We start from the raw sequence: 135,150 nt of genomic DNA, 5'->3' as shown, positions 1-135,150 counted from the left end.
GAGAGCTGGGCCCCCACTCCCCAGATTGGTCGGCATCTGACACTCAAAATCCCCACCAATCAGCTGGGAGCTAAGCTGCAGTACCCCGGCATCGTCATTACGCAGTGGATGGAAACTTCTGTTTTCAGCTCGTCCACTGTTGATTGTGGCATCGGTGACTGCCCCAAACTGCTGATCGGTAGGGGTGCTTAGTCTGCAAGAAATGGTTTAAATTACCTTCTTCGGCCATCCAGTTCTCTAGTATATAGTTAGCTTGAGTCCAGTCTGTTATGTAAGAGTAACAAATCTCTATGGTCGAGGTTCCTATGCGTTTTCTGTCTCATCTCTTGGCCCTTGAAGCTATAGAACTCCTTGATTACATATCTTGGCTTAAAAAAAAGTTTGACAAATTCTTGCGTCTTAGTATCTGTGTTAAAACCTCCGCTCTGTAGTACATCTCTGGGGCATCACAATTTACAACTTATGATCTTCTGTAATTCTTAATATTAATGATTGACTTCAAATGCTAAAATTGTTGGGAAAGTGGCCCATAAATGAAGTGCGAGACAATCTCTTTACGTTGAAATATTGAAGACTTTCATCCACCATTACGTTTGATAAATCTTACCATCTCAGGCATAAATTTTACACTAATTATTACCCTCCTGTTCCCTCCCCTGCCTGCTCCTTTTATTCATCGACCCCTTTCATTATATAATCTTCTGGATGAGCGGTTTGATCTCGCCTTGGGTATACTATGTCTGGTGCATTATGAATGTCTACCTCTTTTTTTCTCACTTTGAACTTATGTTGCTTTTATATATTTCCAATTACTGTTTAGTACTTATGAGCTGACAATTCCCAGCGATACATACTAATGTTTCAACAGAAAAGTGTTCTATATATTCAATACTAAAGAGGAGCTATCAACTCAAATGAAGCTATATTGGAGCCTTTAAAACCTCGAAAAATGATTTGTCTCTGCCTGTAACTTAACTTTTCATTCCATTTACCTAAGGTAGAGTTTCAGAAGCCATATTTTCGATCAGCCTTAGAGTTTCAGGAACCATATTTTCGATCAGTCTATGTTAAATATTTTAGTAGCATCGTTTCTAGTCTTGTTTAAACTTCCTACTATGCTATTATTCACCAAGTACATGTCCTCACAATAGAATGACGCTTGTGATCACTTTTCAGTAGTCCTCTTATTATCATATGTGATAATTACAGGACAGGATCATATTACTCACAATAAGTGACGGGGATAGCTCAGCTCAAGGGCGCAACTACCATAGCGGCAGACCATGCGACTGCTAAGGGGCCCAGGGCAAGAGAGGGCCCAGTTGGGATGATCCCCTCTTCTACTGGGGATGAAAACTTGGTCAGGACTCTACCCTCTAAAGGAACCACTTCTAGCAAATGAGGCAGTGGAAAAACTTACCCAAGGATCATTGAAAGGGGTTTAGGCAGAAACCCTTCTGTCCTGTGTGGGGCGCCTGGTTTGATCCTTGCTATGGGACCCTTACTTCCCTATGTACGCCACTGGCTCAGCTCTTCCTTTCTTCTTTCCTTTCCTGCACATTGGCCTCTCAACAAATCACAGAGCATGATCACAACACCCTCCCATAGAAGATAATGAGTCACTTTGATGAATCATCAAGATCCCTTTGCAATTGCCAACCAAAGATATCTTAGATCTGCTTGATGGGAGACAAGTCCAGAGATGCTGCAGGCCATGGTAGCACATTTAGGCCATGCAGGCTGCTCACTAGTGTTGAGCGAATCGAAGTATCTGAAGTGGAATTCGATCCGAGTTTCAGGAAAATTTGATTTGCCGCAAAGCTGAATTTCCTTACGCTTAGTGATAAGGAATAATTTTTCCCTGAAATGGCGGTAAAAACAAAAAAATACATACTTACCTTATCAATTTGCGCGCAAAATCTTGTGCTTGGTGACGTATGACATTACCACGGTGGCCAGCATGATGACATCATCACGTCACCACGTGAGATTTCACACGGCTTCTTCAATCAAGTGACCTCTACGGGATCAATTGCATAAGGTTAGTAATATTTTTTTTTTTTTTTTACCGGATTAACCCCTGAAAGTTAATCTCAGTGTAACGAGGCACCGAAGGCGCACTCGGTCTCCCATCAGCCGCAGACCTGCTGCTTAGCTTCGGGGGCGAGGATCTGTGTTCGGCCTCGTTCCCAGGGCGGCTTTGCTAGCTGGGAGGCTCCCTGCTCCTAGGTCTGCCTTGAGCGCCGAGCTGATCACTCGGTGCTCGACTTGTCTTCGGCCCTTCGTTACACTCAGATACCGCAATCAGCAATGAATGCGGCATCTGAGGGGTTCAATGAGCTTTGTCACGAAGCAAATTTCTTTGTGAAATTCAACGAAGCAGCCAAATCAAATTTTTCAGAACTTCGCTCATCTTTACTGCTCACAGTAACACAAGCAACTTGCAGCCCGGCGTTATCCTGTTGAAAAATAGCTCCTGGGACACTTAAAAGAAATGGCCGTTCCACTGGTTCCATGACCAAATCCATGTAACGCCAAGCTGTTAGTGTACCTGAAATGAAGACTAGAAGGGTCCAGCTACTGTACATTATGCCCCCCCCCCCCCCCCACACCATGATCCCAGGAAGAGGACCGGTGTGTTGTTCCCTTGGGAAGACCTCTACATGGCATCTATCTATCAGAGCACTAAAAAAAGGTCTCTCATTTCAAGGATTCTTCCCTCTCAGTTTGTGATAAGCGGTGATAACTGGCACGTCAACGAACAGAAGGCATCGTACAATCATCCCACATGACTTGATCTGATTTTTGAGGTTTGGTGTGGCTTAAAAAACTTTGCTTTTAATCTAGCTTGTATGCCCCTCCCACAGACTGGAGCTAGGTGTTTGAAAATGTCTTCATCTGCAGATCTTAGTGACACCTGCTACTTCCTCGATTTGCATAACCTTACACCTTGTTGCTCTTGGTAATGTAATTTCAATGTTGAGGAGTGCACATATTGTATTCTGGAAAATAGGCTAAAATTACCAGTGCCAGTAACAACAATTATAACAGTTTAATGGAGAAGTGAGTGATGAACCATACAAATAGGCAACACATTTAATGTGATACATTTTTGCCCCAAAAGGCGCAAGAGGGTAAATTTACAAATTGAGCCAGAATTCTGCCACACATGCCTTGCATCATATTTGTTAAAGAAGTACTCCAACAAAAATGTATATTCTCTGACCTGTTAGAAAGCTACATGGTATAAACTGAAGGTAATTTTCTTACTAGTGACTGTATTTGTGAGTTATAACCTACCTTCTGATCCTCTATCTCATGTGACCAGCACTCTGACTTTCCAAATAACACAGCATCTTATGTGTGGACAGGAAGATAGTTTCTCTATGTATTCCTATGGGAGCCTCAATTTCAGTCTCATAGGAATGAATAGAGAAGTAACTGACTTCCTGTCCTGTGTCCATTGGAGATCAGAGAGTTGGTCAAATGACACAGATAAGGATCAGAAGGGAGGTTATAACTCACAAATACAGTCACTGGTAAGAAGATTACATTCACTATAGTTTACATCATGTACCTTTCTAACAGGTCAGAGAATACATTTTTTGTGGCAGTGATTCTTTAAGTGTCTTGGGGACTTTTAACACCTTGTTCTTACTGGGCAGTAGGTGAGGCTTAAAGGGGTTATCCCATGACTAATATAAAAAATAAAAATCTGGCATCATATGGCACATGACAATCTCTTTCTAACAAAGCTAGAACCAGCCCTGTACCTCACATGGATCCAGAGATCTCCACATTCATTGCTCTGCTAGATTTCTATCAAGCTGACAGCTCAAGGGGAGTGTCTTTTCTGCTGCAGCTCAGGGGGCGTGTCCATGCTCTCCCTATCACAGCTCAGGGGGCGTGTCCATGCTCTCCCTATCACAGCTCAGGGGGCGTGCCCATGCTGTCACTATCAAAGCTCAGGAGCCAGTTGAGGGATGAAACTGAGCATGTGCGGCCTTCTCAGTGAGCAGGTCAAATAAATAAGGAAAAAAACAAACAGCAGGTGGCGCTATACAGATATATTTTACTGAATAACTCTGTGGCTATACTATATTTTTAATTACATGCAATTACAAAATAATTCAGATCCAGGTGCTAGTTTTAAAATTATAGAATATATTTTGTGGAACAAAACCATTTAAGCACCAAAATTCACACAAAGCAAGTCAACTAATAGGTTGTATAACCTTTACACTGTGTAGCCTATGTTTATAGGTAAAGGCCCCTTTACACTGGCAGATGAGGTTGATGATTTATCGGGAAGGAATTGCTTCTTCCTGAAAATGGCTTGCTTGTTAGTAGAAGAGACTGCTGCATTTACATGCTCAATCTCCTCCACAGTATGGGGAGGAGTGATCACTAATGCCACTGCTCGTCCCCATACAGAATCATAGTTTTTCGGCAGAAGAGGCTGTTTAGATGGCACAATCTGCCGCCAGCACACGATGATTTAGGTGACAGCACCAATGATCTATTACCCGATGAACAGGCATTTTGCACTGTAAAGGGGCCTTAAATCTGCTCCAATATGTCTGCAAGATGTGAATACAATATATGCTGCTTCATTGCATACAGTGTGCTGTCTTGTAACCTCATTTGGTCACCTGTAGGTTTGATGACTCCTAAAAACAGCGTGAAGTTCTAATTTTCTATAAATAAATTTAGGCTTGGTTCACACTAATGTTTTTATTTACAATGCATTTGATGGACATATTTTTTAAAGGACACGAGTTGGTGCTTAAAGGGATTGTCTCACATTAGCAAATGGCATTTATCATGTAGAGAAAGTGAATACAAGGCACTTACTAATGTATTGTGATTGTCCATATTGCCTCCTTTGCTGGCTGGATTCATTTTTCCATTGCATTTTTGTCACGCCCTGCCCTCTGAGAGGCCTGAGAACATCTGACAGACTTGCTGCACGTGAGTCTAACTGACAGATTGTTCTGTTTCTCTTTGTTGTGGTTTTGGGTAGGATCCCACCTCTCCACAGGTTCTGCTCATTAGTTATTTAGTGGTGCTATTTATACCCGCCTCTCCCTATAGCCTTTGCGGTTTATATTTGCTTCTGGAGTCCTCAGCTGGTGTTCAGTGGATCTCCTGCTCCCTGTCCGTCTTAAAGAGAACCTGTCAGCAGGATTTTGCGCATAGAGCTGGGGACATGGGCTGCTAGATGGCCGTTAGCACATCTGCAATACCCAGTCCCCACAGCTCTCTGCGCTTTTATTGTGTTAAAAAACAGTTTTGATCCATATGCAAATGACCTGATATGAGTCCTGTATCCGGAGATGAGTCAAGCGGAAAGGAGCCCAGCACCGCCCTGCGTCCTCCGAATCTCCTCCTTGCCGGCTGACGTCACAGACCTGGAGCGCCGAAATCTCGCGATGCACGAGCTAGCGCATGCGCAGTGTCGGCATCATGTTCATTCCCTGTACTGGCATCAGCACAGGGAACAAACTACGCATGCGCTAGCTCGCGCATCGCGAGATTTCGGCGCTCCAGCTCTGTGACGTCAGCCAGCAAGGAGGAGATTCGGAGGACGCAGGGCGGTGCTGGGCTCCTTTCCGCTTGATTCATCTCCGGATACAGGACTCATATCAGGTCATTTGCATATGGATCAAAACTGTTTTTTAACACAATAAAAGCACACAGAGCTATGGGGACTGGGTATTGCGGATGTGCTAGCGGCCATCTAGCAGCCCATGTCCCCAGCTCTATGCACAAAATCCTGGTGACAGGTTCCCTTTAAGCTAAGTCCTATTCCTTCCCTTTTGTTGTGTGTTCTGGCTAGGCCTCAGGAAGACTCTGGTTCCTGCACCAAGCACTAGGAACTGGTTGTCTTATCTCCAGCTGCCTAGCTGAGGGTTTGTTACAGTTTCAGCTAGGCTTAGGTTCCAGCGCATGAGCACTTCCACCTTTAGGATTTGCTCATGTTGTCAGCAGTCAGGGAAGTGACCTTTCCCTGTTCCCTAGCTTTGGGTCCTAGCCTGGTGTTTTGTTGCTTTTGTTGTATTTGGTTTGCTTCCCTTCACTCACCTACCGTGACTATTATACACTACTCGCTATTATACACTACTACACAACTCCAGGAGTTACAACCACCCTGCATTCCAGCAGCAGTGGTCATGCTTGCCCACTATAAGAAAAAGTGCCGGTCTTAGGTGGCCAGGACCGCTGGAGTGCGCATAAGCTGACACTTTTTCCTATAGTGTCCAAGCACAGGCACTGCTGCTGGATTGTTGAGTTTTTGACATTTTTTCTGCATTTTGACTTCTCCTTCCCTAATGGAAAAATAACATCATTTAGAAAAAAAAATCATAAAAACGCATGTGATATGGAAAAAATGCCAACAGTTTCTATAGCTTTTTTTAGTGGTAAAAATAAAAGCCAGTGCTAATTCATGTGTGTTGGAAGCTGTACTATCTGAACATTTTAGGCATTCACACATTATGAAAGGGTCACTGTGTTTTCAAAAAAGTTTTGATATGTCATAGCAACACTTCAAAAGTTTTGATCTGGGGGGAGGGGTTCGGGTGCTGAGACTCCCTCCAATCGCTAGAACCACATGCCAAGCTCTCATTCTCTCCTCGCTGCAGGAGATGGGCTCAATAGAAAGTCTCTACGCCCAACCCGATTGGGTCCTCTGCAGTGAGGAAATAGAGTGTAATATGCAAGCACTTCTCTCTCCTCGTTCTAGCAATCATGGGGTCTCAGCGTTCAGACCCCGCAGATCAAAACGGTGTTTACACATATCAAGAGTTTTTTTAAAACTATCACTGACATAATGATCATCTTTCCTTTTGCATGAGTGAATCTATATATATATAAATATACTGTGTATTGCAAATTCTTCTGAAAAATACATAACTGTCATCATCTTCTCTGTGAACACAGGAAATCTTTTGTTGGCGCGCCCTCAGCTTCACAGAGGTGCGAAGACATTGAGCCTATTTTTCAAGATGCCCTGCGAACTAGTTGTGGGTAAAACCGCATAGAAATATTACAATGCCATTTTCACTTTTAACAGAAAATCTGCTTTGTACAAAAAAGCGCTCTGTTGGCGGAGAGCGCAAAGAAGTGCATTTCATTTGCCTTTAGTACCGCCGAACTAGATCAAATGTCCAAATTAGGCTTTACTGCCTGCTGATGCAAAATTTAAAAAAAAATGATTTTGAGGCACAGGGAGGCTTTTGCACACAAATTCTGATGAGAAAAAAACGAAATCCCATATAATGGAGGTATTCTAATGGCATGGCTTGTAGGAAAGATTACGGTTCCTTGTAGAGGTGCTATATGGCAGCACATAGAGTACATACCAACCTGCACAGATCCATGTACAATTGTCCAGTTCAACTGCAGGAAAATATTACCTTTGGGGGTCACTCATAGCACCAATGACCTAATGTTTTTGTAACATGTCATCATTAGCGATGAGCAAAGTATTTAAAAATTCTATTCGGCTGCTTCACCAAATAAAAAATAAAAAACGCTGTGTGACGAATTACTTCATCACAAAGCACATTTCTTTGTAAGTAGTAGGTGCAATGACAGGGAGCGGTGATTGCACTGCTCCCCGTCAATGTACCCCTCGGATACTGCATTCATACATGATTGCGGCATCTGATAACAATAACAGAGTGCAACCTACACAAAAGACTATTAGCCTCCATTCACAATAAATACCAAAATCTTTATTAGATACACAATTAATACATATTAACAAATATGGAAACAATTAGCAACAAGTAAGAGACCCCCCCAAATGAGGATCCCGAGGGGGCCACAGAGCCGGCCAGCTACAACGAATGGAAAAACGTAACAATGAAACAATACCACTTGTAGTTGCCCCTTGTACACCTTAAATATCAAAGGGGAGAAAAACCTCCAACATTACATGCGGCATAAAAGAAGGGCAAAGTGGAATAACATAAAATAATGATACCATGTGTAGCACGCCGACGCTGCAGTCACCTCCTCCCAATGCCGTTTCGCCTCAAAGGCTTCTTCCGGGGATGTAGATCGAATATCACCTCCTCCTTTTATTGCCACATAATTCAACCAATTGGAAACACATGTACGGCTATTACCCAGGCGGATGGAGACAGGACTGCGCCGGATGGAGCATCAGCGCCGCGTCATGGGTGTACAAGGGGCAACTACAAGTGGTATTGTCTCATTGTTACGTTTTTCCATTCGTTGTAGACTTTACAAATATTGGGAGGATATTTGCAACACATGTTCAAGATCATTGATCCAATTGATTATTGATCTTAATATGAGAATGCTAAGTGGGTTGGAGAGTGAGATCAGGAGTGACACAGACCAGTTGGTAGCAATGATGTCGGCCAGTGAAAAGGAACAGTGGGGAAAGGAAATGAATGACCTTTACAGCATTTGGAAAAAACAGATCAAACCACAAAGACTAAAGAATTCCTTAGAGATGTTCAGGATTTTGAAAACAATTGTGTGTATAAATGGCGGTAGATGGAGAACGAAACAAAGTCAAGATCAAACTCAGTGTCATCCAGTCTCTCCACAGGGGGAGAATCAGCCAACTCCACTAGACCATAAGTGAGATATCCTTCCCAGAGGATCAAGAGGAAGGAGACACCGATAGATAACACAAATGTGACAGACGCACGAGCTGATGGGACCACTCTTAAGGTCATTAACCTTTCTGATAGGGAATTTACCAAATCACAAATGGAATTAAGTCATGGACTTAATTTTGCCCCCTTTAGCCGTTTTGATTGTTTTTCAGCTGTGAAAGATTTACATCTGTTTGCCAGAAAATTGTTTTTTTAAGAAAATATACAAGAAGGAAACATTTAGCGACATTTTTGAGACCCCCCAAGAAAGAGAAGCAGCCACTGTACTTATGGAACTACTAGAAGAGCAGGAAACTGGGGATACAATGAAGGGATGTAGGTTTCCAAAGTCACTCCTACCTAAATCTGTTTTCCAGCCCTTAGTATGTATCCTAATATCCAGGCTTTTGTACAGTTGGTGACATGGAAATTCCAAAAAATTGAAGCCATTAATAACAGAGAATCTAATTTGACACATACCCAGAGAGTGGCAATTCGGGAATTGAAAAATATGAAAGACGTCATTTTTAAATCTGCGTCTCACATATAATCCTGGGGAACAATTTAAAAGGGATTTGAGAATGGGATTATTACTCACAAGGAGGCCAAATGTTTGATTCCGGATCATCCAAGAGTGGCATGTTTGTACATGCTTCCGAAAATTCATAAGCATGTGACATGCCCGCTGGGACGCCCAATTGTTTTTATGGCATGGGCAATCTATGTGAGCCAGCTTGTAAGTTGATTGATTTCATATTAAAACCTTTAGTTGCGCAATTACCATATTTTTTAAACTACACAACTGACATATTGCGCCGTTTGAATGCTTTGCAACTGGAACCGGATATGTGGATAGCCATCTGTGATGTAGAATCATTATATTCGAGCATTCGACACAAGGATGGGATTGAGACGGTGAGATTCTTCCTGATGATGTCCGACGTCGAGGAACAAATGAGTTCATCTTGGAATTGTTAGAGTTTGTACTCACCCACAATTATTTTTTATTTAAGGATGTCTTCTACCTGCAGCTCCAGGGGACAACAATGGGGGTGGCCTGTGCGCCGTCCTTTGCTAATCTGTTCCTGGGGCTGTGGGAGAGGAAGATTTTCCTTACCGATTCGACTCCCTCGATTGGCGGGGTCCAGATGTGGGCCCGCTACATTGATGATATTTTCATTGTGTGGCAGGGCCCACAGGCTGGATTCGGTCAGTTGATGGAGTCATTGAACAATAATGATCCGAACATCAAATTGACGTATAGGATCGATAAATGGAATTTGGATTTCCTCGACGTCAGAATTTCAGTTGCTTAAAATGGGCGAATTTCCACAGATCTATTCAGAAAAGAGACATCCACCAATGTGTTGTTGCATGCCAATTCATGTCATCTCCGGAATTTGATTCATAATATACCATACAGCCAGTTCCTGTGACTTAGACGTATCTGCTCTACAGAAGAATGGTTTGAAAAACAGGCTCGGGATCTCTCCAAGAGGTTCCAGGAGAGGGGATATCCGGTGAAAAGTATGATACAAGGCTACAAGAGAGCAAAAGAAACCAGTAGAAATAACTTACTCCAAGTCTGCCAAAAACAAACAGGTGAACATGATGAGAAGGTGCGGTTTATATCCACATATAATCCTCAATGGAGAAATATGCTATCAGCATTGTTGAAATACTGGGAGGTGTTACGTCTGGATCCAACTTTGGGAGAAGTTCTCCCTGAAGTTCCATCAATTACATATAGGAGATCCAAATGCCTAAAGGACATCTTGGTAAGGAGCTACCACCCAGGTGAACACCCATCTATGATCTTTGGGTCTAAGGGCCCAAAATGGGGTTGTTCCCCATGTGGGAAGTGTGTAGCCTGCATAAATATAGACAAAGCCACTCAATTTTCAAATCAAAAAGTATACGATTACTCATAATATTACATGTAGTACGTTAGGGGTGATATATCTGGCATCATGTCCTTGCCAACATATTTACGTTGGCATGACCTCGATAGAACTTAGGAGACGTATTCGTGAACATGTTCTGGGGATAGAGGGGTCGAAATAATGTAACTAAATTAAAATCTATTCCCAGACACTTCAAAGAATTTCATAATTGTGACAGTTCTGGATTCCGAGTTAAGGGCATTGATCGCCTGTTCATCTCCTTAAGAGGGGGCAACTGGAGAAAACTGTTGGCTCAAAAAGAGGTAAGATGGATTTATGAACTTGACTGTGTGGCACCTGGAGAGTTGAATGAAGATATGTCATTTTCACCGTGCTTATAATTCCTTGTGGTACCATACCCTGTAGTATGTACTATTACTTTTGGCGCATTCTTTGTTCCTTTGGTCTGCTGCTGGTCCTTTTTGTTTTTAATTCCTTGCTTTTATTATAGTTACTATTTGGCTGTTGAGAAACCTGTAACCTGTTGGTGGAGTGAGATAACATAGAATGGATGGAGACATACCTACCAATTTATGGTGTATCAATCTAGATGATGTGCGGGATAGGAGCAATTTGTGTACGGTGTTCGAACACTGGATGAATTGATTCCGCATTGGATTACTTTTCATACACTCTCTCATTTTTTACTTTCAACGAAGGCTACTTTCATACTCGCATTTGGTGCGGATCCGTCATGTATCTGCACAAACGCATCCGTTCAGATAATATAACTGCCTGCATCCGTTCAGAATGGATCTGTTTGTATTATCTTTAACATAGCTAAAACGGATCCGTCTTGAACACCATTGAAAGTCAATGGGGGACGGATCCGCTTTCTATTGTGCCAGATTGTGTTAGAGAAAACATGTTAGAGGATCTGTTTGGCTCAGTTTCATCAGATGGACACCAAAATGCTGCAAGCAGCGTTTTGGTGTCCGCCTCCAGAGCGAATGGTGACTGATCGGAGGCAAACTGATGCATTCTGAGCAGATCCTTATCCATTCAGAATGCATTAAGGGCAAAACTGATCCATTTCGGACCGCTTGTGAGAGCCCTGAACGGATCTCACAAACGGAAACAAAAACACCAGTGTGAAAGTAGCCGAACTTACACATATCCTGTATAGTTGATCTTGATGGCATCATCATTTTTGCGTAATATATTACTTTGGATTTGTTTGTGTGTATTTTGGACTACACATTGTTTTTTATGCATGGCACTATGCACTTGGCACCTTATCACATTGGTAGCACTGCATGCTTGCACTTTATTGTTTTGAGTCATCAATTTATGTTTTATAACATTTAGCACTGTATTTATAGTGTCAATTAAGGTCATGCACACTGACATTGTGGTCGAGTGTGCATATATTGACGTTAAATATGACGTTAAATATGACGACCTAGGCGCGCCGTCATGGGATGGGACAAGGCCATCAATGCTATTAATTCTGGAGGCATCTGGGACCGGCAAAGGAGGTGGATTGGAGCTCAGACTAGTGGACGGGTTAGCAAAAAGCACTTGGGATATTGAATGCGTCAGCACTGAGAACATGGAGCCCATGGCAGTCATGATAGCATCGGATATTGACTGCTGAAGGGCTAGGGCCTGCGCCTCAGAAGAGACTGGTAGTATCCCCATAGATGCGGGCATGACCCCCTGCCTAGAAGGAGGGGGGTTGGTCTCATGAGCAGGTATTTCCTGCATAACTTGGGCCGGTGTAGAGGGCCTATGGGGGGGTGCAGAGGACATGATTGGTGTACCTGATAGGGGTTAGTCACCCCAAACTAAGCAAAAGACTGGGAGCTGAAGACAAAACGCAGTGCAAGGGCCGCTCGCTGAAAATACACTCAGCGGTGCAGCCGATGCATGAGAAGATTTCGCGAGATTTCGGACGCCCAGTATGAAGAGACGGCAGTGAGTTGAAAACTAAGATGGCGCACAAGATCCCGCAAAAGGTCGCGAGATCTCGGGCGCAGAGCCGAACGGAGAAGAAGAAGCGCCGGAGAGGAATGATGGCGCCGAAGCAGGAGGCGGTGAGTGAGAACAGCAACTTGCAGTAAGAATAAACCCCCTACAGGTGCGGTGGGAGGCACGGGCAGAGAGAAACGCTGGGAAAAAAACAATAAATACCCCCCCCAGTAAAGCAGGAGGCGGGGCAGAGCAAAAAATATATATTTAGATAATAAAATAGATAGGACACAGGAAAAACACAGCGCTATCCAAGCAATGTAGGAAAATGGTAGAGAAACACTCCCACAAAGATAAGGGAAAAAGCTTGACAATAAAAAACACGAAAGCCTGAAGTGGCAGCCGCAAAGAAAGAGGAAGATCTAATTGGGGGAGATCCCTTTATACTGGGACCAGGGCCGGCGCCACCAGTAAGGCGACTTAGGCAGTCGCCTAGGGCGCCATTTAGCAGGGGGCGCCCGTTGCGGTGTAAAAAAAAATAAATAAATAAGTTGGTTATATAAGTTCGGCCGGCCGGCGGCGCCCCTCATGCTGCGCCTCCTGAGCGCTTGCCGCTCTAAAGAATCTCCGGCCGCCGGCTCAGTGCTGCGCAGCCTGCCTGCGCCTGCTGTCATGCTTTGTCTGCTCTAATGTAGCGTGGCCGAGCTCTGTTCAGTCCGCGGTACAGGAGCTTTTGTTTTCTGTACCCGGCCGGACTGACAGGAAGTGCTCACTTAGTGTGCACTTCCTTTCAGTCCGGCCGGGTACAGGAAACAAATGCTCATGTACCGCGGACCGAACAGAGCTCGGCCACTCTACACTAGAGGTGACGGGGGGCTGGAATGAGAGTGACAAGGGGGGAAGCTGGAATGAGAGTGACAAGGGGGGGGGCTGGAATGAGAGTGACAAGGGGGGGGCTGGAATGAGAGTGACAAGGGGGGGGCTGGAATGAGAGTGACAAAGGGGGGGGGCTGGAATGAGAGTGACAAGAGGGGGGGCTGGAATGAGAGTGACAAGGGGGGGGCTGGAATGAGAGTGACAAGGGGGGGGCTGGAATGAGAGTGACAAGGGGGGGGCTGGAATGAGAGTGACAAGGGGGGGCTGGAATGAGAGTGACAAGGGAGGGGCTGGAATGAGAGTGACAAGGGGGGGCTGGAATGAGAGTGACAAAGGGGGGGGCTGGAATGAGAGTGACAAGAGGGGGGGCTGGAATGAGAGTGACAAAGGGGGGGGCTGGAATGAGAGTGACAAGAGGGGGGGCTGGAATGAGAGTGACAAGGGGGGGGCTGGAATGAGAGTGGGCTGGAATGAGAGTGACAAGGGGGGGGCTGGAATGAGAGTGACAAGGGGGGGCTGGAATGAGAGTGACAAGGGAGGGGCTGGAATGAGAGTGACAAGGGAGGGGGGGGCTGGAATGAGAGTGACGGGGGGGCTGGAATGAGAGTGACAAGGGGGGGGCTGGAATGAGAGTGACAAGGGGGGCTGGAATGAGAGTGGCAAGGAGGGGGGCTGGAATGAGAGTGACAAGGGGGGGGCTGGAATGAGAGTGACAAGGGGGGGGGCTGGAATGAGAGTGGGCTGGAATGAGAGTGACAAGGGAGGGGGGGGCTGGAATGAGAGTGACAAGGGAGGGGGGGCTGGAATGAGAGTGACAAGGGAGGGGGGGCTGGAATGAGAGTGACAAGGGGGGGGGCTGGAATGAAAGTGACAAGGGGGGGCTGGAATGAGAGTGACAAGGGGGGGGCTGGAATGAGAGTGACAAGGGGGGGGCTGGAATGAGAGTGGGCTGTAATGAGAGTGACAAGGGAGGGGGGGCTGGAATGAGAGTGACAAGGGAGGGGGGACTGGAATGAGAGTGACAAGGGAGGGGGGGCCGGAATGAGAGTGACAAGGGGGGGCTGGAATGAGAGTGACAAGGGGGGCTGGAATGAGAGTGACAAGGGGGGGGCTAGAATGAGAGTGACAAGGGGGGGCTGGAATGAGAGTGACAAGGGGGGGCTGGAATGAGAGTGACAAGGGGGGGCTGGAATGAGAGTGACAAGGGGGGGCTGTAATGAGAGTGACAAGGGAGGGGGGGCTGGAATGAGAGTGACAAGGGAGGGGGGGTAGAATGAGAGTGACAAGGGAGGGGGAGGTAGAATGAGAGTGACAAGGGAGGGGGGGGTAGAATGAGAGTGACAAGAGAGGGGGAGGTAGAATGAGAGTGACAAGGGAGGGAGGGGGAGGTAGAATGAGAGTGACAAGGGAGGGAGGGGGTGGAGAGAGTGACAAGGGAGGGAGGGGGGGGGGGAGGAGAGAAGAGAGTGACAAGGGAGGGGGGAGGGAGAGTGACAAGGGAGTCCCCAGAGCCAGACCAAGAGCCAGACTGCAGCCAGAGACCAGATCATCTTATTGTCCTGGTGGTAGGTAGACAATGCAATATGTTTATTATGTAATTGTTTAGGTATTAATACTACATTGGAAAATAATTTACCTCACATTTAGGGTCCATTCACACATCCATGTGTGACAAGGGGGGGGGCTGGAATGAGAGTGACAAGGGGGGGGCTGGAATGAGAGTGACAAGGGGGGGCTGGAATGAGAGTGGGCTGGAATGAGAGTGACAAGGGAGGGGGGGCTGGAATGAGAGTGACAAGGGAGGGGGGGCCGGAATGAGAGTGACAAGGGGGGGGGCTGGAATGAGAGTGACAAGGGGGGGGGCTGGAATGAGAGTGACAAGGGGGGGCTAGAATGAGAGTGACAAGGGGGGGGGCTGGAATGAGAGTGACAAGGGGGGGCTGGAATGAGAGTGACAAGGGAGGGCTGGAATGAGAGTGACAAGGGGGGGGCTGTAATGAGAGTGACAAGGGAGGGGGGGCTGGAATGAGAGTGACAAGGGAGGGGGGGTAGAATGAGAGTGACAAGGGAGGGGGAGGTAGAATGAGAGTGACAAGGGAGGGGGAGGTAGAATGAGAGTGACAAGGGAGGGGGAGGTAGAATGAGAGTGACAAGGGAGGGGGAGGTAGAATGAGAGTGACAAGAGAGGGGGAGGTAGAATGAGAGTGACAAGGGAGGGAGGGGGAGGTAGAATGAGAGTGACAAGGGAGGGAGGGGGTGGAGAGAGTGACAAGGGAGGGAGGGGGGGAGGAGAGAAGAGAGTGACAAGGGAGAGGGGGGGGAGAGTGACAAGGGAGTCCCCAGAGCCAGACCAAGAGCCAGACTGCAGCCAGAGACCAGATCATCTTATTGTCCTGGTGGTAAGTAGACAATGCAATATGTTTATTATGTAATTGTTTAGTTATTAATACTACATTGGAAAATAATTTACCTCACATTTAGGGTACATTCACACATCCATGTGTGTTTTGCGGATCCACAAAACACGGACAGCGGCAATGTGCGTTCCGCATTTTGCGGGCACTAAGAGAATATGCCTATTCTTGTCCGCTATTGCGGACAAGAATAGGACATGTTCTATTTTTTTCAGGATCGGAATTGCGGAATTACATAGAAATGTATGGGTCCTCAATTCCGTTCCGCAAAAAGAGACAGCTACAAGAAGCTGGATTAACCCTAAGGGAAACATAGCAGTTATTTTAATTTAAAAGCTGAGAAAGGGGTGGAACATATGTGATGTCATGATATGGGCAGATCATCTGATAAGGGGGGGGGGCGGCAATTTTTATCTTGCCTAGGGCGGCAAAAATCCTTGCACCGGCCCTGACTGGGACTATGGGGAGGGGCTATTACCTCATTGTTATGGTTATGTTCCTTTTTTCTTTGCTGCTGTGTGGTACAGTAAAGAAAGGGTTAAGCAATAGGAGCCTCCGTGTCTTGAGATAAAATGAAGGTCATGCACACTGACATTGTGGTCAAGTGTGCATATATTGACGTTAAATATATATATTAATCATGTATGTGTTCACTACTATTTTATTTCCCCCCTTTTTTAAATTAATTATTGGTGCGCAATTATTATTTATTGATCAGGATTAGCTTTTTTACACAGTCACTTACAATCATGTTAATCATCCTCGTAATATGTATTTTGCACAATCATGAGTCAAATTTGCATGTATTATGCCTCTGATCACAAGGCTATTACGCTTACGATGCGTTTTTTATCTGGTAATTAGTTTCTGTACCGCGGGAGTGTTTTGGGCCTGCCCGCCCCACGTTGGAGCGCACCATAGCTCGGCTTCGCTGGCTGTGCGCTCATGCGTGGAACGCGCGGCCATGTTTTTTCCTTTCAGTGTGAGTCATGTGATGTTTGTGCTGTTTGGTCACCTGGTGACGCGGGGCTGATGCTCCTTCCGGCACAGTCCTGTCTCCATCCGCCGACACGGAGTGTGATTATATAATGAGTAATAGCCGTACATGTGTTTCCAATTGGCTGAATTATGTGGCAATAAAAGGAGGAGGTGATATTCGATCTACATCCCCGGAAGAAGCCTTTGAGGCGAAACGGCGTTGGGAGGAGGTGACTGCAGAGTCGGTGTGCTACACATGGTATCATTATTTTATGTTATTCCACTTTGCCCTTCATTTAATATTACCGCATGTAATGTTGGAGGTTTTTCTCCCCTTTGATATTTAGGGTGTACAAGGGGCAACTACAAGTGGTATTGTTTCATTGTTAAGTTTTTCCATTCGTTGTAGCTGGCCGGCTCTGTGGCCCCCTCGGGATCCTCATTTGGGGGTTTTAATATGTATTAATTGTGTATCTAATAAAGATTTTGGTATTTATTCTGAATGGAGGCTATTAGTCTTTTGTGTAGGTTGTAGTTTAAACTAACAGTAGTCCCTCCAGTTATAATTATATAGGCACCCGAGTTTATTATTTGGTGTTACATAAATAACAGCGTGTAAAATGAAAAAAAATTATAATACTTACATGATCCATTAGCTTGTGACGGATCGGCCACCTGCATCTTGCTTCAAGGTCTGGAGCATAATCTCGCGCAGTCCGAGATGTCATCATGCCGGCCAGCGTGGTGACGTCATACGTCACCACGCACGGGATTTCGTCCGAGATCTTAATGCATGATTTTGGCGGCTGACCCGTCGCGAGCAAATGGATCAGGTAAGTATTTCTTTTTTGTTTTGTTTTTTACACTATTTTGAAGTTAAATCTATTCTCTACTGCGAAGCATGAGTAAATTCGGCTTTGTGGCAAATTTTTGCATAGAGAGAAAGAGAGAGAGAGAGAGAGGAGGGAGAGATCACAATGTGATCAACTGTTTTTTAGGCAACTGCAGAATTTTTAATTTGGGTCTTATCGATTTGGGTTCGAATTGGATCAGATAGTTGATTCAGTCAAATCAGACCCAAATCGAATTTGCATTTATCTCTAATTATTTTACAGCTATGAAAATTTTTTAGACCCGGTTTTGTAGGTAGTATGATCGTTTAGTTTGGTAGATTATTTTGGATTCAGGTCCTCTCATTTTTACAACAGAGGGGTGAACATTTTTTGGGGCACAATGCATTCATCATAGAGCTCTTGGAGTTTATCCTAACACACAATGTGTTTTTATTTGACGGGAAGATTTTCCACCAGCTCAGGGGAGTCGCAATGGGCAGTCCTTGTGCCCCTACTTTTGCGAATCTCTTCCTGGGCTGGTGGGAAAGAGAACTGGTTTTCTCAGAGGATATGGAGAAATTTACTGGTACTGTCCCCCTATGGATTAGATACATCCATGATGTGCTGATCCTATGGGGGGCCAGCACTAGTTCCAGGATTTTGTGGCTGTGTTGAACACCAATGAGTTGGGTTTATTTTTTACCTCAGAGATCAATGAGAGTCAGATCTCATTCTTGGATTTAACCATTGCACTTAATACTACTGGCGACATTGTGACCAGCATGTACAGAAAATCTACTGCTACAAACAGTTTATTAAGATGGGAAAGTGGTCATCCAAAAGCTCTCAAGAGAGGCATTCCTAAGGGGCAATATTTAAGAGCCCGTAGGAATTGCTCCCAGCTGACGGATTTCAGAAAGGCTGCGGGTGACCTTCGAGATAGATTTCGATCTCGAGGATATCCGTCTAATTTACTCAAACAGGCCTATCAACACTCACTGAGCCTCAATAGAAATTCGCTATTATCCCCCAAACAAAATCTTCAAGGGAGTGATGATGTGCGGATCATTGGAACATTTGATGGTGCGCATGACCAAGTACGTCACGTACTATCAGAATATTGGGACATTCTCAGATCCGATTCGGATATAGGTCACCTTATCCCTGAGAAACCAGCAATCACTTTCCGGCGTAGCCAGAACCTACGGGACATTTTGGTTCACAGTATGTACCAGAGCCCCAGGCAACATACCTGGTTACACAATCCTGTCTCAGGTACTTTTCCATGTGGAAATTGCAAGTTCTGTGGTTACATTAATAAAAACAAATCATTCACCGGCTATACATCTGACAGAACATTTTTCATTAGACCATTTGTGAACTGTAAATCCACTGGTGTGGTCTATTTAATGACATGTAGGTGTGGCCTAAAATATGTCGGTAAAACGATACGTGAGCTAAGACGGCGGATTGGGGAACATATATCTGACATTAACAACTCTCAAGATACTCCGATCGCCCGTCACGTGGATGAATGCCACAGTGGCCATGCTTCAGTCATCAAATTTTAGGGCATTGACATGGTGAAGAGAACACCGCGAGGAGGTGATTTGGACCGCATTCTCCTACAAAAGGAGGCACAATGGATCTTTAGATTGGGGACCACCAAACCTAATGGTTTAAATCAGGGATGCCCAACCTGTGGCCCTCCAGATGTTGTAAAACTACAACTCCCAGGATGCCTGGACAGCCTACAGCTATCAGTGTACAGCAGGGCATTGTGGGAGTTGTAGTTTTACAACAGCTGGAGGGCCGCAGGTTGAGCATCCCTGGTTTAAATGATGCAATTTCCTTTGTCCCATTTATATGATATATCCAGGTTCCATTGATGTACACTGTGGTCATTTCTTGCCTCCTGTGATTTTGACTATACTATGTCATGGTTGTCCCTGTTAGACCCTACCTATACATGTGAAGTGGTTTTCATGAGTTGTACTAGGTACAGAGGATACTGTATTTTGGCTAATCATTATTTAGATTGGCTTGATATGCTAGCTTACCTATAGATACATATTATCAGTATGGGTATGATCCACTACCTATGGGCAAGTGCACATACACACTCATCTTTGATCGACATGTATTTATAATGAGGTGTGTGTATCTTCATATGGTTATTTGCCTGTAATTTAGTTGCCACTTTCACATTATGTCACATGTGTTTATTCTGTTTATCTATTTCCTTAAAACGGTTGATTATTATTTGCTTTTTGATCGCCGATTTGCTCACTGAATACTGCTACCTGTTCATATACAAGGCCGCCGTTGATATTCCCTGTTATATTCTTACCATTCAGCGCTTGTGCGCTGACCCCCTGGACACATCCCTATTCCTCCGTTGTTGGTAGTGAACCAGCCCATTATGAATGATTTCTGTGGCGGATTGGCTACCGATAGGAGGTGTGTCCATGGGGGCGTGGTGTCTGCCCTTTAAATCACGGCGTTTGGCTGGTCGCTTTGCGGCCATTACAATGCCGAGACTATGTTTGTCAACAGCAGTGCACCGTGTTCCACACTAGGATTCGGTGTTACTCACTAAACAGCTTCATGTAGTTCGCCGATTCCCAGACTAGGTTATCGGGTTAGGCAGTGAAGGTGTTGTAGCTACGCAGGCTCCTGATGAAGTGCACTGATAAGGTGCACGGAAACGCGTAGAGCCGTAGTTCAGCTTATGCGGGTGGGCTGTCTGCTGCTTGTGCCCTTAACAGCAGAAGCCTTCACTTGTGTTATCGACGCACCTACATTGGGGATAGTGGTTGGAGCCACGGCACAGTACACTGCCGCTCCCTGCACTAACCTTTACTGCCCAGCGATATTACTGTCACTGGCCAGTGTTATATGTGTGCTGTGTGCGGTATGCCCTATTTGGATGTTGAGTAATTCAACATAGACACATTCCCAGTGATCATACCACTCCTGTAGTAGTCCACCAGCACATATTACTATTGAGAGGCAGTATTATTGTATCTCAGAATATCACATTTGATTCCCTGTGCGGTGGGTCTATACATTTTTTAACACATTAGTCCGTCTATCTGTCGGTTACACCTCAGTGGGCCTCCATAACACCTGAGTTGGGAGGATCCCTGCTAACACAATTATAGGTTGTACCATCTGGATAGACGATTTTGAATTCATGTCCTATGATTATTGTAGGTAATCCCTTTAAGCACTAATAAACTGGTTATTATTTTTGCTCCTTTTTAACGTCCCTTTACCAATATTTGTTTTGTTTGTTATTGAGGGACGTGCACCTCTTACACTTAGCTATAGTATATTTAGATTATTTTGGACCCAAATTGAATTTCCAGAAATTATATCCTCAAGATTTGAAATGCATCTTATTACAGGAAAAATACCACTGTCTCCACTCAGGCTCCTTTTCTCCTCCCTCAGCTTCCTAAACTGTTCACTCACTCTAAATCCTATGATAAAAATCCAGGAAATGTCTCTTCACAAACAGATCAGGTTACATGCTTCCCATAGAAGTCTGTGGAAAGGAGAGGGGGAGGAGGGGGCAGAAATAGGGGACTAGCTGCTGTTTCCCATACAAAGCACACAGAGATAAGAGGAGATCCTGCTCCTCTGTCTCTTTGTAGCACACACTAGAAGACATCACTGAGCTGTGTAGCTATGAATCAAGCTCCCAGGTGAGGTAGATCACTTACTAGAACCAGCAGCAATGTATAAGTGGCCTGAAAATAGTACACTAACTCTTCCATGGAAATGCATATCTTTTATGTTATCTAAATTCTGTTGCTTTTGGTTACTGTTGACCCTGTCCAGTGGCAATACCACCCACGTTGAATCATTGGACTGTTAGGTGACTGATTACTGAGAAATACACCAGTAGTTCATCTGTAATGTAATATTTATGTGATATGCTCAACTGTATGTGTCACACTTAAGTTGTGTGTTATAGACTGTGAACTGAGGATATAAAAGCACTGTGAAGTGTTAGTAATGAAGGTGATCTTATAGTTTTCCCTGTACTCAGCTCCATAAATGGTGGAGACTAGCTGCTATGATGTTTCCCATACACAGCACACAGAGAAGTGTAGCAGCATAGAGGACATTATAAATTATTACAGAGCAGTGTAGCTGTGAATTCAGCACTGGGGGTGAGATAAAACAGAAGCTACAGCTAAAGCTGCCTTTGTGTGTCTCTCTGCTTCTGTCTCCCTCTAGCAGTTTCCTCTTCTTCCCCCTTTTCCCCACTCCATAAACTTCTTTGGGCTGCAGCTTGAATCCGATCTCACAGTGAGCTGCTAACCTGTTCTCACTGAAGATGGATTTTAGCAGTGAACAGAGAGTAAGTGAGGGGAGCCTGATAAGTAGAGAAAGAGGCATTTTTTCTTTAATATTTATAGATGAATCTTATATTCGCTAATGCAATTAATTTATGAAAATTGTTAAAACATTGTAAAACGTTAATAAGCATGACAAAGTACATTTTCAATTTTTTTATTTAAAATATATATTTTAATTTCACTGAAACACTGATAGAATTGACTATAGTTACCACTTTACAAAACAATACATGTTCATAAAAATGATGCATGGAAAAAATACATTAAAAAGTTTATACATAACTAATAAGCCAATGTTTGACATTGTATTCTTTTTATACACAATGTGCTTGTGATCTTGATTTTGGTTATGCTGTGTACATCCTAGATAGCATGCCATTATATAGCATATACATACAATATACAGTACATCTCAACAAACACAAATATAACTATATAGATAGTATTGTTTATAGTCAAAGGAATGTATTAAAAAATCTTAACTGTTTATGTGATAATTTCTTTACCTTAAAAGTGATTAAAAGTAGTTTTTTTTTAATAGTAGTAACCACTTTTCTTTCACCTCAGATGAGGTTTATTGTTTTGGAGACAATAGGACTAACCATAATAATCACTGATGAACCAGTTGTCCATATAAGTGGATGCCCAAGTACTGTATACCAGGTAGAACCACATACAGACAATGGACCCTGATGAACATAGTAAGAACCAAGGATGAGTATCTAATTTTCATGGACAGCATTGCTCATAAGGGATATATATGTTTCATATTGGTCAAGGTACATTATGAGTTGAGGTCTATACAGTTTATAGAAAGAGTTTTTCTGGTGCAATTGCAAACTGGAATTCTGAGTTAATTTAGGGGTACCTCATCATATATTAGCCAAACTGAAGAGGATCTACAAAGAACATCTCTCACTCTAGAGGGCTCAGCATGTCATGCATAGCATGGACAGTACATTGTTTTTACTATGAACTGTGTAATGCTTTGTTTCTCTTGTGGTTGCGCTGCATGGAAATTAAACACTTGTTCAATTTCCAGATGATAGAATTGCCCAAAGTGGACAATGCCTTTGAGGTCCTAAGGTGGGTTTACACCACATGAGCTAAAGCCAATTGTCGGGAAGGAAGTGCTCCTTTCTGACAGTCGGCTGCTCGATCAGTGGGGGTGTGGCAGTGCATTTACATGCAGTCATCTCCTCCACCATATGAGGACAAGGGATCGCTTTTGCCATCGCTCAACCTCATACAGCTGCATTGTTTCTAGGCAGAAGATCGCTGTTTAAACAGCACAAGCTGCTGCCCAGAAGCAATAATTTAAGTGCCTGTACGAACGACAGGACCCCCCAATGAACGAGCATTTCTCTCATTCATCGGGTGATCGGCTGCACATTTCGATGGGCAGATTGTTGGATAATCTGCCCGAACATCGGGCCGGGTAAATCCAACTTAAGTCAGCTATTTAGAATTTTCAAAAGTATTGTCGGCAGCCTCAACCAATAACTAATAGGCATACCATGAGTTTCTGAGAAGCTAAATCAGAAGTGACAACCAATTAAGTTATTCTTCCTGTGATCACTGTTAGAAAAATTGGCGCCAGAATTGAATAGAAAAATGTCAATATATCTGTAAGTCAATAAATCAAAATGACCCTGATTTCTTCTCTAATTTCTGATTTGCTAATATACAGACAACTGAAAGTTTTGGTTGGAAATCCACCTTAAAATGAATCTATACTATTTAGCTTGTTTTTTAGGCTCACAGTTCGGTGCTTATATCTTTTTAGCAGTCAGGGCTTGATTTCTGATATAGAGTGCACTAAAACTCAGTAAAAATTTTGGTACAAACTAAAGTAAGCCAACCAATTGTCTGACATGTCTAGGAAGATGCACCAAATGTATCACACAGTGAGAGCCAGTGTTAATTTTTATACTACCTGGTCTAATTTTCAGATGTCTAAATATTAGCCATGATCAGTAAATCTAGTCTGTCTGCAGCCACCACTAGAGGGAGCTCAAGCGCTGACCGAATACTATCTTATTGATATAAAAGTATGCAGTAAGCTCATTGCTCCCTCTAGTGGTGACTGCACTTTTAAATCTTTGAAACTCTGTTCCAGACAAATATAGCTCCGACCAGTACAAAGAGTTATAAAGAAATTATTCAGCGCAGAATTCTACAAAGTATTGTGTGGCCAGGACATACACGCACATATCACAATGTACGGGTAGGTTTTCATACTTGATCCTTGACTTACATATCCATATTTTAATTCAGGAAAATGAATAGTTCAATAATTCAATGCAATGAATTTGTATTACATGAAATTATAAAGCGTAATTAATACGTTCTCTACTTTCGCCTGTCCACGGCTTGTTTGCCTGCTTTGCAGGAGATCATTTCATTTGTTTCATATTAACCCGGCATCTGAGGCATTAATTAAGCAGATTGTGATGGCAAATAACTAGCGCGCCTGACATGTTTCATTGCGCTGATATAACAATGATAATTCAATCCTTGACTATTAACGAGGGAGACACAGTAAACACAGCAAACAAACTAAATAGGAATAGTAATAAAAATGGCAAATTGGAATCAAAAGCATAAATATCCAACTGTTGCTCGTAAGTAGACTGAAGATTTCACAATATACACTGAATTTTAATCATAGCGTTTTGCGCAAGAAAAATAGAACTCACGTAAGGATCTGAAGAGTCACGATCTACAGCGCCTTCAAGACCACAGCACTACAAAAGTAATCCTTAGCAATAAACTCAGCACTGGTAGCCATTTCCATGCACTGGCATGGAAGTGCTGGTGGCACTACCAACCTGACTTCATAGGTTAGTCTTAAACCAAAGCACATGTGCATGCTTGTTAATAACCTTGGCGCACCTTTGCCCATCCATGCAACAGACATTGAAATCTATGCTTGCTTGTATGATTTCCCCCATTGCTTCTTCTTAGAAGTTTTCCTTATTTTGGTGCTGTACAGACAGGGCCAGATTATAATTTGTGGGGGATCCATCCTAACTGGGACCCAGTCCATACCTGATCTCCTGTTTCAGTCACATAGAGGATACATAATGATGCATTGCCATGGCCCCACTTATGGCTGGCTCCCTCCACAACTTTCTGGGCTCAATGAACAGCCGTCAGTGAGTGTGGGCAGTAGAGGCCACCGAGGTCCCTTGCCCTAAGTGCCGTCCCTATAATCTAGTTCTGTGTATAGCGGTATCAGAGGGCAGCCCATGGAGTGCCTGGCTGTAGGGACTCCGTGTGCGGCCATACAACCTCAAGCATGTATAAGAGTGTGTGTGGATACAGATACATATGGTATAAATACTTTGCACAAAAATAGTTATAGAAAGAAAAAATAATTGTAAAGTTATAAACAAGAGCGAGGCAAACCAAAAAATGCAAACCGTTCCCTATATAGTTCTTGGGTTGCCAAAAAAATATAAATATATATATATATATATATAGACAAAGCAGACCCCTTCATGTTAACATATACCAGCATCTGGGAATCTGGTTCTAGCAAAACCTTGATGTATCTTGACATATTAGTGATGTAAACCAGAGAACACCGGAAGAGTTGGCAAATCTTCCAGTAGCCATTTGATACCGCCTAGAAATTAGCCCTGTGTGTGGAGCCAGGACGCTGCATCAGACACCACCCCAGCATACAAATAGACATTGAGGATGTGGGGCAGCGGCCCATAAAATTGGCAATGCTTATCTTAAAGGGTCATGGTTTATAAAAAGGGGTGCATCTAACCTTGAGGACTCCTGTAAAAAGTTGGCATGCCTGTATACCATGTATGGTAATAGAGCATTACCAAGACAATGTCAAATCGGAACATGTGTCTTATTGTAAACTCTAAAGGCCTCCATGTACAGATATGGCATTAGGGGCAGATGTCAAAAAGTCCCCAGCATCCCTTTTATGGTGCTGAAATTTGGGACCCTTGTGACCAAAGGACCAAAATCTAAAATGTAAGCCTTTTCAACGCCATGATATTCCCTTCATTGCTGGATAGAGGAACAGAAAAAATATTTTCAGTGGGCACCAAAAAAAACAGGGAATGGCAAGTGCTACAATTTTTTCTGCTGTTAGGCAGTACTCACACGGCACCATCAAAACCACTGCATGGCACAGGAAAGAGTTCATCCTTCCCAGGTGGTAAAAAGTTATTTTACTGATGACACTGAAAAGGAAACTCAATGTTCCCTATTGTGTTGGGCCCTTAGAAAGGAAAAAAAAGTTGTATTTTGTATTTTTCTCTTGTGCTTTTCTCTTCTCTATAGGCTGTGTGTCTGGAATTGTGGCTCCGCTCAATGTAAAAGTTATTTCTACATCTGATCTAAAAGATCGTGTAAAGAAAAAAGTCAGCTGGATAGAAATTAATTATGCAAAATCTGATTCCCTCATACTCTCATCCATGTGCCGTCCCTTGTACATAAGTCGGTTTAAAGCACTTCAAAGTAGACACCTTGATTGCTTTTAGGAGAGTCTTCTGCTTCTGAAAACCTCCTAAACTATAGAAAATAGCTTAAAAAACACTGATTTAGAATCATTAATTATTATCTTTGCATTCACACGCATTCCCAGGCTGTAAGTCCACAAATGGGTCATGTACTGCTTGCTGATGAAGGAGTCTGAGGACTTCTCTACTATACCACCGAGCTAAGGAGTCCGGGGGATGCGTCAGCATGCAGCCCATGGACCATGTGTGGGCATACTGTGGGACAACTCTGAGTAGAAAGATAAAAATTATAAGTTTGGAATCCGCGCCTTTGTGATTATTGTAGGGGGGCGGGATTCAGAGGTGAAAAATATGGATCATATCTTGGTAGAAGAGACAATCTCTCTTAATGCATAAAGGGTTTTTTATGCTAATTATAGGGGAATCTGAGATGGAGGCCATGAATGAAGCCTCCAACATAGATGTTAACATGCCCTTAGATGGTTGTCCGATCATACTGAAAACAGTGGGTTTGGCCGCCATACATGAAACATGTATGGCCAGGTTAAGATTTAAGACAATCAATCACCTTAGTTTTTTCTTGGCTAGATAGAATTGACTAATATTCATTAGATGATCTCCATGTTCCTGAAAGTTGGGGGGCCCAGAAACAAGAAGTATACAGTATATGCTACCATGTGACTACCAGGGTTGTAACCAGAAAAAAAACTTTGCCCCATGGCAAACTTGTGAAAGGGTCCATCCCTCTTGCAAATGTTGGGACACCTCAGGGAGGGAGGGTGGTGGAAGCCACAGTTCCTGTGATCCAGCCCAAAATCTATACAATGTGTTGTTACAAATGGTTATTTTTATTAGGAACAAGGAAGTACTGATGTTCACATTGTAATGGTCCATTAATATTTCCAAAAACACTGTGGTAGGTATAATGTACGTCCACTTCCAAAGCAGGACGTATATATGACATATATGCGATATGCAAGAGGAATCAAGCTGTACTCAAGCTACCAGAGGCACAATGTGACACAATGAATACTACAAAAAATACTGAAGACAAATTCAACATCCCTTACTGTGAACAAATGGAAAGTAAAGCCGGCCATACCCAATGTTTGGTGAGCTGTCTCCTATTCTAAGGCTTCAAGCATATGCTATGTGCGTGAGTCTGTAGGGAGGCACATGGAGCCATAGGCACTCCATGTGCCACCATGTTCTGCTATGGTTATTCTTCCTATGTTTTTGTCTGCTGAATTTATACACATTCTGACGAAAAAATAAAAATATGCATGCCTCTGTGTGATATTGGGGTCGTGGAGGTACTGTGCAGCTCCATAGAAATGTTAGGGTGTTGTATTATGGCTCTTTCTATGAGAAATCAAATAATACTGTCTGAGGCACAATGGTCAAATGTCTTGGCCTGACCGATGCATTGGGCCAAACAATAAGCCATTTACATTCTAGATGCTTGGCTAGCCTTCCTTCAGACAGGCCCTAATATCAATGACTTTGTAAGTGTATCTTTGGCAAGCAGAGGCATATTCAAACATGTCACACGATGGGGGTCACTGTGTGTATGGTGTAAAATATGACACCGTGAAAATGAACAGCCTGAATAGACCCACTACGATAAGGCTCTTTGCATGAACATAAATATGGTGGTCTTTTCTAAATAGGAATAGTGGGTGTCCCATTTCCCTACTGTTAAGAACCCTCAAAAAATTCCCACCTGGGGAATCAAGAAGTATAAAATGTGTTGTGAGCACTAGTAATCAAAATGAACATACCATTATATCCATAAGAAAAAGCTTAAACTGAATCTATACTTCCTGACACTATGATGTCCAATAATCTGTTCCTTACAGCAGTTGAAACTCTTTCTTTCTGATACAGTGCTCCAAATTTCCTGCACACGTCCAGAGATTAAATCTGACTGTCAACGGCCACCACAAGGGGGAGCTTAGGAGCTTAATGCCTACTGTTCGTATAATTTGTGTGCAGGAAGCTCCCTCTAGTGGTGGCTGCAGGATGAGCTAATTGTATCATTTAATTCTACCTCTGTGCAAGGATTTGGAGCATTTTATAAGAAAGCATTGACCACTGTAAAGATATATTAAAGGAAATCTGTCACCAGGATAATCGCTATTTAACTAAAGCCATGGCCTAATAGCACTTAGTACCTTATTTCTAGATGTGCCTTTGTTTCAGCAATAGATGTTTTCTATCTTCTGAAAATCCAGTTTATTTGGTATGCAAATGAGACAGTAAGGTGCCTAGAGGGGCGTCACTCTTGCAGGAAGGAGCCCAGGCACGCCCTCATCCTGGGAGCAGGAAAAAGGGGGGCAGAGTTATGGTTTGAGGGGTGGGTGGACACATTGTGGCAGGAGGCATGCCTGGGCTCCTTCCAGCAAAAGTGATGCCCCTCTGGGCACCTTACTGGCTCATTTGCATACCAAATAAAGTGAATTTTCAGAGAATAAAAAACATCTAGAAATAAGGTACTAAGTGCTATTAGGCCATGGCTTTACTTCAATAGCGATTATCCTGGTGACAGATTTCCTTTAAGGAAAATAGTGCAGAATATTGGACCTATTTAAAGAATGCTCGAAGGTAGGTTTTCATTAAAAAAAACTGTAAATTACTAGCAAGTCACATCCTTCTGAAGACACATTAAAGAGGACCTCTCACCATTCCTAACATATATGTTTTAGTAAATATTTGTATATATATATATATATATATCTATGTGAAATAACCATTCTGAAACATTTATTTTGAGGGTTCCTATTACCAGTTTATGAATAAATGTACAACTGGGTGTTGCCTATTGGGAGCGTGTCCCTGCATACGCTGACACTGTCTAAACTGTGCTACCAGAGTTAGGCCTCATGCACACGACCGTTCCGTTTTTTGCGGTCCGCAATTTGCGGAACGGAACGGGCGGCCCATTGTAGACATGCCTATTCTTGTCCGCAAAACGGACAAGAATAGGACATGCTATTTTTTTTTTTTGGGCGGGGCCACGGAACGGTGCAACGGATGCGGACAGCATACGGAGTGCTGTCCGCATCTTTTGCAGCCCCATTGAAGTGAAAGGGTCCGCACCTGAGCCGCAAAAACTGCAGCTCGGATGCGGACCCGAACAACGGTCGTGTGCATGAGGCCTTAAGCCTCATTCACACATCAGTGTTTGGTCAGTGATTTCCATCAGTGATTGTGAGCCAAAACCAGGATTGGAGCCTCCACAGACATAGGGTACAAGGGAAAGATCTGCACCTGTTCTGTGCTTAGAGCCGCAGCTGGTTTTGGCTAAAAATCACTAATGGAAATCATTGACCGAACACTGACGTGTGAATGAGGCATTAGACTGTGAAGAGGCACACCCTCAACTGGTAACACCCAAGTATACCTTTATTCATACATTTTTAGCAGGAATAACAGAGGAATGGCACAATGCAGAGGTGTATGAAAAGGTACTCCAGAACTGAAATAGACATGTCAGACTCAGGAGCGGTGATGGGTCCTCTTTAAGAATTACGTATCACAACTACGGTATTCGATAGTCCAGTGCAGGACCAACAATATAGATTCATTTCTGATTGGCTGGTCATCGACAAATCCGCATTTTCTTATGTACCCATAAGCATAGTGCAATTATCAGAAAAGTAAAAGCATCAAATATTGAAAAGGTCCCTAACCTAATTATTATTTTTTTAAATGTGTGCTGTTTGCAAAAATTGGAGAAATCACGTTCAGTCTTTGGTTAGAAGCAACCTGTTTACAGACAGCCATCTATGGTCCCTAGAAGTTTCTTCTGCTAACACCCACCATTTCTCCATCTTCCCCTTCAGGCTGGAATCACACCTGCAGGTTTTGATGCGGTTTTTCAGGAGTGGATTGAAATGACATGGGAACTATAAGGCCCCTTTCACACGGGGCGAGTATTCCGCGCGGATGCGATGCGTGAGGTGAACGCATTGCACCCGCACTGAATCCCGACCCATTCATTTCTATGGGGCTGTTCACATGAGTGGTGATTTTCACGCATCACTTGTGCGTTGCGTGAAAATCGCAGCATGCTCTATTCTTGTGCGTTTTTTCACGTAACGCAGGCCTCATAGAAATGAATGGGTTTGCGTGAAAATCGCAAGCATCCACAAGCAAGTGTGGATGCGGTGCGATTTTCACGCACGGTTGCTATGAGACGATCGGGATGGAGACCCGATCATTATTATTTTCCCTTATAACATGGTTATAAGGGAAATAATAGCATTCTGAATACAGAATGCATAGTACAATAGCGCTGGAGGGGTTAAAAAAATAAAATAAAAATTTAACTCACCTTAATCCACTTGATCGCGCAGCCGGCATCGCTTCTGTCTTCTTTCTTTGCTGTGTGCAGGAACAGGACCTGTGGTGACGTCACTCCGGTCATCACATGATCCATCACATGATCTTTTACCATGGTGATGGATCATGTGATGGACCATGTGATGACCGGAGTGACGCCACCACAGGTCCTGTTCCTGCACACAGCAAAGAAAGAAGACAGAAGAGATGCCGGCTGCGCGATCAAGTGGATTAAGGTGAGTTAAATTATTATTATTATTTTTTTAACCCCTCCAGCGCTATTGTACTATGCATTCTGTATTCAGAATGCTATTATTTTCCCTTATAACCATGTTATAAGGGAAAATAATACAATCTACAGAACACCGATCCCAAGCCAGAAGTTCGGGTTTGGGTACCAAACATGCGCGATTTTTCTCACACGCGCGCAAAACGCATTACAATGTTTTGCACACGCGCACCTTTTCCCGCAAAGCCTGTCTGAAAGAGGCCTAAAGGAAGAGCTTAAACTTCATCCATCTGTGGCTTTGGCTACATTTACAAAAAAAAAAAAACTGCCACAAAAACTGTATATGTGATTCTAGCCTTAGGGAAAGACGCTTGTCTCAAGCTAGGAAGTGGTGAATGGTTGTATAAGGTTAGAAAGGAAAAAAAAGAGTCTTAAATATTTTTTTCTCCAGAAACAGCACCACTGTTGTCCATAGGATGTGTCTTGTATTGGATCGCATCCCCATTAAGGGCTCATGCACACAATGTCTGCATTTTTTTTGCGGGAATGGGTGTGGACCCATTCATTCAATGGGGCCGCAAAAGACGTGGACAGCACACCGTGTGCTTTCTGCATGCGTATGTCCGTTCTGCGGCCCCGCATGCAAATAGAACATGTTCTATCTATTCTTGTCCATTTTACCTACAAGGATAGGACAGTTCTACAGAGAGCAGGATGTTCTGTTCCGAAAAATGCAGAACACACATGGCCTGTGTCTGTTATTTGCAGGCCGTGAAACAGGCTACCTCCATGTGCATGAGCCCTTAAATTAATAAAACTGAGCTGCACCCAAGCACACCCCATGGTTCTTGAAAGTAAATCAAACTCTTTTTCTCTAATCTGAGACCTTCCCCTTTAAGAACTATGGTGGTGGCCTTTCTCATGGTTAGTTTAATAGCGGTCTGCAACCAGCGCTATTATGGAATGTCTGGATTTATCCTTCATATAAATGTATATATATTGTTTGATACCTCCATTTGCAATATAACACGAAAAAACCTAACATGAGCAAAAGCTGTTCCCTTAGACAAAATACAGTCAAAAACAAATATTGACTCAACATCATATCTTCTTAAATATCTCCGTGTCTCACTATCTACACACCGCGCACGTCTGACCTGGACATTTAAAATCTTCACAAAAAAATATATGTATATTTTACCTGTTTATAAGCTTATGCTGTGGCTATTTCTCATTGTATATGTACATATATCTCAGCAAGCATGCGCTGACTTCTTTATGGCCTTTAAGTCTGGCCCGGCACCAGGTGTAGATGAGCCATGGGCCGCCAAGTCATGGTGGGACCCTTGGCTACTCTTACCCTGGGCTGGACAATGGATAAAGCATGAGTTTGCCACAGACCTTGTGGGCATCTTCCCAGGTGCTAACGCAGGCCCTGCTTTTAATGGTTATGTTTCTCAGTTTTTAGACAACGGACCTCATCAAAAAGACCAGTAAGTCAGCTCCGAACCACTACAAACCAGTCCACGTGTCCTTGGTTCTCCAGTCTGGCACTTGTTACTTTTGAGGTAGAGCAAACACAACTACAAACGCACCCCCCCCCCCCCTCCATGACTCGTGATTGTCGGGGTCTCCACGTTACATCTTGAAATCTTCCTCCACGCACAACTGAGAGAGCGTCTTCTTGATCCTCAGCGCAGTTAGGCGAGCCTTGCCGTTGGCATACCAACACTCTCTCATGATCCTGCCCATGACTCGGAGAACCTAGAAGAAAGTCAGAATTCGGTCAACCTGGTTGTATTTCATGACGGAATTTGGAGGCATTATATTTGCATAGACGGATATGTTCACCGGTAGGAATTATTCTACATTATCATGTGGGGGATTGGAAAAAGTTTTAACTGGGAGTTATGTTGAGACACAATGCAGGGCTGTCAAAAAGGTGTCAGACACCCTCTTTGTACAATACTACAATAAAACAGTCTGGTGGAAACATGGTCGGTGGGTGTAGTACCTGTCACTACTAAAGGGGGCGCCGTCAGCCATGATGGCTTGTGTACTGTCAGTCCTACGCTTGGTGCCTGACTCTATGGAGATGCAGTTGAGAAAGATGTGGCTACTTTCCCTAGTTTATGCATTGCAGTGTTACGTGGATACTACATGGTGGCAGCTATCAGGCACTGTATGGTATAGTTATATGTATTATTAGGGTACTATATGGTGGGGGGGGGGCATGTTAATATAACTTAGGGTCTTTTCACAATAAAATAGTAGCTTCCACTAAATGTTTACATTGGAAAAGCTCCCAACGTATCCTCTAAACGGAGGATGTGACATATGATAGTGGCGTTCATCACCCATTAAAAAAGTTATTACCCTAACATTTACCAGCTGACAGGAGCCCAACAAGGGCCTAAAGGTCCATTTACTGTAACATATTCACAGTGTGAAAAGACCCATAATGCACAGTTAATCACTAAACTTAAAGAGAATGTGTCATCAGAAAATGAGCTATTGTTTAAATCACATTTTTATATATATATATTTTTTAAGAATTTTTGATATTATTTTTCATTTTCCACATAACTATCTATATTTATTTTAAAAACAAAACTGTAAAATCCTGCAGTTTCCCCACTGGCCATTAAGCCTAATAATAGTCGCCACTTCTCAGTCTGTACAGATCACTTTACTGCAGTTATCTGCTTATCTGTTGTTCTAATCCTGCCTGTAATGATATCATCTCTGTGTATAGATAAGACATGATCCACTATTCACAATAGATGATTGTCAAATCTTTTCTATTCTTTTCTTGTACAATAACCTCTGCACAGGTCACAGAGCATGCCTAGAAAACTCTCCCATAGAAGTCACTGAGGTCTCCTCCTGACCATTGTGTCTATGGCCCATGTGGCTGCTGTAAAGCAATTCTCTTAATGCTTCCTCAATGCTATTAAAAACAACTCATGCAAGATGGCCGCCCCCATAATCATGTTCAGAAAATAGAATAAAAAAATCGGCAATCAGAAAATAAAGACAGATTAAAAAAAAGGAGATGTGTCACTATCTGGTTTTAACTGGCAGATAAAAGTTTTGGTGACACATTTACTTTAAAGGGAACCTGTCATCTGGATTTTGTGTATAGAGCTAAGGACACGGGCTGCTAGATGGCCGCTAGCACATCCGCAATACCCAGTCCCCATAGCTCTGTGTGCTTTTATTGTCCCTTCATCCCCCCTCTCCTAAACTAACATTCTCTGTTCGTCTTGAGAGACCAAGGCAACTTTCCACTCACTGAATGATCAGCTTAAATGATGTCCATAGAAAACTATTATTGTTATTCACTTGTACTATTAATTTATGCAAAGCTTGTTGAAAGTATAGTGATCATTTAAGGTTTTGTACCATGAAAAAGTCAACATTTTTCAAAGCAGCACCTGAATGTGAATTGTTTTTTAATCATACATAATCAAAAATTTTGTATAAATTATTCAATAGAGCTGTTTGTTCTTTTCTTTTTTTTTCTCTGTCCACCTCAGTAACATCGCTGAGGTGGTCGCACATGCTCAGTTCCATCCTTCAACTGCCACCAGCTGTATCTACTGTTATAAGCTGTGATAGTTAGAAGGGGAGAGCTGCAGCAGAAAGGACAAACCATTTGACAAAAGTCATGCCCTCTATGTTGCCAGCTTGAAATAAATCTAACAGAACAACTGGAGCAATGAATGAGGAGATTTCTGGATCCATGTGAGGTACAGGGCTGGTTCTAGCTTTGTTAGAAACCGATTGACATGTGCTATATGATGTCTGATTTTCATGTTTAATATAAACCATGAGATGGCCCCTGTAAGGGTGGCCTTAGGTTTTCATAGTATTTTATGCCACTTTTTTAAATACCTCAAAGCTTTGCCATTGGTTAGGTACGTTGGGTCGTAATTTTTGGTCACAAACAACTTTTCTCATATCTTCCAATGAAGGATCAGAAGGCACCATATCGTAGTAAGGCAACTGGTATTCATCCACAACACCTATAGCAAAACAAGAACATGGAGGGTCAATGATGTTTTATGGTATGAGACCAATATCTATCTCCTCACCTAAGGGTCTGTAATCCCATTAGAAGCATGCAGACCACCATGTTGAGGTCCCAGACATCAGCTTAAAAAAACACTATTCAAAAATATACAACCATAGTGCAACCAATATGAAAAAATACTATGTAAGAAAGGGAGGATATTACAGTCAGTAGTTTTCTGTCTGGTATAACATGGGTACAATTCTGATTAAGGCCTTATCAACAGAGGACTTGTAGACAATAACAGCATGCCGTAGTAAGGTTTTAGGGTACAAATGTTTTTGTGCCTGTCGATCTATATAAGGCATAGTTTTCATGACATCAAATAACAGGAACAACCTAATGAATATGATACAAATATAATGAATCAAATCAAGAGAGATACCAACCTCCCACAGAACATCTCCGGGCTATTTCCCAGTATACTAAGCCCAGAGAGTAGATGTCTGCGCATTTGAATGACTCAAAGTGGTGCATGTTTATTGAATCATCAAGTAATTCCGGAGCCATGTACCTTTAGATAAAAGACAAACACAATATTATGGAAGAAGAAGGAATAATTGGGTTTGGAGTAGGAAGGTAGAACATTGGATGAAAGCATTACAAGCTCTTCAGACTCATATCAGGGCAAATTTGGGCACTTTGAGGTAATTTCTTCCTGCGTAAACATTTTTTTAAAAGATGAACTTCTGAAAAATATTATAAATAATAATACAGAGAATCTTAATATATGCGGTGACTAGGATAGACTGTGTAGATTTTCCCGACCAGCAAGACATTTTAGACCCAACCCCGGATTCACCCACAAAACATTCCAGAGGCTACCATAAGCCCTTCCCCATTATAGAGATTGTCTACTTTCATAATGCAATTTTTTTTATCTGCCCAGTACCCCTAACACTGCATATTTTAGCCCAATACACCCGTTTTTCATCTCAGCACTTTTCTTCCCCTTTTCTCAGCATCACTGCATCCTGGCAGGAAGTTTGCATGGATTACTCTGCATTTTCATCAGCTTCCTGTCACACTGTTCTCTCTGCAGTAGTCATGCCCCTTACACCTCCCCTCTTCGTGTTAGCTAAGTGGAGCAAATCTTGCTAGGTTTAGCTACAAAATCCAGCAGGAAGCTGATGAAAACAGGAAGTTCTGCATGTAAACATCCTGCCAGGATGCAGTGATGCTGAGAACAAGGAAAGAAAAGTAAAAATGTGGAAAAATAGGTAGATGGGGCAGTATTTGAGGTACTCTGTCATAGAATTGCATTATGGTCCGCGGTAATGCAATCCATAACGCAATTCTGCTTTTACCACCAAACGAAGCATAACATGAAATTCGCTCATCTCTAATCATCAGCATAGAAGTGCCCTCATCATTGTACCCACCACACAGAATTGCCCAGTATATTGTTCCAACTACATAGTACTATAGTAGTTAGTGCTATAATAGTTCCCATACGAGTTTGTTGGCCACAGCGATACCCATACATACACTTCACAGTAGCCCTATACAAGGCCAGATTAAGGCTGGCCCCCATACCGCTTTTGGTACAACCAGTCTCATATTGCTGACACCCATCAGCAGGGGTGCACCAAGCCTTTCTCCTGCCTGAGATGAAAATTGAAATGTCTCTTCCCACCTGTGGATGGAGTTGCCGTGTCCTGCTGCAGACGGTCATGATGACATCACTGAGACCGCCTGCGCCGGGACCCAGGCGGTGCAATCATGTTATCACAAACATCTGTGTCAGGACGCAAACATTCATGACCATGTAATTAAGCCACCTGAGCCCCAGAGCAGAAGGTCTTGATAATGTCATCGCAACTCCTTGCCCTGTTCTACTGCCTCATAGGCTCCCATGCCCCACCATAAACTGCCAGCCCCTCAGAGGCAGGCTGGCTGCCGCCTGAGGCGAGATTATCAACTTGCCTCATTGCAGATGTGGTCCTGCCTATCGGAGAGGTGGACACACATGAGCATGGCCTTCTCCACTGCGGTCTATGGGAGTAATGGAAACAACTAAGCCAGCAGCCTGAAAATAGACAGCCACGTGTACACATGGCCATCTCTCTCAGGTGGATAAGATCCCAGTGGGAAAGTGGCAAAAACACTATCTTCAAAATCCACACAGAAATAGAGAATGCAAGTTTCCTGGTGGTGATCATTGCTGCTCTTGTCAGAGTATGAATCTATGAACTCTGCATGATGTCTGAATATCTTCTGTGCTTAACATGGGTTTCCTTTGGGTTACTCTGATTTCCTGCCGCACTAAACCAAGTAGATGCCGGATGTAACGTACTTGTCTGCGGTGCAGAATTTAGACTGATGGTTCCACGGCAGCAGGAGCTGATCTCTATGTAAACTGCAGATGTGTAGGCTAGTCTTTGTAGAATGAAAATTTATATTAACTTTATTAAGGTTGTCAATATCTCTGCTTGCTGCCATTCAGTAAGAAACTTACTTCCAGTGCATAATCACTTATACGACATTGTAGCGTAATGAACCATGATCCTGTGTGTCCATCTCTTGACCATGGATAGATTTTCATACACTAAACAATGAAGGTTTCTGCCGTATTACTGCAAGCGGAGATTTAAACCGTGACAAACTGAAGGGTACTTGAGTTTATACCATTTCACTCCAGAATACATTATATAAAGTGTTTTTAGAGTTGTAATAATGAGCAAGAGAGATTGCATCTTGTCTAAAACTAGTGATGTCATCACGTCCTAGAGATGACATCATGTTATGTGCTAAATGCAATCAGCTAAGTGGACAATCATTTCCTCCACTGACAGCTTCAGGCGGAGTCCACCACTAGTATCTGTTGCGTATGAGGGGCAGAAATAGAGCTTATGGACGTCCTCAACCCCTGGTCCACCCAAAATGGGATATAGAGAAGCAAATTTATCTTTGCAAGGTAAATATGTTCACCTTAAAATTGAGGCTAGAAATAAAGATTGATGTATAAGCAGTATGCTAATCTGGAAAAGGGTTGTATTCACCAGGTGAAACAATGTAGCAGGTCCAGCACTCGGGTCTTGGATAAAACCATAGATTTTTATTTTTAAAAAAAGTCCAAAATGTATCTACAATATGGATTTGCTTCTCCTAAGGATCCGTGCACCGATGACTGGAAAAGGCGGTGAGCTATTTGCATTTATTTTTTTGTGCATTACCAGGTGGGTTCCGATTCCTAGGACTCCCACCCATCCTGAGAATAAAGGGGCCACAGCGGTGATTTAGAACCAAATTCACATCTCTTTTTGCTCCTGCACAACTGCTCCACAACATCTACTGTGGAGGAAGACTGCACCGCTGCTATATTCACGTGAATGGTGCCAGTTGCAGTTCCCCACACAGCTCAATGGGCAAGAGATACGCAGAGCTGCAGCCCCTTCATCAGACCTTCCAACTTTTTGGACGCTCAAGGAGAGACCCTTATAGGTCCTGGTGTGAAAGATCCATTTTCTCCTGCATATTTATATACGGTACCTCAATCGTTTTTTCTTTAACACAATCATGCAAAAAGTTTCTGAATACAGAAATCTCTAAAATCCAAATTTCATCAAATAATTAAGCAATATATAAAATGGGTTGTAATATACAGATAGGAACCAGTCAAACACATTTAAAGCGAACCTTTCACCAGGATTTCACTTAATAAACTATTCTGTTTCCATACAGTCTTGTCCCGCTTTCCTGGGATGTATATTGATGAAAAAAACGACTTATAAAGTCATCGTCTCCAGCTCCTGCAGTCACGCTAGAAGTCAAGGGGGTAGCCCTTCCCTCACTCCGGGCTGTAACTCCCCTGCCCTAACCCCGCCTCTATGCACTGTAATTGACAGCCGGCTCAGTCGCCGGGACCGCGCTTGTACTGGCGGCGCATGCGCCGTCGGTCTCAGTAGCAGCGCGATCCCGTCTATCGCGCGGACTGAAGCGCGATCCTGTAACTGAATCGCGCATGCGCTGTCAGTCCCCGATGCCTCCCTGTCTTCTGTTCTTCAGGCGCGCTGCTACTGAGACCGACGGCGCATGCGCCGCCTGTACAAGCGCGGTCCCGGCGACTGAGCCGGCTGTCAATAACAGTGCATAGAGGAGGGGTTAGGGCAGGGGAGTTACAGCCCGGAGTGAGGGAAGGGCTATCCCCTTGACTTCTAGCGTGACTGCAGGAGCTGGAGACGAGGACTTTATAAGTCGTTTTTTTCATGAATATACACCCCAGGAAAGCGGCACAAGAATGTATGGAAACAGAATGAGGATAATCTATAAGGTACTGGTGATAGTTTATTAAGTGAAATCCTGGTGAAAGGTTCGCTTTAAGGAGCAAAAAGGGACAGAGTGACACTTGGGAGGTCTCATAAGTGATGGCCTATACTAGAGATTTTCTACCATTTATCAGATGGGGAGATTCCTTTTATACAATAAGACAAATCACTCTCCTTTCATACCTTTTGGTCCCCACTCTTGGATTTTGGGGGATGTCTATCATGTTTGTAATTGAATCATGTTTTACCGCCAGTCCTAAGTCAGCGATGGCGCATGTCTCATTCTTTTTCACCAGAATATTTTTGGATTTGAGATCCCTGTGTGAAATAGCGGGTTTACCTGGAAATGCAGAATTAAAAATACATTAGGATCCCAAAATTATAACTGCATCCTGGATGATCTTATACTATGAGTCTAAGCCTATGTTCTTCTAGGAGGGGGAACTGTCAGTTCAGACGTTTCTGATACTCAAAGGGAAGGCCAGTGTAAAAACCCTATATAATCCATGCCATGATAGACATTTTTTACAAACAATTTAATTTGTACATACCTCGAGTCCCTACTATTTCCATATGAAGATGAGCAAGACCGCTGACCACAGAAAATGCTAATTTCATCATTCCCCCAATAGTTACTGTGTTTCGATTCAGGTAATCATATAGTGAGCCCTGTTCATGATATTCAGACACAAGCCAGAGCTGGGTCCATGTGCCATTATCTGCAAAGAGAGGAGCAAAGGAAATGTTGGTTATTGTCTTGAAAGAAAAAGAAAGAAAGAAAGATTGAGAGAGAGATATGAGAAAGAATGATAGACAGATAGATAGATAGACAGACAGATAGATAGATATTAGATAGATAGATAGATAGATAGATAGATAGATAGATATCATTCTTACCTTTGTTGTCAGCTGCTATAAATCCAAGGATATTTTCATGTCTCAGCATCACGGTCTGATAAATTTCTGCTTCTCGGAACCATGATCTTTCATCTCGTGAAGAGAAAATCTTTACAGCAACATCTTCTCCGCACCATTTTCCCCTCCAAACCTCTCCAAACCGTCCTTTGCCAACCACTTCCTGAATAATAACTGTCCTTGCGATGGTTCTCTGGACAAGCAAAGGTAAACCTATCCAGAAATTAATGTGTGATATAGTTAAAATGTACCGGACCAGAGGATGCTGTACTGGACCTTAGGGTAGGTCATCATTATCACATCAGCTGGGGGTCCAAGTCCCGCCACCCCTGCCGATCAGCTGTTTCAGGGAGCCGCCGCGCTAACCGAATTTATGGTAAGCGATGAAGGCTCCTGGCAGCTTTTCATAGACAGCACCATACATCATACGGTGACGTCACAGGCCTAGGAAGATATAGTGAAGGAAACCACGGCACTCGTTTATAGTAGTTTTGAAAATTTGTATTTTTCATTTCATAATATTTCATATCATTTTCATTTCATCATTTATCATTCTATTTTTGTCAGCATCCACACAGGCAACATGCAACAAAGACTAAGGCCGTGATCAAGGTCCCATACTAGGACCGAAACGTTAGCCAGTCTGTGCAAATTATATTCCTGGATGCTGACAAAAATAGAATGATAAATGATGAAATGAAAATGATATGAAATATTATGAAATGAAAAATACAAATTTTCAAAACTACTATAAACGAGTGCCGTGGTTTCCTTCACTATATTACCTCAAATTACCATTGAGCACCATACCAAAAGGACAACAGAGGAGTGCCGTCCAACCCAGGCTATTACAGGCCTAGGAAGAGGCTGTGGTGCTCAAGGCCTCTTCTAACAACTGATCGGTGGGGGTCCCAAATGTAGCAACCCGCAGATCTGAAAATGATGAACTATCCTGAGGATGTCATAAATATATTTTCCTGGATAGCCCCCTTTAAAAGCGAATATGCAGGGTACCTACAGAAGCCACAAGAGGGAGCTTAGGAGCTTATGGCATACTGTTAGGCTGGGGTTGCACATTTTGGCCTCTGGATCTGATGAGGATTTTTTTCTGTTTGCTTTTCTGGTTATATTTTCAAAGACAGTAGCGCATTTTCCTGTTTCCTTCCAGAGGTTCAGGTACCCTATCAGAAAAATGTGTATTATGTACAGAGAAAGAAGTCTCTCATATGTTGGAGGTTGCTAAGGTAGGAGATTGTTTCTTATTGAGTGTAGGACCACCTTGAGTCTCCACAAGAAGATGGCACATAAGGTTATAGTTGGGTCATTATATATAGAAATGCCCACAATTTACAGATGGTGGTTTTAACTTATCTCGATTATGCTTGGAAGAGGTGATAAGACCATCAAATATGGGAACGAATGCAAGTTCTAACATGTGATATGTCATTCAGGGAACACACTGACAAAGCAGATACAATGTGTCATGCATAGTGCAGGGTCTGAGGAGATAATCCTGGTGTCACTGTCCTTCTCAGGCCCTTGATATTGGCAGTTTTTTAAGATAACATAATTGACATCATTACCAGAATACTAAATACAACCTAGTAGAGGCTAAAATAAAATAGTGTAGAGTACAATGGAGTGGAGTAGAGTACAGTAGATTAATGTGGAGAAAAGTGGAGTTAAGTAAAGTAGAGCAGAGTACAGTAAAATGAAGTAGAATAAAGTAGAGCAGAGTAAAGCGAAGCAGAGTGGAGCAGAGTAGAATAGTAAAGTAGAGTAAAGTGGAACAGAGTAAAGTTGAGTAAAGTAGAGTAGGGTAAAGTAAAGTAGAGAAGAGTAAAGTAGAATAATGTGGCGCACAGTATAGTAAAGTAGAGTAACGTGGAGTAGAGTAGACTAGAGTAAAGTAGAATAACGTGGAGTACAGTATAGTAAAGTGGGAGTAAAGTGGAGTAGAGTAAAGTGGAGTACAGTACTGTAAAGTGGAGTACAGTACTGTAAAGTGGAGTACAGTAAAGTAGAGTACAGTACATTAAAGTGGAGTACAGTACTGTAAAGTGGAGTACAGTACTGTAAAGTGGAGTACAGTAAAGTAGAGTACAGTACATTAAAGTGGAGTAGAGTATAAGTAGAATAAAGTGGATTGGATGAGAGTAAAGTAGAGTAAAATAGAGTGGCATAAAGTACAGTAAAGTAGTAGAGTACAGTAAAGTGGAGTAGAGTAGAATAGAGTACAATTAATATTTAGAAAGTAGAATAAAGTAGAATATTGAAAGTACCAGATCCAGATCCTGATGTTGACATGTCATGTATGAGATCTTTCAAGAATTTCCCATCTGTGTCTAAGTTACAATCTGTTAAGGGCTCTTCAATGCACTGCCGCCGGGTTCTCTTGTAGGCACCGTATCGCCTCTGACAGGTGTAGACTGTTAGCATAATGGCTATAGCCAGGACGCATACCGGAATGGTGACCAATATCCACAGTTCCACGTGGCTGAAATGGGATGTGCTTGTAGAGACTGCTAATTAAAAAAAATACAGATGATTAATAGAAGTATACCAATGTTTAAAGAAGATGTTCTCTATAGACATCCATGGCATATAATTCCTGATGAACTGTGGGCTGCATGTTCAATTTAATGTAGTAAATGCCTGACAGCCTCCAGAAATAGCTTTAATTTATTGCATATGTCTTTAGTGATATAACTACTGGGAAAAGTTGGTAATAAAAACAATGATGTCAACCTCCCCTCCTTTTCATGGCCAGGAGCAGGCTAGATAGGAGTGGAAAGCAGCGGCCCAGCCAGCTATGTGGAGGAGCTGCACAGACTCTACAGAAACAATTTAGGAAATGTTTAATGACAACTATTTAGAAAGTTGGTTGATTTTGCAATTAAATGAGTTATAAAAAAAAAATAGCAAAAAACACAATATAGTTTTTAATGTCACAACCAGAAGTCACTTGAAGGACTCAGGCACATGGCTCTATTACAGCTCCATACAGTACCCATAAAAAATCAGTACAATAAATTCTGTGTTACTTGACGGGCCCTCTTACAGATTTTGCACTGAGGCTCAGGGGGTTCAAGTCATGCCATGCTGTGCATCCATAGATGTCTGTCATAGTGTGCTGTATAGAGGCAACACAGCGGCGCAGCACATGGAGCGTCTTCATAGGAAGGAGCCACAATGGTTTTGTGAGTGCCATCTGACTTAGCTCTTTCTACGCCCAAAAAAATGCAATCCTAGCTACAAAATTGTATGGCCCAGAATGTCAACTCTTTGAAAAATGCCTATATCGGTGATTTTAATACATGAAATTGTTTTATTTGTTGATACTAATTGCTTATTTTTATAAGTAATATCTTTTTTATTTGTGAATACTAATTGCTTATTTTTCAGCCCAGTAACAGTTACAAACGTCAATGTTCTTATAATGATACATTGTAGCTATGGATCTCTCTTCCTGTAGTAATCATTGATACAAGGGGCACTTTTGATCTGGCATTATATATAGGGATGAGCGAACCCGAACTGTATAGTTCGGGTTCGTACCGAATTTTGGGGTGTCCGTGACACGGACCCGAACCCAAACATTTTCGTAAAAGTCCGGGTTCGGTGTTCGGCGCTTTCTTGGCGCTTTTTGAAAGGCTGCAAAGCAGCCAATCAACAAGCGTCATACTACTTGCCCCAAGAGGCCATCACAGCCTTGCCTACTATTGGCATGGCTGTGATTGGCCAGTGCAGCATGTGACCCAGCCTCTATTTAAGCTGGAGTCACGTAGCGCCGCACGTCACTCTGCTATGATCAGTATAGGGAGAGGTTGCAGCTGCGACGTTAGGGCGAGATTAGGCAGATTAACTCCTCCAAAAGACTTCATTCTGTGATCGATCTGCAGCTGTGGATCATTGAAGTGCTATTATTGACTTGCTCACTTTTTTGAGGCTGCCCAGAGCGTTTTTAGATCACTTTTTTTCTGGAGTGATCGGCGGCCATATTGTGACTTGTGGTGCGCCAGCACGAGCTATCACCAAGTGTATTTAACCATCAATAGTGTGGTTATTTTGTGCTATATCCTAGATCAGCTGCAGGCTGAGCCTGTGTCACCGAAGTGCATTTAACCATCAACAGTCTGGTTATTTTTTGGCCATATACTACATCAGCTGCAGGCTGAGCCTGTGTCACCGAAGTGCATTTAACCATCAACAGTCTGGTTATTTTTTGGCCATATATTACATCAGGGGCAAGTTGAGCCTGTCACCCAGCGCCTAAAAAATAGACCTGACATTTCTATTCAACCAAATCTGCACAGTTTTAGCTGGTCAAGTTATTTGTAGTGACCGTCAAAGCAGACTTTTTGTTCTGGGTTGAAAAAGCATTCCCAAATTTGCCATTCTGAAAATAACTAGTTTGTGGTATTTCAGGCCTACTTGAAATCTATCCCAAAAAGAAAATCTTACATTGAAGTTATTGATAGTATCATTCAGAAAAACCTAAGACACACGCTAGCGTGCTGATAGAAGTGTCATTCTGTGATTAAACCTATAACTGTCACACAGCGCAAAAAAAAACAGGTCTCACATCTCTATTCAACCAAATCTGCACAGTTTTAGCTGGTCAAGTTATTTGTAGTGACCGTCAAAGCAGACTTTTTGTTCTGGGTTGAAAAAGCATTCCCAAATTTGCCATTCTCAAAATTGTGGTGAACGGGAACAATGAGGAAAACATCTAATAAGGGACGCGGACGTGGACATGGTCGTGGTGGTGTTAGTGGACCCTCTGGTGCTGGGAGAGGACGTGGCCGTTCTGCCACAGCCACACGTCCTAGTGAACCAACTACCTCAGGTCCCAGTAGCCAGCAGAATTTACAGCGATATTTGGTGGGGCCCAATGCCGTTCTAAGGATGGTAAGGCCTGAGCAGGTACAGGCATTAGTCAATTGGGTGGCCGACAGTGGATCCAGCACGTTCACATTATCTCCCACCCAGTCTTCTGCAGAAAGCGCACAGATGGCGCATGAAAACCAAGCCCATCAGTCTGTCACCCCCATGCATATCAGGGAAACTGTCTGAGCCTCAAGTTATGCAGCAGTCTCTTATGCTGTTTGAAGACTCTGCTGCCAGGGTTTCCCAAGGGCAGATAGAATGCACTAACGCACAACCACTTATGTTTCCTGATGATGAGGACATGGGAATACCACCTCAGCACGTCTCTGATGATGACGAAACACAGGTGCCAACTGCTGCATCTTTCTGCAGTGTGCAGACTGAACAGGAGGTCAGGGATCAAGACTGGGTGGAAGACGATGCAGGGGACGATGAGGTCCTAGACCCCACATGGAATGAAGGTCGTGCCACTGACTTTCACAGTTCGGAGGAAGAGGCAGTGGTGAGACCGAGCCAACAGCGTAGCAAAAGAGGGAGCAGTGGGAAAAATCAGAACACCTGCCGCCAAGAGACTCCGCCTGCTACTGACCGCCGCCATCTGGGACCGAGCACCCCAAAGGCAGCTTCAAGGAGTTCCCTGGCATGGCACTTCTTCAAACAATGTGCTGACGACAAGACCCGAGTGGTTTGCACGCTGTGCCATCAGAGCCTGAAGCGAGGCATTAATGTTCTGAACCTTAGCACAACCTGCATGACCAGGCACCTGCATGCAAAGCATGAACTGCAGTGGAGTAAACACCTTAAAAACAAGGAAGTCACTCAGGCTCCCCCTGCTACCTCTTCTGCTGCTGCCGCCTCGGCCTCTTCTGCTGCTGCCGCCGCCGCCTCTGCCTCTTCCTCCGCCTCTGGAGGAACGTTGGCACCTGCCGCCCAGCAAACATGGGATGTACCACCAACACCACCACCTGCGTCACCAAGCATCTGAACCATGTCACACGGCAGCGTTCAGCTCTCTATCTCACAAACATTTGAGAGAAAGCGTAAAATTCCCACCTAGCCACCCTCGATCCCTGGCCCTGAATGCCAGCATTTATAAACTACTGGCCTATGAAATGCTGTCATTTAGGCTGGTGGACACACACAGCTTCAAACAGCTCATGTCGCTTGCTGTCCTACAGTATGTTGTTCCCAGCCGCCACTACTTCTCTAAGAGAGCCGTGCCTTCCCTGCACAAACAAGTGTCCGATAAAATCAAGTGTGCACTGCGCAACGCCATCTGTGGCAAGGTCCACCTAACCACAGATACGTGGACCAGTAAGCACGGCCAGGGACGCTATATCTCCCTAACTGCACACTGGGTAAATGTAGTGGCGGCTGGGCCCCAGGCGGAGAGCTGTTTGGTGCACGTCCTTCCGCCGCCAAGGATCGCAGGGCAACATTCTTTGCCTCCTGTCTCCTCCTCCTCCTACTCAGCTTCCTCCTCCTCTTCTTCTACCTGCTCATCCAGTCAGCCACACACCTTTACCACCAACTTCAACACAGCCCGGGGTAAACGTCAGCAGGCCATTCTGAAACTCATATGTTTGGGGGACAGGCCCCACACCGCACAGGAGTTGTGGCGGGGTATAGAACAACAGACCGACGAGTGGTTGCTGCCGGTGAGCCTCAAGCCCGGCCTGGTGGTGTGCGATAATGGGCAAAATCTCGTTGCAGCTCTGGGACTAGCCGGTTTGACGCACATCCCTTGCCTGGGTCATGTGCTGAATTTGGTGGTGCAGAAGTTCATTCGCAACTACCCCGACATGTCAGAGCTGCTGCATAAAGTGCGGGCCGTCTGTTCGCGCTTCCGGCGTTCACACCCTGCCGCTGCTCGCCTGTCTGCGCTACAGCGTAACTTCGGCCTTCCCGCTCACCGCCTCATATGCGACGTGCCCACCAGGTGGAACTCCACCTTGCATATGCTGGACAGACTGTGCGAGCAGCAGCAGGCCATAGTGGAGTTTCAGCTGCAGCACGCACGGGTCAGTCGCACTGCGGATCAGACCCACTTCACCACCAATGACTGGGCCTCCATGCGAGACCTGTGTGCCCTGTTGCGCTGTTTCGAGTACTCCACCAACATGGCCAGTGGCGATGACGCCGTTATCAGCGTTACAATACCACTTCTATGTCTCCTTGAGAAAACACTTAGGGCGATGATGGAAGAGGAGGTGGCCCAGGAGGAAGAGGAGGAAGAGGGGTCATTTTTAGCACTTTCAGGCCAGTCTCTTCAAAGTGACTCAGAGGGAGGTTTTTTTGCAACACCAGAGGCCAGGTACAAATGTGGCCAGACAGGGCCCACTACTGGAGGACGAGGATGAGGAGGATGAGGATGAATCATGTTCACAGCGGGGTGGCACCCAAAGCAGCTCGGGCCCATCACTGGTGCGTGGCTGGGGGGAAACACAGGACGATGAGGATACACCTCCCACAGAGGACAGCTTGTCCTTACCTCTGGGCAGCCTGGCACACATGAGCGACTACATGCTGCAGTGCCTGCGCAACGACAGCAGAGTTGCACCCATTTTAACGTGTGCGGACTACTGGGTTGCCACCCTGCTGGATCCCCGGTACAAAGACAATGTGCCCACCTTACTTCCTACACTGGAGTGTGATAGGAAGATGCGCGAGTACAAGCGCACGTTGGTAGACGCGCTACTGAGAGCATTCCCAAATGTCACAGGGGAACCAGTGGAAGCCCAAGGCGAAGGCAGAGGAGGCGCAAGAGGTCGCCAACGCAGCTGTGTCACGGCCAGCTCCTCTGAGGGCAGGGTTAGCATGGCAGAGATGTGGAAAAGTTTTGTCACCACGCCACAGCTAACTGCACCACCACCTGATACGGAACGTGTTAGCAGGAGGCAACATTTCACTAACATGGTGGAACAGTACCTGTGCACACCCCTCCACGTACTGACTGATGGTTCGGCCCCATTCAACTTCTGGGTCTCCAAATTGTCCACGTGGCCAGAGCTAGCCTTTTATGCCTTGGAGGTGCTGGCCTGCCCGGCGGCCAGCGTTTTGTCTGAACGTGTATTCAGCACGGCAGGGGAGTCATTACAGACAAACGCAGCCGCCTGTCTACAGCCAATGTGGACAAGCTGACGTTCATAAAAATGAACCAGGCATGGATCCCACAGGACCTGTCCATCCCTTGTGCAGATTAGATATTAACTACCTCCCCTTAACAATATATTATTCTACTCCAGGGCACTTCCTCATTTAATACTATTTTTAATTTCATTTTACCATTATATTGTGGGGCAACCCAAAGTTGAATGAACCTCTCCTCTGTCTGGGTGCCCGGGGCCTAAATGTGTGACAGTGGCCTGTTCCAGTGGTGGGTGACGTGAAGCCTGATTCTCTGCTATGACATGAAGACAGATTCTGTGCTGACATAAGGCCAGATTCTCTGTTACGGGACCGCTCTCCTCTGTCTGGGTGCCTGGGCCTAAATATATGACAGTGGCCTGTTCCAGTGGTGGGTGACGTGAAGCCTGATTCTCTGCTATGACATTAAGACAGATTCTGTGCTGACATAAGGCAAGATTCTCTGTTACGGGACCTCTCTCCTCTGCCTGGGTGCCTGGGCCTAAATGTGTGACAGTGGCCTGTTCCAGTGGTGGCTGACGTGAAGCCTGATTCTCTGCTATGACATGAAGACAGATTCTGCGCTGACATAAGGCCAGATTCTCTGTTACAGGACCTCTCTCCTCTGTCTGGGTGCCGGGGCCTAAATGTGTGACAGTGGCCTGTTCCAGTGGTGGGTGACGTGATGCCTGATTCTCTGCTATGACATGAAGACAGATTCTGTGCTGACATAAGGCCAGATTCTCTGTTACAGGACCTCTCTCCTCTGTCTGGGTGCCGGGGCCTAAATGTGTGACAGTGGCCTATTCCAGTGGTGGGTGACGTGAAGCTTGATTCTCTGCTATGACATGAAGACAGATTCTGCGCTGACATAAGGCCAGATTCTCTGTTACGGGACCTCTCTCCTCTGCCTGGGTGCCTGGGCCTAAATGTGTGACAGTGGCCTGTTCCAGTGGTGGGTGACGTGATGCCTGATTCTCTGCTATGACATGAAGACAGATTCTGCGCTGACATAAGGCCAGATTCTCTGTTATGGGACCTCTCTCCTCTGCCTGGGTGCCTGGGCCTAAATGTGTGACAGTGGCCTGTTCCAGTGGTGGGTGACGTGATGCCTGATTCTCTGCTATGACATGAAGACAGATTCTGTGCTCACATAAGGCCAGATTCTCTGTTACAGGACCTCTCTCCTCTGTCTGGGTGCCGGGGCCTAAATGTGTGACAGTGGCCTGTTCCAGTGGTGGGTGACGTGAAGCTTGATTCTCTGCTATGACATGAAGACTGATTCTGCGCTGACATAAGGCTAGATTCTCTGTTACGGGACCTCTCTCCTCTGCCTGGGTGCCTGGGCCTAAATGTGTGACAGTGGCCTGTTCCAGTGGTGGGTGACGTGAAGCCTGATTCTCTGCTATGACATGAATACAGATTCTGCGCTGACATAAAGCCAGATTCTCTGTTACGGGACCGCTCTCCTCTGTCTGGGTGCCGGGGCCTAAATGTGTGACAGTGGCCTGTTCCAGTGGTGGGTGACGTGAAGCCTGATTCTCTGCTATGACATGAATACAGATTCTGCGCTGACATAAAGCCAGATTCTCTGTTACGGGACCGCTCTCCTCTGTCTGGGTGCCGGGGCCTAAATGTGTGACAGTGGCCTGTTCCAGTGGTGGGTGACGTGAAGCCTGATTCTCTGCTATGACATGAATACAGATTCTGCGCTGACATAAGGCCAGATTCTCTGTTACAGGACCTCTCTCCTCTGCCTGGGTGCCTGGGCCTAAATGTGTGACAGTGGCCTGTTCCAGTGGTGGGTGACGTGAAGCCTGATTCTCTGCTATGACATGAATACAGATTCTGCGCTGACATAAGGCCAGATTCTCTGTTACGGGACCTCTCTCCTCTGCCTGGGTGCCTGGGCCTAAATGTGTGACAGTGGCCTGTTCCAGTGGTGGGTGACGTGAAGCCTGATTCTCTGCTATGACATGAATACAGATTCTGCGCTGACATAAGGCCAGATTCTCTGTTACGGGACCTCTCTCCTCTGCCTGGGTGCCTGGGCCTAAATGTGTGACAGTGGCCTGTTCCAGTGGTGGGTGACGTGAAGCCTGATTCTCTGCTATGACATGAATACAGATTCTGCGCTGACATAAGGCCAGATTCTCTGTTACGGGACCGCTCTCCTCTGTCTGGGTGCCGGGGCCTAAATGTGTGACAGTGGCCTGTTCCAGTGGTGGGTGACGTGATGCCTGATTCTCTGCTATGACATGAAGACAGATTCTGTGCTCACATAAGGCCAGATTCTCTGTTACAGGACCTCTCTCCTCTGTCTGGGTGCCGGGGCCTAAATGTGTGACAGTGGCCTGTTCTAGTGGTGGGTGACGTGAAGCTTGATTCTCTGCTATGACATGAAGACAGATTCTGTGCTGACATAAGGCCAGATTCTCTGTTACGGGACCTCTCTCCTCTGCCTGGGTGCCTGGGCCTAAATGTGTGACAGTGGCCTGTTCCAGTGGTGGGTGACGTGATGCCTGATTCTCTGCTATGACATGAAGACAGATTCTGTGCTGACATAAGGCCAGATTCTCTGTTACAGGACCTCTCTCCTCTGTCTGGGTGTCGGGGCCTAAATGTGTGACAGTGGCCTGTTCCAGTGGTGGGTGACGTGAAGCTTGATTCTCTGCTATGACATGAAGACTGATTCTGCGCTGACATAAGGCCAGATTCTCTGCTATGGCATGAAGAGACTGATTCTCTGCTGACATGAAGCCAGATTCTTTGCTATGGCATGAAGAGACTGATTCTCTGCTGACGTGAAGCCAGATTCTCTGCTATGGGACCTCTGTCCAATTGATTTTGGTTAATTTTAATTTTTTTAATTTTAATTTTAATTCATTTCCCTATCCACATTTGTTTGCAGGGGATTTACCTACATTTTGCTGCCTTTTGCAGCCCTCTAGCTCTTTCCTGGGCTGTTTTACAGCCTTTTTAGTGCCCAAAAGTTCGGGTCCCCATTGACTTCAATGGGGTTCGGGTTCGGGACGAAGTTCGGGTCGGGTTCGGATCCCGAACCCGAACATTTCCGGGAAGTTCGGCCGAACTTCTCGAACCCGAACATCCAGGTGTTCGCTCAACTCTAATTATATACAGTATGTCATAGACAGAGGTCCAGAAAAGACATCATTGTGAATCACATAGAGTAGAATGTGAGTAATGGCATCAGACCTCACCGTCTGTACACATCATGTCATTCTCACTCATCTATACATACAGTATGTTAACATTACAAGCCATAACAATGCAGTGCAGCAGGATACACTCTCTGCATTCTTGAACAAGAGCATCCCCTACTGGATACTGAAGGTTATTGCTCATAGATTGGCAGTCATGTAACATAACCATCTAAGTTTTCCATCATCTCGGTTGACGGCTTTGGACACCTTTGCTTCACTTTTATTGACTTGTATCTTTTATGTGATAAAATATTTTTACAACCAAGTAAAATAAACAAATAAAAAAATGTCAGTTTAAAAGAGCATTCAGGAGAAAGGGGATAAAAAAAAATCAGCTGTCAGGAGCTGCTTTGACAGATTTCACTCTGAAAGGCGCTGAGCAGCCTGAAATGTATGTGAACACATGCAGCCTGCAGAGGACAAGCGGTTGAGGATTTGTAATTAAAACCAATGACAAAAATGTTCCCCCCCCCCCCCCCCACATAATAGATGTGATGCAATAAGCAAATGGATGCAAAGGTGCCTATGGTCTTTAAAAAATCATTTTGTTACACTAGTTCTGTATTTAAATAACCTAATCAAGGCAGGGTGAGTTATGGGAGCCTTCCTTGACACCCAGAAACCAACACACGTTCCCCATTGTTCCTAGCTGTGCCCCTGATCAAAATATCCAGGAGGATAATGGGAAAAGATTCAGATGTCAGTTCATGTCCACACTGGAGGTTTTCTGTTCCGTTGTATTTACGGAAGAAAGGATTATAGCTGCAGGAAAGAACTGGCCGTAAAATAATGCCCGCCGCATTATCCCTATAATAGTGTTAGACACAACAAGGCACATTTATTATTCTATTTACTCAATTTTTTTAAGCGCTAATTTCTTGCCTTTTGTCACATGAATCACATTGATCATTGATTTGTGCCAGTTTTTGTTTCACTTGCACCTTCTATGTCAATCTTGACGTCATCCAGTTTAGGCCAGGCTTCGGAGGCACACACTGCGGCTTCTTGAAAGCTGCACATTTTTGGTCAAAGTCACTCCACTCGCTGGCTCTTTTTTCAATCTCTATTTTGGCCAAATTTTACAAAGCGTGCGGAACATTCTGGTAAATTTGGCAAAACAGCTATTAGACAGAATGAAAATACTCCATATATTGGCCGGTGTCCTGTCAGCTACAGCAGCTTTGCCAAGTGGCTATAAATTGCTGGACAGTTCATACAAAGAGGGGACTTTTTCATTGTCTGTAACAAAAATGTGATGTCTTTACGATTTCCATTGAAGTCGGAGAAGCTTGTACGGATTATAATTTTTATAAAAAAAATTAAAAAAAAGTCTTCATATTAGTATATGAACCTAGACTGACCACTTATTTTTATTATTTATTTGGGGTTTTTAAGTGTTTATAAAAATGTTTGCTCTTTGTGATGAGTTGCTCAAGAAATATAAAAAATCTGGTTCACCCCTGTGATAAAAGCCGATAACATTTACTGTGTCCTTATAATAGCACGAGCCATGTACATTTTGATAGCACCATCACAAGGCCCCTATACAAGGGCCAGCCATAGCCCCCGTAATGCATCTATGCTGCACTCTCCTTCACTACCGTGCACTGGAAATACAAGCGGCCTAGCAGCTGTCACTTTCATGTCACTATCTCTTCTTGTGCAGGTCCCCTGCCATGTTGGAGAAATCAGTCATGCAAAAGTGACCAAATCTTTTTGTATGTTGTATAGCAAAGTTGGGGAAAATATTCAAAGTTGTAAAAAGTGCAGCCATGGACGTATAGCATCATTCTGCCAGTAGGTGTCACTGTTCCATTGTGTTGAATACGGAGAGATAAAACTACTGATATCTTACACAGCGTGCAAGGAGGCCTGTGTTGGATTCTCAGAGAGGACCTGTCACCTCTCTTGACTGTACAGAGACACACTTCCAAATGGTAACATCATGCTGAACCTGCCAGCAATTCATTCATAGACTTCTAGAAGGAATAACAGAGGAATGGCACAACACTGAGTTATATGAAACGATTCTCCAGAATTGTTATTGCATGTTGTGACAGGTACCCATCACCTCTCCTGACATGTCTGATTTAGTAAATATTTGTATTCCACATGAAATGACAATTCTGGAGCATCTATTCATATGACTCTATGTTGTGCCATTCCTCTATTATTCCTGCTAAAAGTTTATAAATATAGGTACAGCTAGGTTTTCCCAGTTGGGGGGGGGGGGGGGGCCCTGCACAATCTGACACTGGCAGCTCTGATTGGACAGTGTCATACTGTGCAGGGACCCCCTCCCCCTCCCCCTCCCCCCAACTAGAGACCTTTATTTATACACTTCTAGCAGGAATATAAGAGGCATAGCACAACATAGAAATAAAGGAATATACAATAGAAGCTCCAGAATTGTTATTACACAGGGACATGTCAGAAGATAGAAGGGTCCGCACTAAGTAAGTGTGCTCCTGTGGCAAAGCACATTAGTTAAAGGGGTTCTCCGGGCTTTTAATATTGATGACCTATCCTCGGCAACCCCGCCGATCAGCTGTATGAAGGGAAGGCACTGTTATTGATGATCTTCTAGGAGGATAGGTCATCAATATTTAACCACCTCCGGACCGCCTAACGCAGATTCGCGTTCCGGAGGTGGCAGCGCTACGCACAGTCACGCATATACGCGTCATCTCGTGAGACGCAAGATTTCCTGTGAACGCGCGCACACAGGCGCGCGCGTTCACAGGATCGGAAGGTAAGCGAGTGGATCTCCAGCCTGCCAGCGGCGATCGTTTGCTGGCAGGCTGGAGATGTGATTTTTTTAACCCCTAAGAGGTATATTAGACGCTGTTTTGATAACAGCGTCTAATATACCTGCTACCTGGTCCTCTGGTGGTCCCCTTTGTTTGGATCGACCACCAGAGGACACAGGTAGCTCAGTAATATGTTGCACCAAGCACCACTACACTACACTACACCCCCCCCCGTCACTTATTAACCCCTTATTATCCCCTGATCACCCCATATAGACTCCCTGATCACCCCCCTGTCATTGATTACCCCCCTGTCATTGATCAACCCCCTGTAAAGCTCTATTCAGACGTCCGCATGATTTTTACGGATCCACTGATAGATGGATCGGATCCGCAAAACGCATACAGACGTCTGAATGGAGCCTTACAGGGGCGTGATCAATGACTGTGGTGATCACCCCATATAGACTCCCTGATCACCCCCCCCCTGTCATTGATTACCCCCCTGTAAAGCTCCATTCAGATGTCCGCATGATTTTTACGGATCCACTAATAGATGGATCGGATCCGCAAAACGCATACGGACGTCTGAATGGAGCCTTACAGGGGCGTGATCAATGACTGTGGTGATCACCCCATATAGACTCCCTGATCACCCCCCTGTCATTGATTACCCCCCTGTCATTGATCACCCCCCTGTAAAGCTCCATTCAGACGTCCGCATGATTTTTACGGATCCACTGATAGATGGATCGGATCCGCAAAAGGCATATGGACGTCTGAATGTGGCCGTACAGGGGCGTGATCAATGACTGTGGTGATCACCCCATATAGACTCCCTGATCACCCCCCTGTCATTGATTACCCCCCTGTCATTGATCACCCCCCTGTAAAGCTCCATTCAGATGTCCGCATGATTTTTACGGATCCACTGATAGATGGATCGGATCCGCAAAACGCATACGGACGTCTGAATGAAGCCTTACAGGGGCGTGATCAATGACTGTGGTGATCAACCCATATAGACTCCCTGATCACCCCCCCTGTCATTGATTACCCCCCTGTCATTGATCACCCCCCTGTAAAGCTCCATTCAGACGTCCGCATGATTTTTACGGATCCACTGATTGATGGATCGGATCCGCAAAACACATACAGGCGTCTCCCTGGAGCCTTCCAGGGGGGGTGATCACCCCATATAGACTCACTGATCACCCCCCTGTCATTGATCACCCCCCCTGTCATTGATCACCCCCCCTGTCATTGATCACCCCCCCTGTCATTGATCACCCTCCCTGTCAGGCTGCATTCAGATGTCCGTATGATTTTTACGGATCCACGGATACATGGATCGGATCCGCAAAACACATACGGACATCTGAATGGAGCCTTATAGGGGGGTGATCAATGACAGGGGGGTGATCACCCCATATAGACTCCCTGATCACCCCCTGTCATTGATCACCCCCTGTCATTGATCACCCCCCTGTCATTGATCACCCCCCTGTAAGGCTCCATTCAGACATTTTTTTGGCCCAAGTTAGCGGGAATTATTATTTTTTTCTTACAAAGTCTCATATTCCACTAACTTGTGTCAAAAAATAAAATCTCACATGAACTCACCATACCCCTCACAGAATCCAAATGCGTAAAAATTTTTAGAGATTTATATTCCAGACTTCTTCTCACGCTTTAGGGCCCCTAGAATGCCAGGGCAGTATAAATACCCCACATGTGACCCCATTTCGGAAAGAAGACACCCCAAGGTATTCCGTGAGGGGAATATTGAGTCCATGAAAGATTTAAATTTTTGTCCCAAGTTAGCGGAAAGGGAGACTTTGTGAGAAAAAAATAAATAAAATCAATTTCCGCTAACTTGTGCCAAAAAAAAAAAAATTCTATGAACTCGCCATGCCCCTCATTGAATACCTTGGGGTGTCTTCTTTCCAAAATGGGGTCACATGTGGGGTATTTATACTGCCCTGGCATTCTAGGGGCCCTAAAGCGTGAGAAGAAGTCTGGGATCCAAATGTCTAAAAATGCCCTCATAAAAGGAATGTGGGCCCCTTTGCGCATCTAGGCTGCAAAAAAGTGTCACACATCTGGTATCGCCGTACTCAGGAGAAGTTGGGCAATGTGTTTTGGGGTGTCATTTTACATATACCCATGCTGGGTGAGATAAATATCTTGGTCAAATGCCAACTTTGTATAAAAAAAATGGGAAAAGTTGTCTTTTGCCGAGATATTTCTCTCACCCAGCATGAGTATATGTAAAAAGACACCCCAAAACACATTGCCCTACTTCTCCTGAATACGGCGATACCACATGTGTGACACTTTTTTGCAGCCTAGGTGGGCAAAGGGGCCCACATTCCAAAGAGCACCTTTCGGATTTCACAGGTCATTTACCTACTTACCACACATTAGGGCCCCTGGAAAATGCCAGGACAGTATAACTACCCCACAAGTGACCCCATTTTGGAAAGAAGACACCCCAAGGTATTCCGTGAGGGGCATGGCGAGTTCCTAGAATTTTATATTTTTTGTCACAAGTTAGCGGAAAATGATGATTTTTTTTTTTTTTCCTTACAAAGTCTCATATTCCACTAACTTGTGACAAAAAATAAAAACTTCCATGAACTCACTATGCCCATCACGAAATACCTGGGGGTGTCTTCTTTCCAAAATGGGGTCACTTGTGGGGTAGTTATACTGCCCTGGCATTCTAGGGGCCTAAATGTGTGGTAAGAAGTTTGAAATCAAAATGTGTAAAAAATGACCAGTGAAATCCGAAAGGTGCTCTTTGGAATATGGGCCCCTTTGCCCACCTAGGCTGCAAAAAAGTGTCACACATGTGGTATCTCCGTATTCAGGAGAAGTTGGGGAATGTGCTTTGGGGTGTCATTTTACATATACCCATGCTGGGTGAGAGAAATATCTTGGCAAAAGACAACTTTTCCCATTTTTTTATACAAAGTTGGCATTTGACCAAGATATTTATCTCACCCAGCATGGGTATATGTAAAATGACACCCCAAAACACATTCCCCAACTTCTCCTGAGTACGGCGATACCACATGTGTGGCACTTTTTTGCAGCCTAGGTGGGCAAAGGGGCCCATATTCCAAAGAGCACCTTTCGGATTTCACTGGTCATTTTTTACAGAATTTGATTTCAAACTCCTTACCACACATTTGGGCCCCTAGAATGCCAGGGCAGTATAACTACCCCACAAGTGACCCCATTTTGGAAAGAAGACACCCCAAGGTATTCGCTGATGGGCATAGTGAGTTCATGGAAGTTTTTATTTTTTGTCACAAGTTAGTGGAATATGAGACTTTGTAAGAAAAAAAAAATCATCATTTTCCACTAACTTGTGACAAAAAATAAAAAATTCTAGGAACTCGCCATGCCCCTCACGGAATACCTTGGGGTGTCTTCTTTCCAAAATGGGGTCACTTGTGGGGTAGTTATACTGCCCTGGCATTCTAGGGGCCCAAATGTGTGGTAAGGAGTTTGAAATCAAATTCTGTAAAAAATGACCAGTGAAATCCGAAAGGTGCTCTTTGGAATATGGGCCCCTTTGCCCACCTAGGCTGCAAAAAAGTGTCACACATCTGGTATCTCCGTATTCAGGAGAGGTTGGGGAATGTGTTTTGGGGTGTCATTTTACATATACCCATGCTGGGTGAGAGAAATATCTTGGCAAAAGACAACTTTTCCCATTTTTTTATACAAAGTTGGCATTTGACCAAGATATTTATCTCACCCAGCATGGGTATATGTAAAATGACACCAAAACACATTCCCCAACTTCTCCTGAATACGGAGATACCAGATGTGTGACACTTTTTTGCAGCCTAGGTGGGCAAAGGGGCCCATATTCCAAAGAGCACCTTTCGGATTTCACTGGTCATTTTTTACAGAATTTGATTTCAAACTCCTTACCACACATTTGGGCCCCTAGAATGCCAGGGCAGTATAACTACCCCACAAGTGACCCCATTTTGGAAAGAAGACACCCCAAGGTATTCGCTGATGGGCATAGTGAGTTCATGGAATTTTTTATTTTTTGTCACAAGTTAGTGGAATATGAGACTTTGTAAGAAAAAAAAATAAAAATCATCATTTTCCGCTAACTTGTGACAAAAAATAAAAAGTTCTATGAACTCACTATGCCCATCAGCGAATACCTTAGGGTGTCTACTTTCCGAAATGGGGTCATTTGTGGGGTGTTTGTACTGTCTGGGCATTGTAGAACCTCAGGAAACATGACAGGTGCTCAGAAAGTCAGAGCTGCTTCAAAAAGCGGAAATTCACATTTTTGTACCATAGTTTGTAAACGCTATAACTTTTACCCAAACCATTTTTTTTTTACCCAAACATTTTTTTTTTATCAAAGACATGTAGAACAATAAATTTAGGGAAAAATTTATATATGGATCTCGTTTTTTTGCAAAATTTTACAACTGAAAGTGAAAAATGTCATTTTTTTGCAAAAAAATCGTTAAATTTCGATTAATAACAAAAAAAGTAAAAATGTCAGCAGCAATGAAATACCAACAAATGAAAGCTCTATTAGTGAGAAGAAAAGGAGGTAAAATTCATTTGGGTGGTAAGTTGCATGACCGAGCAATAAACGGTGAAAGTAGTGTAGGTCAGAAGTGTAAAAAGTGGCCTGGTCTTTCAGGGTGTTTAAGCCATGGGGGCTGAGGTGGTTAAAGCTCGGAGAACCGCTTTAAGAATATTTGTCTTCTTATTTGTAACCTGCGTTTCTATTCTAACGATCATGAGAACACGTGCACTAGCACTCCATTTAAAGTCTATGGGACTGCTGGAGACAGCCGGGCACAGCACTGAATGGAGCAGCAGTGCACACTGGGGAGGGGGGCAGTACCCAATTCTCATCATCATCCAACCGATCAGACAATTTGCACCTGTCCTGTGGATAAGCGACAATCGTTCCTTGTGGAAAAAAACACTTTAACTGTTTGATGATCATGCAAAAGGCCATTAGTGGAAAACTCAGCAACCTAGCAGAGCAGGAGGTGTTGGCCATAGGAACCAATGAGACTCTTGTACGGTTCATAAGATAAAAGCAAATGTGATCTTTAAACCTGTAAAGTGTACACCTGATCCCTCCATCTCTGTACTCGCCACCGCTACATACTATCCTGATCTAACATAGGACAATGTCCACGCTGATAAGAGCCACGCTGCAGGGTACACAGGTAAAGAACGGACCCTGGGGAGCAATACTGAAGCCTAATTTCCCTTTCAACGTTGCTTCGCAAGTTTACATCCATCTTAAAAGTTGACTAGCTTTATAAAAATTATTCATTTTGAGCTTTGTTTGCCATTCAAATAAATCATATGGCCAAAAGTATGTGAACCCCCAACATTACACCTATGGGAGCTTGCTAGACATCCCTTTCCAAAACCATGGGCATTAGTTTAGGGACTTGGGCCCCTTTCATGACTTTTTGAGGTGTGGAGGCATGGACAGAAACACCACGGAAGCACTCTGTAGTGCTTCCATGGGGTTCCGTGCCTCCGTTCCGCACCGCAGCTCTAATATTCCGCACACTGGCATTAATATTTTCCGGTATTCAATACCGGAAAAAACACTTCCGTTTTGTCCCCATTCATTGTCAATGTTGACAAAACGTAACTGAACAGAACGGAGCGCTCCAAAATGCATTCCGTTCCATTCTCATACCGGAGAGCAAACCACAGCATGCTTTCCATCCTGGGATGCGGGGCAAGACGAAAAAAACTGATCCGTCCCCATTGACTTACATTGTGTGCCAGGACGGATCCGTTTTCTATGACACAATCTGACACAATAGAAAACGAATCCTTCCCCCATTGACTTTCAATGGAGTTCATGACGGAGCCGTCTTGGCTATGTTAAAGATAATACAACCGGATCCGTTCATAACGGATGCAGATGGTCGTATTATCAGTAACGGATATGTTTTTGCTGAACCCTGCTGGATCCAGCAAAAACACTAGTGTGAAAGTAGCCTAAGGGCTCATGCACACTGTAACGGACCTCCTGGCCCCCCGACCGGGTACCTCCGTTGATAGGTACTCCTAGTGCTTTCCGAGGACTCCAAGCACTCCACTTGACACCGTACGCACTGCAGACCAGAAGGAAGACAGTGACACAGGACAGATACGTAGCACTCAGGATACACAGACACAACACATCCCCACAATGCATCATGGTTTCCTCCTCTCTGCCCTGGAGACACCCGAGGAGCAATTCAATTATCTCTCAGGACAAAGGGAAATCGCCAATACACATGTGGAGACAACAGGACAGAAATCACCACCACTCACGACCGTTGTTGTTTTGCAGTCCGTTTTTCACTGATCCGTTGTTCCGTATCTGAGGGGATTTTTTTCTGATTTAAGCCCTCTTCCGTTCCGTTATTGCACAAAACATATCTGTATGGTTTCCGTATTTGATCCGTTTTTTGCGGATCGTATACAGAAACAGTAACTTATTAATCACCAAACAGATGAGCAATATGGGCTGGGCATAGCATTTCTACAGTATGGATCCACAAAATACAGATGAAATACGGATGACATACGGATGTGTTCCGTGTGCGTTCCGTATTGTTTGCGTACCCATTGACTTGAATGGGGCCTCGGACCGTGATTTGTGTAATAATAATAGGACATGCACTACTTTTTTGCGAAACAGACATGTGGACAAATGGAAACTGAATGCACACGGAGTAACTTCTGTATTTTCTACAGCCCCATTGAGGTAAATGGTTCCGCATACGGTCCGCAAAAAAAATGGAACGGAAGCGGAAAGAAAATACGTTTGTGTGCATGAGCCCTTATACTGTATCCCCTCATCCTACAAGAAGTGCAGCCTCAGGGAAATTTCTGGGGATCACACCCACCTGTAATAAAATGAGACATTCCTGAACTGGTACAGCTAATCTCGAAATCCTACTATGGTGATTTGTACAGTATAAGTGCTGGGAGGCTTGTATATCCCACCCAGATACCGCAGCTGGGTGAGATAACTGAAAACCAGAAAGCTGCAGTGGTTTCAGCAAAGTGTAGTTTGCTGAGACAGTTCTGTCTATATGTTGTTCTGGGCTGGATTTCATGTGGACTGGTGGATAGGTTTGGTAGTGGGATCTGCCAGTCCATACCCTTCCACTACATGTATTGTCTTTAGCCGGAGGTGATCGCAGGTGAGGGCTGCTGCTTTCATCAAGGAGGGATAAAACAACCCTCTGTGTATGATTTGGAGGGAGAAAGGCTGAGGAAGCCTGAGAGGCTCTGTGTGGTCTCAGCCAGGAGGTCTGAGGGGCCACGAGGCTTTGTAAAGCCTGAAGTTTGGGGGCCCAGCGATGCCTACGGAAAGAGGGTCGAACGGTCAGAGACTGGAGGACTTCTGGACCATTTTCCCCCCAAGGGTGCTGGTATGATCACAGCCTGGAGGCTGCTGGACTGTATATGGCTGAGGAAGCCGGATCTAATCCCATGTGTGAAAGGTGCACTATAGGTGAGGTAGAGACAACACGTGTATTCGGTAGAGCCCAGACGGGCAGGTGTTTATTTTGGATGTTTGTGTGTGATGGTGCTGAAGTGCCAAAATAAAGCACCTTTTGGACTTGAACCCCGTTATCTGTGATTGCAATCCCCTGAGAGAGAGCGTTCCTTCACAGTACATTGTCTCTTTCTGCAACTTTCTATGTAGAGAGGAAATCAAATTAGGCCTTGTTCACACACAAGTTCAGGAATCACAAATTTTTTGTATTTGGTAAAAAGTACAAGGTTTATTCCAACAATAACTTTATATTACAGGGGTTTTAGGCCCCTTTCACACGGGCGAGTATTCCGTGCGGGTGCAATGCATGAGGTGAACGCATTGCACTCGCTCTGAATCCTGATCCATTCATTTCAATGGGGCTATGTACATGAGCAATGTTTTTCACGCATCACTTGTGCGTTGCGTGGAAATCGCAGCATGTTCTATATTCAGCGTTTTTCACGCAATGCAGGCCCCATAGAAATGAATGGGGCTGCGTGAAAATCGCATGGCATCCGCAAGCAAGTGTGGATGCGGTGCGATTTTCACGCATGGTTGCTAAGGAGACGAGGGATGTATGACCCGGGACCCTATTTACTTTATTATTTTCCATTATAACATAGTTATAATGGAAAAAAATAGCATTCTTTAATACAGAATGCTAAGTATAATGTCAATTGAGGGTTAAAAAATAATAAAAACATTATCACCTCATCCACTTGATAGCGCAGCCGGGATCCTCTTCTTTGTTCTTCTTGAAGGACCTTCAAAAGGACCTTTGCTGACGTCATCGTGCTCACCATGTGGTGAGCGCGGTGATGTCAGCACAAGTCCTGCTGAATGAAGATAGAAGGTCCTTCTAGCTTCATTCAGCAGGACCTACGCTGACCACACAGTAAGCGCGATGACGTCAGCGAAGGTCCTTTTGCAGGTCCTTCAAGAAGAACAAAGAAGAGGATCACGGCTGTGCAATCAAATAATAAAGTAAAGTAAATGCAACATTAACGCCAATTTTCTGGCACAAAGGGCATAATAAATTCCAACTGTGTTCAATGCATTTGGAAAGTGTCACGGCGCGGTGTGGGTAGTAAACTCCACACCGAACACCAAAGGGAAGGGAAAACGTACTAGGCCTGGAAACTATTGAAAGGGGAAAGGTCACCGCCTAGAGAATCCCTAAACCATGCCCTGACTACTATCAGTATGAACAGACCTCGATGGTAGCAATGTTCATACGCAGGAACTTAGAGCCCTATCTGACCCTAAAGGGCCCTGGAAATAGTGTTAGGACAAGAGATGATCTGTTCCTTCCCAGCTGAAGGAACAGGAGACTCCTTCAGGCCTAATACTAAAAGATAGGGAAATACAACAAACAAGAATATGGGAAAAGACACTTAACTCCAAAGTACGCGGACGAGCAGGAACTCAGAGGAGAACCAACACCAGCACTTCTAATCAGAAAGGAGCTATCAACCGCATAGCATGATGGGTGAGACCAGACTAAATAGAGTAGTTGGAATGACCACTTAAGCTACACCTGAGACAAGAGGTGTGGTCATACCCAGCAACAACAGAGAAACAAATGAAACCAAAGAGGCTGCCAGATCATATCACGTGCAGCCAGTCTCTTAGATCTTCTGACCCCTGTCCCGGGAGATACCGTGACAGAAAGTCTTCAGACCCTTTTACTTTTCTCACATTTTGTTGTTTGCAAAAAAAAATAAAAAATCTGTTTTTCCCCACCATTCTGCACTCAATACCCCATAATGAGAAAGTGAGAACAGAATGTTAGAAATCTTTGCTAATTTATTAATAAGGTAAAACTAAAATATTGCATTGACATAAGTATTCAGACTCTTTACTCAGGACTTAGTTGAGGCCCTTTTGGCAGTGATTACAGTCTCCAGTCTTCTTGGGTATGATGCCACAAGATTTGCACACCTGGATTTGGCGATTTTCTGCCATTTTCCTCTGCAGATCCTCTCAAGCTCAACTGAATTTCCCACAGATGACTCCAATCATGGGAGGCGAGGGTGGGAGTAGTGGTAGTGACTATGATGGTGATAGTTGTACTCCCAGTGGCAGTCCTCACAATGGCTCACCCTGGCCCTTGCAGTGAATGGAGGGCACTTCCATTCTTTCCTCAGCGCACACCCTGGACATTCTTGGGGGGCTCCCACCTGGTGTTAGGTAGGGTGCCCTTGATGTTAGGTATATGGCAGGGTGCAAGGGAGGTTAGGAGCAGGGCCTGATAAAGGTGGTGGTGCAATAACTAAACTGAGTTCCCATTTTAGGTCTTGGGTGACAAACACCACATAGAAAAAATCCATTAACAATCAGGGGCGGACTGGCCATAGACCCTACAGGGAATTTTCCTGGTTGGCCGATGCCCAGAGGGCTGCCCAACCCCTGCTCATGTCTGCTGGCCAGATACATAACAATCTGAAGCTCTCAGCATTAATTTAGGAGCACAAGGTACTTATGCACCTGACCAGTGGCACTGTGTTATTTGGTTCTGCTGGAGCAGTATTTTTGCTGCACTATGGTATTGTAGGCCCTGCCTACTTCTGTTGGCCATATCTACTTGTGTTGGCCTGCCTTCTGTCAATTTTTTTCCAGTGCCATTTTAAGTTCCCATTCTGCCTCTGTTAACAATGGACATTAAAGGGGTTATCTAAGACTATAACAAACCTCCCAGAGTGGCTGACTCATGGTGGTGATCATGCTGGTCCCCCCTGCTGGGTTCGGTCTCCATCGCTGCACAGCTAGCTCTTCAGTGGAAGGGTCCAGTTAAGTATGATCACCACCGTCGGTCAGCCACTCAGCAAGGTCTGTTATAGCCTTGGATAACCCTTTTAAACTATTTAGTAGCAAATTAACTCATTTGCAGTAGTCCTCTGGGCTACTGTAATAGTAATGGGTCTGAAAACTTATGTCCATGCAAAATGTTAGTTTTTTCTTTTTTTAAAATTTGCAAAAATTTCTAAAGTTCTGTTTTCACTGCATCATTATGGGGTATTGAGAACAGAGTGATAGGGAGAAAACTTGTTTTTTTTTTTCATTTTAGAAGCACAAGGCTGCATCATAACAAAATGTGAAAAATGTGAAAGGGTCTGAAGACTTTTCAAATGCATTGTTGAGGCAGAGGGTTTGGAATCAATAAAAAATCTCTCACCACTGTAGAGAAAATCTGTCAGCTCCAAAACACTCCCAAAACGAAAGTAAAAAGTGCGTAAGGTAAGTAGTGCTGAGTCCGGTTATGTAATTTTTATCTTCATACTCACTTGCATTCTGACGCTGTGCTCCGACAACCCAGCAGTAAAATGCATTTAGAGAACTCCTCTTTGAGTCCTCTCTATTATGTATGTGAGCTCAGGAGTCCTCTCAATGCATTTTACTGCTGGTTTGGGGGAGTACAGCATCGAAACGCAAGTGAGTACGAAGATAAAAATTACTCGGGGTCACTTACACTATACACCGCTTACTCTAGTTTGGGGGGAGTTTCGGAACTGAAAGATTTCCTTTAAATTAATAAGCACAACATTTTGGACTGAATACATGGTCGACATTCATTTGTCAATAGTAATTCTCTGATAGATTCTGGGGGGAAGAAATGGACATAACGTCCATTTCTTGTCTGAAAAGGAGTCAGTCAATCCCCAAAACACCTCACAATTTTGGAATAAAGAATCAAGCTTAGGGCTCATTCACACGACTGTATGAATGGGTCCCCATCCATTCCGCAATTTTGTGGAATAGGTGCGGACCCATTCATTTAAATGGGGCCGAAAAAAGATGCGGACAGCACACCTGTGCTGTCCGCGTCCGTTGTTCCGTTCCGCGGCCCCGCAAAGAGGATACAGCATGTCCTATTCTTGTCCGCAATTGCAGACAAGAATAGGCATTTCTATCATAGTGCCTGCCATGTGCGGTCCGCAAAACACTACGGTTATGTGAATGTAGCCTTATAAAGATCCTTGCTGTCTGGCACCCGTGTATCGAGCTTTTCCTCTTTTGGAGTTATACTGCAAACTTTTCTCTGACGTCTGGAAGATATCGATGAGGTGGAATCCGGCAGCCATCCAAATAACGTTCAGATGCAATTATAGAGGTTGTCACTGTTCACAAGCACAAAAGGGGAGAACAATACCTGCAGCTCTGTTACTCCCATATTTCTTAGGATCTCGCTGTATTACTCTATGTAGCACTCTCCGCTGTTTATTTGTACCATTTCAGCATATCTGAAAAAGGGATGCAGTGTGAAGTTTGTGCTTTCGTGGGTGTATGTAGCAGACGGTTGTATTATCTTAACGGATCCGTCTGTGCAGATCCATGACAGATCCGCACCAAACGCGAGTGTGAAAGTAGCCTGACATGTATAACTAACATCTAATAAGGCTACACTGCAGTATAGAAATCTGCTCTATTACCTTCACTCAGTATTTCCCAAGGACTCTCTAGATGTCTTTTCTCTTATCAGTAGGAAACATCTAGAGCGAGGTAAACTGGTGAAATGTCAACTAAGCTCTTTCTAGCAGTCTGGCCTTTTATGCAGGTTGGGATAGAAAAAAGACATGCATGATCATATGCACAATATAGTACTTATAGAGATATACATACAGCCATGTGCCGCACCTCCCCATCTCTGAGGAGCAGAGAGGTTCATATGTTTTGCCTTTGATGGGATCATCGACAAAGATGTCAGCAGAAAATATGTCTGATTAAAAGGTGCTGCAAAAATAGGAAATTAGACAGGAAATTCCTCTGATATATAAAATACTCCTATGGTATTGATTAGATAGATAGTCCCTGCACAGTTCCTACAGTCAGCAGCGTCATCTTCATTGTATTCTGTGCTTATAACATTTCAGCAATACTATGAGGAAGGCCCTCTCCTATTACAGCATTGAAATGCACAAAGCAGGGAACATAAAAGTTGTGTTGGCTGAATTTTACATGCAAGTACTTGATCTCAGCCACAAACCTATGAGTGTCACGTTCAAGTGTCTATGTGGCCATGTATGACAGTTCGAATAGTATGCGTTCATCTGATCAGAGTAGTGGAAGGCAAACCCTGCGTATGGGGAAAAATGATGGCCATGGTGTAGACATACCTCCCAACAGTCCTGGATTTCAGTGGCTGTCCCGTGGTCCTGGTACGGGGGAGGTATGTCCCACTTTCTGGCAGCTGTCCCTGTATCCTGCTGCTGAGGAAAAGGTGAGTAAGTGGAGTTTTTTTTTCTTTTTTACTGCCTGTGAATGGGGCACTTTACTGGGCATATTACTATCAGGGGGCACTTTATTGGGCATCTTACTGTCAGGGGGCTCATAACTGGGAATAACTACTGTGAGGAGGCACATATCTGGGCACAGCTACTGTGAAAGGGGGCACATATCTGGGCATAACTACTGTGAGGGGCACATATCTGGCCATAGCTACTGTGAGGGGGCACAACTTGGGTATATTACTGTCAGGGGGCACATAACTGGGCATAACTACTGAGAGGGGGCACATAACTGGGCATCGCTACTGTGGGGGGGCACATATCTGGGCATAGCTATTGTGAAAGGGGCACATATCCAGGCATAGGTACTGTGAGGGGCACATATCTGGCCATGACTAATGTGAGGGCGCACATATCTGGCCATAGGTACTGTGAGGGGCACATATTTGGGCATAGGTACTGTAAAGGGGGCACGTATCTGGCCATTACTACTGAGAGGGGGCACATCTGGGCATATTACTGTGAGGAGGCACATAACTACTGTGAGGGGACACATACAGTGGGCATATTATTGTGAGGAGGCACATATCTGGCCATAACTACTGTGAGGGGCACATAACTAGGTATATTACTGTGAGGGGCACATAACTGGGCATAACTACTGTGGGTGGTGCACATATCTGGCCATAACTACTGAAAGTGTAACGGGGCGCCGAAGGCGCACTCTGTCTCCCATCAGCCGCAGACCTGCTGCTTAGCTTCGGGAGCGAGGATCTGTGTTCAGCCTCGTTCCCAGGGCGGCTTTTGCTAGCTGGGAGGCTCCCTGCTCCTAGGTCTGCCTTGAGCGCCGAGCTGATCACTCGGTGCTCGACTTGTTTGTCTGTCTGTCATGTGACGCTGGCCACGTCACATGACCCTCACTCCCCACTATAAATACTGGCGGCCTGCTGGCTACAGGTTGCCTGTGATTTTCGTCCTATAGGCTGTGTACTTTATTGTTATTAAGCTACCTGTGGAATTGAAGCTCGATCCGCCTCTTGACACCTCTTCAGCCTGCTCCCTGTACCTTGACGCTACCTCTCGGATTTTGACCTCGGCTTGTCGTTGCCTCTTCCCTTGTTCTGACGTGACCTCCTGGACTGACCTTGGCTAGTTGACCCGCCTCGCTTTTCGTTTTTTTTCTACCTCTTGTCCGCTTATTGTAACTTCTCAGTGGCTGCCCTCTTCCCTGCTGTCTCTTTCTCTCTGCTTGCACTTAGTAGGATAGGGACTGTCGCCCAGTTGCGCTCTGTCACCTAGGGCGGGTGGTGCAAGTAGGCAGGGACAGGGGACTGGGTGGAAGCTCAGCGGGCGCACCTTAGCTCTATCTTGGTTCCCGTGACTCTACCAGTGACAGAAAGGAGGCACATATCTGAGCATCACTACTGTGAGGGGGCACATATCTGGCCATAACTACTGTGAGGGGGCACATATCGGAGCATCACTACTGTGAGGGGGCACATATCTGAGCATCACTACTGTGAGGGGGCACATATCTGACCATAACTACTGTGAGGGGGCACATATCTTGGCATCGCTACTGTGAGGGGAAAATATGTGGGTGTAACTACTGTGAAGGAGGCACACTGCTGGCATAACTACTGAGTGGTGGCATAAAGGGGAATAATTACTATGTGGGGGCATTTAGGGGACTGGGTGGGATTAGGTGTTTAGTTATGTTTTGGACGGAGTTAGAGGCGTGGCCTAGTGCGGAAAAAATTTGCTGCGGCACTCTGTGCGCTGTCCCTCTTCCTTCTTTTCAACAGTTGGGAGGTATGTGTAGAGTAAAGGAGGTCTAGACCATTCAGTGCTAGGAAGGGTATAGAGCACATGCATATGACACAGAGCATGCCCACAACACCCATTTTTTTTTAAATGTGTCTCTTTCAGTTCTAGAAATTCTGTGAGAGACATTGTTAATAACAGCTGCCGCCCTGGATTTCACCATTTCTGGACATTTAGCTGGATTCACAGTCTATGTATTTGGATGTGGAGTCAGACAGTGATCTTGCATAAATCACCCACAATACCAGATCTGAAGTACGCTCACTTACTTTGTTGATAAAATTCACACTGGAATGAGATTTACAAGAGCCTAAAGTAACAAAATAACAAAAATCAATAGATTGTCTGACAAAACTTAAAGGGAACCTGTCACCAGTTTTATGGTGTCCTAACTAAGGGCAACATAAATAAGTGACTGATTCTCTTAGCAAAATGCTGGGTCACTTTCTTAAATTGAACCAGTCAATCTGCCAACATCTTGTATTGAAAAGCTCCAGCTGATAATGATGAGTCATGAATATTCATGAGCTTCATGAGCTTCTGACTCTCCCTGCCCACCTGCTGCTGAGTGACAGTTTTTTTTCATATGAATCAGCAGCAGGTGGGCAGGGGAGTGGCTATAGCTCTGAATTAAATAAACGCTGGACTCAATGACATCACTCTGGACTCAAATCAGCTCATTAGCATGCGGCATCTTTGTGTGTATATTATGAGTTAACCATCTGTCACACCAGTAAGTGAATACATCTAAGGTACTTTTTAGTAGTTAATGATTGTATATAATTAGTTAGATTATAATCAAATATCCACATGACAGGTTCCCTTTAAGGAGTCTTCCTATTACTTCAACAGTGATTGCCAATACAGTACAGCTGCACCTCTTGTCACTTTTCAAACATGGCCGCCTCCAAAAAACTGAAAAAAAATTCAGTGTACAACATTTACTAAAGTTGTACACCGGTTTTTGGGCAAACAGTCACATATGTGTGTACATGTGTATTTACATGTATATCTACTAAATATCTTATAGGTATGTATGTGTACATGTACTATATGTGTGTTGATATGAATGCATGTACACTCACCTAAAGAATTATTAGGAACACCATACTAATACGGGGTTGGACCCCCTTTTGCCTTCAGAACTGCCTTAATTCTACGTGGCATTGATTTAACAAGGTGCTGATAGCATTCTTTAGAAATGTTGGCCCATATTGATAGGATAGCATCTTGCAGTTGATGGAGATTTGAGGGATGCACATCCAGGGCACGAAGCTCCCGTTCCACCACATCCCAAAGATGCTCTATTGGGTTGAGATCTGGTGACTGTGGGGGCCATTTTAGTACAGTGAACTCATTGTCATGTTCAAGAAACCAATTTGAAATGATTCGAGCTTCGTGACATGGTGCATTATCCTGCTGGAAGTAGCCATCAGAGGATGGATACATGTTCTCATTCTGTTTACGCCAAATTCGGACTCTACCATTTAAATGTCTCAACAGAAATCGAGACTCATCAGACCAGGCAACATTTTTCCAGTCTTCAACAGTCCAATTTTGGTGAGCTCGTGCAAATTGTAGCCTCTTTTTCTTATTTGTAGTGGAGATGAGTGGTACCCGGTGGGGTCTTCTGCTGTTGTAGCCCATCCGCCTCAAGGTTGTGCGTGTTGTGGCTTCACAAATGCTTTGCTGCATACCTCGGTTGTAACGAGTGGGTATTTCAGTCAACGTTGCTCTTCTATCAGCTTGAATCAGTCGGCCCATTCTCCTCTGACCTCTAGCATCCACAAGGCATTTTTGCCCACAGGACTGCCGCATACTGGATGTTTTTCCCTTTTCACACCATTCTTTGTAAACCCTAGAAATGGTTGTGCGTGAAAATCCCAGTAACTGAGCAGATTGTGAAATACTCAGACCGGCCCGTCTGGCACCAACAACCATGCCACGCTCAAAATTGCTTAAATCACCCTTCTTTCCCATTCTGACATTCAGTTTGGAGTTCAGGAGATTGTCTTGACCAGGAGCACCCCCCTAAATGCATTGAAGCAACTGCCATGTGATTGGTTGACTAGATAATTGCATTAATGAGAAATAGAACAGGTGTTCCTAATAATTCTTTAGGTGAGTGTATATCTTTACTATATGTGTGTTATATGTATGTATGTGTACATGTACTATCTACATATATGTATTTACATGTACTATGCGTGTGTTTATGTATATCTGTACTATACATGTGTTTATATGTAAATGCACCTATATTATATGTGTTATATGTATGTATGCAGTATATATGTACTATATGTTATATCCATACATGTATACATGTACTGTTTGTGAATATATACATCCCTGTACTATACAGTATGTGTGATTATATGTACGTATGTATATTTGTAGTGTATGTGTGTTATATGCATATATACATGTACTATATGAGGTATGAAAGGTTACATGCACCTTGTGTATTTACATATATGTACAGTATGTGTCTGTACTAGTACTATATGTGTGTTATATGTGTACATGTACTATATGTGTGTTATATGTGTGCTAGTACTATATGTGTGTTATATGTGTACATGTACTATATGTGTGTTATATGTGTACATGTACTATATGTGTGTTATATGTGCACTAGTACTATATGTGTGTTATATGTGTACTAGTACTATATGTGTGTTATATGTGTACATGTACTATATGGGTGTTATATGTGTACATGTACTATATGGGTGTTATATGTGTACATGTACTATATGTGTGTTATTGCTATTTATGTGTACTAGTATTATATGTGTGTTATAAGTATGAATGCATGTGTATTTACATATATGTACAGTATGTGTATGTAATAGTACTATATGTGTGTTATATGTGTAGATGTGTACTAGTATTATATGTGTTTAGGTATGTAGGTGTACATGTACTATGTGTGTACATCTATAATAACCCCCCTCAGCCCTCTGGATAAAATCCTGCACACGGAGCTAAGTTCATGTGATAACTTTGGTTTGGCTCTTCTCCATATTATTGTTTCACCACTAAACAATTAACTCTTGTCACATCTGGAGGACTTTCCGTCCATGAGGCCTGAGGACAGATGACTTTTCAGGACTTCTGGTAACTGTATCCTTTTTCACTTTTACCCAAATATTGCTCCTTGTGCAACCAAAAAAAAACAAAACAACAAGTCGTCTGTGTGATCGCCATGGGAATTAGCGAGCATTTCATCAAATGACTGGGGCAAAAGGCCTTTGTGCAATCCCACCCAGGACAGTAGAAAGGATTATAAAGAAGGTGGAAGATTGCTTTTCTATGTCTAAGTTTTGTGCTTTTCCTCTTATACTTTTATATCTGCCATGGATTTCATTTTAATTTCCATATTATGTAAAAAATATTATCTACAAATCTGCTGTTCTTTGCAATGAATACAGTTATGTCCAACCACTACATGGGGTCAATGATTATTATTATTATACTCACTTACAGTCAGGTCCATAAATATTGGGACATCGACACAATTCTAAAAATTTTGGCTCTATACACCACCACAATGGATTTGAAATGAAACAAACAAGATGTGCTTTAACTGCAGACTGTCAGCTTTAATTTGAGGGTATTTACATCCAAATCAGGTGAACGGTGTAGGAATTACAACAGTTTGCATATGTGCCTCCCACTTGTTAAGGGACCAAAAGTAATGGGACAATTGGCTTCTCAGCTGTTCCATGGCCAGGTGTGTGTTATTCCCTCATTATCCCAATTACAATGAGCAGATAAAAGGTCCAGAGTTCATTTCAAGTGTGCTATTTGCATTTGGAATCTGTTGCTGTCAACGTTTAAGATGAGATCCAAAGAGCTATCACTATCAGTGAAGCAAGCCATCATTAGGCTGAAAAACAAAACAAACCCATCAGAGAGATAGCAAAAACATTAGGTGAGGCCAAAACAGCTGTTTGGAACATTTTTAAAAAGAAGGAACGCACCGGTGAGCTCAGCAACACCAAAAGACCCGGAAGACCACGAAAAACAACAGTGGTGGATGACCGAAGAATTCTTTCTCTGGTGAAGAAAACACCCTTTACAACAGTTGTCCAGATCAAGAATACTCTCCAGGAGGTAGGTGTATGTGTGTCAAAGTCAACAATCAAGAGAAGACTTCACCAGAGTAAATACAGAGGGTTCACCACAAGATGTAAACCATTGGTGAGCCTCAAAACCAGGAAGGCCAGATTAGAGTTTGCCAAACGACATCTAAAAAAAGCCTTTACAGTTCTGGAACAACATCCTATGGATAGATGAGACCAAGATCAACTTGTACCAGAGGGATGGGAAGAAAAGAGTATGGAGAAGGAAAGGAACTGCTCATGATCCTAAGCATACCACCTCATCAGTGTAGCATGGTGGTGGTAATGTCATGGCGTGGGCATGTATGGCTGCCAATGGAACAGGTTCTCTTGTATTTATTGATGATGTGACTGCTGACAAAAGCAACAGGATGAATTCTGAAGTGTTTTGGGCAATATTATCTGCTCATATTCAGCCAAATGCTTCAGAATTTATTGGACGGCGCTTCACAGTGCAGATGGACAATGACCCAAAGCATACTGCAAAAGCAACCAAAGAGTTTTTTAAGGGAAAGAAGTGGAATGTTATGCAATGGCCAAGTCAATCGCCTGACCTGAATCCGATTGAGCATGCATTTCACTTGCTGAAGACAAAACTGAAGGGAAAATGCCCCAAGAACAAGCAGGAACTGAAGACAGTTGCAGTAGAGCCCTGGCAGAGCATCACCAGGGATGAAACCCAGCGTCTGGTGATGTCTATGCGTTCCAGACTTCAGGCTGTAATTGACTGCAAAGGATTTGCAACCAAGTATTAAAAAGTGAAAGTTTGATTTATGATTATTATTCTGTCCCATTACTTTTGGTTCCTTAACAAGTGGGAAGCACATATGCAAACTGTTGTAATTCCTACTCCGTTCACCTGATTTGGATATAAATACCCTCAAATTAAAGCTGACAGCCTGCAGTTAAAGCACATCTTGTTTGTTTCATTTCAAATCCATTGTGGTGGTGTATAGAGCCGAAAATGTTGGAATTGTGTTGATGTCCAAATATTTATGGACCTGGCTGTATATAGCGCTGACATATTCTGCAGCGCCTTACAGAAATTAGCATCAAGCTGTCCCCAATGGGGCTCACAATCTAAGGTCCCTATCAGTATGTCTTTGGAGTGTGGGAGGAAACCGGATAACCTGGAGGAAGCCCACACAAACACAAGGAGAACATACAAACTCTATGCAGATGTTGACCTTGGTGAGATTCAAACCTAGGACCCCAGCACTGCTAGGCACCAGTACTAACCACTGAGCCACCATGCTGCCCAATTGTCTAGTTTAGAAAACCCACTTTCATATACCCCACTAGGGAATTGTGAGTTAATAGAAGAGAGTCCCCTATCAGTTGGTCAGAGTAGAGAGTGGTAGTTTTCGCTCTCTCCGGAGGACCCGTCCTGTCCTACATTGCACAGCTTATTGATTTGATGGGTCACTGTGCAGTGCTTCATTTTCCCTATGGGGGCACTGCAGGGGAATTGAGCTCTTACTGGCAGGTTTCCCCACAGCTGATTGCTGAGGTCACAGCAGGGGAACACTTGTCTGCTTACTGTAAACCAACCCTTGTATCAAGAGCGGATTGTCCAAAATGAGAACCCCTTTTAACCCTTAAAACTAGAAAGCAAGAAAGGAATACAAGTGTAACACAAACCATCAAGTAACAGACTATAACAGTTTTATCACAAGACTGAACCCAAAGACTGTACTAAATAAAAAAAAATAGCCTGTTCTGGCACTGTAATCCATTCATTCCCTTGGTCAGCCACCTCTGTAACCGATTCTTTGTCCTTATACACAGGTGCTCAAAATTGTATATTCCATGTGTGGTCTGATTTGTATAGAGCCAAAATATTGCAGCAGAATATTTGATATTGGCTTGAATAAAAACATTGAATCCTCAGTAGGCTGAAGAGTCGTCAAATATATCACTGTTGCTTGATAGATTTGGTTCATCTGGTCCCACTCACAGGGGCAGATTAAGTGCATGATAGGCTCAGGGCTGTCTACCCAACTTGAGCGCCCCCCCCCCCCCCCCTCCATTTTAGTTTAGGTTTTTTTTTTTTGTATGAAGAGGCTGCGGTGCTTCGTGAGCGCCACAGTCTCTTCCTAGACATCTTCAGACTAAAAAAAATACCCCAAATTGGGTCCTAAACTGAAAAATTTGGTCGCCAAATTTAAAATACATATCATTATAATAAAAAAAGACATGGAGGAGAATACAGCACTACATAAATCTTACATCTAGTGACATCTCCTGTCATGTAGAACTCTTTCCTCTTCTCCTCCATTTGACCCAGACCGCCATGGCAAATTCTTTCAGCCGCATCTCGTCTCTACAGCGTTTGTAATATAGACAAGTTATATTTCTCAATTTTTGCATCAACCTCCCCATCCTGGTGTCCCCACAGTGTCATCCTGCTGCCACTCCCAATACTGTGCCTGTTGTGCCCCCCAATGTCCTAGGTACTATACTGCTGAAAAAATAGTGACCCTAATAGACATAATTGGGGTCATTTATCAATCTGGTCTAAAGTAGAACTGGATTTCCAAAACAGCTGTCAAAAATTAATGGTGGAACCTGATTGGCTGCTATGGGAGGTCATCAGTTTACACCAGTTTGATAAATTACCCCAAATGTCCCTATAGTGTCCACAGAAGCTATAATGTCCCCTAGAGTGCCCCCAGTAATAATAACATCCTATATTGTGCTCCAGGTAATAATCCCTGTATAGTGTCCCCAGAAATAATAGAATTGCCCCTATAGCAATAGCAACGTCCCCATATAGTAGTTTCCCCCACACAGTAATTTCCCCCACACTGCCCCGACACAGTAATTTCCCCCACAATGCCCCCACACAGTAATTTCCCAAACAATGCCCCCACACAGTAATTTCCCCCACATAGTAATTTCCCCCACACTGCCCCATATAGTAATTTCCCCCACACAGTAATTTCCCCCACACTGCCCCCACACAGTAATTTCCCCCACACTGTAATTTACCCCACACTGCAGTTTCCCCCACACAGTAGTTTCCACCACACTGCCCTCACATAGTAATTTGCCCCCACACTGCCCCATATAGTAATTTACCCCCTCACTGCCCCATATAGTAATTTTCCCCACACTGCCCCACATAGAAATTTGCCCCCACATAGTAGTCCCTCCCATAATACTTTGGCCACACACAGCCCCCACATAGTAATCCTTCCATAATAATTTCCCCCCACATAGTAATTTGCCCCCATACAGAAGCCCCAATATAGTAATTTCCGCCCGATGTACTCGAAGTCTCTTAATATGTCTTCCTGTGTGTCCCCACCCCACCCCACATGTCCCCCAAAGTAGGCACATGAAATAAAAAAATTTAAAATGAAAAAAAATTAAAAGCTAAATACTCATCACCACTCATCACCCTGATCCCGCCTGTGTTCGCAAATGCAAAAGCCGATACTTCTGCATTTGGGCTGTTGCTAGGGAAGATGCGATCTGCGTCTTCACTGTATGGTCTAGTGGACTGTTACCATTAGATCACTGTTATGATGATCTGTATATGGAAACAGCAGGCAACACATAGATAATGGGGCAGATTTTGGCACATTTTGCTACAAAAATTGGAGCGCATGCTAATTTACCAACAGTTTTACAAACTTTTCTAAGCTTTTAACCCCTTAAGGACCCTGCTATTTTTCACCTTAAGGACCAGGCTATTTTTTGCTAATCTGACATGTGTCACTTTATGTGGTGATAACTTTAAAGCGCTTTTACTTATCCAGGCCATTCTGAGATTGTTTTCTCATCACATATTGTACTTCATGACAGTGGTAAATTTGAGTCAAAATATCTCATTTTTATTTATAAAAAAAAATCCAAATTTACCCATAATTTGGGGGGGAAAAAATCGCAATTTTAAAAATTTCAATTTCTCTGCTTTTAAAACAGATAGTGCTACCTCCTAAAATAGTTATTACTTTACATTTCCCATATGTCTACTTCATGTTTGGATCATTTTATAAATGACATTTTCTTTTTTTATGACGTTAGAAGGCTTAGAAGCAAATATTGAAATTTTTCAGAAAATTTCCAAAACCCACTTTTTAAGGACCAGTTCAGGTCTGAAGTCACTTTGTGAGGCTTACATAATAGAAAAAGGGGGTTAGTCAGCACATCCCAATGCGCAAGTACACGCTGCCATGGCTAGAAACACAAAGAAAAAAAGTACTCTGCAAACCAAATAAAGTACAATAATGCCATAGTAATATAAAATATTCTGGTGCTAATGCTACGCTTATTTTGTAAATTTAAGATTCTTGGCAAATACATTTTGTACAAAATTATTTGGGCCCGTATGCCACACATAATTTTGTACAAAATGTATTTGCCAAGAATCTCAAATTTACAAAGCATTGGCACACCACGTTGGAGCTGATCGGCCTGGGAGAGAGTAGCCACACCGGCGAACAGTTGCTTAAGTACATCAGGCAGCAAGCCTCCCACTGGCTATCACCCTGTCGACTCCAGCTGGGCACAATGGTCAGCAACAATGGCAGCAACATCCTGGCCGTCCTGAACCTAGGCAAAATAACACATGCTCCCTGCATGGTGCACGTCATTAACCTAGTGGTGCAGCGATTTCTAAATAAGTACACTGGCTTGTGCAAGGTGCTGGCAAAGTCCAGTAGACTGTCCAAGCACTTCAGCCACTATTACATGGGGTGGAATGCTCTCCTGGACCTGCAGCAACAGAATGGCCTGCCTCTACACCTCTTAATACGCGACGTGACAACTCGCTGGAATTCGACGTTGCACATGCTTGAGCGCCTGTAGAGCAGCGGAAAGTCGTGGACGATTTTGCCATGCACCAGGGATTTAGCAGCAGGAAGCATGTGTTGCTTCGAGGTCAGGCAGAAGCAACTCATCCTAGACGCCTGTCAGGTGCTGAAGCTCTACAAAGAGGCCACAAAGTTTGTCAGCAGGGACAACTGTGGCATGAACGTCATTACTCACATATTTATCTTAGAACAGATGCTGGCGCTCATGCAGCAGGGGACCACGGCGGAAGAAGAGGAGCTAACACATCTTGCTGTCCGCCCTATAGCTGATGGGGACACACAAAGGGACTGGTGTAGGAAGGAGGGGTTTGGGTTCCTGGAGAACTGGGCCGACTTCTCTGTCAGCTACAGGCTCTATTGTAGGGACGGGCTGCACCTCAATGGGGAAGAGGCAGCTGTCTTGGGGGAGAAGATGGCTAGAAGGTTAGAGGAGTGTTTAAACTAGGGACTGGGGGGGAGGGTAATTACGTTATAGGATGGGAAGATAATGCAGATAGAGACTGGGGGCGAGGTATCGGGACTGGGGGAGGAATGGAAGGAGGGACTAGAACAGTTCAGAAGGGAAGGTGTAGAGTAAACAATATACATAAACCTCTTAATTGTATGTATACTAATGGCAGAAGCCTGACTAATAAAACTGGTGAACTGGAATTAGTGATGTGTGAGGAGGACTATGACATAGTGGGAATAACTGAGACATGGCTGGATGATAGCTATGACTGGGCAGTTAATGTACAAGGTTACAGTTTGTTTAGAAAGGATCGCCAAAACCGGAGAGGGGGAGGGGTATGCCTTTATGTAAAGTCCTGTCTAAAGCCCACAGTTCGAGAAGATATAAGTGAAGGACATGAATATGTGGAGTCACTGTGGGTAGAAATATATGGAGGCAAAAATAATAAATTACTAATAGGAGTTTATTATAAACCACCTAATATACCAGAGTCCACAGAAAATCGACTAATAAACAAAATGGACAAGGCGGCAAATCATAATGAGGTGGTTATTATGGGGGTCTTCAACTACCCAGATATAGACTGGGAAACTTAAAGCTGTACATCTCATAAAGGAAACAGGTTTTTGGCAATAACCAAAGACAATTACCTTTCCCAACTGATTCAGGACCCGACTAGAGGAATGGCCATACTGGACTTAGTATTAACCAATAGACCTGACAGAACAACAGATGTGCAGGTTGGGGGACACCTGGGAAATAGTGACCATAAAGTAATAACCTTCCAATTATCCTTCAAACAAGCGTTTCTACAGAAAGGAACAAAAATACCAAACTTCAAAAAAGCTAAATTTAGCCAACTAAGAGAGACCATAGCCTAACTAACTGGGACAAAGTCCTCAAAAATAAAAATACCGCCATGGGATATTTTTAAAAGCATCCTAAAATCTAATTGTGAGAGGTACATACCTTATGGGAATAAAAGGTTAAGGAACAAGAAGAAACCAATGTGGATAAATAGAACTGTAAAGAAAGCAATAAATGACAAACAGAAAGCATTTAAATCACTAAAACAGGGGGATAGCGCGGAAGCACTGAAAAACTATAAGGAAAAAATTTTTATATATAAAAAACAAATAAAAGCCGCCAAACTAGAGACCAAGAGATTAATTGCCAAAGAGAGCAAAACTAACCCTAAAATGTTCTTCAATTATATAAATGATAAAAAGTTTAAATCTGAAGGTGTCGGCCCTCTACAGAGCAATGAGGGGGGAGTTGCAGAGAGCGACAAGGAGAAAGCAAAGCTATAAAATATTTTTTTCTTCATTGCATTCACTGAGGAAAATAAACTGTCAAATGAAATGCAGAATGTAAAAGTAAGTTCCCCATTAAAAGTGCCCTGTCTGACCCAGGAAGAAGTACAGCGGCGTCTTGAAAAGATTAAAATAGACAAATCGCCAGGGCCAGATGGCATACACCCCCATATCCTAAGAGAATTAAGTAATGTCATAGCCAAACCCTTATTTCTGATATTTACAGACTCTATACTGACAGGGAGTGTTCCACAGGATTGGCGCATAGCAAATGTGGTGCCAATATTCAAAAAGGGTGCAAAAACAGACCCTTGGAACTATAGGCCGGTAAGTTTAACATATGTTGTGGGTAAACTGTTTGAAGGTTTTCTAAGAGATGCTATCTTGGAGGATCTCAATGAAAACAAGCAAATAACATTATATCAGCATGGCTTCATGAGAGATCGGTCATGTCAAACTAATTTAATCAGTTTCTATGAGGAGGTAAGTTCTAGACTTGACAGCGGCAAATCAATGGATGTCGTATATCTGGACTTCTCCAAAGCATTTGACACTGTACCACATAAAAGTTTAGTATATAAAATGAGAATGCTCGGACTGGGAGAAAACGTCTGTATGTGGATAAGTAACTGGCTCAATGATAGAAAACAGAGGGTGGTTATTATTGGTACAAACTCAGATTGGGTCACTGTCACTAGCGGAGTACCTCATCGGTCAGTATTGGGCCCTATTCTCTTCAATATATTTATTAATGATCTTGTAGAAGGCTTGCACAGTAAAATATTTTTTTTTTGCAGATGACACTAAACTGTGTAAAGTAATTAACACTGAAGAGGACAATATACAGCTACAGATGGATCTGGATAGATTAGAGGCTTGGGCAGAGAAGTGGTAGATGAGGTTTAACACTGACAAATGTAAGGTTATGCACAAAGGAAGGGATAATACAAATCATCTGTACATACTAAATGGTAAAACACTGGGTAACACTGACATGAAAAAGGACCTAGGAATTTTAATAAACAGCAAACTAAGCAGTAAAAAACAGTGTTAGGCAGCTGCTGCCAAGGCCAATAAGATAATGGGTTGCATCAAAAGGGGCATAGATGCCCGTGATGAGAACATAGTCCTACCACTTTACAAATCACTAGTCAGACCACACATAGAGTACTGTGTACAGTTCCGGGCTCCTGTGAACAAGGCAGACATAGCAGAGCTGGAGAGGGTCCAGAGTAGGGCAACTAAACTAATAACTGGAATGGGGCAACTACAGTACCCTGTAAGATTATCAAAATTAGGGTTATTCACTTTAGAAAAAAGACGACTGAGGGGAGATCTAATTACTATGTATAAATATATCAGGGGTCAGTACAGAGATCTCTCCCATCATCTATTTATCCCCAGGACTGTGATTGTGACGAGGGGACATCCTCTGCGTCTGGAGGAAAGAAGGTTTGTACACAAACATAGAAGAGGATTCTTTACGGTAAGAGCAGTGAGACTATGGAACTCTCTGCCTGAGGAGGTGGTGATGTTGAGTACAATAAAGGAATTCAAGAGGGGCCTGGATGTATTTCTGGAGTGTAATAATATTATAGGCTATAGCTTCTAGAGAGGGGTCTTTGATCCAGGGAGGTATTCTGATTGCCTGATTGGAGTCGGGAAGGAAGGAATTTTTTCTCCCTTAAGTGGGGAAAATTGGCTTCTACCTCACAGGTTTTTTTTTGCCTTCCTCTGGATCAACTTGCAGGATAACAGGCCGAACTGGATGGAGAGATGTCTTTTTTCGGCCTTATAAACTATGTTACTATGTTACTATGCCATGGAGGAGGTAGATAAGGAAGATGAGGATGAGGATAAGGAGCTGCCACTGGAAAAGGAGTCGGAGGTGGAGGATCAAGAGGATGATGATGATGACAGTGATACCGGCCATGACACCCAACGGTCTCAATGCAGGGAGGAATTGGAAAGAACTGGGTCATCGTTCATGCTGGCCAGAATGGCGACCTTTAGACTTGCTTGCTTATGCAGCGACAGGCGTATTGTTGACATCAAGCAGTCTGATGATTACTCGCAGTCTGATGATCCTTTTAGATCCTCACTACCAAGGCAAAATGGGGGAATGTTTTCCTCTGGCAGAAAGGGAGGACAAATTACATTACTACCAGAAAACACTTTGTACGCAGCTTGCCACAGCTTACATTGAGCAGACACCTGCCACCAGCGTGTCTGAAAGGAAGGCCCCCCTCCGTCCCCCACAGAGTTACCCCCCCCACCACCACCATGAATAGCAGTAGCAGCAGCCATCTCAGTCTCCTCAACATGATGGAGCAGTTGTTCAATGTGGCACACCCAGCTAAGGGCAGTCATCAAGGTGACAGCTCCCGCCTCAACGCCCAGGTTTAGGCCTACCTAAACTATGGCCAGTCTCTGTGCATACCAAGTTCCCTGACCCCATGGATTTCTGGGCAGGCAGACTGGAACAGTGGCCCGAACAGGCAAAGCTCTCTCTCTATCTTCTTTTTTGCCCAGTCTTCAGTGTCACCTAGGAGAGGGTTTGCAGCACCGTAGGGGGACGTGTTGATACCCAAACAGACCAAGTTGTCCTCCACCAGTGTCCAAAACATCACTTTTGTCAAAATGAACCAATCCTGGATTCAGGAGGATTTTCACACTCCTCCGATTGATTCCCATGTGTAGACTTCGCCAACGTTGCCTTGCTGGCGGTGCCCCATCTTGCCACTGTTGCTGTCTGTCTGCCTGTTATCACGTTCTGTACGGCTGCTGCTGCGGCCTGCATCATGCTACTAATGCCTCTCAATCGTCAGTTTAGGCTACTTTCACACTGGCGTTTCTGGGTCCACCTGTGATATCCGTTTCAGGGATCTCACAAGCGGCCCACAACGGATCAGTTTAGCCCCAATGCATTCTGAATGGATAAGGATCTGTTCAGAATGCATCAGTTTGGCTGCGTTTGGTCTCCATTCCGCTCTGGAGGCGGACACCAAAACGCTGCTTGCAGTGTTTTTATGTCCGCCTGACGATGCAGAGCCAAACGGATCCGTCCTGACTTACAATGTAACTCAATGGGGACGGATCCGTTTTCACTGACACAATATGGTGCAATTGAAAACGGATCCGCCTCCCATTGACTTTCAGTGTAAGTCAAAACGGATCCGTTTGCATTATCATGAACAAAAAAAAATGGTAATGCAGACGGATCCGTTCTGAACGGATACAATCGTTTGCATTATAGGTGTGGATCTGTCTGTGCAGATACCAGACGGATCCGCACCTAACGCAGGTGTGAAAGTAGCCTTACGTGTATTCAGTTTCCACATGGTTGAAATTTTTAAATTCTGTATGTCATTGCTTACAGATCAAAAAATAAATAAATACATTTTGGAGGTGGGAGGTGGTTAAATTTTTTTAAGGCGCAGCATAAATGTATGTGATTACTGACTCAATACCAACATTTTCTCACAGTCCAGGCAAAGCTGGGGCCTGCAACATGGCACTAACGCCTGAGGCTCAGCTTCCATGTACTCACTTTCCACACGGTTGAAATTAAAAAAAATTGTTTTGCGGGGAGGGTTAACACGGTTGATATTTTTTGGGGGGTGGTCAACATGGTCAAAATTTTAAAAAATTTTTAGGGGGGGGGGTAAATTTCATGAGGCGGCATATGTACTTGATTACTGTAATAATACAGACATTTTCTCACAGTCCAGGCAGGCTGAATGCGATCAATAGAGCTCTCCTTGCTGCCGGTGCCCCATCTTGCCACTCGTGTGTGTTTAAATATCATCTGCCTCCGATAAGCGACAATTTTTGAAAGCTTTGGAGACATTTGCCAGCGTGGTGTCTTTTTAAACACGCTGTATGTTAACACCGTCAAACGTGGGTTCACCCATATCTATATATGTCATTTACTATTGCTGTCATTGCATTCCAGAGCTCGCGGAAAAGAGATGACAAGTTTTCCTAAAAATGATGAGTCCTAGTAGGCTAGAGCGGTTACATACCAAATTTCAGAGCAATTGGAGCAACTTTGGTTTGGCCTGAATCGATTCGGGTCAGAACCAAATTTTTTAACGGGACCCAAAACTAATCTCGACAAGTTCGCTCATCTCTAATTAAAAGTACATTTTCTCCAGAATGAAGCAACAGATCATTACATTTAGCTGATCTAGCTCTACAAGGCATTGTGCCTGGCTTAGTCCTCCTGCACACGACCGTATGGCTTTTTCAGTGTTTTGCAGTCCGTTTTTCATGGATCCGTTGTTCCGTTTTTTTGTTTCCGTTGTGTTTCCGTTTCTGTTCCGTTTTTCCGTATGGCACATACAGTATACAGTAATTACATAGATAAAATTGGGCTGGGCATAACATTTTCAATAGAAGACGGAAACGGAAGACATACGGATGCATTTCCGGATGTGTTCCGTTTTTTTGCGGACCCATTGACTTGAATGGAGCCACGGAACGTGATTTGCGGGCAATAATAGAACATGTTCTATCCTTAAACGGAACGGAAATACGGAAACAAAATGCATACGGAGTACATTCCGTTTTTTTTGCGGAACCATTGAAATGAATGGTTCCGCATACTGACCGTATATGGAATGAAAAAAACGGCCAGTAAACGGGGAAAAAAAACGGTCGTGTGCAGGAGGCCTTAGGCTCCCATCACACGTCCGCAAATGGGTCCGCATTCGTTCCGCAATTTTGCGGAACGGGTGCGGACCCATTCATTTTCTATGGGGACGGAATGGATGCGGACAGCACACAGGGTCCGCAGCTCCGCAAAAGATAGAACATGTCCTATTCTTGTCCGCAGCTTGGCATTTCTATAGGTGTGCCAGGCGAGTGTGTTGCCGATCTGCAATTTGCGGGTCCGCAACACACCACGGACGTGTGAATGGAGCCTAACAGTGATTTTCCCAGTGACGGATTAAAAAAGAAAATAAAAGTTAAGGAGGAAACGACAACTATTTGTTGACCTTTTATATTCTACAATTAGCGAGCCTGCGATTGTTATTTAATTACAGAAATTTTTACTAACCAGCAGGTAAATGGAGTGTTTTATTGTTACAGAAATCGGACAGGCAGCACTCGGTCCTGGTGACGTTGTTCGAGCTGTGACAGTAAACCTGAGCTTTCAACTCAAGGAGAGAAATGCAGGACTTGATGAATTCTTCTTTGCCATGTGTAAGCATGACCGACGTCAAGCAGGCTCCTTCTGTGTGACAGGTGTAGTTGCTTCTATCACACATCAGGCATACGCACTGGAGACCTTAAAAACGGAGAAAAAATACTCTGTTAGGAATTTTTGTGATTCAATTACAGCTACAATAAAATTATATGACATTCTTATAATATATATATATATATATAAATATGTATTCTTCCCAAGTGAAAGAAAACATTAAAGGGGTATTCCCATTTGGGACATTTATGACATACTGTATTTATAGGATATGTGTAATTCCCACCTCTGGGACCTGCTCCGATCTCCATAACGAGACCTCAAAGTGAACGAAGAGCAAGCTGCACGTGCGCGGCCTCCTTCCATTTACTAATGTGGGACTTCCAAAAGTAGCTAGAGTAGCTAGCTAGGCTTGATTTTCTACTTTCCAGAGTGGTGAATGGAGGGATGCGCTCTCTTGCATTGATTGCTCTTCATTCATTGCTATGGGACTACTGAAAATAGCAGCCCAGGCTAGTCTTGGAATTCCCATAGCAGCGAGTGGAGAATACGCCGCGCAAGTCCGTTCACTTTGGGGCCATGTTCTGGAGATAGGAGTGGAAACCTCACATATCTGAAATTTATATCATAACCTATAGATATAGATATGCCATAAATGTTCCAGATGGGAAAACTCCTTTAACATTACACAAAGAACATAGGACAGAAAAGAACACTCAATGCCAAACACAATCATTGGACACCTAAGGGGCAGTTTCAGGAAGAAAGCAGACATGTTTTTCTAATCCTGAGCACCCCCTTTAAAAGCCTTGGTAATTTACTGTGGTGTTTACAGCATAATTTACAACATTAACAATCCCCTTCCTGCTGAGTACTGCACTTAGGTACTGTACTTCTAATCTGCAAATACAATAGGGGGAAGGCACAGTGTTATATATTGTACTCAACCTTAAAAGACTCTTCCGTTCGCGCCCTCTCGGGGTGACTGCATGCAGCTAGAAATTATGTAGTAAGTCTATGCTTATGGAGGAGACCTGGAGTTCTACCTCGATAACAGGGCTCCAAACACTATACAGAGATATTAGCTAATGAGAGAGCAGAATATTATGGACATAAAAATTACATTGTCTAAAAAGATGGACATTCACTGTAAGGCCTCCTGGACACAAACATGTGCGCCCCGTGGCCGTGCTGCGGCCCGCAATTTGCACGAACACCAACCATGAGGTAGCCGCAGCGGATCGTGGACCCATTTACTTATGCCCGTTCCGCGAAAAGATAGGACATGTTCTATCTTTTTGCGGGAACGGAAGTACGGGACAAAACCCACGGCAGCACTCCATAGTGCTTCCGTAGGTTTCCATTCTGTGCTTCCGTTCCGCAACATTCCGCATCTCCGGATTTGAGGACCCATTGAAGTGAATAGGTCCGCATCCGTGATGCGGAATGCCCCCGGAATGGTGCCCGTGTATTGCGGATCCACAATACGGCAACGGGCAGCACACGTTCGTGTGCAGGAGGCCTAAATTTGGCATCTACTCTCTATTAAGCAAAGGAAGCACATTTTAATATCATTTCCTCCATAAGACAATGTCAATCGCATTATTAAGGAAGAATGTATATATTTTGAATAAAAAATGTAATTATGTGATTTAAAAAAAAAAGTCATCTGTTCCCTGAACATTGTAGGTCAGAAACTCACTGTGCAAGTGACATCATCAATGACATCATGTCTTAAAGGTAAAGGGGTTGTCCAGGATTAGAAAAACATAGCTGCTTCCTTCCAGAAACAGCGTCACACCTGTCCACAGGTTAGGTGTGGAATTACAATACCAAACACAATCTTTGGACAGTTTGGGGCAGTTTCAGGAATGTTTTTCTAATCCTGGACAACCGCTTTCAAAAGCCTTGGTGATTTATCAGGTGAACTCCACATTAGATGGCTTATCTTCATCCTGTGCAATGGTCTACTCAAGATTTCTTCAAGGGATGCTCAAGGACATTTGCACCTACATATGTTACACAATCACACATGTGGCCATAAAAATGCAACACAGCAATACAGACACAATGTGATTCCATACACACATTCGAGTCACATTATTATGACCACTTCCTACTTTTGATGTTGGCGGTATGTAGGTCATGAAGGAAGTCATGTGTCGCGAGCTGGTGGTTGTGTGATCGGCTGTCTGCACACATATCGCTCATTGCTGTCATGGGTAAAAGGGGCGATTTATCAGAGTTGCAAAAAGCCACCCTTTTGGGCCAAGGGTGGCAATATTTCTAAAACTGCGCAGTTTGTGAACTGTTTGCGTGCCGTTGTGGTGACAGTGTATGGTGAGTGGACAAATGCACTATTGTGAATAATCGGCATGGCAGCTGTGGAGCACCACGTACCATTGATGTAAGAGGTGAACGTCAGGCCATGAAGGTGCCCCAGGGTGGACCGACACAATACAGTGGAGCAGCTCATCACCAATAGGAATTGGGAGGCTACCAGACGTGTGTCTAATACAACAGTTCAACAAACCCTACTGTGTATGGGGCTCCGAAGCAGATCACTGGACCACTGCCAACAAAGTTGCATTGGCAGAAAACGGTTCAAGTATCGATATTGGACCTCCGCTGATAGGCAAAGGGTTGCCTTCTCCAATGAGTCACAATTTTCTGCTTCATGAAACAGATGGACGTGGAGTGTCAGGCAAGAAACATCAAAAAACAAACATCCTGCAACCATTGCTGGAAGAACACAAGCTGGTGGTGGCAGCGTTATGGTTTGTTCACTCTATTGATCCTCCCCCATGCACTCTCCAGCAGTTACGGGATTCACTTCAGTCGGCATGGCTCCAGATACCTGTGACAACCAGAACCTTGAGTCACTCCCAGCCCGTCTACCTGTGGTCCGTGCTGCAAAGTCTAGATCCCTGTATAGAGTTAAAGTGTTAAGATCGGTTTCTGCCAGTATAACTCTCTTAGGAGTAGCCCAAAGCCAAATCTGTTGGTTGACACATGGGTTTCACACGCACTGACAAACTACCGTAATGGTCAATGTCCAATATATTTTCTGTATGAATTTCAAGTTTTCTCCTTGCTTTCATTTAATAAGAATCATCACTATTTACTTTGAAATCGAAATCCTTTGAAATCCTCCACTATTTACTGCAAAATCTTCTTGACAGCCAAAATAGTCACTATAAGAGGACATTCACACAGAAGAGGTACAATGGAAATTTCCTGCAGTGGAATTAAATACAGAAATTCTGCATCATATTAAAATAGCAGCATCTTATAAACTCTTATCTGCACTTGATGGAATGGCAGCATGTCAATTTAGGCCTCATGCACACGACCGTGGTGTGTTTTGCGGTCCGTGGCGTCCGTGCGCATTCCGCTATTTGCGGAACGGCACGGACAGCCTTTAATATAAACGCCTATTCTTGTCCGCAAAGTGCGGACAAGAATAGGACATGTTGAATTTTTTTAGCGGGGCCACGGAACGGAGCAACGGATGCGGACAGAACACGGAGTGCTGTCCGCATCTTTTGCGGCCCCATTGAAGTGAATGGGTCCACATCTGAGCCGCCAAAACGGCGGCTCGGATGCGGACAAAAAACAACGGCCGTGTGCATGAGGCCTTATACTAAAGATTTCCACTATGGATTTCACTCTTCGAAATATAGAGAGTGAAATCTTTGAAAGTCCGCAGCAATTATGCTATTTTTGCGGATTTTGCTGCTGCAGAATTCCAGCATATACGATGCAAATTTTCTGCCAAGGAAATTCCAGAGGGGACCCATCCAGTGTGGATATAACCTAACAGCTCCTACAGGGGTTGTCACCCAGATGTCTCAGAAGAAGGGTATGTAGTGTACCACTTCATAAACAGGACATTTGCTAAGAAAGCTGTGTAACAACCCTTTAACCAGGCCTCCCAAGTGTTCCTCTTTTGGGGGGACAGTCCCTACTTTTGACCAAGTCCCTCTGTCCCTCTTTGCTCCTTAAAGGGGTTATCCCATAAATAATGTAAAAAATGAAAATCAGACATCATATAGGACATGACAATCTCTTTCTAATAAAGCTAGAACCAGCCCTGTACCTCACATGGATCCAGAGATCTCCACATTCATTGCTCCGCTAGATTTATATCAAGCCGGCAGCTTAAGGCCTCTTTCACACGGGCGAGTTTTCCGCGTGGGTGCAATGCGTGAGGTGAACGCATTGCACCCGCACTGAATCCGGACCCATTAATTTCTTTGGGGTTGTGCAAATGAGCGGTGATTTTCACGCATCACTTATGAGTTGCGTGAAAATAGCAGCATGTTCTATATTGTGTGTTTTTCACGCAACGCAGGCCCCATAGAAGCAAGTGCGGATGCGGTGCGATTTTCACGCATGGTTGCTAGGTGACGATCGGGATGGGGACCTGATCTTTATTATTTGCCCTTATAACATTGTTATAAGGGAAAATAATAGCATTCTTTCTACAGAATGCTTAGTAAAATAGGGATGGAGGGGTTAAAAAAAAAATAATAATAATTAAACTCACCTCATCCACTTCTCTTCTTTCTTCTTCTTTGATACAGATACATTTTACTGAATAACTCAGTAGCTATACAAAAGTTTTAATTACATGCAATTACAAAAGTATTCAGACCCGGGTGCTGGTTTGAAAACTGTAGAATATTTTTAATGGGACAACCCCTTTTATTGTCCTTCTTTTTGATCTGAGGTACAGATTTGCATTATTACATTTACAATATTGATCCAGAAAGCAGGGGGGTTGCTAGATTAAAACATTCGGGGCCTGGGCCCAGGATGTTTTGTCCGAGGCCCCGAATGTCCTGCCTGCCTGCTAGATACAACTGTATTGCTGTCCTCAGGACAGCAATACAATTGAATCTAATGCACTGAAAATGTTAAAGGACCTGTGATGACATCACAGGTCATCTGGCCAGTAAAACAGGCAGTGGTTGAGGACCTGCGATGATGTCATCGTCATCATGTGACCAGTGCAGGAGAGGATGGCAGTGAAGAGGTGAAATGTGGGGAAGAAGCTGTGGTGAGGTGTGCTGCATGAGGAGAGGTAAGTGAAGGGAGAGGAATGCTGGGAGTTGTGGTTATTTAACTGTGGCTGTATGTTAGGGCTGATGGGAGAGATGTTATTTACATGGGACTGAATGTTGAGGGGGTGATGTTATTTACATGATGTTGCATGTTGAAGGTGGCTGGGGATGGGGTGAAGTTATTTACATGGAACTGTGTGTTGGAGGCGGCTGGGGGAAGTCGTGATGTTATTTACATGGGACTGTATGTTGATGGTGGCTGTGGGAGGGAGTGATGCTATTTACATGGGACTGAATGCTGGAGGGGGCTGACGGAGGGGGTGATGTTATTTACATGGGACTGAATGTTGAGGAGGGTGATGTTTACATGGGATTGCATGTTGGAGGAGGCTGGGGAGGGAATGATATTATTTACATGGGAATGTATATTGGAGAGGCTGAAGGGAGGGAAGTGATGTTATTTACATGGGACTGTATTTTAGAGGGGGCAGTAGAGAGGGATGTTATTTACATGGGACTGTATGGTGGAGGGAGGAATATAACTACAGGGGGCATTATAAATACTGGGGCACTTCATGGCAAGCATTATAACAGTAGGGGCCAGAATAAATACTGGGGGCACTGTAGGGATATTTTAAATCCAGGGGACATTATAGGCGTTATTATTACTACTGGGGGCTCTATAGGAGGGACTTATAGATCTGCCTTATTTCTACTGAGAGCACTATGGGGGCCTTATTACTACTGAGGGGTCTGTATAGAGTTTTATTACCACTGGGGGAACAATAGGGGGGCCTTATTTCTACTAGGGGCTCTGTGAGGGCATTATTTATACTGGAGGGCTCTTCTACTAATGGAGGCACTCTTGGGGAACATAATCACAGTTGGGGGCACTGTAGGGGGCAGTATTACTAATGGGGGCATTCTTGGGGGCATTATCACAATAGGGGGCACTGTAGGGGGCAGTATTACTATGAGGGCATTCTAGAATTTTTTTATGGAAATTTTTTATGGAAATTAATAAAAATGAGTTTTATCTAAAATTTACCCCAACTTCCAGTACAGATCGGATACACTTCCTAGATCTCACCATTACCATCCAGAATGATTCAATACTGACTGAAACCTATTCAAAACCCACCGACAGTAACAGCTACATCTCATTGGAGAGCTGCCATCTACCAACTTGGCTAACCAACATACCACGGAGCCAATTTATCAGATTAAGATGAAACTGCACACTGCTAGAGCAGTTTGATAGGGAGGCCAAGGTATTATTAAGTACATTTGAGGAGAAGGGCTATAAGACTGCCGAATTGGAGAAAATAAAGTCAGAAATAGCATTAATTGACAGGAAGTCACTTATACATAAAAAGGCTAAAAGGGAGGATAACATCAAAAAAGATCAACCAGAGAATGAAATCGACTCCATTAAAATCCCTATTATAACACAATATAGCGAAAAAGAGAACGCTTTTAAAAGAATTGTCAAATGTCATTGGGATATCCTCAAACAAGACAAAGTAATAGGGGAAAAAATATCCAAATACCCATGCTTTGTATTCAAGAAGGCCAAAAATTTGGGTAATTTAATAGCCCCGTCTGTCAAAACAATAAAGAAAAACACAAAAATAACATCTAGGATTGAGAACACCATAATAACGACTCACAACTCTAATTCTGGTTTCTTTCCATGCAAAATTTGTAAAGCCTGCCACATAACAAGTCAGACCAAACCAATAAACACTATAAAGGGTGCGCAGAGGACATTTGGGATAGAGGGTCACCTCACCTGTCACACCAGTGGGGTGATCTACTTTATCAAATGTCCATGCACAAAATTATATATGGGGAGGACCAAAAGGACCTTGCAAACCAGGATAAAGGAACATATTGCCAATATAAAGAAAAAATTTGACGGTCACCCATTATCCCGACATTTTGCTGAAAAACATGGAGGGATTTTTAGAGGATCTACGTTTGGTGCGTTGAAACACATTAAACCAACGAGGCGGAGATTACATTAGAACAATGTCCAGAAATGAAACGAAGTGGATTTTCAATTTGAACACCCTCGCACCAGCGGGACTCAATCAAGAGATTGAATTGTTTGCCTTTTCATAGTACTCACGATTATATAATAATCATTAAAAATATATATAATAATTTATAATGATAACTCTAGGGTTAATATAATCTACACTTTCTGAAATTGCATCTTCATTTATAATATAGTATATCATCTTATTCTTTGAAGCCCCTAACTGACTCTAACAGTAGAGATGTCAAAATGAAAGTTTTTGTACGTGCTGATACACTACGATGTGGGGAGTGATGGGTTAACTGGTGACCATGGAGACGGACGCCTATTTACTGGAAGAGAGATCAACCAATACTCATCCCTGATAAGGAAATTCGGTAATTTCGAAACGCGTTGGAAGTGTTTTGGTCCGAGAGAGCATCCATACTCAGTGTGACGTCATACGGAAGCAGCGTCCTCGTGGATCACCAGCCTGGGTTTCCCTTACGTGCAGGAGTCACCGGCCGGGACCGCGCGCGTTTGTAAGAGGAAACCTGAAGATACAGCCGTCACAACCACTCTCCAATACAAGCACCAGGAAGATCAGGAAGGAGTTCTTAAAGCCAGCGTAATACAGGCAAGTTACTATATACACATATACTCCTCTTCATCTATAGAAATTGAAGACATACTGGAATATTCTACTGACAGTAACTCCGATCACTATCTTGTAAGCTAAGGTGGACATAGCAACCACCTTATGCTCTACGTATTGAGATATTGATCACCAGTTACGATTGTACACTGGACAGTCAGCGCGGTCTATTCATTACATTGTTTTTTGACTTGACTCACATTCTAGAAGGGAATTACTATTTGTGGGACTATGAGGAGCACTATTACTATGGGGGGCACTCATTTTTCTTCAAGATAGTATCTGGGGGTATTGGGGAGCACAGCGAGCAGCAGGATAACACTGTTGGGACTCCAGGTGTGGGGAAGATGATAGAAAAGTGAGGAAGCTAAGATGTCTGTCACACTCTGCAGAGACAACGCACTGCTGAAAGTAGTTGTCTGGACCAAATAGAGAAGATGATGACAGAGAAGATCTACATCGGAGGTAGACGTCACCTGGAGAACCTGGATGTGAGAGGTATGTGCTGCTGTTGGACGTATAATGCACAGCTGCTGCAGAATCTCTTTGTGAAGACATGGAGGATATTCTATATCAGTGGTTAACATGAAGGTCCTATTTGTATTTCCAAGACTCGGTAGCAAGCAGACTGTGCGTTTTGAGGGTGTGAGGGTCTGCAGCAGATACTGCAGAACCTCTTTGAGAAAAACAAATATAACACATTAGATTGATACAGATCACTAGTCAGACTGTTAATGGAATATTGTGTACAGCTGTGGGCACCTCTGTATAAGAAGGACACAGCTGAACTAGGACGGGTGCAGAAGAGGGCTACCAAGGGTAATTAGGGGAATGGGTGGATTGAAAAACCAAGACAAGTTATCAAACTTGGGGCTCAGTTTGGAATAGATTGGTTAGGGTAGATCTAACCACAATGAACAAATACATGATTGGGCACTACAGAGATCTTTCTATGAGTTTAATGGGGGTCTGGATGCCTTTCTTGAAAGCAAAAATATTAGAAGTTATATGTCCTAGATTACTGGACACAGGATATCTATTCTGCAATAATTGGCGTAAGCAAAGAAATTTTCCCTTGAAGGGGTTAGCCCGTATGGGACATTGATGGAATATATCTTGGCTATGCCATCAGTGTCAAACAGGTGCGAGTCAGCACTTTGCTATTCTTGGAACTCCCATTGTGATGAATGGAGGGTGGCCGTGCATTCATGAAACTTTTGATATGCGAGCAAGATGGACCCATAGACTTTTTATCAAGTCTGTTTCGCTTCCTGTCCTGCAGTGAGGTAAGAGAATGCTCTAAGAAGGTGCTTTTCTCCCCTCGTTCTAGAGATCATGGAGGCCTCTGCGCTCAGACCACTACTGATCTGAACTTTTGATATGTCCGTACAACATATCAAAAGTTTAATGAAAGTACAGTGCCACTTTAAAGGGTTACTGAGTTTTAGCAAACTTTTCATATGTCATAGAGACATATCAAAGGATTTTAACAGTGGGGGTCTGAATGCAGAGGCCCTCATGATCTCTAGAACATTAAGAGAGAAGAACTCGCATATTGCACTCTCTCCTCGCTTCAGGAGATGAAATTGAGACAGGCTCATAGACTTTCTATTGACTCCATATTGCTTCCTCTTCTGCAGTGAGGGTGGACTGACCATAGACCTTACAGGGAAATTTCGCCATGGCTGCAGCCAGATACATAATGATCTGATGCTATCAATATTAATTAATGTAGGAGCATAAGGTCTTTTGTGCACAAGGCCAGCCTGAAGGTGCCCTACTGAATTCAACGGCATCACCGTCCTCAAGACAGTGCTATACTTGAATACTGCAGCGAGGATGGCAGTATTCTGTGCTGCACTGTGGTATTTGGTTCTTCTGGGGCAGTATTTTGTGCTGCACTGTGGTATTTGGTTCTTCTGGGGCGGTATTTTGTGCTGCACTGTAGTATTTTGTACAGCACTGTGGTATTTGGTTCTGCAGGGGCGGTATTTTATGCTGTACTACAGTACTGCTGGCTCTGCCTACCTGTGTTGCCCCTCCTTCTGGCAATTTGCCTACAACTACATGGGCCCACTTTTACTTTTCCAGGGTCACTTTAAATTCCCAGTCCGCCCCTGTTCTCCCTCTCTTCGTTCTCTTATGGAGTTTTATGAAAACTCAGTGGCCTTTTAAGGTTATGTTCAAACAGAGAATTTTGGGACACGGGTTTTAGCACGGATTCCTAGCTGAAAACAGGACCAAATCTGATCTGAAACCGCCTTCCATTGTTTCCAAAGTGAGGTCGCGCCTCAGTTTGCACCGCCAAGGATGCACTATTTTCAAAATAACGCCAAGAATGCACAGGTCCGCGTGGACCCCTCACAAACCCACAGCAGGAGTTTACTCACAGTTTAGCTCCATTCAATGTGCTAAACCTAGAGCAGGTCCAAAAAATCCTCTGTCTGAGCATACCCTAAGAAGTATTTCATGTCTGCATACTTCACATTTTATTGCTAAATTTCCTGTGTTGTCCCAGGGTAACTTCAGCAGTGACCGTATCATTGCCGCCGCGCCTGCAGCGACTGACCTGTAGACAATGTTCAGATAATGAAAAGTCATTAACACATGGAGTCAGTTAATCTTTAACTTTCAGACAGGTCTTTACAATAATTATAGCCTCCCACCATATAAATCTATCATAAATTACTGGTGCACAAATTATCCGTAACAAAATAACCAGTAAACACCGGGCACCTTCCAGTAATGCCATATGGCCAAGTAAATGACTCCGTTCACTTCTGCCGCTCACAACCTTATCAACAGTAATTAATTACAGGCTCCAGACTAGTTATATGGCATCTTTTGGAAATATAGAGATAAATTAACAGCTGTCTGACGGTATAAATATTCACATCTAGTGAGTGGGGGTCACACCTATTATCACTTCTTAAAGGGAAACTCCAGTTCCTGAATATAATGTTAGTACTGGAATTCTAATGATTTGTTCTGAAGGGCAGGGGCGGACTGGGAACTTAAAGTGGCCTTGGAATAAAATACTAATGCCCCTTTCACACGGGCAAGAATTCCGTGCGGGTGCAATGTGTTAGGTGAACGCATTGCACCCGCACTGAATCCGGACCCATTCACTTCAATGGGGCTGTGTACATGAGCGGTGATTTTCACGCATCACTTGTGCGTTGCGGGAAAATCGCAGCATGCTCTATAGTGTGCGTTTTTCACGCAACGCAGGCCCCATGGAAGTGAATGGGGCTGCATGAAAATCGCAAGCATTCGCAAGCAAGTGCGGATGCGGTGCGATTTTCACGCACGGTTGCTAGGAGACGATCGGGCTGGGGACCCGATCATTATTATTTTCCCTTATAACATGGTTATAAGGGAAAATAATAGCATTCTTAATACAGAATGCATAGTACAATAGCGCTGGAGGGGTTAAAAAAACAAACAAACTATTAATAAACTCACCTTAAACGACTTGAACGTTCAGCCTGGCATGTCTTCTTTCTATTTTGATGAAAAGGACCTGTGGTGACGTCCCTGGACCTGTGGTGACCAGCTGGCACCAATAAACACATGCTTGGATGCAAAGCACCAAGATGTTAGGGCATGGATTGGGGACTTCACCAACATGCTGGTGCTGGAGTGCTGGTGCATGCACATTGAAGCCAGTTCGTGTTGAAGACTTCATCATGAGTTTCAGGAACCAACAAGGAGCACATAAGTACACGTACGTCCATATGTGTCAAGGTTAAAGATTATGTGCTGCTCCCTCTGGATGGTTATTGTGACTTCTGTTCTCAGGATTGGTGGGGGTCCCAGTAGTCTGACTCCCACTGATTCGTTAAATGTCCCTTGTCCTCTGGATAGGGGATAACTTTCAAACTTGGCAAAAACTCTTGAAATGAGAAATCCAAAAATAATCTTTTAAATAGCTGCAACACATTGCCTATTTCTATTGGATAATTGGATAGCTACTGGAGCCAAAAAGTGCAGAGTCTGACAAGCGTGGGTCATTTCAGGACATTTCTTGGCAAAATGATGGCTTATTTTAGCAACACAAAGGTCTGTCAGTAGCCAAGATGACTGCCTAATGAATAGAGAAACAAATGCACAGAATACAGCAGAACGCTGCAATACAGTATTTTGTGGAAAGTGGGATATACAATTAACAAACTTTTTCTGTGCCAGCTTAAAGGGGATGGCCAATCTGGGACATTGATGGCATATCACTAGGATATTCTGTCAATGTCGGATCTCACATCTGCTCTCCAGAATGAGACCCCTGAAGTGAATAACTATTGAATTTCCGAAAATAGCCAAGTGATGGCTTGGCTATTTCCTGGAGTCCCATACTGGTGAATAGAGGAATGATCGCGCCTGCATGGTGCGCTCTCCATTCACTGCCGTGGGACTCCTGAAAATAGCCTAGCGCGCTTGTGCTGCTATTTTCTGAACTTTCACCAAACTGAATGGAGAGAGTGCTGCGTATGCGCTGTGTGCTCTTCTTCACTTCGGGAGCCCTGTTCTCTAGATAAGAGCAGGTCCCAGAAGTGAAACCTGCACCTATCTCACATTGATGGCATATCCTAGTGATATGCCATCAGGTCCCAAGATGGGCCAACCCTCTTTAAAGGGAGCTTTCCAAAACTTGTCCTCTCCTAAAGATAGGTTAATAATATCAAATCAGTGGCAGTCCGACACCCGCATCAATTAGCTGTTTCGGGCAACTGCTGCTGCCAGGAACTATACAGTGGATGGAGCTGGAAGTAGAAGGATCCATGTAGTGGCTGTTCCGGGGTACTGCAGCTCAGCTCCGATTCAAGTCAATTGTTGTTGGTTGTTACACACATGGGTGTATTATTATTTACTATTAAAGCACCATTTACAACGCCCTGCCTCCCCTCAGGGCCCCTCTATCGAGACCCAGGTTTAGTAAGAATGCTGAGCGGTGTAGTGCGGCCTAAATGTCTCTTTATGTGTGTCACAGTGCTCCTACCTGGATACTGCTGGACCCCAGGCTTTGGCTCAGAAGCAATAAAAAAGGGGAATAATTGAGGGATTTGAAAGAATATCTCGAGTCCAGACCTTGAGATTAAGTTCAATGGCAGCTTTACTTGAATAAACGTTTCTCTAAAACAGTTTTCAGGCTTTGTCTTGGTTCCAGCAGGCTTTAGCATGTACTGGCAGGCAAACTCAACTCTGCTTTCTCTCTTTCTCTCTGCTCTACTGATAAGCTGACTGAATAACTTGTCTTCTTCTTGATGCTGCACTCCACTCTGTAGTCAGACTTATGTTCAGCCAAGGAACTAATCTCCTGGCTCCTGAGGCTTCCAAGCTTCTGCCCCCATGGCCAGCAGAGCTTAGGGAGCTCTGGCTGGCATGGGCTTGTCCAGCAGAGACATGCCCCTGCGCACCCTTCCCCTTGCTGGGTTAAACTAGACTGACTCTAACGGGTCCCCACCCGTCCTGCAGAAAGTAGTACTAGCCCACTTCTCTCCAGAGGGAGGGGGGGGGTTAGAATGGAATGGACAGCTCCATTCTACCTAAGTACAGCTCTGCTGTGTTTGCTGCCACCTGCTGGTGAACCAGGCACACTACATATGAACAATTGCATAACAAGATTAGGAATGCACATTGTGGAGGACCTGGACCAAAATACATAAGATGACATTGTGTTAGCCCATTAAAGACAGTAGCAGGGTGCAGGAGTTGTAACACCACTCAGGGGTGTTATACATTTATTCCATGGCGCTGTGCATGATAAGCGGTGCACATACATAATACAGACAATTGCACTAAGCATGAACAAGACGAGTTACAGACTGGTACAGAAGGAGAGAGGGCTTTCAATCTTTTGAATGCAAAGTTTAAAACAGTAGAAGACTTGTTGGAATCCCACTTGGGGCGTTTTTTTGCAGCATTGGTTTTCAGCCACATCTACGGATTTGCTGCTGCAGTACCTTTATGCCACAGGACCCTATTAATACATGAACCTAATTTTGACTTCAGAGGTATGATTCATTTTGCACCAATTGATATAATTGTGAAGTGACACTTTTCACACTGGACTGCAGACCATTGGGGGTCTTCTATGGGCTTTAACTTCCTAAATGTGCAATTGTGAAAATATGTTAAAAAAAACGGGCATATATGGAAAGGCGACAGCTGCGGTGAGCTGATAAGTAACTTCAGTTTATTAGCTCTTGTCGAGTGCAAGGCTAAAGGTCAGAGGTTTACATAGTACAGAACGTGCCAGTCGTAGCGTCAGTGACTCTCTCAGGATACATTACAGACGTAAGCTGGCCGCAAATGGCAGATCTGCCTGCTCGGCCTCATCACCCAGTGACCCAATGTCCAGTTTATATGACCATACAGAACATACAGATCTGGCAGCCGGACAAGTCATACAGACACTGAAGAGACATCTGATCACATTTTCACCATCATGTTAGGAAGGTCTGACCTCTTACATGGAGCAATGTCCTGGTGGTTTGTCCAAAAACACCCCAATTCCCACCCCGATTGCTTCATGCCTACTCAGCATTATAATCTAAGGATAAGATCACAAGGTCAGATTTCCTGATGCAATTTTGGAAGCCAAAATCCGGAGTGGTTCAAAAAAAGGATAGAAAGTATAAAGGACAGATATGACTTCTAATCTTTCTTTAATTCACTCTTGGTTTTGGCTTCCAAAACTGCATCAGGAAACCTGACTGTGTGGCCGGACCCTTAAGAAGAATCACTGGGAAATATGAACCCTTAATTTGGTTCCTCAAAGGTCTATTCAACCGTTTTCTAACAACTTACAGTAGTTTGTAGGGTAGCAGGATGACATTCAAATTTATTGATCAGACTTTTTGGTAGTGTTTTTGTCCATTACAGTGTGTTTCTGTACCACCTGGAGTTTTTGATGGCTTTTTTTGATGCCTGCCCTTTTTTTTATAGGAAACTATGTGCCCCCTGTTACTTCACTACCTCTTTAGAGCTGTATCGCAAAAGGAATTGGCAAAAATGCATCATGCCAAAACACCATTAAAAACACATACACACATTACAGAGACGTTTTTGAAGTTGCAAAAAAAAATGGAGATCTACAGGAGAAAACCAAGGGAAATAAAGAAGCCTAAAGGGGTTGTCCAGGTTCGGAGCTGAACCGAGACATATCCCCTTCTTTCCCCACTCAGTCCCTCTGACATGAGCATCATAGCATTTAATGCTTCAATGCGCTCCCTTGCCCTGCGCTCTATTGTGCAGGGAAAGGGCTTTTTTGTTTACATTTTTACACTGCTATGTGGAGGTTTCCGCCTAGAAGTGTTCCCGTTGATGTCACCAGCACTGATGGCCGGGCTTTAGCGCTGCCCTAACCTTTTTACAGGCTAGGGCAGCACTAAAGCCACCTATTAGTGCCGGTGACGTCACCAGGATCACTGCTGGGCAGAATCCTCCGCCTAGCTTACCCATGGAGAGCCCGGTACATCACCCTAAGGCCTCCTGCACATGACCGGTTTTGCGGTCCGTTTTAAACGGATCAGTTTTTCAGTTTTTTTGTTTCAGTAGTGTTTCTGTTTCCATTCCGCTTCCGTTCCACCGTTCCGGTTTTCCGTTTGTGATCCTTTTTTTGCGGATCGCAAACGGAAACTGAAGCATACAATAATGTTTAAACAGTAAGTACATAAAAAAATTGGGCTGGGCATAAAATTTTCAATAGATGGTTTGGCAAAAACGGAACGGATATGGAAGACATAGGCCTCTTGCCGTTTATGGCCTTTTTTCCGTTTATGTTCATTTTTTTGCGTTTCAGATACAGACTGTACTCCGTATGCCTTCCATTTCCGTATTTCCGTTTTTCTGTTCCGTTCAAAGATAGAACATGTCCTATTAGGGTACTTTCACACTTGCGGCAGAGGATTCCCGCAGACAGTTCCGTCGCCGGAACTGCCTGCCGGATCCGGCAATCTGGACACAAATGCATTGCAATACCGGATCCGTCTTTCCGGTTGTCATATTTTTTTCTCATTTTTAAAGGTCTGGCAGACTGCAAAACCGGATGCGTTTTGCCAAAACACTTGGGGACGGATCCAGCAATAATGCATTTCAATGGAAATTAATGCCGGATCCGGCATTCCGGCAAGTGTTCAGGATTTTTTGCCGGAGAGAAAACTGAAACATCCTGCGGTATTTTCTCCGGCTAAAAAACGTAAGAGGGACTGAACTGATGCATCCTGAACGGATTGCTCTCTATTCAGAATGCATTAGGATAAAACTGACTTTTTTCCGGTATTGAGCCCCGAGAAAAGGAACTCAATACCGGAAAACTTTAACGCAAGTGTGAAAGTACCCTTATTGTCCGCATAACAGACAAGGATAGTACTGTTCTATCAGGGCTCAGCTGTTCCATTCCGCCAAAAACGAAATGCACACTTACGTCATCCGTATTTTTTGTGGATCCTTTTTTGCGGACTGCAAAATACTGAAAAAGCCATACGGTCATGTGCAAGAGGCCTTACGGATGCATTCCGGTTTTTTTGGGAGAAACCACTGACTTGAATGGAACCATGGAACGTGATTTGCGGGCAATAATAGGACATGTGGATGCATGGAATAGCCTTCCTGCAGAAGTGGTAGCTGCAAATACAGTGAAGGAGTTTAAGCATGCATGGGATAGGCATAAGGCCATCCTTCATATAAGATAGGGCCGGGGGCTATCCATAGTATTCAGTATATTGGGCAGACTAGATGGGCCAAATGGTTCTTATCTGCCGACACATTCTATGTTTCTATGTTTCTATGTTCTATCTTGGAACAGAACGTAAATACGGAAATGGAAGGCATACGGAGTACCTTCTGTTTTTTTTGCAGATCAATTTAAATTAATGGTTACGTATACGGTCCGTATGCAGAATGCAAAAAAACGGAACGTAAACGGGAAAAAAAAAACGTTTGTGTGCAGGAGGCCTAAGGCTACCTGCACTTGGGTGTGGGCTGTTTTGCAAAAATTCTTCACGGTTTAGGGCTTGTTCACACAACCGTTGCCCCTCCGTTGCCGTATTGTGGCCCGCATACGGTAGGTCCGCAATACACGGGGCACCGGCCATGTGCATTCCGCATCACGGTTGTTGACCCATTCACTTGAATGGGTCTGCAAATCCGGAGATGCGGTGCGGAACGAAACGGAACCACGGAACGGAACCCTACGGAAGCACTACGGAGTGCTTCCGTGGGTTCCGTTCCGTGCCTCCGCACCACAAAAGGATAGAACTTGCTCTATCTTTTTGTGGAACGGGCAGATTCAAGTGAATGGGGTTGCGACCTGCATGCGGCAGCCCCACGGCCGGTGCCCGTGCATTGCGAACCGCAATTTGCGGTCCACAGCACGGGCACGGAGGGGCAACGGTTGTGTGAAAGAGCCCTAAGGCTACCTGCACTTGGGTGCAGGCTGTTTTGCTAAATTTCTTCACAGTTTACTGTGCATTTCCGCACCAATCACCCTTACATTTCAAAGGGTGAAATCCACAACAAAGAACTGACGTGCTGCAGATTTCAAAATCCGCACATAAGGTCAATTCCTGCACGGAAGGAAAAAGCAAATTGTACATCAGATTTGTCTAATTTCATACACTTTGTAGACTGTAAAATGCTACAGTTTTATCGCACGAGAACGTGTATAATCTGCAAGGTGTGCAGGTAGCCTAAGGGCTCATGCACACGATCGTATGTATTTTGCGGTCCGCAAAAAATACGGATGACGTCCGTGTGCATTCCGTATTTTGCGGAACGGAACAGCTGGCCCCTAATAGAACAGTCCTATCCTTGTCCGTAATGCGGACAATAATAGGACATGCTCTATTTTTTTGCGGAACGGACATATGGAAACGGAATGCACACAGAGTACCTTCCGTTTGTTTTTTTTGCCGATCCATTGAAACGAATGGTACCACATATGGTCCACAAAAAAAACGTAACGGACACGGAAAGAAAATACGTTTGTGTGCAAGAGGCCTAAAGGGGTTTTCTGATTTGACATAAATAAAGTGTAATCACTGTATGAATACAAAGTATTTACAAATATTTGGTGTAAAAAAAATAAGTTATAAGACCCCTTTTTGTGACTTTTTGAATGCCTTTGTGACAATATTTTGTTGCATATGTGTTTTTACATTGGCCCCGTCAAATCTGCAAAAATTTACGCCTGGAAACAAATGCAAATGTTGGCGAAAAAACGACACCAGTCAGGGGCTGGAGTAGTGTTTACTCCTGGCGCATGGACTACTAGAGGTGAACCTAATTTATAACTAGACCTGCGCCTCATCATAAAGACCGGCGTAAAAAGCTGATCTTTGATAAATGACCCCCATTGTTCTTCAATTCCTCTCCTTTTTCAAGATATTTGTTTGCTGTCTGTGAATGAGAACACGGCTGTTTACATTCAGAGGCAGTAAACATAAGGCCTCCTGCACACGAACGTGCTGCGGCCAACAATGCACGAACACCCACCGTGGGGCAGCCGCAGCGGATCGCAGACCCATTCACTTTAATGAGTCCGCGATCTGGCCGTTCCGCAAAAAGATAGGACATGTTCTATCTTTTTGCGGAACGGAAGTACGGGGACGATCCGTGCTTCCGGTCTGCACCATTCCGCATCTCCAGATTTGCGGACCCATTGAAGTGAAGGGGTCCGATCCGTGATGCGGAACGCGCATGGAACGGTGGCCGTGTATTGTGGATCCGCAAATGCGGTCCTCAATACGGCCATGGAGCGCACACGTTCGTGTGCAATAAGCCTAACTGGTCCTGGTCTAAGGGGCCTGGTACAATGGTCTGCAGTCTAGGCACTCGGCAACCCTCTGATATAAATACACCAGCAGCAGCTGCACTGATCTCTGCTATAGTTTGCTACAATGTATCAGCGTACATAGTCCAAGGTAATCAGCTCACAGAGAAATGTCTGGGCCGGATACAATTGCATCCACTTCTCATCTGAAAGCAGGACTGGAGTATAAACAAGACGTTCTCATTCACTGACAGCAGACAAAGATCCTGAAAATGGTGACAAATTTTTGAAATTAGCTAAATCTTCTGGGAAACAAAGATCCGGCATAAAATGCTGGTCCTTGGAAAATGACCCCCACTGCTAATCAACTGATCACCAACTAGGGATGAGCCAACTAGTGTTTGCAAGTTCAGCATACAAGGTTCGGGTTATATGTAAGAATTCTGTTATGGACTCCGCCACCACGGACCCCGGAATCCATAACGGAATTCTTAGATAACCCAAACCTTGTACGCTGAACTTGAAAACAGAATTCGCTCATCCCTAATCACCACAGGTCTGACAGCTGAACCCTCCACCACCATCACGGCAAGGGGAGATTGTGGGCCAGGAAAATGGAGCACTAGGGCACGACCACACTTAGGCCTCCTGCCCGTGACGTATCTGTTTTGCCTTCCTCAAATCACGGATCTGCAAAATATCGATGCGATCCATGTGCATCCTAAACTTTTTATGAGCCCCATTGTACAGTTGTGGCCAAAAGTTTTGAGAATGACACAAATATTAGTTTTTACAAAGTTTGCTGCTAAGGCTACTTTCACACCTGCGTTTAGGTGCGGATCCGTCTGGTATCTGCACAGACGGATCCGCACCTATATGCAAACGCTTAGATCTGTTCAGAACGGATCCGTTTGCATTACCATGAAAAAAAAAAAAAAAATTATTATTATTTTTTTTTTTGTTCATGATAATGCAAACGGATCCGTTTTGACTTTACATTGAAAGTCAATGGGGGACGGATCCGTTTGAAAATTGAGCCATATTGTGTCATCTTCAAACGGATCCGTCCCCATTGACTTACATTGTAAGTCTGGACGGATCCGTTTGCCTCCGCACGGCCAGGCGGACACCCGAACGCTGCAAGCTGCGTTCGGGTGTACGCTTGCTGAGCGGAGGACAAACGGTGCCAGACTGATGCATTCTGAGCGGATCCGCATCCACTGAGAATGCATTAGGGCTGGACGGATCCGTTCGGGGCCGCTTGTGAGAGCCTTCAAACGGAACTCACAAGCGGAGCCCCGACGCTAGTGTGAAAGTAGCCTAAACTGCTTTTAGATCTTTGTTTCAGTTGTTTCTGTGATGTAGTGAAGTATAATTACACGCACTTCATACGTTTCAAAGGCTTTTATCGACAATTACATGACATTTATGCAAAGAGTCAGTATTTGCAGTGTTGGCCCTTCTTTTTCAGGACCTCTGCAATTCGACTGGGCATGCTCTCAATCAACTTCTGGGCCAATTCCTGACTGATAGCAACCCATTCTTTCATAATCACTTCTTGGAGTTTGTCAGAATTAGTGGGTTTTTGTTTGTCCACCCGCCTCTTGAGGATTGACCACAAGTTCTCAATGGGATTAAGATCTGGGGAGTTTCCAGGCCATGGACCCAAAAGGTCAACGTTTTGGTCCCCGAGCCACTTAGTTATCACTTTTGCCTTATGGCACGGCGCTCCATCGTGCTGGAAAATGCATGGTTCTTCCCCAAACTGTTGTTGGATTGTTGGAAGAAGTTGCTGTTGGAGGGTGTTTTGGTAACATTCTTTATTCATGGCTGTGTTTTTGGGCAAAATTGTGAGTGAGCCCACTCCCTTGGATGAGAAGCAACCCCACACATGAATGGTCTCAGGATGCTTTACTGTTGGCATGACACAGGACTGATGGTAGCGCTCACCTTTTCTTCTCCGGACAAGCCTTTTTCCAGATGCCCCAAACAATCGGAAAGAGGCTTCATCGGAGAATATGACTTTGCCCCAGTCCTCAGCAGTCCATTCACCATACTTTCTGCAGAAGATCAATCTGTCTCTGATGTTTTTTTTGGAGAGAAGTGGCTTCTTTCCTGCCCTTCTTGACACCAGGCCATCTTCCAAAAGTCTTCGCCTCACTGTGTGTGCAGATGCGCTCACATATGCCTGCTGCCATTCCTGAGCAAGCTCTGCACTGGTGGCACTCCGATCCCGCAGCTAAATCCTCTTTAGGAGACGATCCTGGCGCTTGCTGGACTTCCTTGGACGCCCTGAAGCCTTCTTAACAAGAAATGAACCTCTTTCCTTGAAGTTCTTGATGATCCTATAAATTATTGATTGAGGTGCAATCTTAGTAGCCACAATATCCTTGCCTGTGAAGCCATTTTTATGCAACGCAATGATGGCTGCACGCGTTTCTTTGCAGGTCACCATGGTTAACAATGGAAGAACAATGATTTCAAGCATCACCCTCCTTTTAACATGTCAAGTCTGCCATTTTAACCCAATCAGCCTGACATAATGATCTCCAGCCTTGTGCTCGTCAACATTCTCACCTGAGTTAACAAGACGATTACTGAAATGATCTCAGCAGGTCCTTTAATGACAGCAATGAAATGCAGTGGAAAGGTTTTTTTGGGATTAAGTTAATTTTCATGGCAAAGAAGGACTATGCAATTCATCTGATCACTCTTCATAACATTCTGGAGTATATGCGAATTGCTATTATAAAAACTTAAGCAGCAACTTTTCCAATTTCCAATATTTATGTCATTCTCAAAACTTTTGGCCACGACTGTATAAATGCCTATTCTGTAAATAGACAACATTGGAAACACTCTATAATTTGCAACTCATCCGCACCAATGTGGATGTCATCCGTGTGCTGTCCGCTTTTTTGTCAGGCCCCATAGAAATAACTAGGTCCACAATTCGATCTGCAAAAAATGCAAATTAGATGCAGACTGAAAATACATTTGTATGCATGAGGCCTTAGAATCATGAAGATCACATTGTTTAGTCGGTCTGCATTATTAACGGCTGAGCGGTATTGAAGGTGCTGACAATGCGGACCGACTACATAGTGCAGGCTTCATTACTTAAATTAGAGCCCGCCATGCTGTATTCAACCGCAGCACGGCTGCGTTGCAAGTGTCACACAATCATACCTTGTGGTTGTACACTTAAGTTGGGTTCAAATGTGGCTGAAAATCCTGCCAAAAAAATCCGCTGCAGTTTTTGGTGTGTTTGTGCAACAAAAAACGCATAAAAAATAACAACAAAACCGTATGTATTACCTGCATTTTTTAAAAGACAGCATATTTTACTCTCTCCATTGCAAAGAGTGACATCTGCAAAAGAAATTGTATGAATTTCAAATCCGCAATGTTGTACCTTTTCTGCTGCAGTTTTTTGGGGTTTTTTTACGTGTGGATGAGAATTCAAACATTCTCATCCATTTTACTGGTGCTGTATCACGCTGCGGATTTGTTGCCCGAAAATCCATGATGGCAAATCCACAGCTATCACATGATAAGTATCTGATTGCTGGGTCCCCACCAATCACAAGAACGAGGGTCTCTCAGTCCGCCCAGGGAGTGCAGTGGCGGTCATACACTCGTGCTGTTACTCCATTCATCTCTAGGGGTCTTCTGGACATAGGCGTGTATAGTCCTTGTCTATTTCCAGCCGTCCCCTAGAGATGACTGGAGCGGCACCAGGTCTCTTCATCGGACCCTCAGGCGTCAGGCGAATACTTTACTTATTGCACCGTATTTTCCCTTTTTAAAATGCAATTTTTTTGTGGAAATTATTACGTTGCAAATTCAGAAGTGTAGACAGTGTAATGTGCACAGGTAGATATACGCTGAGGTTAATAAGTGACTGAACTCCTCTCGCCTCTATACATGTGCAGTGAACTCGCTGCCTCATTGAAGAGTTTTGCTGAAGAGATTGTGGGACAAGCTGCAACTCAAAGACAAAGCCGTCTTAGCCATTTAATACTATTAGGATGTAACTGCGAAGCCTCTTTCACACAGTCAGTGTTTGGTCAGTGTTTAATCAGTGATTTCCATCAGTGAGGGGTCATTCACATAACTGAATTTTTGGTCTGCATCTGATCCGCATGCATTAGCATGCCATGTCCTGTCCGCATCCATATATCCGTTCCGGCCCTGCAAAAATGTAACATGTTTTATGCTTGTCAATTTTGTGGACAAGAATAGGCATTTCTAACAAAGAGCGGGATGTGCTTATCAGCATAATGCACAATGTACATGGACGGTATCCGTGTTTTGCGGATCTGTAACTTGCGGACTGGGAATTGGATACGGTCGTGTGAATACCCCATGGTTGTGACCCAAAGCCAGGTGCGGATCAAAAATACAGAACAGGCGCAAATCCTTTTATTATACCTTATCTTTTTGGAGGCTCGATTCCTGGTTTTGGCTCAAAATTAGGGATGATTGAACTTCTGTTTTCAAGTTCGGCGTACAAGGTTCGGGTTATCTAAGATTTCTGTTATGGATTCCGCTACCACGGACCATAAATAATGGTCCGTGGTAACGGAATCCATAACGGAATTCTTATATAACCCGAACCTTGTATGCCGAACTTAAAACACAAGTTCGCTCAACACTACTCAAAATTACTGATGATAATCACTGATCAAACACTGACCAAAGCACTGATGGTTGAAAGCCTCCTAAGGCTTCCTTCACACCTCAGTGAATCGTGGATGTGTGCTAGTCGTGGTCTCCATGGACCGCACGTACCCATTGATTTTAATGTGTTTATTCACACATCCACTGACCGTGGGAAAAACACGGCGATATGCACCAACTTGATCCGTGAGACAGACCAAACATGCCCACTAAAGTCTATGGATCCATGAAACGGCGGCTCGGATGCGGACCCAAACAACGGTCGTGTGCATGAGGCCTAATGTAAATGGGGAGGTCCTGAGTCTCGCCCAACAGATTATATTGGGGGACAGCAGGATCAGGTGAAGTGGGGGCTGTCAGGAGATAGTCGGGAGAAATATGTATGGCCGACCTTTTACATCCAGCTCTAGCTGTGCTAATCCCTACAGGTTGTTTGTAAGGGCAGCTACACTTTAGGGCAGTGTTCCCCAACTCCAGCCCTCAGGGCCCACCATCGGGTCATGTTTCCAGGATTTCCTTAGTATTGAGCAGGTGATACAATTAGTGTTGATGCATCAGGACTTACCTCAGGCATTCATTCTGTGGGATATTCTCAAATCATGACCGGTAGGTGGGCCCTGAGGACTGGAGTTGGGGAACACTGCTTTAGGGTATGTTCAAATAGTGACACATCTGCACATGTGGCCATCCCTGGTACTGCAACTCATCCCTGTTCACCGGTTCAGCTGCAGGACTGGCTTGTGCACAGCCATTTCAGGTCAGGTGCAAGAAAGTTAAACTGGAGACGCTTTAAGCTAGCAGATGAGCTGAAGGTACAGGAGAAGCCATGCCCCATGCCCTACATCTGCCACATAGTGCTGTTAAATACCGGAGAACACTAGAGGTAGGAATTTATTGGGAAAGGTGCAAGACGCACTGGAGTCATTGTCACAATTCTGTATGTGCTATTCAAACAATATAAAATTACACAGGTCAAGGATCAGGGCAATTATCGGGAATGAATGTTCCTATAAACCCTAATTGGCCCAAGTAAAGATGTTGCCCATCACCTGAGCAAGCAAATGCTCGTTTGTAAGGTGAGCGCATCTCTAGATTCCCCTTTCATTGGCCCCACATCACTCTATGTAAACAGGATTGTGCTGCCCACAAATAGGGATGCTGTATGGGCATGAATGATCGTAGTAGCGATCATTCATTCCTAGTCATCCTCGATCATTGCTGCATGTAAGTGAATCTAACGAGCAGGCAATGATTGGGAACAATATGAACATAAGTTCTTGATCATTGCCAGCCCGTGACAAAGAGCCCTTAGGAGGCTCCAACTCATGTCCATGTTGGAGGTCATACGATAGTTCAGACCTGTTGTAGATATCGAAAGTGTAATTGAAGAGTGGGATTGCCTTAAAAGATAACTTTTAATAGTCAATGGTTAAAATAGCAGGCCCAATAGTTTAATTAGAGACCACATACATTAGTAGTCATGCGCCACCAAATGAAAAAGGTAGAGAAGAGAGGTGTGAGGTGTAAACACTTGCTAGGAGGGTGAGTTTACGAAACATAGGGATACAGATAAAGAGGGAGACAGATGCTGGGGCTCTTCCCCTGGTATATCCCTATGTTCTAACTCAGGATGATACCCTCACTATATGTCCCTTAGTGTCCCTTGCAGGAAATAACAGTGACTGTCCAGCTTCGTCAGAAATGCAAAGGTATCACACATCCAAGGACATACAAATCATATAGTACTAAACATAAACATAGCCCCGACGCGTTTCACTGGCAGTCAGCCAGGTCATCAGGGGACCTATATGCAAAACAAAACAAAGTACACACACATACACGGTTAGAGAAGTATCCAATCCACGGCACTTCCAAGTGTGTTGGGGCTAGCCAGGGAAGAAACAGTATTGTGAAAAAACTGATACTTAGCTTTTCTATGTGCAGCGATTCAGGGTCCACTCCTCCTGCGTATGGCAGTGATGGCAGTGAGTGCCCGTGCTGGCGTTCTTTTAAACCAGCGCGGGCCTAGATAGATCCGCCACCAAGATCACATGCTCCGATCACGCGGGTCGTGACGTCACTGGTCATGAGTGCACCGCGTCACGGAGAGGAGGCACATGATCGGGACACAGACTAGACTAGAGGATGAATTTGATTTCCTTTACAAAAAATATCCGACTATACCGACCTTCTATGGCCTCCCTAAAATTCATAAGGGGGTTACACCCCTTAAAGGAAGACCCATAGTCTCCGGGGTTAATAGCCTGGGGCAAAATGTAGGGGTATACATCGACTATATTTTGGCCCCCTTTGTCAAAGCACTACCCTCCTACATCAGGAACACAGGGGACCTCTTGGGTCGCCTAGGAGGAATTTTTGTTGAAAGTGACACCTGGCTGGCCTCCATTGATGTGGAGGCGCTCTACTCCTCCATCCCACACCACTTTGGGATGAGGGCGGTGGAGACATTCCTGATGACCAGAGGATGCCAGTTGCGTGCACACAATTGTCTGATTTTGAGACTCCTTGAATTTACACTCACCTGCAACTATTTCCTTTTTGGAGGGGTCTTCTAACACCAGCTCAGGGGCACAGTGATGGGGAGCCCATGTGCCCCATCGTATGCAAATCTGTTCCTGGGCTGGTGGGAGAGGACCATGGTCTTTGGTGACCCTCTGGCCCATGTGACTGAGAATGTTGTCACATGGGTCAGATTCATCGATGATATTTTCCCATTATGGAAATGGGAGGTTGAAGATTTGCATCATTTCGTAGGTATCCTTAATATCAATGAGTTGGCCTGCGATTCACTTCAGAGAGGAAAAAAGATGCCCTCCCATTCTTGGATATTGTCATTATGAGAGGGAATCGGGGAGAACTGGTGACTAAAACTTATAGAAAACCCACATCCACCAATTCCTTGTTGAATTGGGATAGCCACCATCCCCTCCCCCTTAAAAGGGGAATCCCCACCGGACAATATTTGAGGATGAGGAGAAACTGCTCCACTGTGAACGATTACAAGCAACAAGCAGGAGACCTACGAGTTGGGTTTAAGGAAAATGGTTATCCTGACTCTGTCCTAAAGCAAGCTTATCCTGGATCCCGACATCAAACAAATTGTTGCACCAAGTACTATATGATTTGTATGTTCTTGGATGTGTGATACCTTTTGCGTTTCTGACGAAGCTGGGAAGTCACTGTTATTGCCTGCAAGGGACACTAAGGGACATATAGTGAGGGTATCATCCTGAGTTAGAACCTAGGGATATACCAGGGGAAGAGACCCAGCATCTGTCTCCCTCTTTATCTGTATCCCTATGTTTCGTAAACTCACCCTCCTAGCAAGTGTTTACACCTCACACCTCTCTTCTCTACCTTTTTCATTTGGTGGTGCATGACTACTAATGTATGTGGTCTCTAATTAAACTATTGGGCCTACTATTTTAACCATTGACTATTAAAAGTTATCTTTTAAGGCAATCCCACTTTCAATATTTATGGGTGCCATATACATTAATTTTGGTTTGACTGGTTACAACTCCAGTTAAGTGATCATTCTGTTGTAGATATCACTGCAGTCCTACATATGTGTTTTTTTTTTGCTTCCCTGACCAAATCGGGGGTAAAGCTGTTATAATGTTCTGCTCGATCTCTCAAAATTATGCAATTCAAATGATGGCCGCATATTTCTGTCTTCTCTTGTCTATCAGAGTGGGCGCTCCTTACAGCGTTGAGCAGAAGTGGAGCCATTAGCCGGGCTGGGCCCTTCAATCTGGCAGGCCACATAGCAACCATGTAGTGTGCCTTGATTGATAGTATATACCACTGTCTTTGTACCAAATTGCTGAACAACTTGTCAGCCTGGAAAGTATTAAAATCTTACAGCTCGCTGAAATGTTTCCAGTTGCTATGTAATAGATTGAAATATGGACAAAAGAGCCAAAAGATTGACTGAAAATAAGTAAAGAAACAGTAATAAATGTGAAAACATATATAAAGGGTTCCCGTGATCAGAAGCTTGTTTACAATCTGTGATACCACCAGCAATTCCCTGATATCATGGTATTATCAGGCCGGCATGCTTGGCAAGTGATCCACTAATAATATTGGAGGGCGGTAAGGAAATCCACATTCCCTGCAGCAGAACTGTCAACAAAATATATTCTCTGTTTACACCAGCCTGTGTTCTGTCAATGCGATAGTAGACACGGGCTGCCGTGTTGTGTTAACAACCATTAATATAGCCTCTGCGAAAAAGGCCTCATGCACACGGCTGTGCCCGTAATGCGACACGCAAATAGCGGGTCCGCAATAGGCGGGCACCGGACGTTTGCTCAGCGCATCACGGATGCAGACCCATTCACTTGAATGGGTCCGCAATCCGAAAGGTGCAGTGTGGAACGGAGGCACGGAATCCCACAGAAAAAATAGGATATGTTGTATTTTTTTGTGTGGTGCAGACAGATCACGGACCCATTCAAGTTGAATGGGTTTGGATCCGTCAGGCAGCCGCAAGGATAGTGCCCATGCATGGGAACCGAGGATTGCAGTCCCCAATGCACGGAACGGCCGTGAGCATGAGGCCTAAGGAACAGTCCTTTACCAAGAATACAGTCTGCAGTAAACAGCACCAGTAGGCAAAAGGGAAATTTGTATTTTGTATGCGTCTGACAGAAGCTTTCTCCTCTCTCCCCAAACATACAACCTCAGCCAAACCATGTATATAATAAGTGTATGAGGGAGTCTGGAGGGAGTCCGGCGAAATAGCTGCCGGCCAAGCGAACATTTGGCCAACAGCTATTGCAGAAGGAAGCACCAGTTGCAGAAATGATGCGCCCATCCGTGCTCACAACATTCAGGTATGTGGCCTGAGCACATTAGGCCTCTTTCACACGACCGTATGACTTTTTCTGTGTTTTGAGGTCCGTTTTTCACGTATCTGTGTTTCAGTTGTATTTCCATTTTTATTCAGTTTTTCCGTATGGCATATACAGTATACAGTAGTTACATAGAAAAAAAATTGGGCTGGCTTAAAATTTCCAATAGATGGTTCCGCAAAAACGGAACGGATTCGGAAGACATACGGATGAATTTCCATATGTGTTCCGTTTTATTTTGCAGACCCATTGACTTGAATGGAGCCACGGAACGTGATTTGCAGGCAATAATAGAACATGTTCTATCTTTTAATGGAACGGAAATAAGGAAACGGAATGCATACGGAGTACATTTTGGTTTTTTTGCGGAACCATTGAAATGAATGGTTCCGTATACGAACCGTATACGGAACACAAAATAACACCCATAAACGGAAAATTAAAACGGTTGTGTGAAAGAGGCCTTTCTCTGTTTCAGGAAAGCACTTCTTCTACAGAGACCTTGGTTCTTCTACAGAAATCAGTTAAAATTCACTAACAGGTCCTGTTCAGGCACCTCTTTTAGCACAGTTATGACTGTCCCGGGACAAACACACAGAAGCACCAAAACCATTTGTGTACCCATTTTAAACAAAAAAAAAAAAAAAAAAACATGGATCGCACATCCACATGTCACGCATCAATCTCTTGCTTCTCAGCATAATTAATAAACTGTACATGAGTACTTGGTATACTTTTTGTCCACTCCCCACGGCCTCTTATGAGTGGGTCCTCACACTATATTAGCTTAGCACCACATGTCGAGCACTGCTGCTGCAGCACCGCCCCCACAGGCAGTGGAAATCCAGCAACACCACCATTGGGGTCAGGCTAAACCCCCTTTGGCACTGGCAATCAATCCCGCAGGCGCAGCAACAACAGCCCCCATGCAGCACTGCACCATTATTTATGTATTTTACGCACTTATATAGCGCTGACATATTCCGCAGCGCTTTACAGACGTTAGCATCAAAGCTGTCCCCAATGGGGCTCACAATCTAAGCTCCCTATCAGTATGTCTTTGGAGTGTGGAAGGAAAATGGAGAACCCGGAGGAAACCCACACAAACACAGGAAGAACATACAAACTCCATTCAGATGTTGTCCTTGGTCCTATTCAAACCACTGAGCCACTGTGCTGCGCCATATGAATAGAGTTGAGCGAACACCTGGAAGTTCGGGTTCGGCCGAACTTCGCAAAAAAGATCGAGTTCGGGACCCGAACTTGACCCCGAACCCCATTGAAGTGTCAATGGGGACATGAACTTTGGAGCACTAAAATGGCTTTAAAAAAAGTAATTGAAGGCAGCAAAATGTGGTTAAGAGCATGGCAAGTGTTCTGCAAACAAATGTGAATAGGGAAGTGACTTAAAGTAACATAAAATACGTAAAAAAATAAAATTATAATCTTGATCTAGGTGGAGGAGGTCCATATGGAGTAGGAGGTTGAGGAGGCGGTGGATGTGGCGGTGTAGGTGGAAGCGGTGGTGGTGGAGGAGGAGGTAGCCAACACTGGTTTTTGGTTTTTATTTTATTTATTTTTTTGTTCAAATTTGGGTAGACCCCAAAACATTGGAAGATATAAAAAATAAAACAAAGACAAAGTGCGCTGGAGTACAACAATGGCTGGGTGAGGCTGGTAAACATGTCTATTCTGCACAAGTTACGGACAGGTCCTGTGGGATCCCTGCCAGGTTAATTTTAATGAACGTGAGTTTGTCCACATTGGCTGTGGACAGGCTGCTGCGCTTGTCTGTGATAACTCCCTCCTGCCGTGCTAAACAAACATTCAGACAATACACTGGCTGCAGGGCAGGCCAGAACCCCCAAGGCGTAAAGGGCAAGCTCAGGCCATGTGCCCAATTTGGAGACCCAGAAGTTGATGGGGGCAGACCCGTCAGTCAGTACGTGTAGGAACTGGATCAACTTATATAGAGGCTGGGTCACATGCTGCACTGGCCAATCACAGCCATGCCATTTGTAGGCATGGCTGTGATGGCTTGTAAGGGCACACTAGTTAAACGCTTGTTGATTGGCTGCCCTGCAGCCTTTCAAAAAGCGCCATTAAATCACCGAACACCGAATTTGAACCCGAACTTTTCCGGAAATGTAAAAAAAAAAAAACTAAAGTTTGGTACGAACCCGAACTTTACAGTTCGGGTTCGCTCAACCCTACATATGAACATATCTCAAAAAGCTCACCTTGCCATGTGGTCTAAGAGACTGAGGTCAAGTAGGTTTTATACTCATTTATCTCCTAATATTTGTATGGGATTAATGAAAAGATTAATCAATATACGGGGATAAAAAAAAAAAGAATGTAGAGAACCTGTTTTCCCTGCAGCAGCTCTGACCTTTTTCAGCTCGCTCCTGCTTCCACCAAAAACAATTCTGCTGCCACAAAAAAAATCCTATTTACAAGAATGAGAAGTTATTTTTGGCAAAATGTATTCTGTCCTGAAATCTGCACCAAAAATGTGCAACAGTTGCACCATATGTAACTTTGTAAGAACTAGAGGGAGGAGAACAGGAATAGTGGAGTAAAGGAATTGCCCAGAGCAAACAGTGCAGTTTGTAGTAACTACAGACAACTTCTGCACTTTTGTCTCTTCTGGTTTTCACTCTGCTGTGTCAAAGTTGCAGGAGCGCGCACAATGTAATCATAGGGTATAATACACATAGGTGACTGTGGGTCTGCCCATCTTCCACTGTCAGCAGGACAAGAAGCCGAGGGGCAGATAGGAAGGAGTAACAAATGACTCTAAACTACGCAGGGCTGACTTGTGGTCTGTAACCATGGAGACACATAGCTCTGCACAAGACCTGCATACACAAACGGTAGTAGATTTTTACTTCATTTTTTAGACCGTACATATATGATCGCAAAAGTGCACATGCCCTTTACATTGCTTTTAAAGGGCATCTGACAGCAGATTTGTCCCTATGACACTGGCTGACCTGTTGCATGTGCGCTTGGCAGCTGAAGACATCTGTGTTGGTCCCGTGTTCATATGTGCCCGCATTGCTAAGAAAAACAAGGTTTTAATATGTGCAATTGAGCCTCTAGGAGCAACGGGGGCGTTACCATTACACCTGGAGACTCTGCTCTCTCTGCACTTTGATTTGCAGGGACAGGCATAGAAAGCATCATCACGAATGGCGGATTAACATAAGGTGTTCGGGTTGGCAGCACCGGACCCGGCATCGCTGGGGGGCCCAACGCCGACCCGAACGCCCACATACTGCGGCAGGGCACGGGAGCACAAAGTTCCCTGCCCCGCCGCCAGTCACTGCCATAGGCTTCAGGCCTGAGGTCTGTGTGGTAGTATAATCAAGGCACAGGCGTGCGTGATGACATCATTGCGCACCTGTGCAGGGACGCAGTACAATGAAGATTGCGCGCCTGCGGCCTGCCTCACAGTTGCGGACACAGGTAAGTATTAGCTTTCATTTTTATTTTTTTATGTGTGTGCCAACTTTGGGGGGCAGTGGAGGACATGGAGGCAGTGTGGGGGCAAATCACTTCAGGGGGGGCAGTGTGGGGGCAGATTTTTACATGGGGCAAATTACTTCATAGGGGCAGTGTGGGGGCAAATTATTTCATGGGAGGGCAGTGTTGTGGAAATTGTTTCATGGGAGGCCAGTGTGGGGGAAATTACTATATGGGGACAGTGTGGGGGAAATTATTATATGAGGGCAGTGTGGGGGAAATTATTATATGGGGGCAGTGTGGGGGAAATTATTATATGGGGCAGTATGGGGGAAATTATTATATGGGGCCGTATGGGGGAAATTATTATATGGGGCAGTATGGGGGAAATTATTATATGGGGCAGTGTGGAGGAAATTACTATATGGGGCAGTGTGAGGGAAATTACTCTATGGGTGCAGTGTGGGGGAAATTACTATATGGGGCAGTGTGGGGGAAATTACTCTATGGGTGCAGTGTGGGGGAAATTACTCTATGGGTGCAGTGTGGGGGAAATTACTATATGGGGGCAGTGTGGGGGAAATTACTCTATGGGTGCAGTGTGGGGGAAATTACTATATGTTGCAGTGTGGGGGAAATTACTATATGGAGCAATGTGGGGAAAATTATTATATGGGGCAGTGTGGGGGAAATTACTATATGGTGGAAGTGTGAGGGAAATTACTATATGGGGCAGTGTGGTGGAAATTATTATATGGGGCAGTGTGGGGGAAATTACTATATGGGGCAGTGTGGGGGAAATTACTATATGGGGCAGTGTGGGGGGAAATTACTATATGGGGCAGTGTGGGGGAAATTACTTCATGGGGGCAGTGTGGGGGCAATTTATTTCATGGTAGGGCAGTGTGGGGGCAAATTGTTTCATGGGAGGGCAGTGTGGGGGAAATTACTATATGGGGGCAGTGTGGGGGAAATTACTGTATGGGGCAGTGTGGGGGAAATTACTATATGGGGGCAGTGTGAGGGAAATTACTATATGGGGGCAGTGTGAGGGAAATTACTATATGGGCAGTGTGAGGGAAATTACTATATGGGGCAGTGTGAGGGAAATTATTATATGGGGCAGTGTGGGGGAAATTACTATATGGTGGAAGTGTGAGGGAAATTACTATATGGGGCAGTGTGGTGGAAATTATTATATGGGGCAGTGTGGGGGAAATTACTATATGGGGCAGTGTGGGGGAAATTACTATATGGGTGCAGTGTGGGGGGAATTACTATATGGGGGCAGTGTGAGGGAAATTACTATATGGGGGCAGTGTGAGGGAAATTACTATATGGGGCAGTGTGAGGGAAATTACTATATGGGGCAGTGTGAGGGAAATTATTATATGGGGCAGTGTGGGGGAAATTACTATATGGAGCAATGTGGGGGAAATTACTATATGGAGCAGTGTGGGGAAAATTATTATATTGGGGCAGTGTGGTGGAAATTATTATATGGGGCAGTGTGGTGGCAATTTATTTCATGGTAGGGCAGTGTGGGGGCAAATTGTTTCATGGGAGGGCAGTGTGGGGGAAATTACTATATGGGGCAGTGTGGGGGAAATTACTATATGGGGGCAATGTGGGGGAAATTACTATATGGGGCAGTGTGGGGGAAATTACTATATGGGGCAGTGTGGGGGGAAATTACTATATGGGGCAGTGTGGGGGAAATTACTTCATGGGGGCAGTGTGGGGGCAATTTATTTCATGGTAGGGCAGTGTGGGGGCAAATTGTTTCATGGGAGGGCAGTGTGGGGGAAATTACTATATGGGGGCAGTGTGGGGGAAATTACTGTATGGGGCAGTGTGGGGGAAATTACTATATGGGGGCAGTGTGAGGGAAATTACTATATGGTGGAAGTGTGAGGGAAATTACTATATGGGGCAGTGTGGTGGAAATTATTATATGGGGCAGTGTGGGGGAAATTACTATATGGGGCAGTGTGGGGGAAATTACTATATGGGGCAGTGTGGGGGGAAATTACTATATGGGGCAGTGTGGGGGAAATTACTTCATGGGGGCAGTGTGGGGGCAATTTATTTCATGGTAGGGCAGTGTGGGGGCAAATTGTTTCATGGGAGGGCAGTGTGGGGGAAATTACTATATGGGGGCAGTGTGGGGGAAATTACTGTATGGGGCAGTGTGGGGGAAATTACTATATGGGGGCAGTGTGAGGGAAATTACTATATGGGGGCAGTGTGAGGGAAATTACTATATGGGGCAGTGTGAGGGAAATTACTATATGGGGCAGTGTGAGGGAAATTATTATATGGGGCAGTGTGGGGGAAATTACTATATGGTGGAAGTGTGAGGGAAATTACTATATGGGGCAGTGTGGTGGAAATTATTATATGGGGCAGTGTGGGGGAAATTACTATATGGGGCAGTGTGGGGGAAATTACTATATGGGTGCAGTGTGGGGGGAATTACTATATGGGGGCAGTGTGAGGGAAATTACTATATGGGGGCAGTGTGAGGGAAATTACTATATGGGGCAGTGTGAGGGAAATTACTATATGGGGCAGTGTGAGGGAAATTATTATATGGGGCAGTGTGGGGGAAATTACTATATGGAGCAATGTGGGGGAAATTACTATATGGAGCAGTGTGGGGAAAATTATTATATTGGGGCAGTGTGGTGGAAATTATTATATGGGGCAGTGTGGTGGCAATTTATTTCATGGTAGGGCAGTGTGGGGGCAAATTGTTTCATGGGAGGGCAGTGTGGGGGAAATTACTGTATGGGGCAGTGTGGGGGAAATTACTATATGGGGGCAGTGTGAGGGAAATTACTATGTGGGGGCAGTGTGAGGGAAATTACTATATGGGGGCAGTATGAGGGAATTACTATATGGGGCAGTGTGGGGGGAAATTACTATATGAGGGCAGTGTGGGGGAAATTACTATATGGGGCAGTGTGGGGGCAAATTATTTCATGGTAGGGCAGTGTCGGGGCAAATTTTTTCATGGTAGGGCAGTGTGGGGGCAAATTGTTTCATGGGAGGGCAGTGTGGGGGCAAATTACTATATGGGGGCAGTGTGGGGGAAATTACTATATGGTGCAGTGTGCAGATAATGTAGTAGATGTTCCCTGCAGTCCTATGTCACATCCCACATAACACAATAATTCACTGTGTTATGTGGGGTGTTACATAGGACTGCAGGTAACATCTATGACATCTGTACTCAGAGAGTTATGAGATGGTGGGGGCCCGACTCCTGGCCCCCCGCCAATCAGCTCTTTGAGGAGACCGCGATGTCCCAGTGAGCCCCGCAGCCTCTTTGCTCCTTATCAAGCATAGTTCTGTCCATTTGATAGCACTGTGCTTGGTATTGCAGCTCAGCCCCATTCACGCGGATGGGACTGAGCTGCACCTCGGCCACGTGAACGATGAATAGGATGTCATATGGCCTAGGAAGAGACTGTGGCGCTCACGATTTTTTTTAAACTAAAATGGAGGGAGGGGCCCAAGTTGGGTGGACAGCCCCGGGCCTATCATGCACTTGATCCGCCCCTGATCATCACATCTGGCCCTGCCCATCAAAGTGAAGAGGCTGTGGCAAGTGCAGAGAGAGCAGAGCCTCTATGTGTAATGACAACGCCCCCGTTGCTCCTAGAGGCTCATTTGCATATATTAAAACATATTTCTCAGCAATGCGGACACATACAGCCAGGTCCATAAATATTGGGACATCAACACAATTCTAACATTTTTGGCTCTATACACCACCACAATGGATTTGAAATGAAACGAACAAGATGTGCTTTAACTGCAGACTGTGAGCTTTAATTTGAGGGTATTTACATCCAAATCAGGTGAACGGTGCAGGAATTACAACAGTTTGCATATGTGCCTCCCACTTTTTAAGGGACCAAAAGTAATGGGACATAATAATAATCATAAATCAAACTTTAACTTTTTAATACTTGGTTGCAAATCCTTTGCAGTCAATTACAGCCTGAAGTCTGCAATGCATAGACGCTGGGTTTCATCCCTGGTGATGCTCTGCCAGGCCTCTACTGCAACTGTCTTCAGTTCCTGCTTGTTCTTGGGGCATTTTCCCTTCAGTTTTGTCTTTAGCAAGTGAAATGCATGCTCAACCGGATTCAGGTCAGGTGATTGACTTGGCCATTGCATAACATTCCACTTCTTTCGCTTAAAAAACTCTTTGGTTGCTTTTGCAGTATGCTTTGGGTCATTGTCCATCTGCACTGTGAAGCGCCGTCCAATGAGTTCTGAAGCATTTGGCTGAATATGAGCAGATAATATTGTCCGAAACACTTCAGAATTCATCCTGCTGCTTTTGTCAGCAGTCACATCCTCAATAAATACAAGAGAACCAGTTCCATTGGCAGCCATACATGCCCACGCCATGACACTACCACCACCATGCTTCACTGATGAGGTGGTATGCTTAGGATCATAAGCAGTTCCTTTCCTTCTCCATGCTCTTCTCTTCCCATCACTCTGGTACAAGTTGCTCTTGGTCTCATCTGTCCATAGGATGTTGTTCCAGAACTGTGAAGGCTTTTTTAGATGTCGTTTGGTAAACTCTAATCTGGCCTTCCTGTTTTTGAGGCTCACCAGTGGTTTACATCTTGTGGTGAACCCTCTGTATTCACTCTGGTGACGTCTTCTCTTGATTGTTGACTTTGACACTCATACACCTACCTCCTGGAGAGTGTTCTTGATCTGGCCAACTGTTGTGAAGGGTGTTTCCTTCACCAGGGAAAGAATTCTTCGGACATCCACCACAGTTGTTTTCTGTGGTCTTCAAGGTCTTTTCGTGTTGTTGTGAGATCACCGGTGCGTTCCTTCTTTTTAGGAATGTTCCAAACAGTTGTTTTGGCCGCGCCTAATGTTTTTGCTATCTCTCTGATGGGTTTGTTTTGTTTTTTCAGCCTAATGATGGTTTGCTTCACTGATAGTGACAGCTCTTTGGATCTCATATTGAGAGTTGACAGCAACAGATTCCAAATGCAAATAGCACACGTGAAATGACCTCTGGACCTTTTATCTGCTCATTGTAATTGGGATAATGAGGGAATAACACACACCTGGCCATGGGACAGCTGAGAAGCCAATTGTCCCATTACTTTTGGTCCCTTAACAAGTGGGAGGCACATATGCAAACTGTTGTAATTCCTACACCGTTTACCTGATTTGGTTGTAAATACCCTCAAATTAAAGCTGACAGTCTGCAGGTAAAGCACATCTTGTTTGTTTCATTTCAATTCCATTGTGGTGGTGTATAGAGCCCAAGATGTTAGAATTGTGTTGATGTCCCGATATTTATGGACCTGACTGTATGACCATGGGACCAACACAGATGCCTTCAGCTGCCAAGCGCACATGTAACAGGTCAGCCAGTGTCATGGCCTTCAAGATACAAAAAGTCTTGTTTTAATATTATCATGTATTTTCTAGTTACAGTGACAGAACCTGTGACATATAAGACTTTAATACTTATGAACTATCCTTATCAATATCAGATTGGTGGGGCTACGACACCCAGACCCCCACTGATCAGCTGCTAGCTCCATACACTGTGACAGTTCCAGTGGCCGAGGCCCCTTCTAGCAGCTGATGGGTGGAGGTCCAGGGTACGGACCCCCACCAACCTGATACAGGTTATCCATATCAAAGTCTCATCCTGCACTTTATAGATCTAGCATAGGCAGGAGGTTTGGACAGAATACACTGAGCAAATATCTTGAGGTGAAACATTTATTGCAACTTCCTATCCTCAAAATCTGATACAGGAGCCCAGTGTGATTATCTAACCGCTCCTCTATGGACGGCATACCCTTGCACATGTAGTTCTGACCTTTTTTTAGCTCTCTCCCTTAAGAAGATTACACTAGGGCTCAGAGTTCACCCCACAGCAACAGATTTAATCATGGATAGCTCCTGCACACAAGCCTCAAATACAATAGTCATGTAAAAACAAATATTCGGTAATGACGACAACGACATTGACTGAGAGGTTTCCTCAAATAACTGGAAGTGCCAAAAAATGGTGCTGACCATCGTGATCCATAGTCCCCACCCCCACCAGGCACCAGGCTTAGTGCTGATGAACTGAGTCATGCCAGCTGGATTATGCCAGTCCACGTAATGCAATCTGTGGCTTCAGTTTATTTGTGTGGTATATAAAGGAATATATATACTGGATAGATAGATAGATAGATAGATAGATAGATAGATAGATAGATAGATAGATAGATAGATAGATAGATAGATAGATAGATAGATAGATAGATAGATAGATAGATAATAGATTATAGATAGATAGATAGATAATAGATTATAGATAGATAGATAGATAGATAGATAGATAGATAGATATGATAGATAGATAGATAGATAGATAGATAGATAGATAGATAATAGATTATAGATAGATAGATAATCACTACTGTATGAATGTCTGTGTATTTCTATATCTGTATGTACAGTATATATATGTTCTGGTATAACAACTTTTAAAGTCTACTTCCCCTAAAAATCCTTGAGTCCTTGACATGTCCTCTTATATCAGGAATTCTATATAGCCACGTTTTACGTTATATCTGTTTGTGGGAAAGCTGGATGACAGTTATCATAGCAGCCAGTTATAGCTCGTACCGTTGTTCTCACCCGGCTTTCCAGGTGTCCTGAATAGCAAATCTAAGAATGAAACAATACGACCCTAACTCTTGTATTTTTGAATATATAATTTGGCAAGTTTGCCGTTGAGGGCCCTAGGAAACCTGGATACTCACGGCTATTGCTGATTTATGGTGTGTTGTGACACTTAGGCCTCATGCACACGGATGGCGTCCGTGTGCGTTCCGCAATTTGCGTAACGGCACGGACAGCCTTTAATATAGCCGCCTATTCTTGTCCGCAAAGCGCGGAGAAGAATAGGACAGGTAATATTTTTTTTTGTGGACCATGGAACGGAGCAAACGGATGCGGACAGCACACGGAGTGAAGTGAATGGGTCCGCATCCAAGCCACCAAAACTGCGGCTCGGATGCGGACCAAAACAACGGCCGTGTGCATGAGGCCTTAATAGTATATTAGCACACACTGATTACGTTAATATCTGGGGTAAGTAAATATCACGTGCAATATTCCCTCATAGATCAGACCATAGAGGGATAGAAAAGAGATTCTGAACTCTGCTACATGACCAAGAGAAAGGAGAGAAGAAGAGGAGGATATCCATGTTCTGATACGCCAGGGTCTGACACTATGTATATACTGCACATATGTAAATAGAATATACAGTATGTCAGGTGTATATATACCATGCAGATAAATAACGTCTACTCACATATGCATACGTACAGATGAATGAATAGATTGCAATCCAGTGTGCATATTATTTTTATGAGTTTATGTTTATACAGTAACGTACAGTGTGTATAGTTAATGTATGACACTGCATAGTATAATATATATAATGCAGGAATATATACTAAATTATATACAGCTACATTCAATACACATGTACATATATTGTATCCTTATATACTACATGTATATACAGTGTATCCATGTATAGTGTATGTATAAATACTGCATCCGTGTATAGTGCATCCATGTAAATGTATACTGCATACATAGTATATTCAAATGTACTACATGAATATGTGAATTTATATATAGTTCATGCATGTATAATGTACTGTATACTAGTACAATATATAAAAATGTGCGTATCCCTCTTTATCACATGTATATAATGTGTAATCCTGTGCAATACATGTATATATAGTGTATAGTGCATCCATGTATATGTATAGTGTATAGTGCATCCATGTATATATATAGTGTATAGTGCATCCATGTATATGTATAGTGTATTCATAAATAGTATGTGCATGCATAGTACATTCAAATGCAGTATATATATAGTACAATATACGAAAATATGTGTATTCCTGTACAATACATGTACTGTATATACAGTGTATCCTTGTATATAACATGTATCTAATTTGTAATACTGTACATGTATGTATAGTGTATATTTGTACAATCCATGTATATATAGTGTATCTCTGTACAATACATGTATATATAGTGTATCTCTGTACAATACATGTATATATAGTGTATCTCTGTACAATACATGTATATATAGTGTATACCTGGATGGTATATGTATATACCTGCACAGTAAATGTATATATAGTGTATCCCTGTACAGTACATGTATATATAGTGTATCCCTGTACAATCCATGTATATATAGTGTATCCCTGTACAATACATGTATATATAGTGTATCCCTGTACAATACATGTATATATAGTGTATCCCTGTACAATACATGTATATATAGTGTATCCCTGTACAATACATGTATATATAGTGTATCTATGTACAATCCATGTATATATAGTGTTTCCCTGTACAATACATGTATATATAGTGTATCCCTGTACAGTACATGTATATATAGTGTATCCCTGTACAATACATGTATATATAGTGTATCCCTGTACAATACATGTATATATAGTGTATCCCTGTACAATACATGTATATATAGTGTATCCCTGTACAATACATGTATATATAGTGTATACCTGTACAGTATATGTATAAACAGTGTATACCTGCACAGTAATTGCATATGTAGTGTATCCCTGTATATAACATGTATCTAATGTGTAATACTGTACATGTATGTATAGTGTATATTTGTACAATACATGTATATATAGTGTATCTCTTTACAATGCATATATATATATATATATATATATTGTTTTTATCCCTGTACTATACATGTATATATAGTGGATACCTGTATCGTATATGTATATACAGTGTATATCTGCACAGTAAATGTATATATAGTGTATCCCTGTACAATACTTTTATATATAGTGTATCCCTGTACAATACATTTATATATAGTGTATCTCTTTACAATGCATATATATATATATATATATAGTTTTTATCCCTGTACAATACATGTATATACAGTGTATACCTGCACAGTAAATGTATATATAGTGTATCTCTGTGCAATACATGTATATATAGTGTATCTATGTACAATCCATGTATATATAGTGTTTCCCTGTACAATACATGTATATATAGTGTATCCCTGTACAGTACATGTATATATAGTGTATCCCTGTACAATACATGTATATATAGTGTATCTCTGTACAATACATGTATATATAGTGTATCCCTGTACATTACATGTATATATAGTGTATCCCTGTACAATACATGTATATATAGTGTACCCCTGTACAATACATGTATATATAGTGTATACCTGTACGGTATATGTATATATAGTGTATCTATGTACTAATATATATATATATATATATATATATATATATATAGTGTATCTCTGTACAATACATGTATATATAGTGGATTAGTGGATACCTGTATGGTATATGTATATACAGTGTATACCTGCACAGTAAATGTATATATAGTGTATCCCTGTACAATACATTTATATATAGTGTATCTCTGTACAATACATGTATATATAGTGTATCTCTGTACAATACATGTATATATAGTGTATCTCTGTACAATATATATATATATAGTGTATCTCTGTACAATACATGTATATATAGTGGATTAGTGGATACCTGTATGGTATATGTATATACAGTGTATACCTGCACAGTAAATGTATATATAGTGTATCCCTGTACAATACATGTATATATAGTGTATCCCTGTACAATACATGTATATATAGTGTATCCCTGTACAATATATATATATATATATATATATAGTGTATCCCTGTACAGTACATGTATATATATATATAGTTTTTATCCCTGTACAATACATGTATATATAGTGGATACCTGTACAATACATGTATATATAGTGTATCTATGTACAATACATGTATATATAGTGGATACCTGTATGGTATATGTATATACAGTATATAATTGCACAGTAAATGTATATATAGTGTATCCCTGTACAATACATGTATATATAGTGTATCCCTACACAGTAAATGTATATATAGTGTATCCCTGTACAATACATGTATATATAGTGTATCCCTGTACAATACATGTATATATAGTGTATCCCTGTACAATACATGTATATATAGTGTATCCCTGTACAATACATGTATATATAGTGTATCCCTGTACAATACATGTATATATAGTGTATACCTGTACAGTATATGTATAAACAGTGTATACCTGCACAGTAATTGCATATGTAGTGTATCCCTGTATATAACATGTATCTAATGTGTAATACTGTACATGTATGTATAGTGTATATTTGTACAATACATGTATATATAGTGTATCTCTTTACAATGCATATATATATATATATATTGTTTTTATCCCTGTACTATACATGTATATATAGTGGATACCTGTATCGTATATGTATATACAGTGTATATCTGCACAGTAAATGTATATATAGTGTATCCCTGTACAATACATTTATATATAGTGTATCTCTTTACAATGCATATATATATATATATATATATATATATAGTTTTTATCCCTGTACAATACATGTATATACAGTGTATACCTGCACAGTAAATGTATATATAGTGTATCTCTGTGCAATACATGTATATATAGTGTATCTATGTACAATCCATGTATATATAGTGTTTCCCTGTACAATACATGTATATATAGTGTATCTCTGTACAATACATGTATATATAGTGTATCCCTGTACATTACATGTATATATAGTGTACCCCTGTACAATACATGTATATATAGTGTATCCCTGTACAATACATGTATATATAGTGTATACCTGTACGGTATATGTATATATAGTGTATCTATGTACTAATATATATATATATATAGTGTATCTCTGTACAATACATGTATATATAGTGGATTAGTGGATACCTGTATGGTATATGTATATACAGTGTATACCTGCACAGTAAATGTATATATAGTGTATCCCTGTACAATACATTTATATATAGTGTATCTCTGTACAATATATATATATATAGTGTATCTCTGTACAATATATATATATATATAGTGTATCTCTGTACAATACATGTATATATAGTGGATTAGTGGATACCTGTATGGTATATGTATATACAGTGTATACCTGCACAGTAAATGTATATATAGTGTATCCCTGTACAATACATGTATATATAGTGTATCCCTGTACAATACATGTATATATAGTGTATCCCTGTACAATATATATATATATATATATATAGTGTATCCCTGTACAGTACATGTATATATATATATAGTTTTTATCCCTGTACAATACATGTATATATAGTGGATACCTGTACAATACATGTATATATAGTGTATCTATGTACAATACATGTATATATAGTGGATACCTGTATGGTATATGTATATACAGTATATAATTGCACAGTAAATGTATATATAGTGTATCCCTGTACAATACATGTATATATAGTGGATACCTGTATGGTATATGTATATACAGTATATAATTGCACAGTAAATGTATATATAGTGTATCCCTGTACAATACATGTATATATAGTGTATCCCTACACAGTAAATGTATATATAGTGTATCCCTGTACAATACATGTATATATAGTATATACCTGCACAGTAAATGTATATACAGTGTATCTCTGTACAATACATGTATATATAGTGTATCTCTGTACAATACATGTATATATAGTGTATCCCTGCACAATACATTTATATATAGTGTATCTCTTTACAATGCATATATATATATAGTTTTTATCCCTGTACAATACATGTATATATAGTGTATCTATGTACAATATATATATATAGTGTATCTCTGTACAATACATGTATATATAGTGGATACCTGTATGGTATATGTATATACAGTATATAATTGCACAGTAAATGTATATATAGTGTATCCCTGTACAATACATGTATAGTATTTACCTGCACAGTAAATGTATATACAGTGTATCTCTGTATATCACATGTATATAATGTGTAATCCTGTGCAGTACATGTACACATAGTATATTCCTGTATGGTGCATGCATATATAATGTCTCAATGTACAGTTAATGTATACATAATGTATCTGTGCAAGTATATATAGTGTATTCCTGTACAATAATTGTATATATAGTGTGTATATATATATAATGAACAGCTCTGTCTGCTCCACGCGCCGCCTGTAACCTTTTCATTCAGTCCCTGGAGCTGGTGATAGGTTCGGTACCTGTGCACAAGGTGGCTGCTCCCAGCAGCAGGAGTACCGTCATGGTCCGGGGCAAGGGAGGGAGCCCGGAGGTCAGCATGGTGCCCACTCATCTGCAGGCAGTTGCCTTCCCCGGCTGGGTCAGATGAGATATCCGAGCGGAGGAGCAGGACGCTGGGGCAGCAGCAGGACTGGAGCTCCCGGGCACTTTCCAAGCTCTGATCACATCCAGCAACTCCTCCTCCTCCTCCAGCCTGAACTGTCACATGAGGCCGGCTGTCACTTGTCACCCCCTGCCTGTCATCAGCTCACTACAGACTCATGCTGAAGTTGGCGTCTTATTCAGGAGAAATGTATTTTCCTTTTTTACTGCTTCAGTAGCTATGGAGAACATATCAAGCACAGGACTGAGGGGAACGTTGAAAGCAGCCTGGGGAAAAAAAACTGCCACCAAATAGCACCATTCTGTGCCCACATACAGATAGTCATGTCCTGCACCAAATCCAAGTCCAGTCTGTCTCAAAGCAGTTCTGGGCATAAAAGCTGGCATCAAAGTGGGTAGACAGACAGTTTTTACTGATATCAATACGTTACAGGTGTTTCCATTTGGACCACGAACTCCCACTGCTGGCACAAAGAGAGGGATACCTCTCACTAAATTCACTCAAGTCCAGGCTGGCATACAGTGGTTATGAGCATAAAAGCTGGCATCAAAGTGGGCAGATGGACAGCTATTACTGATGTGAATAAGGGATAGATGGTTTTAAAGGGTTAAATGACTTTGGACCGCTGAACTCACACTGGAATAGAGGAAAGAGGACTATCCGTCGTCAAATTAAATCAAATCCATGGCAGCCCAAATTTTTCTTGGGCACCAAACTTGTCATCAAAGTGGGCAAATGCACTTTTTACTTATTTGAGTGACAAGTGTTAAGTGATTTGGGGCAACAGATATCACACCACCCACACACAGATAGGGATGCTCAACATCAAATTTAGCCAAGTCCAGCCTGGCGCAAAGTAGTGCTGTGCATAAAAAGTGGCATCGATATGGGCAGGCGGCCACTTTTACTGATGTGAATAAGTAATATGGGCTGGACGTTCAATTCTGCAAAAAGAGGAGCGCACATGGCCCATGTCCGTGTTTTGCAGATCCACAATTTGTGGACAGCAAAAACGGCTACGCCCATGTGCAAGTGCCCTAAATTCGAGTCCAGTCCTAAAGTGCTTGCGGCTATAAAAGCTGGCATCAAAGTGGGCAGAGGGCTACTTTTTACTGATTTGAATAAGTAATGGATGTTTTCAAAGGGTTAAATGCATTTAGGCTACTGATCGCATACTGCTGACACACAGCGATGTCCCCATCTTAAATTCAGTAGAGACCAGGGAGGCCCAAAGTGGTTATGGGTATACTGGCATCAAAGGGGGCATATGACCACTTTTAACTGATTTGAGTACGTGACTGGTGTTTTCAAAGGGTTAAATGATATGTCACTGCACACACACAGATAGTGATGTCCCTCATCAAATGCATTCGAGTCCAGGCTGGACCAAAGTGGTTCTTGGCATTAAGGCTGGCATCATAGTGGGGGAAAAGGCAACTTTTTACCAGCTCAAAGATTTTAACCCTCTGAAAACGCCCATTCCATTTTCAAATCAGTAGAAATCTGCCCATTTTGATGCCAGCTTTTACACCCAAAAAAAAAACTTTGGGCCACCATTGATAGTTGGGTGGTATGTGTGTGTAGTGTATCTATGGTGCATTTATGTATGTGTACCATGTATATGGTGTATTCATGTGTGTTGCATATACACTGCTCAAAAAAATAAAGGGAACACTTAAACAACACAATGTAACTCCAAGTCAATCACACTTCTGTGAAATCAAACTGTCCACTTAGGAAGCAACACTGAGTGACAATCAATTTCACATGTTGTTGTGCAAATGGGATAGACAACAGGTGGAAATTATAGGCAATTAGCAAGACACCCCCAATAAAGGAGTGGTTCTGCAGGTGGTAACCACAGACACTTCTCAGTTCCTATGCTTCCTGACTGATGTTTTGGTCATTTTTGAATGCTGGCGGTGCTTTCACTCTAGTGGTAGCATGAGACGGAGTCTACAACCCACACAAGGGGCTCAGGTAGTGCAGCTTATCCAGGATGGCACATCAATGCGAGCTGTGGCAAGAAGGTTTGCTGTGTCTGTCAGCGTAGTGTCCAGAGCATGGAGGCACTACCAGGAGACAGGCCAGTACATCAGGAGACGTGGAGGAGGCCGTAGGAGGGCAACAACCCAGCAGCAGGACCGCTACCTCCGCCTTTGTGCAAGGAGGAACAGGAGGAGCAATGCCAGATCCCTGTAAAATGACCTCCAAGAAGGCCACAAATGGGCATGTGTTTGCTCAAACCTTCAGAAACAGACTACATGAGGGTGATATGAGGGCCCGACGTCCACAGGTGGGGGTTGTGCTTACAGCCCAACACCGTGCAGGACGCTTGGCATTTGCCAGAAAACACCAAGATTGGCAAATTCGCCACTGGCGCCCTGTGCTCTTCACAGATGAAAGCAGGTTCACACTGAGCACATGTGACAGACATGACAGAGTCTGGAGACGCCGTGGAGAACGTTCTGCTGCCTGCAACATCCTCCAGCATGACCGGTTTGGCATTGGGTCAGTAATGGTGTGGGGTGGCATTTCTTTGGAGGGCCGCACAGCCCTCCATGTGCTCGCCAGAGGTAGCCTGACTGCCATTAGGTACCGAGATGAGATCCTCAGACCCCTTGTGAGACCATATGCTGGTGCGGTTGGCCCTGGGTTCCTCCTAATGCAAGACAATGCTAGACCTCATGTGGCTGGAGTGTGTCAGCAGTTCCTGCAAGACGAAGGCATTGATGCTATGGACTGGCCCGCCCGTTCCCCAGACCTGAATCCAATTGAGCACATCTGGGACATCATGTCTCGCTCTATCCACCAACGTCACATTGCACCACAGACTGTCCAGGAGTTGGCAGATGCTTTAGTCCAGGTCTGGGAGGAGATCCCTTAGGAGACCGTCCGCCACCTCATCAGGAGCATGCACAGGCGTTGTAGGGAGGTCATACAGGCACGTGGAGGCCACACACACTACTGAAACTCATTTTGACTTGTTTTAAGGACATTACATCAAAGTTGGATCAGCCTGTAGTGTGTTTTTCCACTTTAATTTTGAGTGTGACTCCAAATCCAGACCTCCATGGGTTAAAAAATTTGATTTCCATTTTTTTATTTTTGTGTGATTTTGTTGTCAGCACATTCAACTATGTAAAGAACAAAGTATTTCAGAAGAATATTTAATTAATTCAGATCTAGGATGTGTTATTTTTGTGTTCCCTTTATTTTTTTGAACAGTGTATATAGTATATGTATATGTAAACGTGTCGTGACGCCACGTGTCCGCCGTTGAGTAGGGAACCTGTTGTTAAAAATTTGAATCCCACCCCTGCTTAAAACCACCCATTGCTTATTCAAATCAGCAAAAAAATAAAAAATATATATATATACTGTATATGGTGTTGTCGCATTCCAAGAGACATAACTTTTGTATTCTTCTATTGATATAATCGTGTGAGGCTTGTTTTTTTGCAGGGTAACATGACGTTTTTATTGGTATCCTTTTGGGGATATAATATAATATAATATGATAGACGTTTATCATTTTTCTTTTTTGGAGGAGATGTGAAAAAACTCTTGAGTTATTGCAGACCTCCTTTTTACCAACAGTCCCAAAATGACAGGGACTGTCCCTTATTTTTAAGAGACAGTCCCAGCAAATTCTGGCTCCCCCATGCTGAAAATCGGAAAGGTCTTAGGCCCCTTGCAGACGAGCGTGTCCGGATTAGGTCCGGATGCGTTGCGGATGCGTTCAGTGAAAAATGCGCGATTTCGCAAGCAAGTTCATTCAGTTTTGTCTGCGATCGCGTTCAGTTGTTCAGTTTTTATCGCGCGGGTGCAATGCGATTTAATGTGTTTTGTACGCGCGTAATAAAAAACTGAATGTTTACAAACAACATCTCTTAGCAATCATCAGTGGAAAAACGCATCGCATCCGCACTTGCTTGCAAATGCGATTTTCATGCAGCCCCGTTCACTTCTATGGGGCCAGCGTTGCGTGAAAATTGCAGAATATAGAACATTCTGCGATTTTCATGCAACGCACAAGTGATGCGTGAAAACCAACGCTCATGTACACAGACCCATTGAAATGAATGGGTCCGAATTCCGTGCGGGCGCAATGCGTTCGCATCACGCATTGCCCCCGCGCGGAAAACTTGCTCGTGTGAAAGGGGCCTTGAGTTAGCTCTTCCCATAAGTAGGCACTACCAGGAAGGAATGTTGGTAAGTATGCCAATGCCAAGAAGAGAGATGCTAGAAATGAAATATGTCCTCTTACAGCAGGGATCAGCAATCTCCGGCGTTCCAGCTATTCTGCAACTACGACTCCCAGGATGCTCCTTTCACTTCTATGGGAGTTACAAGAACAGCCAAGTAAATGTGCATGCTGGGAGTTGTAGTTTCACAGCAGCTGGCCCCTGTCGTAGAGCTCATTAATTATTATGAATACTAAGCAAAAATACGACACCCATAGAAGTTCATGTGGCTACCGTACATCTGTATGCCTCCGATTTCATACTTTTGAATCCATCCCAAAAAGTTTTGTGTGCCTAAGATTGTGGCATGCTCCAGTGGAGGCTGTATACCAGAAAAGCTTCAAAAGGGAAGACCACCAACACGTGTTATGGAGGCACCATACGGCAGCTAATGCAGTGCCTATAGTTCCATAATGTGGAGCAGAGCCCCTTTTCGCACCTTTGTGTGCACATCTCTGCCATGCGCATTAGCCCTTACATTTTCTACCATAATTTGAAAACAAACATTAGTCCATTTACTGGAAAAAGATCTAGCTCCACTATGGCCTGTAACAGCGGTGGCCTGTGCACACCAGCATCCCTCTGCTCCCTGCCGAGGGGCTCACCTGGTGCTTGATCCATCTCTGACCGTCTGTGCCCTCCTTACATCTTCGCAGTTGGCACAGCCACCAGCACAGTGATGCAGAGGCCTCTTAGTCTACGCCTGTAGGGCCTGATCTTACTTTTACCTAGAGTGCCAGCAATTACTCTCACCAGCTCTTAAAGGGCTAGCAGTGGCAGCCATCCTAATCTTTCACAGCCTGCTGATGACTTTTTGTGGGGAGGTGCCTGAGCAACAGATTTGTCTAGATTGGTATTTTTCCTGTAAGGTGCACAACGTTTCTGCTGTTTGCCCATATCTGACCTCTGCCTGTTTACCAGATTTGACCCTTTTCAGCCTGCCCTAACCTTTGGACTGATTTTCAGATTGATTTTATGCTGCCTGCCTTGACCCCGGCTTGTCCCTGACTATAGCTTGCCTGATCCCTTGGTGCTATGCACCTGTGTCTCTTGAACCCCATGGAACAGCCATCACTGAACAGAAATTACTGCAAGGAGTAGCAACCTGGTGGTTCCCTGCAGTGAAGGGTGAAAGGGTAAAGACCAGGGAGGGCACTTAGATTATGCCTCTAGGAGTAGCCTCTAGTCAAATCTTTTCTGTGACACAGCGAATCCACATCCTATTCGGTAACATGACCACTTTCAACATTAACCAATTATGATTATACTGGTCTCCCTGTGATCTGCATTCAATTTTCCACTGCCATCTTTCCCTCTGTTCTATCTTCTATAATGATAACTAATACCTCAATACTTTAACAGGAAGCCATAACTGCTGAGCCCCATAGCAACTGTCACACCAAAGTTACACCCATGTTTGGAGTCAAATGGTTATTCTTTGCAAACTTGATCCTTTGGGATAAAGAATCTCCAAGTCAGTGATTACCAACCTGAAATTCTGAGATTCCTCTGTTCCGGGTCTTGGGTTCCCAGAACAATTATACAGTTCACTGCCATAACTGTGTATTTAAATACCCTTGACAAGGCAGTGTGGATTGATGGCACAAAACACCTGGGTCATACGCGTCCTCCAGCCACCCTGCTATGTACCTGGTCCTCAGAAGACAGCAGGAGAATGTGCTATCATTTTTACAGTAGGAATAGAAAACTGATTTCAGCCATGGCATGAGGACCAAGAACTCAGAATATCGCTTATTCAATACTTTCCCCAAATCTATAGCAGATGTCCTGTGCCACCACTGCCGTAAGAAATGCTCTAAAACTTTTTTTAGTCGGTCTTTCACCTTGAACTTTTTCACATGCATGCAAACTAGGTTTCTGGGAGCCCAACTGTAGCTTGTGGCATGGTAATTTGGGTTACTTACAGTATTTGTCTTGTCATTTTCTAAAAACGTTTGACAGGACATGTGGAACTGCCTTGTTATCAGTTACATTTTTCTATTTTCTAAGTTGATCTCTGGGGGCCTAGGCATTTTTCACACCTAAAGAAGAAAGGATTAGAGATGTGTTAATATGTCTGGTGATCCGGCATAGTCTTCTTCTGTGCGGTTG

The 135,150-nt window shown here is 43.6% G+C and overlaps 1 protein-coding gene across 2 annotated transcripts; it reads right to left on the bottom strand.

Moving 5' to 3' along the window:
* Positions 1-32,233: 32,233 nt before the first annotated feature.
* On the bottom strand, positions 32,234-128,845 carry ACVR1C (activin A receptor type 1C). Of its 2 annotated transcripts, none has more exons than XM_040439777.1 (9): positions 128,649-128,845; positions 84,662-84,892; positions 42,565-42,807; positions 40,265-40,495; positions 39,919-40,086; positions 39,551-39,707; positions 35,489-35,613; positions 34,922-35,052; positions 32,234-32,788 (listed from the first exon to the last, which is right to left on the bottom strand). In XM_040439777.1, the coding sequence occupies exons 1-9, from the start codon at positions 128,725-128,727 to the stop codon at positions 32,663-32,665; spliced, it is 1,491 nt and encodes a 496-aa protein (XP_040295711.1). In that variant the 5' UTR covers positions 128,728-128,845; the 3' UTR covers positions 32,234-32,662. The 2 variants fall into 2 exon arrangements, with proteins under 2 accessions (XP_040295711.1, XP_040295712.1); XM_040439778.1 differs by having other exon boundaries at positions 42,565-42,804.
* Between the last annotated feature and the right edge of the window lie 6,305 nt (positions 128,846-135,150).

Source organism: Bufo bufo, chromosome 7 (genome assembly GCF_905171765.1).
Source record: "Bufo bufo chromosome 7, aBufBuf1.1, whole genome shotgun sequence".
Classification (NCBI taxonomy): Eukaryota; Metazoa; Chordata; class Amphibia; order Anura; family Bufonidae; genus Bufo; species Bufo bufo.
This window is presented reverse-complemented; position numbering and strand designations above follow the sequence as displayed.

What these genes read in the sequence shown, in the direction of transcription:
- ACVR1C (XM_040439777.1), bottom strand. Translation starts at nt 128,727, where the DNA reads ATGCTGACCTCCGGGCTCCCTCCCTTGCCCCGGACCATGACGGTACTC. An exon ending in AGCAGCCACCTTGTGCACAG is followed by an intron (nt 84,893 to 128,648) that starts GTACCGAACCTA and finishes TCCGTTTTTAAG; the next exon opens with GTCTCCAGTGCGTATGCCTG. An exon ending in CCGGAGATGTTCTGTGGGAG is followed by an intron (nt 35,053 to 35,488) that starts GTTGGTATCTCT and finishes GTTTTGCTATAG; the next exon opens with GTGTTGTGGATGAATACCAG.